The 144,179-nt window shown below is 38.3% G+C and overlaps 4 protein-coding genes across 4 annotated transcripts in view; all 4 read left to right on the forward strand.

Moving 5' to 3' along the window:
• The first annotated feature begins 26,447 nt into the window (after positions 1–26,447).
• On the forward strand, positions 26,448–29,093 carry rpl29 (ribosomal protein L29). Its single transcript, XM_080891732.1, has 4 exons — positions 26,448–26,520; positions 26,993–27,045; positions 27,192–27,256; positions 28,916–29,093. Exons 2-4 carry the CDS (start codon positions 27,009–27,011, stop codon positions 29,006–29,008), a joined length of 195 nt encoding a protein of 64 aa, XP_080747858.1. The 5' UTR covers positions 26,448–26,520; positions 26,993–27,008; the 3' UTR covers positions 29,009–29,093.
• Positions 29,094–30,369: 1,276 nt separating this feature from the next.
• iars1 (isoleucyl-tRNA synthetase 1) lies at positions 30,370–94,661 on the forward strand. Its single transcript, XM_080891730.1, has 34 exons — positions 30,370–30,446; positions 31,530–31,653; positions 37,013–37,169; positions 37,270–37,389; positions 37,639–37,721; positions 41,925–42,042; positions 42,180–42,327; positions 48,962–49,049; positions 50,638–50,698; positions 50,899–50,994; positions 52,486–52,608; positions 58,622–58,713; positions 61,110–61,208; positions 66,836–66,962; positions 68,937–69,010; positions 70,830–71,024; positions 71,310–71,396; positions 72,324–72,407; positions 74,099–74,243; positions 77,369–77,489; positions 77,718–77,809; positions 78,231–78,308; positions 78,845–78,966; positions 81,487–81,589; positions 82,385–82,468; positions 84,190–84,364; positions 86,097–86,206; positions 88,323–88,418; positions 89,928–90,104; positions 90,404–90,524; positions 90,780–90,905; positions 91,993–92,139; positions 93,009–93,161; positions 93,687–94,661. Exons 2-34 carry the CDS (start codon positions 31,535–31,537, stop codon positions 93,767–93,769), a joined length of 3,804 nt encoding a protein of 1,267 aa, XP_080747856.1. The 5' UTR covers positions 30,370–30,446; positions 31,530–31,534; the 3' UTR covers positions 93,770–94,661.
• LOC308402695 (vimentin) lies at positions 52,726–55,391 on the forward strand. Its single transcript, XM_080891731.1, has one exon. It carries the CDS (start codon positions 53,435–53,437, stop codon positions 54,566–54,568), a length of 1,134 nt encoding a protein of 377 aa, XP_080747857.1. The 5' UTR covers positions 52,726–53,434; the 3' UTR covers positions 54,569–55,391.
• A 39,763-nt stretch (positions 94,662–134,424) lies between the features above and the next one.
• The window catches only part of atp2b2 (ATPase plasma membrane Ca2+ transporting 2), a 92,543-nt gene continuing 82,788 nt past the window's right edge, over positions 134,425–144,179 (forward strand). The window contains exon 1 of the mRNA XM_080890824.1: positions 134,425–134,544. The gene's annotated coding sequence lies outside the window, so the exon portion shown is untranslated. The remainder of the gene's footprint in view (positions 134,545–144,179) is intronic.

Consider the following 144,179-nt stretch of genomic DNA (forward strand, 5'->3'; position numbering starts at 1 on the left):
TGATTGCTCCCACAGTTGATTTCTTCACACCAAGCTGCTTGCCTATTGTAGATTCACTCTTCCCAGTCTGGTGCAGGTCTACAATACTTTTCCTGGTGTCCTTCGAAAGCTCTTTGGTCTTGGCCATGGCGGAGTTTGGAGTCTGACTGTTTGAGGCTGTGGACAGGTGCCTTTTATACAGATGATGAGTTCACACAGGTGCCATTCATACAGGTAACGAGTGGGGGACAGAAAAGCTTCTTACAGAAGACGTTACAGGTCTGTGAGAGCCAGAGATTTTCCTTGTTTGAGGTGACCAAATACTTATTTTCCACCCTGATTTACGAATAAATTATTTACAAATCCTACCATGTGGATTCATGGATTTTTTTTTCACATTCTGTCTCTCACAGTTGAAGTGTACATCTGGTGCAGATTACTGACCTCTGTCATCATTTTAAGTGGGGGAACTTGCACAATCGGTGGCTGACTAAATACTTTTTTGCCCCACTGTATATATCTTTTCCATATGGGTTGTGTCCTCTTCTCCCTGCTCCTCTTCCCCCTACAGTGACCTCATCAGGTCCATCATCAGAAACCAGAAGTGGCCACTAAAACAATAAAGCTCCCCTCCACAGAGTCATAAAACACATCATAATCAGATGGTACATGCCAGGATCAATATTTTCCAGCTAGACCCAGTACCCTAGAAGGCTGTTTTGGAAGCTTAGTAGGATGCAGAGGGGGCTGATGATTGATGGGGGCTGGGAGTTGGGTTACAGTTAAAGTGCACCAGAGAATCGATAGTTTGTGGAGGCCCTGGCACGCAGTCAGAGTTATGGACCGGTCTCTGGTGGGATGGTGAGCACACAGGCCCTGACAAAAACAACAGATTGTGTTTCGCTTTCAAAAAGCATTACACGCGTCATCAATTTGGAATCAGCAGTATTGTTATACAAATTGTGTGCACCTGCTTTTATTTATTTATTTATTTTTGTTATGGTCAGTGGTGGAAAGTGTAGAAATACTCTCATACAAGTACGCAGATTTACCATAAGGATGCACTGTAAACGAAGGTGCGTGTTATGGTGCGTTGGTCATTTCAGAATAATGTATTGTATTTAGTAGAACACACTTCTACACTTTAACTGTGATTATTTTCATTAATTTCCATTTATATGCTTACAAAGCTTTTGGATCAAGAAAGTCTTACCTCTTAATATATAGTACATTGCATTGTGTCTTTGTACTTACTTTTAATCACTCCACATCTTGTGATAATAGGAGCTCAGCATTCTTGAAAATTTCCAATCTAGCTTACGCAGAAACCAAAACAGCTATCCTTAGAGCACAGGTGTCGAACTTCAGGCCTCGAGGGCCGGTGTCCTGCAGATATTAGAAACAGGGTGATATCTAAAACCTGCAGGACACTGGCCCTCGAGGCCTTAGAGGCTCCAGTGACACTTTGATGTGAGGCGATGCAGGCAAATGTTCTGCTTTTCTGATCTTGGACATGACCTTTCCCTTTGATACTGTTTACCATAGGCTCAGATACTAGGTGGGTGTAATAGGTTGTATTTTGGAGTGGTTCTCATTTAAATCATCCTTTTCTGTGGTTGCTGATAAGTTCAGATCCTCTTCTCTTGCCTGTGGTGTGCCACAAGGTTCTATTTCGAGTCCCTTTAAATTTCTGTTGTGTCTGCTCCCTATATATTTAAGGACAATTCTTGTCACTGCAGATGACATTTAGTTATATATCTAAGCTACAGAACTCACATAAGTTCCTAGACTCTAATAAATATTGAATTGCTGATGATGTAATCCATCTTAAAGAAGCAAAATCAGAAGTCCTTGTTTGTGCCCCCAACAGCTTTGACCTATGATAATGGAAATTCTAGGTCCCTTTGCCACATGTGCTACATTTTCTATCAGGGACTCTAATGTCTTTTGACTGATCTTTCACTCTAGATAGAAACATTTAATCCATGGTTTGCTTTTGCTTTTATCACTTAAGAAATATTGATAAGTTGAGTTCCATTTTACGATTCTCTTGATTTGGAAATTGTTTTTCATCTTTATTTTGTCAAGTCTGGATTATTGTAATTCATTGTTCACTTGTCTTAACAAAACTTCTTTGGAACACCTACAGTACAGGTTGTTCAGTATATCACAGCACTTCTGACAGTCTTGTCAGGCCTCATTTAGACTTCTGCAGTGAATCTGTGTAGCACCTACATCATAACCTATAGAGAAATAAAGGAGACCAAGCTTTGGCAACAGTGGCCCCCACTGTGAGTGAAACTCACTACCAGTGAGCCTGAGATCTGTGCACTCTGTGATCCCTTTTCAAAAACCGCTAAAAACATTTTAAACTTGCTTACCTGTAATGTTTTTGTTTGTTTCTTTTGATGTTCTGGCATTTTTTTCTAAGCACTGGGATCTTTATCTTGAAAGGTGCGATATAAATAAAATTTATCTTACTAATATTAATTTACTGATAGCTTTTTAGCCTGTAGCATTGTCCTGTCAAAAGCCTCTTGTATCAATAACATGAAAGTGCCAAAACAGGAGCCAAATAACTGAACTCCATTATATATAGCCACTTATCTATCTAAAAGGCTACAGGGATGACACACAGAGTGACACAACCAAAAGATTCACACTTACCGGCAGTTGAGCCACCAACTAGCCTAGCCTGGATATCTCTGAACTATGAAAACTGAAACAGGCAGTGGAAACCTATAGGCAGAACAAACTCTGCATTTAGTAATGTTTACATACATGTAGAAAATTGGTGCTTCAATGCTCAATTGATGCCTCAATATTTATGGAAATTATAAACAAAGATTGTCATAATATGATATAATCATTGACCAATGTTTTTACTATGTAGGAAAAAAAATTAGATCATTATTACTCATCGGAATCAAGGATTTCCTAAATTGCTTCTTTTACTGTAATTTTTACTAATGTTTCTTCAGTTAATTAGGTGAGGCATGCAAACATTTGCACTTAAAAATCCTTAACTGCATAAATAATTATAATTAATTATAATTAGTGTTTTCTTGTGACAACACTGCACTGCACTGAAATAAAAATAAAGAATAAAGAAAGAAATGACAATTCTTTATTTAGGCCCTACCAGGGAGAACAAACTCCCTGTGAAATGTTTGTGCTTCAATCTTTGCAGTATTTATTATTGAATGAAAGATTATTGCACACTAGCGGAAGCTTCTTAGTCACTTTGGCCAGTTCTATTAGGGTATGTTGTTTACCAATTTTTTATTTTTGCCATAAACCTGCACCGAAACAAAAAGACAAAAAAAAAGAAAAGAAAATGTATTATGTTTTCTCCCATGTGAAGGACTATGGCCTCAGGAAGAAAATCTATCTCTGTCCATATTTCTCTCACATTCACAGTTTAACCTCTAAAAACACACCAAAACCCAACACTGTAGCCTTGCGAATTTTGCTATCCCTGAAAAATACAATTTCTTTAGTTTTTTTCTTCAGTTCAGAGGTTAAACAAACAAGGTATCTGCTCAAGGTCTACTTGGATCCTTATAACTGAGACCAAGTTCAGGAGCTGGTCTGGTTCCAACCAGCATGCCTCCTTTAGTTCTGAGTGTGCCACGATGACAATGCCCCAGTGGTTGTTAGTGGACTCAGTTCTGGTTAATTTTTTTCTAGTGAACATCACAAGATCACAGGATGTTTTGTGAGACAGAGGCAGTGCCCAGAATTTCTCACTGCTTACTAAATAATTCACGACATTTACTCCCTGCCATTATATCAGTGTTAGTGTCCAGAAATAAGAAAAACATCCAAAAGCTCAGGAAAGGACAAAACAAAACTGTACAAAACAATAGAAAGCTAGGTAGCACTTTCTATTACAGCTCAGTAATAAAGTGGTAATAGTAGGATAACAAGGAAAACACAAGGACATAATAATGTAAAAAGGTTATTATCACTCAATTACCCATGGTAGTTTCTGTGCAGGAAACAGAGCTGCAAAATGCAAAAATGCCTGTTTCTCTTTAATAACACATTAATAACCTATGAAAGCTAATTTAAAGAAATGTGGTTATCACCTGGAAATATCTTGGGTAGTTTCTGTGTAATAAGCATGTCCACAATTTTACCCATGTATTGTGGCCCCTATTATCCTATTACATTACATAAATCTTAGGGTAATATTACTCAACTGTAGCCACCATACCATACCATAATATTACTTAGGATATTACATGGTTATTACTTTGGTAATAGCAAAGTAATAACTTAGAAAGGACCACATTATTATCCTCTTGTTTCACCCTTGTTACCCTACTCTTACCCCTTTATTACTGAGCTTTAATTCTAGAAAGTGCTACTGAAATCTATTCTTTAAAGTTTGTCTGAATTTGCTTAAATTGTAAAGCCTTTTTCTTTTTAATGTTTTCTCTGGCCTCTGCTGGAGTACCAACAACTAGTGTGCGTTTGTCAAGGATTCAAGGAGGATCAAGTGATCATGTGACTTTTCACAGATCACTGTGTTTCATTGAGGATGTTTAGACACAGCCAATGATTCTGCTCGACCACACATACACTTACACTTATACACCCTGCCCTGCACTGTCGATCGAGCTCCATTCATAGTTAATCAGTGAAGAGGAAATGTTGATGGTAGATTTTAATTATTATTTGAAATGGCCTATTTCCTCGTAAATCCTCCCCTGTTTTCATGATCTTTTTTATCCTTCACCCACCTCTGTCTCGACACTCCGTTTCCCACTTCATTTCACCGCCTCTTTCATATAGTTTTTCTTCCAAATTTATCGCATATCGCCTCACTTCATCTCTGTCAGCTTCACTTTTCTGCTTCATTCCCTGTCATTCTCCTCATCCCGCCATCTCCACCACCAAGACACAATTTTTGGTTGAATGGCATTCAAACAGTAGCTAGCTGCTGAATGGGAAGGCTTTGCTGACACCGCCTCTCCCCTGCTCTCCTTCTCTATCTCTCTCTCTCACTCGCATACACATATACGCCCATCCATATATCACTGAGTAATGTGCAAGAGGGGATCAAAGGGAGCATTAATTCCGCAGCACTCAAAATATACACACATTTGCGCACACACACACACTCACTGTGCTGAGAGCTATTCATTCATTAATAGAGTCACATGCTGCACATCTCAGTTTCACACATCGCTGGCTGTTAGTGGAAGAGAGGGAATGAACATGCCTGTGTTCATGCATGTCCGAGGATACTCTCAATGTGTCTGGTTTTTGTTTTTTTGGTACATGATCGTGATTTTGTCTGCACAGGAACATAAGTGTGTGTATAGCTACAGTAGGTGCTAAAGACTGTTCACTCTCACACTTCGGGAGATACATTAGCAAATCATAAATGCATGTGTAATTATGCATGCATACTCTTGTGCATTGTTGTCTATGCACTTGCTTTCTGTCGCCTGCTTGCCTAGATCTGCTGTCACATGGCTTTAGCTCACTATCACACGAGACAAAAGCGGTGCACAGGAAAATAATTGTGCCTCACATTGCTAGGGGTTTTTTCCACCTAAATTCTGCAGGTTGGAAACATTTTAGTGTTAGAAGGCTCTTGAGTTTAGCTCTGAAACAGATTTTCTTTGACACTAACCATGAGATATTTTTTTCAGTTGTGTGGTTTTGATAATAAAACAAATGAAAACCTCATCAACCATAAATGTCTTGGCTATTATATACCTTTTATTTTAAACAGTCCCGCCTGATTTTTGATCAGCCCTAAACTCTTGCAAATGTGTCCCATCCACAACACAGTGTTTTCTGTTGGAAATCTATCTGCCTGTAAGAAATTACACACATGCAGCCCTTATGGATTACTTTCTGCTACGGGACCTGAAATTGGATAAAAATGTCCCTGTTTCCTCGATAGTTTGTATGGTTTCCCTAGCAGCAGATACAAACCACATGGTAACATGTCTGATTTCCGAGAAGCAGTGATAGGGTTACTCTTTACAGATCAGATGTGGATAAGAGATGGCAATTTATTCGGTCGCTGATATTTACCAGCTGCAACAGCCTGGCTGGTATTGCTTTCACCTCACATGTATGTATGTGTGTGTGAATGTCTGTTTCTGTCTGTGCGTCATCAAGGCAAAATGCGGTCCCGTGGCACCTACTGTAGCAGGAACTACAACAAAGGCAGTTTAAACGGGACAGCGTTTGTATGTCTTTCTGTGGACAGATTTTTTTCATATAATAACGTCACAAGTCACAGGTGAGTGTGGTTGAGAACAAAGCACTATGTTGCAACCTTACTGTAATATGGTTCTTAAAACGCCTTGAGGCGACTGTTGTCGTGATTTGGCGCTATATAAATAAAATTGAATTGAATTGAACTGAAAACTTAATTTTAAGAAAGATAGAATGTATACATTGTTACTGTATATAATGTACATATGACATTACTTTATATATGGTTCACTGGAAGGGTATGAACAGATTAAGCTACGACCGTCATAGCTGAAAACTGAAGCAAATGCAAAACAACAAAAAAACTGCTGTTTCTCTAGTTGCCACTTGATGCCAGAAGTCAGTTCCCAAACACTCCAATGTTAAAATGCCAAACTTTACAGCATTAAAAAGCATGTTTACAGCTTTGGTGAATTTTTTAATATTGTCATTCACTTTCCTGGATAATTGACTCAGGGGCATGGCCCTGCTGATAACCAGATGTACCCTAAAGTCTGTTAGGCCCCATCCACTACTTTGATTCATTAAATTGGACCTCTTCACTGTGTGTGTGCTGTTTAACCCTTTTGGAGCATTTGTATTGGATTTTCTGACTGTGGCGTGCTCTGTGATACAGACCATGGGGTGACTGTAGCTCAGGAGGAAGAGCAGGTTGTCTACTAATTGGAAGGTTGATGTGTCAGTCCATGGCTTCTCCAGCAGAAGCTGCTCTGATGCGTTCAGCTGTGAGTAAATGTTAGCCACTAAGTATTGAAAATAGTGAGTGTGTGATTGTGGCATGTTGTATAAGTGCCTCATAAGAACTATTCCATTTATCATGCAACAAATTTGTGTTTCATTTTTGGTGATTGAAATTCTGATATTTTATTGATCTGATACTAATTAGCTGATATGTGCGTCTAGTATATAGTTTGTTGGGTGCAGTTTGCTAAACAAGCTTAGATATCTATAGCCACCTCTCTCTTTTTTTACTCTCTCTGGTAGAGACACCGCTGTACTTAAGTGAAATCTTTGGCACCGCCACCAAAATGTTACTCAATCATTTCTGGACATTTCATCTAGGAAATATGTTGTCAGTTTTCAGTAAAATGCTTTATCACCTGTCTGATTATTTTTTTTTGCATCATTGCAAAAACCCAAGTTATAATAAACATCACTCATTCTTTAAATGTGCTCTACAGATACAAGATTCCTAGAAGATACAGAAATTCAATAATGACACAGGAGCCTTTATTCCTCTGAATATTGAAAAGTTGAAGTAGACTACAGTATTACTAAATATAATTTTCTGGGATATATATAAGCATAATATATATATTTCAGTTATAACATTGACACTTCAAGTTCTCAGACAACACCGCCATTGTGGGCCGGATGTCGGAGGGAAACGAACTGAAATACATCAATGACTTTGTCAGCTGGTGTGAACAGAACCATCCTCGCATCAATGCCAGCAAGACGAAGGAGCTGGTGATTGACTTCCAGGGTTTGGACATTGAATTATTGAATTATTGGATTATAAATACCTGGGTGTTCACCTCTATAACAAACTGGATTGGTCCACAAATGCCCTTTACAAAAAGGGCCTAAGTCGTCTTCACTTGCTACAGTGTTTGAGATCCTTTGGGGTGAACAGGACTCTTCTAAGGACGTCTTACGACACTGTGGTAGCGTCTGTTATGCTGTGGTCTGCTGGAGTGGTGGAATAGCAGAGAGGGACAGGGGGAAACTTAACAAATTGGTCAAGAGGGCCACCTCTGTCCTGGATTGTCCACTGAAGTCCATCGAGCAGGTTGGGGAGGAGAGGATATTGTCTAAGCTAACATCCATTCTGGACAACACCTCCCACCACCTGCATGAGACTGTACGAGCACTGAGCAGCCTGTTAAACTGTAGACCTTTACACCCACAGTGTAGGAAGGAGCACTACTGGAGGCAGCTTCCCAGCACCTGTCAGAATCTATAACACAGTTTAACATGGTTATCTTACTCATCACCTGTTTAACTGACATATCACATATTTTTAATTGATGCTACTCATTTGCAGCTTGTTTGTATATTTCATCAGGATCATTCCCTACAGGGTGAACCTACAATGGCTACAAATAAACCAGATACACAAGTCTATAAAATAGGAATTATTTTAGGGGTTTAAAAAGAACAAGAAACTATAGGAGAAACAATGGAGTGCAAACAGACAAGTAGACAACTGTAGAAATACAAATATCCAATCCACACACAGGGCTGATACCCGTGTAAATAGGGATTCTTCCCCACAAATGAAAATGGTGGTGTTCCATAGTATTCTGTGCTGGGATCAGTGCTGTGTTAAAACTAAGACCTCTTAAATTCAATTCTAGGTTTTTTTAGTACTTTTGTTTCCGCATAGTTCCAAACATTTCTAACAGAGCACTGTGCTCAGATTCCCTCTACTTTTAAGCTTGAGAGTAAAACTTTCCTTTTTGATAAAGATTATAGTTAAGGCTGAGTCAGGTAGCTCTGAACCCTCTCTTCCTTATGCTGCTACAGGCTCAGACTGTGCTACATTGTTTCTTTTTCACTCACCTCTTTTAAGTATTAATATAACATTGCTGCATGCACCGTGCTGTCTCCTGAATCAAAGGGAACCAAAACTGAAAAAATGTTTAACAGAAATGATGGAGTTGCAATGATGGAGCTGACCACAACCTCAATATCAAAATCCTTGAACAGGCCTGTAGCTCCTGCTTTCCCCTTTTTACCAATGTGCTTAATCAACACCTTCAACTTGCAGTGAACTGCATATGTGTGATTAACCAGAAGAGAGACCTACTTTTTCCTCATCACACAGACAGCACCGGGGTTTCAGCTGTAAGCACTAGTCTCGCTCTAAATCCAGTGTGTGTGCTTCGACATGTATAGGCCAACCGCTGAACAGCTTCCACTGTAATTAGACACACACTTCCAGAAGATTAATTCATGCTATGAAATCGGACAGAGAAATGAAGGGAGAGAATAAGAATGAATCAGCCAGAGTGGAGTGACTTAACAGGTTATGGCTGTGTTTCACAACTAATATGTTTATTAAGGTGTAAGCCATTATAAAAACTATGTAGACCCTACTTCTATGAAGTGTGTGTAAATCTTTAAGTGATTCCCTGTAGATTTTGTAAAAACTTGCCTATAATTGTTATGTAATTGCCTACAAACACGCATGAATCTTCTGAGACACATTTCTATAATAGTAATCATATGAAGTAGCTATAAAAGAGAACAACAATGATGAAAACATATGTTTCCAAACATGGGCTTTATGTCATGTAGAGCAGCTGTCTAAACAGGTTTGCCCAGACCTCCATCTCCCCAGCCAACGCCTCCGGCTCTTCCAGGGGTCACCAAGCCATTACCAAACCATCAGAGATATAATCTCTCCAGTGCATCTTGAGTCTGCCTCTTAGGCTCCACCAGCTTGGACTGAAAGCCTGAAACATCCTAGAATGCATTCTGGTCACATGTCCAAACTTCATCAATTGGCCACTTTCCAGGCGTATGTGCAACAGCTCTACCAGAGAGCCTGTCCTCATGCTACCTGTAAAGTGTGCAATCCAAAATGTTATATTTTATGTTATACAGATTTAAATATTCTTTTATTTTATCTCCTATATTATCTCATATTATCTCCTTAAAGTTCGTAGTCAGTAACATTTACTGTATATGATGGTCTACTTGGGCTACTTTATTAGTAATGCTTGTTTAGTTTTGTCATATCTGGCTCTTTAGCAGCTATATGCAAAACTATGTTCGCCAGCCAGCTGCCAACTTTGTTTGTAGGGTTGTGCTGGTAATGACGCTCCAGTGTTATTGGAGCTGTAAAACACTGATGCTTAAAATAGCATAGAGTTGGCCGGCAATTTTCTGTAAGTTCACCAATATGCAAAGGTAGTTTCTGACTAGATAAGTCAACCCAGGCTTTCTCAATCTGATATGTATAAACTTTCACATAGAAGGAGTCGGGTAAAAAAAAATACCACCTGCAAACAGTGACCAGTCCAACAGTAGCAGCTAATTTTAGCAGCGATAATGTGAAGAGGTTAAACACATAATACAGGTTAGAAACAGCACAGCTGCTGCAGCTAAAGCAACAGTGTGAGTCTAATTGGACAACCACTTAACACCTTATCCCTATACTACTAAAAAAAACAACTCTATGAACATGTGTGTGTTTTGGTTTGTCAGTAATACAGGAAAACTCTAGTCCAAATAAAAAAACCTGACAAACAAATGCAGCATATAGACTTATCAGTATTCCTGCCCCGTCATTAAGACACAGATGATCTGACTACAATTAGACCTGCATATTCTGTTAGACAACTGTGTTTTTTAAATGTATTTCTAATCTCCTGCAGTTTTCAGCTTTTCTTTTATCTGAAGTCTTGTTGGTGTTAAGAAGTCCAAGGAAAAAAAATAGTACAAAGTGTTTGTTAAGTTTAACAACCAGGAATAAAAATGCTTTAAAATTGCTTGCAGAAAAAACAAAGGGTTTTTCAGTAGGTGGTAGTACCTGGTCCCAGGTACTTTTTAAGTACCTATTTGGCTGGGGCTGGCCAGACTGCGTACCACCAATTGGCCAGTCACTGACATCTCTCGGTGACTCATGAGCAACTCCTTCAAAAAAATCAAAACCATAATTTTTGAAAAGCAGCAACGAGGGAAATAGCTACACGAAAACCATCAAAGTGGTCCCAGAGCCTAACAAAAAGCCACAGATCGAGCAGCAGGTATACTATTACCTGTTGTGTTGGGTTGTGTTTGTGTCACATACAAATGACATCATGAAATATGACCCCATGCACATGGACGAGGTTCTCAATTGCAATGGAAAATGACTGAAACCAGTAGAGTAGATCTCACAAAGTTGATTCTGTTAATCTGGACGCAGCGTTTTCAGTGGGAGAAATGTTTCATCACTCATCTACGTGACTTCTTCAGTCTCAGCTGACTGCAGGTTTCCCTAACATTATAAACAGTACATTTGCACAATGACTGACACTAGCACCACTGACTAACAATGGTCTCTGAGGTCAAAGACCATTGATCAATGCCAACTGATAAATAACCATGAGTGCCATTCACAGAGAGTTGGGAATGGCTGCAATCATAGCATTGTAAGATGGTGAAAGATGTACCCTTAGGCCTCCTTGACTCCCCGCTTAAATCACCGTTCCTCCTTGTCCAGGGAGGAATTGATCAGTTGACTACTGATCAATTGTAATTGATCAATGGCCTTTGATCAGTGGTTGTTGATCAATGGTCATGCCAATTTCATAATAATGATCAAGAAACTAACATCAGAGCTCATTGTTTGCCAGTGGTGCTACTTTCAGTTTCTCCCCCTGAAAACGCTACGTCCAGATGAACAGAATCAACTATTTGGGGATTTCCTTACCTGGATGACTGAGCATGCATCAAGACAATTAAAGTGGAGTCACGTTGAGTAGGTACTAGTGGAAAAGAGGCTTACGGTCTGAGGGATCTTCCAGGAATAGTGACACTCTTTTCCAGAGAACTAATTGGTGAGCAGGTGTTTCCTTTGTGCATAAGATCTCTTTTGTTCAACTTAGTCTGCTCTGGAGCAGAAACTTTCCAGTACTACTCCTAAAAGACTCAGGGTTACATCTGAAATCACCTTGGAGCGCTCTCTTTTATGCTTTTGGTTTTGCAAACAGTGACACACAAAGCTGATCAAAATTAGTTTAAAATTGAATGCTGTGTACAAATGAAAAAAACAACAGATGAACAGCTTGCTGGCACAAATAAAACTATTATATCTATTTATGTTTAATTACCTTGCTTTTCCAGAGTATTGTTTTTCTCCCTGAACACTGATGTTTTTCTCCCTTACATAAATAATGTTTGGGGGGCATTCAACCTAGATAAGACAACATTTGTGGATTCCCTAAAAGCCAAGGTAATTGTGATTCGTTTCCACAGTGGTTTGAACAAATTAATTGGAAAAGGGTTCAGTATGTAAGTCCTCATTGATGACTAAGATTAAATTATTTGAAAACCACAAATATACAGCTGACCAATCACGGGTGGTTTGGTCCAGCCCTGAAGAAAAGAAGCAGGATAATAATCAGAACAAACCCAGAGCAAACAAGTGCATCAATAGACATGACTCAACCCTCTTTGGAGCCTGTCCCTCTTAGACCACTGTGTGTTTTATTATTATTATTACACTGTATCTCTTTACAGGGCTTCAACAAAAAATACTCAAGGTTAAAAACAACCAAACAAGACCATCATAGATTTCAATATTAGTGCTGTTTTTCCAGTGCAGAAAAGTAAGGTACGGTCTCTACATAGAAACTGAAAGTGAACAACATTTAGAGTAAATGAAAGTGATTCATAGTATTAAAGCTGTACAGAGGCTTAACATTCATCCCAGAGCATGAAACATGAATTTATTTTCAGTTATCCAGCCTTTTGGAGCACGACCTAAGTCAGCCATTTTCTGTGTAAAGCATGATCATGACAGATGAAATAACCTTTAGGATTGAGAAAAGCAGGTGGTGAGTTGAACTCAGCCCCACTCAGCTTTCTGGCCAGTGTAGTACTATTGACAGCCATGATGGAGTGGTAGCTCTGAATGTTCAATACTCTGACCAATAGTCAGCTACAAACAAGTGTGCGATGAGCATTATGGGGACTGGGTGTCAGGATCTATTAGAAGAAAGTCAATCTGCTGATATTTAAACAAATAAACAAACAAAAAACCGTGGGAAGCTCTGTGAAATGTAAGTAAAAACTGAATGCAAATCTCGTGAAACAATATTTTATTCACAGCAAAACATAGAAAACACATCAAATGTTTAGAGAAATATTTTCCCATTCTCGTCTGCTCAACAGCCCTGGGTCTTCTTTGTAGTAGTTTTCACTTCAAGATGCCTCAAATGTTTTCAGCTGCTGAAAGATCTGAACTGCTGTTCACCATCTGGACATTTGTCTTCAAAGGCCATGCTGTTTGACAGATGCAGTATGTGGTTCAGTGTTGTTTTGCTGAAAGGTCCTCCCTGAAAAAGACTTATAGATGAGATCATACATTGCTCTAAATCCTGTATATGCCATTCAGCATTGATGGTGCCTTTCCAAATGTGCAAGCTGTCAATTCCATAGGCATCAGTGCATCCACAAACCATCAGAGATGCAGACTTTTAACGTGAGCATTAGATCGTCCCTCTTCTCTTTAGTCACATTTGCCAAAATAATTTGACATTTCAATTAGCCTGACCACAGAACAGGTTTCCACTGTTCCTCAGTGAATTTTAATAAATATGCTTTGGTGTAGTGAAGACATCGGTGTTCCTCTTCTTTGCGTGATAGAGCTTTAACACAGTGAACTGTGTTCGCAGACAATAATTTAACAAAGTGTTCCTGAGCCCATGCAGTGATTTCCATTACAAAATCACGCCTGTTTTTAATGCAGTGCTGCCTGAGGACTCAAAGATCACAGGCATCCAATACTCATTTTCAATTATTTCTCTGGCTCACACAATTTTCTCCAGATTCTCAAAAACATCTGATGATATTTAGTATTGCAGATTATTAGATATCCAAAGTCTTCACAATTTTACATTTGGGAACATTCAGCACAAAATCCATAACACATATCCAAATGTTACGACCCACAAAAGTTAACACTGATGCAGAATAGATACAATAAATGCATCACGCAATATCAGCTGTTCACTTGGATCAGCTGTTCACTGCAAAATAAACATGTTTTTTATTGTGATCAATGTCTGTGAAGGTTCTCAGTCATCCAGGTCATCGTAGTCTAAGGAACTTGTAAAGAAAAGCATCTGGACTTCTTTAAGTAGCTTGAAGACGTTTCATCTCTCATCCGAGAAGCTTCTTCAGTTTTAGGGTCAAATGGTGGAGAGTCCCAGATTTAAGCTCTGTGGGAATAACCCACTAAGAGGGACAAAGGACTCCCTAATGATCCTCTACCTAATCACAACAGAGGAACCGCCTCTGAGTGTGTTGCTGGGTCTGAAGTATACTGGGATGTCGTGTTTGAGAAAACGCTCCTGAGTTACACCGGCCACATAGGGGATGACGACGAAGAAGCTTCTAGGATGAGAAGTGAAACGTCTTCAAGCCACTTAAAGAAGTCCAGACGCTTTTCTTGCCAAGCTCCTTAGACTATTATCTTCAGGTAAAGAGCTGTGCCAGACATGCAACACAACATCTTATTTTGTTATCTGTTTTCAGTTGCACACATGATATTTGCTGTTTGCTCAATTACCTCTGGCACCTCTCATTTTTCTTTATATTACAGTACTTTGCAAAAGTCTTGTGCCAACCATTTCTTTACATTTTGCTAGAAAAATGGGAAATAGGTAGAAATACAGTATATGAGGCAAAAATATAGCTTGTACACTTTCAATACAGAAATTTGGTATGCCCACTTTCATTCTTCAACACAGCCTGAACTCTCTTAGGCAAGCTGTCTGGAATTTTCTTTAAGTAGTCTTCAGGAACATTTTTCCAGGCTTCTTGAAGGACATTCAAAGCTCTTCTTTGGGTGCCGTTTCTTTCATTCTCTATCAAGATGATCCCACACTGCTTTAATAATACTGAGGTCTGGGCTCTGGGGAAGCTGATCCATCTTTTTTTTTTTTATCCTTGTATGCTTTTACTGCACTGGCAGTGACTTTGGGATCAATGAAGCCACTGCCAACAGAACATTTTACAGATGGTATTGCATAGTGGATTAAAATCTTACTGCACATTTCTGCATTCATAATTCGGACAAAATCCCCAGCACCACTGGCTGAAATGCAGCACCAAATCGTGCCAGTGCCTCCACCGTGATTTCAGACGGCAGTAGTCTCTCCCTGTTGTACCTCTTGACCTGTTGCCACTGATTTTCAGTCCACTTCTAGTTTAATTTGGCATACCCGAGCCTTTCTCATTGTTTCCCTCCCTTAACAATGGCTTCTTGAAAGTCATCCTCTCACTGAGACCATTTATTACTATTTTATATTCTTTTTCTGACGAGACTTTTGGCAAACAGTAGATGGATCAGCTGGAAGTAAAGATGTATCTCTTATTTCCCGCGTCAGGTCTTTAGTCAAGGAGCTGGATGGGGTTTTTTTTTTCCCACCTTACTCTACAGGAAGGGTTTATTATTTATACAGATCTCTCAAAACAGTACACAGAAGGCTTGGTCTGTGTTGGGAAGGGAAAAGGTGGCTTTTAGCTGGAGTTAAAAAACTGCTGTGATCAAGTGTACTTTTTTCATATTAATTCTTTTACATGTTTGACTGATCAAACTTGTGTTCTGCCATCTTGCTTTTGCATTCACTTTCACTCTCTCTGGTCTCTCTATAAATACAGGAGGGGCCGACAGTTTTGAAAGAGACGACTCACATGAATGCGTTACTGAACCAGCCACCAAAACATAAAACAGAGAACAGTGCTTGTTTGTGAGGCTAGTATCTTCCCAATGAGACAGAAATCAGGTCAGTTTGAGACTGACTGTCCATGAGATGCATATTGTATAACAGGCTACCCAACAACACTGTGTCCTAAAATACCCAGTGCTGAGCTGTAAGGTGTCCAAGTGTGTGCATGTGTAGGTGTAGGTGTGTTGCGAAAACGCAAGCGTGTGTGCGTGCGATAAATATGTGTGTGCTGAGTGGATAAAGAATGAGTGAGTCACCAGAATATGATTAATACAGTTTCTTTGCTTCACATTTATTGCCTCTGATTTAACCAACGAACTGCTTCAACTGTTTCAATTCACTGATTGATGAATCGATTGAGCTGTGCCACCTATGATTACAAGGAGGCGCTTCTTTTGATACAGGTGCTCCAAATAGGAAAGATTAAATCCTGATTAAACGATCTACTGAATCACATCTGTCGCCAAGATAATCAGTAGCTTTCAGCGATGAAGTAGCTGGTTGCTGAGACTGGCATTTCAGCTCAGCCACAGGTTAAAGTATGTGAACACTCATAATCTAATAAACCGGGGTGCTGAGCTCAGCTAGAGTTGAATAGTGCTGGTGTTTTATATGCTATTTTTATTTTGATTTAATCTGTCAGTTTGGACTACAAACAGACGCTACATATTCCTAAACTAAAATGAAGCAAAAATCAGTGATAATCTAAAATGGGATGTGGTCATTTATTTTTGCACTGATGACAGATCACAAATATCGGTTCCAAGACTTGCACTTCCTTAGGTGGGTCGTTGGTTTATTTTTACAATATAACTATGGTTCTAAAGACAGCAAACAGAGGAAGGATCTCCACCTCTGTTTATGCTCAACTAGCAGGGCTAGAGGCAGAAGTTATAAGCAGAGAAAGATGGTGGGTGACATTACTATCCGGTTGTTCAGTGATGACGCGACGAATCCTACTTCCGGGTCTAAAGTAGTCTGCGTTTAATATGGCTTTTGTGTTGTTAACATGTTTAATGTTATGTATTTTCTTCTATTTGATCTCAAAAAGCTCCTAAAACAGTCAGTAATCCCTGTTGACCTCCCTCGGCTTTTATTACCACTAATCATTTATTTAAGCTCAGTTTTTAAAACCTTAGGATGTAACTACAGCCCAGCCCATGCAACAGTATATGAATGACTAACCTCGTATTGTGGATGGATTATCTCAGTTGTTCTCCTGGCTGAAGTTTGGTCCTTTTACAGCATCCTGCCATGCGATTACATTTGTTTCTGACCACCGAGAACACTCACGTTAACTTTTATCGAGTGGAAAAAAGGTTAGCTTGTTTATATTATGCTAACATAGCTGTGTCGCTAGCGGTCACGTAGCACATCATTATACCAGCTAGCCCAACTTCAGTAACCCTACAAGCGTCACTGCTGTTTAGTTTTCTGTCTTCATTTATGCTGGAAGTGATAACAGAGCTGTACGTTTTAATTTGTTTCCAAAACCCCGCAGTCAGGACATGCTATATTGTATTTAGATAGAAGCTAGCGAGCTAACTCCCTGCTAACTTCTAACTCCGTTAAATGTCATAAATTCCGTTTTCATGGATGCCTGGATGTTAAACTCAATTGTTACACCTGGTAGAGCAGAACGCTGATCATTTTATTAAAGATGAAAGACTTTAGACAGTTTTTCAACTCTCAGTAATGCCACAGTGATCGTTTGATATATGGACCTGCAGCGGAGTTTAGACCCAGACACGGCTAGTGACGTCAGACTGAACAACCGGATAGTGATCCCAGTCTAGCTCCATTACATTCAATAGTGACTTGTGTTTGTGCTTCTGAGTCACTTTGTCTTTCATTCAGGTTTAAGTTAGTTTAAGGATCAATGTGTGGTTTTCACATTCAGGTATGTTTACTGCGATTTTTTTTTAACATATTTAATATAGTTTTTTATGCTTTGCATTAAAATTTCATTCCTCATACACTTGCTGTATACTGAATGAAGGAAAAAGTCTGCCTTTACCCTCTAACCTTAATTACTGCATAACCATGACAAAGACACTCTAACCTGAAGTGCTTTTTTAAACCAGGTGTTGTCAATGTTTTGATGACTGAGTGACAATTTAGGAAGCTAGTATCCAGGTGAGAGTGGGGAAAGAAAAAGCAAACATTTACTTTTTGAACGTTAAGCTTCCAGAGAAGCACAATTGAACCTTTAGAGTGGCGGTCACATTCCTAACCTGGCAGCGAGGTGTCACATTGTGCTTTTTAACACCATAGTAATAAGCTGGCTGTAGTGGCCCATCTTTCCCATCATGCCTGAAATGGACTGAGTGGACTGTACTCCACTGTAATCTGTTTCAGGTTTCTGTTAAGTTAAAGTTACTTTTAATTAAAGGACGTTGAGCCAGTTTTTTTCCACCCATCTTAGCATTGCACATATCCTTAAGATACTTGAATTACTGCCTGTGTAACAGCGTTGCAATGATTCAAAAATCTTAGAAACGAATATAATAATTTTCAAATTTTATAGATTCAGTGAACGAACAATTAGGTGAAGTTATTACAATTAACATCTGTAGCAGCAGCGCTTTACTGTGTGTGTATTTTAAAAATGGTATACATACAAATGCAGTTATTTTCATTCTCACAGTATTTTCCTGTATACTTACAGTTATGTGATAGTAGAGAGCCGAGCCAAAGTGAGTCACGGGACTAACCAAGGACAGATATTCGTAATTCATGTAGAGTACATTGGTATGTTTACATATACAGATAAATGACAAATATTCGAAGGTTAAGCTTCTCAAATGTGATGAATTGCAATTTGTATCATAAAAGATAAGTAAATTCAGTAAAATACTGTCACCTGTGTAAATCTATGAATGCCACTGCTTTTATTTTCACTGATAAAATAATTAAGCTAAAAACAAACTGGTTAATAATAATGTAATAGCACAGATATAAGCTCAATGAAGTCTTATCTCTGTGGCTGTCCAAATAGAGCCAGAAGTAGCCGAATTTACCTGAAATAGGAAGATAAAGCACTCCTTGTAGGGAGAGCTCAGATAACCTTTAAGCTGGCAAAAATAAATTGGTGTTGAGTCTCAACTGAGTTTCCAATAATGAGATACCCCGTTTGATACCCTGACATTGCCAAGAAGCTACGATATAAGGCTCAATGAGCATGTATCCAGTGCTGAAAGTTGATATATTGTGCAGCGATGCAGTGCGTGCTTTGGTAGTTAGAGAATAGAGCCAGTGACCAGAAACAGAAATACTGCCTTCAGTTTACTAATATTGATTTTCTGGCTGCTGTGCTTTGAATTAGTTTGAGATCAAAAGCACTTAAGACAGCTATATTGGCAGGGATAGTAACATGTCTTTTCTAGGTCACATAAATGTGGTGGTTCAAAAAGAAGACGACTCAAAGTCCACGACTTTATTAACAGTATTGAAGTAAACAGAGGGTGAAGGTTTCAGAAACCAGAGAGCAATTAAACTACCAAAGGCAAAGATCCAGAAAAAATGAAAAACCAAACAAGAAAACATAATAGGAAAAATTAGATAAGGAATGGTCAGGAGTTTATATATTCAAGGGAACAACTGGATGACTGAATTCAAGTGATGCATAAAAGAGAGCAAATAAACATAGAAGAGAAATTTCAAAATACAACAGGAAATGACTTAAAGAACCCACTAAATATCCAGAACTGATCACAGGTATATTTCTAAGAATATAGTTTAAAAAACTGATATTTGGATAGTGATCATGTGTTCCCTTAATGTTCAAAAACATGAACATTAAGGGAAATAATAAATATAATGTGATTTATTATCAGATTACATAAGGATAATGCAGAATGAGAGCTTTCTTTTCCACATCTCCTCACTGTTTATCTTGACTTTGTTCTGTTTGATTTCCATGAAGGTTTTCATTGTTGCAGGATTTTATGGCATAGATAGTACACTTACTGGCATTTGCATCTCTCTGATGCCCTGGCCGACTGATTAATGCAGACTGATGTCTGTTGATTCCATTTGCCAGAAGCAAATGGATGCACAAAGTCAAAAATTTATGTCCAAAGTCAAAGAAACAATATGAGTGATGGGCAAAGAACATAAATTTAAACAAAATTAAAGGGTAATATATGCTACTCTACATTTAAAAATATGTGTTTTTCATTACATTATTGGCAAAAATATAGAATGCAAGGCTCCTAGGAAGCAATCACAAGCTACATGCTAACTTTCTAATATAGACAGACAGACAGACAGACAGACAGACAGACAGACAGACAGACAGACAGACAGACAGATAGATAGATAGATAGATAGATAGATAGATAGATAGATAGATAGATAGATAGATAGATAGATAGATAGATAGATAGATAGATAGATAGATAGATAGATAGATGGATAGATAATGACCTCCCTCTATCTCACTTCCCTTCTCCTGTCATCCCAGTGCTATTTCATGCTCTAATTCCTTGTGACATGTGGTCTTCATTCAAATCTGTGCAGTTTCATTCATCACTCCCCGTTAACCAATAGGAAAGCTCGATGTTAGCAATGTCTGCCCACCTCTCTCCTCTGTCTCTCCCAGAGCAAATGCATACACTCTGCTGCCGTCGACTCCTTTCTCATTCGTGTATTTTGCCTTTCATTTTCATACACTGGTCTGTGCCCTTCAACCACAGTGAATGAAGACAGCGCTGCAGAGCGAACATGGTGTCAGGAGCCGTATGAGGAGAAAGATGAATAGATGGAGAGAGCAACAAGGACAGTATGTACAGAGAATAATTGGCCGTGCTGCAGGGCAGGCGAAAAGGAAGCTCAAAAACTATATCTGCATTAAAACAGGGTTTGACGGACATTTAGGACACACACACTGATGCACATAGCAAAGCTGAAAGAACCACTTAGTGAGTCGTTGTCAATGGCAGTTTGAAAGGGACAGACTTTAGTGTAATGTACCGGCGATGTTCTCTGGTGGAGGACGGAGTTTTGTGGCAAACTAACACATATCTTTTTTAATGTGAAAGAGGACTTTCATAACAGTGTGCAGTGTTTTGGAAACTGAGGCTTCACATAAATGCACACCACAACTTCATCACATTTCTCTTACTGAGCGGCTCCACTTGAGCAATCAGTTGTCTCATTGTGCTGCTTAAGATATCCTTTCTATAGAAACTGAAAATACTGAGAAATACAGGATATTAGTATTTTTTTTGCTAAAGTTTTGAGCCACGCTTCATGTCTTTGTATTTCACTTTCACAAAACCAGACTGTCTTGTAATAATTTAAAGTGGTTATGGGTAATATTTCTCCGGCCTTTGTGAAGTTCTTTCAACTGGCTGCTTTTTCAACTTTTTTCAGTCCAGCATGCCACGTCTGCCATATTCAACCTAATCACAGGAGTGTCATGTCATTAAAATGCTGCAGCACAGAAAAAGTGACAGATTTACTATCACACGCTCAACTGTACAAGCTCTTTTCCAAACAGTCAGGGCAAAAACTGAGATCATAGAAAAGCCAGTTTTTGAGTGAGGAAAAATGTAATAATTATTAGAAAAACATTATATAAATATATATATTTGCTATGAACAACATCAAATATAGTTATAGTCAATTATAGTTAGGCATGCTCAAAATTCTTATGTAATACATCTAATTTTGAATTTCAGAGTACATTTTCTGAGATACTTACAGGATATTACGCCACATTGTACAATATTGTGCAAAAGTCATGAACCACCCCTCATTTCTTTGTAGTTTGCTTCAAGGATTCTGAGTTTCTTGTCATTTTTAAAAGTGATTTTTTGAAAATCTTTCAGAGTTTTTATTTGCACACCGGCTGCTTTTTCACTCGTTTTTATTTAACTTCTCGCACCTGATCATTTTCAGAAGAAGGGACTCATATTTATGTGCTGCAAATTCTCATTTCAAACCAAAATAAAGCACACATTACATTTTCACAACCAGCAGGTTTTTGTCTGTTTATTATATTCATTTGCACAGATGTATGTGAAAACTAATGGATCATGCACTCTATTATCCTACATATAATACCTCCAAAATCCAGAGATATAATGAGCCGCCTCTTTCATGTGTTGAGCTGAAGTGAGCCCTTGGAGCTTGGGGGTGAAAGCAAGATTAAATAAAAAGAACAGGACAGTGGACGAGAAGGAGGGGAAGGACATTCAGCAAAAATGAATGCAAGTAAAGAAGGAAGGATGTTATATTTAAAAAGCAAAATACAGTCAATCAGCGATCAGATTTTATTCATGCAGCAACATCACTGTGTGGAAATATCACAGTGTTGTGGGAAGTTTGCCGAATCTCTTGACAGATTTTCAAGTACCTGCTTTTCTTCTCTACCCCTCCAGGTTTAACATTTGTAGTTTCTAGTGAAGTTACTGAGAAAAATCGATTATACATTCATCGAATGCTATAACACAAATATCTGAAAATATGACTTTTCCAAATATTTAAATGAAGACAGGATTTGCTTGTATTGCAGGCTTTTTTTAATGATTTGCACATTGATATTAGCACATAGCTTAAATTTGCCCTATTCCCATAAAACCTCAGTCATGCAGGCCTAGAGACCAGTTATTGACCCTTTATGAGAAATTAGAAATATATTACATATAATCATTGTACTACAAGTACTCTACCCAGATCATGCTAAATGCTAAACTTTCTGTTATGACAACATATTTCTCATAACAGCATTTTAAATCAAGATATCCCATATAAATGGATCATGACTTGATTGGAAGAAGCAAAAGTAATAGATTTTCATCTGATTTTTTCAATATCAGGAAACCAATATAGCACCATGTGTAATAAACATAAACAATTATAGTAGTGCATATGTGGAGATTTTTTGCTCATAAGGGGAAAACACTTCCAATTAGACCCTCAGATAAGATCTAATGTCTCTGATTGGGTTAGACGGCAAGCAAGAGCTTCATATCCTGTAACTGTAACCAAATTGGTGTGACTGTTTTGTGGTTGTTGCTGTTGTCTGCGTATTTGTAGGTGTCTTTATAAAGAAGACACATATTTTTCAGCAGTTAAACAAATATATACATAGAAAAATTCCAGTATGAACCGCACAGTTCTCATTCCAAGCTGATAAAATAATGCTGACTGTCAAAGCTGCTTTATGTCTCAGTTTCATACAAGGTGTCCTTTATGGCTTCACTGAGATGAAGCCGTCTCTCTGAACACCTCGTTTTTTAACTAAGATTATTGTGGTATAATTTACCCAAGCGTTAATAAATGAGTGGTTATTAGTGCCTAGTGCCAGGTGAAAGAAAAAGCAAAATGCCAGTGAAAAAGCAGCTGAACAGTAGGCTGGAAAAAAGCTAAACCAAGTGCAAAACAAATGGCTAAAAGGGAGACAAATCATGGCTGCTGCCATCCCTACAGCCTCTTTAAGCAAACTTTTTAGCTCCCTATAATCGGGCTAAAATCTCTCAGCTGCCAAAATTACTGTAACCAGTGTGTCAAGACACCTTGCTGTACATAACGGTGAGACACAGGAAGCATCTGTGCTTTTCAGTTCTAAGTAAGAGTAGAAACATGCTAGTACCAGTCCATTTAATTTGTGCCATGTAAGTAGCCCTGGTTTTACTTACATGGCACAAAGCTGGGCAGCCAACTGCTCACAGACATGGAGCTGCACATACAGACAAAAAATACTTTAGGGAAGGTTTTTCCTGCAGGGGACACACGAATCACTTTCGAGAAATTTTCTTTTCTTCCAGATGTTACCGTTTGTCGGGGGAATCTTCTCATTTATTCCCTTATTATGATCATTTTGAGTTTCACTGTAGCAACTGCGAGAATATAATCTCATTATTACAGAGAAAAACATTCACAGAAATGTGTTCATTTCACAGTATGAACTCACCACGGCACATAACGTGTTCAAGATAACAGAGGAAATGGAAACCAGTACGCACGCCACCACGATCAGATCAAGAAGAATGTATGAAAGAACACATGTAACCAAATCTGTAATTGACTGAACAGATCTGAGTGCTGCAGAGTGGAGTGTGGGGATTTGTATGATCAAATGGGGGGGGGGTGTCTAAATATAGGATACTGCTGCATGATTTCCTCCGCTAGGCCTGGGATTCACCCAGCTGAGAAAGAAAGAGGACAGGAAAGGAAAGGAAAGCTAGGGCCACACATTACAAGACAGATACAAGGAGAGATGTAAGCTTAGTCACATGGCTCTGCATCCATCCCCATCCATTACAACACAGTGGAGTGCCAGCAGCACAGTAATCTCTGAGGATCTGTCTATTAATGCTGGCCAGTGAACAATCTGTCTATGGTCTCACCATGCTATGAGTTGTAGTAATCAGCATCTTCGGCAGGTCTGTCAGAATGAAATCTCATATAATCCTGGCCAGGCTTAATTCCGACTTTTGGCAACTGAGGATGATTTTCTGCCAAACAAACATGTCTTTAAGTGTTTTTTCACAATACTGTTGTCCACTGTTTTCTGATATATGTCTCGTTTTTGGGGCTTTTCCCCCCCATTTTTTGTTTTTCCCTATTAATAGTTAGTAAGTAACTCATGTGTGTTTCATCTTTAATGATAGAAACCCTATTTTTGTAGTGGGGTTTGCAATGCAGTTTCATAAGAAATTCAAGCTCTGGTGCAACCAGGTGCCACTCAACTGTGATCAAAATGCAAATTTTCACAGATCAATACATGTTGTGTAATTCATGATCCAGTTGAAAGCAGCAGAAAGTTTGAAGATTCAACAGCACAGAGTTACACATATTAACACAATTCGTTTATGTAATACACCAAATTTAAAAAAAAAAAAAAAAGTCTTATTCAGCAGCTGGTGATAATAGACTCATCAACCAGGTCAAGGTTTTGTATGGGCTTTTTATGTGGGAGACAGAAAGCGGCAGAATAAAAGAGTTTATTCATTTTTTCTTCATATTATGTGCCTGTGGAACTTTTTTTGAAATTGATGCTGATAATGTATTTTAGAGTTGTTTTAATCTAGCGTAACAGAAACCCAGCCTTTTTAAGTTTGTGAAGCTTTAGAATTGAACAATTAAGGCCTTTAACTTACTGGTTGTCTTTTTTTCATTGTAACCTTCATTTTAAGATTTTATATATAATACAACATGACAAAAAAAAAAGCTTTAGCTTTAAATAACTTTAAGATGGTCTCACATTTGATCCTACAATACTTTGGTATACAATAGAGTTCTGATATTTAAAAGTAAGTAATATTGTGTATTTACTTTTTACCATGTTGGACATTAATTTCTCATTTTTCCTTTTATGGAGAAGATGGAGTTTTTTATGATGTGCAGAAGTACTAAAGGCAAAATAGTAAGTTCACTTAGTCTACTATAAAAATAAGATCAGGTACAACCAGTGACTGTAGAAAACAATCTTTTATACAGTCATTGGGTACAACCAAAAAGTATACTTACTGAAAAAAAGTGGATTAGAATTAAATAACCTTAAATGTTCTTTCATTTTAAAGCGCCATCTCTGCACTTGCCCAAATGCAATATATCATATTATTTTATTTGTTATCTTTTTTTTCCTACATCTATCTCTATGGTTTAGTGCCACAATAGACTGGCCACCTCTCCACGGTGTCCAACCTGTCTGCGTCCCTGAAGTGAAAATTTAAGAAAATGGATCGATGAGTTTTATTTTGTTTGATAGTCAGTTTCTTAGAAATCATAGATATCTAAAGAACAAAAAGGCCCACATGCAGTATACATCTTTCTGTAAGGCAGGTATGAGAAACCCGTTTTTATACTGTGGGCCACAACAGCCCGCTTTGATTTAATTTATATAGCACCAAATCACAACCGTCACTCCCATTCTGTCGGTATAAGGAGGTTTAACTGCACATTTAATTATTTGAAGATATCATGGTATAAGTATATATCTGTCAGCATGACTTGGGTTTAAGTTGTGGGAAATAAATGTGTAAGCTCACACTCAAAACCATGCAGTGGACAAGACTGGAGTCTTTCCGTGGCTAATTCTGGCCCCTGGGCCTTATGTTTGACACACCTACTGTAAAGGTGTTTGAGATGGTTAACTTAATCTACAGCAGTGTACGGGAGTGGCTGTACCTCAGGTGGTAGAGCAGGTCAGCTGCTAACCGGTTGGTGGTTCGATCCCAGGCTCCACCAGTCTGCATGCCAAATATCCTCGGGCAAGATACTAACCCCATGTTGCTCTCTGATGCATCCATCGGAGCGTGAATGTGTATGAATGTTAGATAGTAAGCACTTAACAATTTAGAAAAAGTGTTTGTGTGATTGGGTGAATGAATTAGTTGTATAAAGCGCTTTGAGTGCTCAGAGTAGAAAAGCGCTATATAAAAACCGGTCCATATACGACGGAAAAAATACCATGGAGAAAAAGGAAGTGTACATTCAACAAAATTGCATTTATATACATTTTGGCCTGTTTTGTATTTCCGATGCTTTTTTTCCCTTTTATTTATATAGTTCTGCTCCAAATATATAGTTTCCAAATGCAAAAACAAAAGTGAAAGATTATGCAGAAGAGAATCAGTCAAAATCAAATCAGTGGGTCTTCTAGTTACAAGCAGACCTGTCACGTTTTCATTTGTGGAATAGAAAGGCTGTGAGTGACATCCAGTGGCTTGTCGTAGACTCCAGCCTGTTGTAGAAGGACCCACCAATCAGCAGGAGGCGCTGTCACCATCCACATCTGTTCTTCTGCCGCTAACTTCCTCTCTTGGCTCCACTCTTTATCTTTTTCTGCTCGCTCGGGTTTTCTTTCTCTTCCGGTTGTCGTCTGTTCGTGTGGCAGGTATCTATTTTCCCCAACTCGGGGACTCTTAAAAAATCCTCATCAATCTGAGTGTATTTCATATGTTTGCAAAGAAACAGACAGTGATTTAGATGAGGGGCTTTCTTAATGATGGATCCATGGCAGTATTGTTTAGATGGGATCCCAAATAAAGCCTGAAAATGACGTTCAAGGCGTGTTAACGCTCTGTGTAGCAGAGCTGTAGTTTCGCAGTAGCTTCCGACCACCAGGCAGTCTTTCTAAGCACAGCCCAGCCCAGCCGCACAGTCATTTTTTAAAATTATTATTTATTTCATGTGTAGTTTTATATCATAATTCTGTTGCTACCCAGAATTTTTTCCGACGGACACAGCTGGTTGAAATGAATGAAGCATCGTTAGCCACCTGATGCTAATCCAATCCCAGTTAATACTGATGATAACTACAGATTAAGGTCTGATGCGCATTTCTCCCTCATTTTCTCTACTTTTAGATTAACCAGCGTCGAAATGGCCAAGTCTAAGAACCACACAACCCACAACCAGTGTAAGTAACTGCTGAAGTAACTGTAAAGTCGTTTTACCGAGATGTGGTGCTGTTGCGTTAGCTTTGAGGTTTAGCTACTTGCCTGTAGTTAAATATTGCAAAGCTAGCTGCTTTGTATTAATTGTCGCTCCTTTTTATTTGAACAGCTCGGAAACACCACAGGAATGGCATCAAGAAGCCACGATCACAGCGATATGAATCTCTGAAGGGGGTGCGTACTGTTACAATTTTACATGTTTGTATCTTTGAAAAAAACAAAAACAAAACGGGTTTTGTGAACATGATCTGCAAGGCAAGCATGCAGCTCATGGTCAAATCCTCTGTAGTAAAGTGTGCTTTGTATAACTTTTGTAATGAAGTGAGTGGATGTTATTGCCTTAAAATGTAATATGGAGTATTTCTAAATTTAAAACGTTGCATTGGCGCTTGCTTGCAGCAGCATTTACAGTTACAGCGTTTTCTGTCAGCCTTTTCCAGTGTGCTACTGTTACTAGTGACTTTCTAATTTGGAGAATGAATATTTTGAAAGAAAACGACAGCAATAGTATTGATAGCATTATATGCAGTGACATAATTTCAATGTGTGGACAAAAGTAGCCCAGGCAGTGTTTTCCCTGACAATTTCCTGTGAAATTATAAAATGGCTGTTTAACAAATGGTAACTCATCAGGTGTTGTACATCTGGTCAAGCTTTTTAAAGAGTAGTTTAAAGCCCTGTTTTTCCGAAATGTAATCACAATTGTAACTACTTACATCCATCATTTGTTCTTCCTAGAGTTGAGGTATTTATTTACATTTGGATCGCAGATCAGCAGCAGTTGGCGTAGCTTGATTTGATTCAATAGTGCTTTTGCATGAAGTAGCAAATACCAATCAAAAGGACCGAAACTGTGAAGCAAGCTTTTTTTCTATGTTTAGTTGGAATAGTTTTTTGCGTATTTAAGTACTGGACCCTTATTAATTAAAGTTATTAATTAAAGTTATTAATTTATTTATTTTCAAGTTGTTGAAGTAATTCCCTTTGGTAACAAATCATCTCTGGAGCGTGACAAGTGGTTCATGCTCTAAGACAGGCCCTACCTAGTCTCCTTGAGGTTTCTTCCTGTTGAAAGGAAGTTTTTCTTTAGCAGTTTTGCCCAGTGCTTGCTCATAGGGTGTTTGTTGGGACAGTAGGGCCTTTACCTTGCAATATAAATTACCTTCAGGTGACTATTGTTCTGATTTTTGGAAATCCAAGTAAAACAAACATATTGAATTGAAGTATTAGCAACGTAAAGACACACCTTTGCTACAGCTGTGGGCTCGAATCATCAGAATGTGCATTCATCAATTATTTAGCTACCGCCCACCCAAGCTAATTTATTAATTCCTTAAAATGGTTGCGTTCTGGATTGATGATTAATTCAGAGACCTGCTCCCAATCAGGCATAAACACAGTGACATGACAGGCAGGTTGGTTTGAAATTATATAGATAGGCCAGTTAATTGTCATATTTATTTACTTTTTTTTTTTTTTTTTTTTTTTACATTAAAGAAATTGGATCACTGCTGAAAGACCTCCTGGTTATTATTATAATCTGGTTATTAAAGTGTGTGTGTGAATGTGCAGAGTAACAGAGAGGTCCTTGGTAATTTTGGATTGTTGGATTAGGTAAGGTTTAGGTTTATCAAAGTTTCATTTAGGTTAGCACTGTTTTAATACATGATACAAAGCTGCTAACATTACTCTGTCTGCCCAAAGCTCTCGCTAACCTGTTAAAATGAAATAATTATTTTTGCATTGTGTTATTAAAGTTTATTTTGCTTCGAAGAAAACTTTCTGAACTTTCAGTTCAGTGAACCTGCTAACTACTTGTTTACTTTGTTGCAGGTGGACCCCAAGTTCCTGAGGAATATGCGCTTTGCTAAGAAGCACAACAAGAAGGGCTTGAAGGCAGCACGGAAGGCCGCTATGGAGAAATAAGCAGCTAGCCCATCACCTCATGTCTGTCAGAGTCCATTTTGTGTTACCATCATCAAAATAAAGCTATGCTTTGTTAACACACCAACATCTGATTGTTCTTTATTGAGGTTCCTGCTTCTCTCTGGTTTTATAGAATAAATTATGTTATTGGTTATTAAGGGTTTATTTCTTTCTAATGTGTCTCTAGTTTGTTCATCGAAACTGAAAGTATGTAGAAAACTGGATAATGGTTGAGTTTGAAATATTGCAAAGATTGGGGGGGGATGGTTTTAATCAGGATAGATGAAGTTTGATTGCACAACCTCAATAGAAATAAGAACTTTCTCTAGATTTCTAAAATCACTAACAAGCTGTGACAGAAATATATTCTAATAAGGAAGGGAGTTGAATAAATCAAGTTGACTTCTAGCATCTTTTTTCCCCTTTCCTTAATCCCATGCAAAGATTTGAAACACCATGAATGGAAGTCATGAAAGTGTGATATTACCATGTGAAAACACAATCATTGCACAGGTGTTATCACATGGGTAATAACTAAAGCAATTCAACACCAGGAAGTGAAGTGATGGACCTCCTTGCTGCCAGAAAAGCTTCACCTGTCTTGACAATGATATTTACTCATTTCGTGTTTTGATGATGTTGTCAGTCTTTAACATATGACTGCCCACTGCTTCACTGAGTGAATGGGTTAAATGCAGAGAGGAATTTCCCCACGGGGATCAATAAAGTACACTTTCTTCTTCTTTCTTTCTTTCTTTTCTTTCATATTAGACCCAAACCGCCCATACAGTGGGGCTGAGATCTGATGACTTATAGCATTTTCACATCTTTTGTGCCCTATCCATGGCAGAGAATTGTTATTCCACAAAAAAACCTGTAGAGGTGGAGTCAACTAGAGCAAATACCCCCCCCCCCCCCCCCCCCCTAAAAAAAAATGCATAGAGGCTGAACATATAGTGTATAGTGTTTGTATCTTAGGAAGTAAGTTTACTGAAAATATAGGGTAGTCAAAATGTTTAAGTTTTTTTTAATTGAAAAAAAAAGTTTAAAACTTGTGGTCGATTTTTAAACCTTTAGTAGATGGCATATAGTCATAGGAATGAACAGAATAAAATATAAAAAGAAAGAACCAAAGTGGGAACAAAATATAATTTAGTCGTAGTAAAAGTTAGTTAGTAAAACAAGTAGATTAATAGTGCTTTTTAAAAACACGAATTTCGTTATTTAAAAAACAAATCACTGAATTTGAAGATAAGATTAGGAGATGTTTTTGTGGAGTTTTGTTTTTGTTTTGTTGTTCTTGTCTATGTAATTTAGCGTTTTATTTTTATTTTCATGCAACAACGTTGTTTGCCGTCCATTAGTCGTCACTTCCGCTCACGCTCTGACTCCAGCTTGCATCATTTCTCGTGTCTTGTCAGCCGGGTTCGGACAGCATGTGAGTACCTGCATTCAAACTTAGTAATGGCCTTAATATGAAGGTTTGGTCGCAGCAACACTGCGCTGTACGGCTGTCAGTGTGAGTGAGCGACTGAACGTAATTTTTAATAAACTTTGCGTTTCCTTCAGCTACAAGCTAACTAACTGAAGCGCCGACTTACTAGCTTAACCTTCCAGCTAACAACAAGGAGGCGTCATTTCTCGGATGCGAACTGACTGCTGTGGAAAATTGATTTATCAGATTTAATTATCACTTTGGTCAAATTTAGAGTGATTATATGTCGGAGGTAGAAATAACATATATCTAGGTTTGACTTCAGGGTTAAACATGATTCCTAAAAAAAAGGGACAGCATGTTTTGCTAAGAAAGTATTGAGCTCTGACAGGTTTTTGGCACATCAAAGAATGAGAGTCAGAGTTATTATAATTTTTTAGGTTTTGCATTTAGTTTACAAATTGGTTTTGCCAGTTTCAGTTTATTGTTTGAAAATGTGCTCGGTTTTAGTCCTTTTAGTTAGGGAAGTCAGTACAGGGTTACAATAAAATACAGAAGTCTGTGAGAGAAGTTAACTCACAGTGTTGCATACCTCCAAAGTCTCAATAAACATGACTCATCAGGCAAATTGTGATTATTATTATTATTATTTTCTTTTTTTTTACTAATCTAACAAATACTAAAACTACTGTAGTTTTGTGTTATTATTTTTGTTAACTTTTTTTTTTCGCATGCAGCTTTAGATTTTAGTTTTATTTTTAGTTAAGAACCTTTATCAGAGGAGCGTGAAAGGCATTCATTTAGAAAATATGCTTACAGGTAGTTTCGTTAGGCGTTGGCTCTGTTTAGTTATTTGATCAGAAACTTTTGCGTAGTGGAGTCTAAAAGTTTTTACCTTGAAAGTGAGATTTAATTATTCACTTTTATAAAATAGGCATAACTAGGGATATTTTAATAGGTGATCCTTTATAGTTCTAGTTTGTTAATGCATTAAAAAAAATTGTGCATGTGATGATCTTGGCAGGAAGTACAAACTATAATTCCTGTTCTGTGAGTGTAACATTTGAGTTTTGTTTGTCCTCACAGACGCAATGGTGGAGCGGGTTCCTGAAAACATTAACTTTCCCTCTGAAGAGGAGAAGATTATAAACTTTTGGAATGAAAAGGACTGCTTCCAGGAATGCCTCAAACAGTCCAAGAACAGACCCAGGTAAGTCCAGTTGCAAATTTCCATGTTCTTCTTGTATCTGTATGGGTTTTCTCTAGGTGCTCCCATTTCCTAACGAACAAAACATATTTACACACAAGCTGTGAATAACCTAAGATAATACTGAAATTTGGTTGAAGTGTGTTTAGATTAAGTTAGCTTTTTGCTTGGAATGTGTTGGTTCGGACAATCTCCAGTATAAACGTCTAAAAATCCACCATTTATTATAACTTATTGTAAAACACTTACGAACAGTTCTTTTAAATGTAATAGTCATAGTATAGTCAATATATGACTTATAGCTGCTAACAATCTGTATTTGAGCAGACATAATTTTGTTGTATCGCTTTAATGCTGGGTGTTTTATAAGGATTGGTTTTAAGCGTTCTGGCAGCTGGTAACTATGGAACGCCAGGACTGCCATAATGAATTAATTAAATACACCATTAAATAATTAATTAAATGTGTCAATAATTAATTAAAATTGGAATTAATTAATTAAATAAATAGTTATGATATATGTAATTAATTAATTATTGACACATTTAATTAATTATTTATGTATTTCACGTTTTAATTAATTATTGACACATTTAATTAATTAATTATTGACATATTTAATTAATTATTTATGTATTTCACATTTTAATTAATTATTGACACATTTAATTAATTATTGACACATTTAATTAATTATTTAATGATATATTTATTTATTTCATTTTGGCAGTCCTGACGCCTGGCTCTCATCATGAAATAATTTTATCTGTCAGCCTCACCCATCAAACTCAGGGGGCGGGGTTAACGCTGATCGAGTCAAAACCATTGCTTTGGCCTGGTGGCCATTGTTTCTAGCACACAACAACCGGCATGTGGAAGCTAACAGAACTGAGCTTTGAAAAACCCTGTTTGTGTGTTACCAAATACCGTTTTAATATTTTTTTAGCCGAGAATGTAGTGGTTTAATCTTCATGTGTCTGGTCGGTTTGTCAAGATACAGCCTCTTTGCAAAAGTGTTTCGATGATTTCGGAGATGTCGTCCCAGTCTCACGGCAAAGCGTGGGATAGACCCGCTCGCCTCGCAAGCAATCCCACCGACAAAGCGCAGGCCCCGGTACACAGCTGTAGTAACCCCCGCTGACTTCTTTTACTGAGGTTATATTTATCGGTGTTTTATTTCCTGATGTTCTTATGTGTCCTACGTGTTTCAGTCGCCAATTCTGAATTATAACTAACATTAAAAACATGTTTAAGGAGGAGAGAGAGCAAATAAATCTGTTTAACATCTGATCTTTGGGTTTTTGTTCAGTAATCAGCGTGACCTGTGTATAAACACATAAAAGAGATAACGTTGGTGTTTCCGTCATGTAGTAACTGCTGGCTTTAACTGTACAAAGGTTGTTCGACACTATGAAACACATACAGACTTCATGATGTTCGGCTAATATTTTTATTGTGAATATTAATCATGCTGACCTCGCTCTGTACACCACGGAGCGAGGTCAGCACATCCACGATATCCTCAGCTCCATGAGTTAACACAAAGTTTCCCAGCTGACTATCTAACTGCCAACTATTCCAGAGACGTGAAAATATACAGCATCGGGGCGATCGTGGCTCAAGAGTTGGGAGTTCGCCTTGTAATCGGAAGGTTGCCGGTTCGAGCCCCAGCTTGGACAGTCTCGGTCGTTGTGTCCTTGGGCAAGACACTTCACCTGTTGCCTACTGGTGGTGGTCAGAGGGCCTGGTGACGCCAGTGTCCGGCAGCCTCGCCTCTGTCAGTGCGCTCCAGGGTGGCTGTGGCTACAATGTAGCTTACCATCACCAGTGTGTGAATGTGTGTGTGAATGGGTGGATGACTGGATATGTAAAGCGCTTTGGGGTCCTTAGGGACTAGAAAAGCGCTATATAAATACAGGCCATTTACCATTTACCAAAGAAAAGTGTAAGAGACTCAGCAGCAGATTAGAATAACAGTTATACATTTAATAAATCACCAAATGAATCCAAGAAACGAGCAAACCTGTTCCGACAATTTGAGTTTGTATTCCCTCAGCTGCAGACTCGCTGCTGTTTAAATGTTTGAAAAGGAAGATTAGATATAAACAAACGTCAAACATAGACTCAGTCTGCCTTCACATTTGATATGAGGCCAGCACGTATAGTGGCCTCAGCAGGCTGAAATACTGAAATACTGAAATACACGTGCTATATCTTAAACTATGATATAAACAGGGAGGTCCTATTAACATGTTTAGTTTTAAAGGACACCTTCCTGCCTTTAGTCTCATTCATGAGCAGTATTCGTTTTCTTCTAACATCCAGAAGTCTGCACAATGTGTTTCATAGTTTGTAACAAGCCTTTGACAGGTAAACATAACATGACCGAAAAAGCAAAAAAAAAAAAAAAAAAAAAAAAAGAGAGAGAGAGAGAGAGAGAGAGTGTTGACATAAGAAGAGAAAATGCTCTCAATTATGGAGACAGGCAAATGGTTCATTTATGTTTGATGTGTGTTTATTCCTCCCTAAATATCGTCGGTGAAGTTCGCCATGCACGTCAGATTTTCCTGCGCATTTTTATACCTCTGCCAACAGAGAGAGAAAAAAAATCACATTCTAACAGACAGCTGGTGCTTAGAATACAGTTGAATAACTATTAAAAAACAGATGATATTTAGATGATAGTTCAGTCTAACACATGTGCCAGTGAACCATTAAACGTCTGTGAAACTATGCAGTTATGAAACGTAACTTTAACCTCAGCCAAACCGATTTGCTCAGTTGTAAATAAAACAGCGAAGTAAACGTGACCCGACAGACAGAACCTGAGTGAATGAAGTCCAGCGTTTAACCACTGAGAGCTAAAACTCAGCTGAGGTTTGAAAGCTGTGTGCCGGTGATTGGACATCAGCCGCTGATAAAGCTGGTTCGCCTATAAAGTGCTCTGTAAGGAAACAAGCTCCAGCAGCTCTGCGCTCGGGGAAAATACTATATTTACTTATCTTGTGCAGTTAAACTGTGACTATCACCAGGTAACTAGGCGTGTTTCTTGAATTAGCAGCAGGTGTTAAACAGCTGACAGATGAGGAGGAGGATGCATGCAGGTAAACTGAGGGTCTGCTGAGCTGATCGCTGGTTTCGTGAGAAAAATGTCAGCTCGTTCTTTATGTTACAGAAGCACAGAGACACAAGACCAGGCGGAAAGAGACGATCGTTCGGTGAAAATGAGAATCTGCGAATGCAACATGTGGAACACGGAGAGTGGAATATGTAAACAAACCGGTTAATGTACCCCCTCGGTGCGCTCTGCATGCTAACTGTTAGCAGAGCTAGTGAAATCTCTGAAAACATCTGAGCACTTTTGCAAGCATGTTCTATGTTGACAACCTGACCAGACATACGGCGCGACATTCGCGGCTAAAACACTGTTAAAAGTGTAGCTGGTGACAGAAAAACGGGGTGTTTTAAAACTACACCACCACCATTGCTGCCTGTGATTTGATCTGCATTCTGGGATAACTGGCTGCCCCAAGTCTACACAAGCAATCGATTATCTAGGATCGACCTGTTTTGACTTACTTTGCACGGCAACCAATCAAATGTTAGAGAAGCTGCATGGGCAGCGTTAACCCCGCCCCCTGAGTTTGATGGGTGAGGCTGACAGATAAAATTATTTCATGACGAGAGCCAGGCGCCAGGACTGCCAAAATGAAATAAATAAATATATCATTAAATAATTAATTAAATGTGTCAATAATTAATTAAATGTGTCAATAATTAATTAAAATGTGAAATACATAAATAATTAATTAAATGTGTCAATAATTAATTAATTAAATGTGTCAATAATTAATTAAAATGTGAAATACATAAATAATTAATTAAATGTGTCAATAATTAATTAATTAAATGTGTCAATAATTAATTAATTACATGTGTCATAACTATTTATTTAATTAATTAATTCCAATTTTAATTAATTATTGACACATTTAATTAATTATTTAATGGTGTATTTAATTAATTCATTATGGCAGTCCTGGCGTTCCATAGGTAACAGCCAGAGAAAATAGTTGTATTTCCTGATTGTCCAGTTTTATTTCTTACCAGTGTCTGAGTCATGTGAGGTCCATTGGAAAAAACAAGGTAGCTATGAAAAGTGTGTATGGTGTATGGTAGTATAATATCAGAAAGCACAAATACTGTGTTATCATTGCGTCACAGCTATGATGTTCTAGATTCAAACCTGATTATCAGCTGGGCCTTTTCTGTTAGAAATTTGCATATTCTTCTTGTATCTGTATGTTTGTTTGTTTTTTTTTGTTTGTTTGTTTGTTTTTGGAGTCAGCTCCAGCCCCTCGTTGACCTTGACTGGATAAGTGGTTAAGAAAATAACCTGTTGTTTACCTCAGGTTAAAACTTGGCTCTCAAAAAAAGTGTAATGAAAGTCAAAGTGAAAGTAAAGTGTTACACTTTCCATTATTCTTTCATAGCTTAGGATCATATCTGTGTTATTTTCATATTCATTCTTCAAATTTGACTTGCAGATCAAATCAGGAAGCTTTTCTCAATCTACACTCTTAACTAAAGTTAAAACATTTATTTTCATCAGCAACTGTGAGAAGGTTATTTATGCTTTAATTACATGGAGACTGGATTACTGTAATTCATTATATATTGAATTGAGTAAAAACACTAATATCACAGTTGTTATTACTGGTGTGTCAAAGTGCAGCTCCTAGACTCCTGACTGGTACCTGGAAGGATGATCATATTTTGCCTGTTTTTAAATCGTTACACTGGCTTTTTGTGAAAATATTATTACTCATATATAAGTGATTGTAAGAAAATGATCCAGGTTATGACCCATGTCGTTCACTTAGATATCTCACTCAGATATCCTGTGTCCCACATTGCTCACTCCAGCGATAAGCAGATTTTAGTAATTGCAAATTCCTTATTGTCTCATATTCCTGACCGGAGATTGTCTCATACAGCCCAAGTCCAAAACTCTGGAATTGGGTCATCTACCTACTAATAGTATTTAAATACCAGCTGAAATCATACCTCTTTTTAATAGCTTTCTCAGATTCTGACTTACAGTGTCATTCTCCCTAATGTGTCTCTCTTATTATTTTATGATTTATTATTCTCTAAATATTAAAACTTTGTGCCTTTTCATTTGATTATTTTTATTGGTCTTAAATGATTTGTTTTTCTTTTAAGTATTGATAGATTTATTTGCTGTGTGCTGTATAAATAAATGTATAGCATGTTGCGAGTTTGTTTTACCAGTTAACAAAAATGCTGTTCCACATAGAAGTATTCAAGATTTGCATTTGCTACCTATCTCTCAAACCAGGTACACCTTCTACGATGGACCTCCCTTTGCTACTGGTCTACCCCACTATGGTCACATCTTAGCTGGTACCATCAAGGACATTGTTACTCGCTTTTACCACCAGAGTGGCTTCTATGTGGACCGGCGCTTTGGATGGGACTGTCATGGCCTACCTGTGGTAAGAATTTGCCATAGCTGTCTTTTTAATGTTTCAATTCAATGTTACAATGTGGTCTGTTAATATTTAGTATTTGTCAAATCCTGTGTGTTTTATGTAGGAGTATGAGATTGATAAGACTTTGGGGATCAAAGGACCAGAAGATGTGGCCAAAATGGGCATTGCTGAGTACAACAAGCAATGCCGAAGCATTGTAATGAGATACTCCAATGAGTGGGAGGTGAGTCCAGTGTATCTGACTAAGAGCAAAACACAGTTTACACTAAATAGTTGGGCTAGGTTCATGTTGAATGTTGTGGTGAATTCCTTGCCATTTGTAAGCCTGCATAACGAGTGACCTTCTAAAGTAGTTGTAAATATGTGTTACCTCTAAATTCATATCATAAAAATCTATAACAAATCGCCCTGCATATATTTACCATGGTAATTTGTTCTTTTCATTTTCACGTGCGTTTGTAATTGTATCTAGGCTTCAGTAAAGCGAATGGGACGATGGATTGACTTCCAAAATGACTACAAGACCCTTTACCCATGGTTCATGGAGACTGTCTGGTATGTATGTAAAAAGGGGAAAAAATGCACGTTTTTATAAAGACTTGTTTTGACTGCAGCAATTGCAAAAACATGGTGTGGGGCTATGGAAGGGTGCTTTTGGATTGGCAATGTGCAAATTTCTGAACACAAATGCAGCCAGTTTATTTCAACAATGAGCAGCAGAATCTACCAAGAGCAGTGCAAATCAATGAAATGCACCTGAAAGAGAATCTGTATATTCATGGGGACTAAGTAGGGTCTCTGAGGTTTTGGGTAGCTGTTATCTGGCTAAATCTGACAGCTCAGGCAGAACGCAGGATTTATCCTGAGAGGGGGTGCTTTGTCATTAAATAAGACCAACACGCATGATGTGTGTCAGACACACAAACCATTACTTCATGTTAGGTCCTGACTATTCGGGCATTAAGTTGCAAATACAGTGGGGCAAAAAAGTATTTAGTCAGCCACCGATTGTGCAAGTTCCCCCACTTAAAATGATGACAGAGGTCAGTAATTTGCACCAGAGGTACACTTCAACTGTGAGAGACAGAATGTGAAAGAAAAATCCATGAATCCACATGGTAGGATTTGTAAAGAATTTATTCGTAAATCAGGGTGGAAAATAAGTATTTGGTCAATAACAAAAATACAACTCAATACTTTGTAACATAACCTTTGTTGGCAATAACAGAGGTCAAACGTTTACTATAGGTCTTTACCAGGTTTGCACACACAGTAGCTGGTATTTTGGCCCATTCCTCCATGCAGATCTTCTCGAGAGCAGTGATGTTTTGGGGCTGTCGCCGAGCAACACGGACTTTCAACTCCCGCCACAGATTTTCTATGGGGTTGAGGTCTGGAGACTGGCTAGGCCACTCCAGGACTTTCAAATGCTTCTTACGGAGCCACTCCTTTGTTGCCCGGGCGGTGTGTTTTGGATCATTGTCATGTTGGAAGACCCAGCCTCGTTTCATCTTCAAAGTTCTCACTGATGGAAGGAGGTTTTGGCTCAAAATCTCACGATACATGGCCCCATTCATTCTGTCCTTAACACGGATCAGTCGTCCTGTCCCCTTGGCAGAAAAACAGCCCCATAGCATGATGTTTCCACCCCCATGCTTCACAGTAGGTATGGTGTTCTTGGGATGCAACTCAGTATTCTTCTTCCTCCAAACACGACGAGTTGAGTTTATACCAAAAAGTTCTACTTTGGTTTCATCTGACCACATGACATTCTCCCAATCCTCTGCCGTATCATCCATGTGCTCTCTGGCAAACTTCAGACGGGCCTGGACATGCACTGGCTTCAGCAGCGGAACACGTCTGGCACTGCGGGATTTGATTCCCTGCCGTTGTAGTGTGTTACTGATGGTGACCTTTGTTACTTTGGTCCCAGCTCTCTGCAGGTCATTCACCAGGTCCCCCCGTGTGGTTCTGGGATCTTTGCTCACCGTTCTCATGATCATTTTGACCCCACGGGATGAGATCTTGCGTGGAGCCCCAGATCGTGGGAGATTATCAGTGGTCTTGTATGTCTTCCATTTTCTGATGATTGCTCCCACAGTTGATTTTTTCACACCAAGCTGCTTGCCTATTGTAGATTCACTCTTCCCAGTCTGGTGCAGGTCTACAATACTTTTCCTGGTGTCCTTCGAAAGCTCTTTGGTCTTGGCCATGGCGGAGTTTGGAGTCTGACTGTTTGAGGCTGTGGACAGGTGTCTTTTATACAGATGATGAGTTCAAACAGGTGCCATTCATACAGGTAACGAGTGGGGGACAGAAAAGCTTCTTACAGAAGACGTTACAGGTCTGTGAGAGCCAGAGATTTTCCTTGTTTGAGGTGACCAAATACTTATTTTCCACCCTGATTTACGAATAAATTCTTTACAAATCCTACCATGTGGATTCATGGATTTTTTTTTCACATTCTGTCTCTCACAGTTGAAGTGTACATCTGGTGCAAATTACTGACCTCTGTCATCATTTTAAGTGGGGGAACTTGCACAATCAGTGGCTGACTAAATACTTTTTTGCCCCACTGTATATGCTGTACTCTTGAGTTTTTGGTTTCTTTTTCTCTGCATGCTTTGTGACAGTGCAGTTGTTTGTTTTAGCCAACCGAAGTAATCAGACTGATCTGGTTGCACCAGCTTCTGCAAAATCCCAAAATACATTCAGTGAGACTTGACCATTATGTTGTAGAATTTAAACAATTGCCTGTTGTGTTCTATGTCAGTGTGATCCCACACCAATTCAGTAATGTTGTCTGATATGGTAAATGGATACTTATTATAGTGCTTTTCTACTCCAGTTGAACACTCAAAATATTTTGTTTTTCCATTCTATGTTCAGATTTTTTTTCTATCCATCTATGCTTTTACTACGTGGGCAGTATGTTTGGGATCATTGTAATGAATGAAAATGAAGCTGTTGCCAATCACATGCTTTACTGGTGGTATTGCATGGTGGTGTGACAGTACTTTGCAGCCTTCATAGTTCAATCAATTTCGACAAGCTCTTCAATGCCACTGGCTGAAATGCAACCCCAAACCATGGCAGAACCTCCACGTGTCTTACAAATCACTGTAGACACTCACTGTTGTATCTGTCTCCTGACCTCCTCCATACATATTGATGAGGAGAAATCTCCAGTTTGGATTCTTCACTCAGTCAGACCTGCTGTCACTGATTTTCAGTCCAGTTCTTGTGCAATTTGGCATACCCCAGGCTTTTCTCTATGTTTCCCTTCCTTAAGAGTAGATTCTTGACAGCTATCCTTCCACTGAGAGCATTTCTGATGAAGCTTCAGTGAAAAGCAGATAGAGGGACAGATGCATCTCTCAGGTTTTCCATAAAACTTTACAGCATGCTGAGATACACAATTTTTCATCTAAAATTTGCTCTTTCTCAAAGAATCTGAAAGAATTGGTTCTCCTCTAAGTTTGACATAACATAACATTGACAATAACAGACAACTTGCAGGTGTAAGAAACTACAACTAAAAGGCTTTTTGTCAATTTTTAACCAACAAATTATTGAGTTGACCTTGAATACCTTGGTGGATACAATACATAATTTAACAAGTAACTTTACCCCACTCTACACCCCTACAAAGTTTTATCAGAATTCATTCAAAACCTTTTAAGCTTTTGTGTTTAAAGACAAAAGTGCATGCAAACACTATGAGGTGTGGCTCAAGAGATTTGCACGCTATTGAAAATGAAAGTTATTTATGGATATAGAGCCCTCTGCATGTACACTCAAAATCTTAACAAGTATATTTGTCTTATTTCTAGTTAAAATATCTCATTACACTTAAAATAAGACAAAATCAGCTACAAAGCAACATTCCAGTAAGCTATATGAACTTGTTTCAAGACAGTGAATCTTGTAACTAGAGAAAAACTAAATAATTTTCACTTGTTTCATTGGCAGATTTCTTTTCACTTATTTCAAGTCAAAATATCTTGTATTAAGTGAAAAAAGCAACATGTTTAGCTTGTGTTAGTCAGTTGTTTTCTTCCTTCAGATGCTCAATGTCAAGACTTCCTCTGTAACATTTAAATAGCCATGTTGAGGGCAGGAAATATGCTCTGTTCTACACATTTAGGTTTGTGAACAGTCAAAACAACATTGTGTTCACATAACATTGTGCACAGCTTTCGTAGTTTATTGCATATTAAGATAAATGTAGAAGAGTGCAAGTCCCAGCTTTATGTCTTTGTATGCAGTGCTTGTGCACTGTTATATATTGTAATACTTGCATCAGAATTCACTCTCTGGTGATAATAGATGATGCATTTGATGCAAAATATATCTATGGATTCCCTGTGAGAAGTGAGGATGAGCATCCCTTTGCACTCATATTGGTTATTAATTAAAGGCTTTAGCAGGAAAATAAGTTTTGAAATTCGTCAGTAATACAGCCTGTGGGAGAATATAAAATGGTCTTTAACTTAACCTTCTCTCATTTCTTCTCACCACTGGCCCATGACCTGACTCTTTTCATAAATGCTCTGTCATATTTGATGAATGCTATGTGGGAAATCAGTCTGAACGATTTTTAACTGTTACCAGAGAGATAAAGCTAACAATTTTATGTATTCATGTGTGAAACTGTTGCAATTTAACTTACTAGACACAGAATCTTTGAAACTTGTTGCGTTTTGTGGAGTTGATGTTTTCTTCTTTATTTTAAAATGTTTGTTTTCTTTCTCTCAGGTGGGTTTTTAAACAGCTGTATGACAAGGGTCTGGTGTACCGAGGTGTCAAAGTTATGCCTTTCTCCACTGCCTGCAACACCCCCTTGTCCAACTTTGAGGCCAATCAGAACTACAAGGTTGGCACAGAACATTACCTCTTTACATATTTGCTGGTGTAATGTAACACGGCTATTGTTGCCTCTATTGTAAGTGCAGGTACTGTACTTCTTAAAACAAAGTTGACCTTGTTTCTATGCTTAATGCTTGTCTCCAGGATGTTCAGGACCCCTCGGTGATTGTCAACTTCCCACTGGTTGAGAATGAGGATGTTGCTTTGATTGCCTGGACAACCACACCATGGACACTGCCGAGCAACCTGGCCCTGTGTGTGAACCCAGAATTACTTTATGTCAAGGTCAAAGGTGAGCAAAGAACATAGCACACATCTTGTGCTACAACAATAATAATAATGGATTGGATTTATATAGCGCTTTTCAAGGCACCCAAAGCGCTTTACAATACCACTATTCATTCACTCTCACATTCACACACTGGTGGAGGCAAGCTACGGTTGTAGCCACAGCTGCCCTGGGGCAGACTGACAGAAGCGAGGCTGCCATATCGCGCCATCAGCCCCTCTGGCCAACACCAGTAGGCGGTAGGGTAAAGTGTCTTGCCCAAGGACGCAACGACCAGGACAGAGAGCCCGGGGATCGAACCGGCGACCTTCCGGTTACAGATACGCTTCCCAACCCCCTGAGCCACGGTCTCCCCCAAGGGTTGCTGTTTCTTCAAGTCATTGCAGTTATGCACCTCGTTCCTTACAATCAGTGGTTTTACACTTTTTTAACTCAGCCAATTACTAAATGCTACAGTAAAGAGGAGCAGGTCACTGTAACTGTAAAAATGTAAACGAGGAATGCAGCAGAAAATAGTTAATCTTGTAAATTGGTAGATCAGTATATTTATTTTACCACTTAATGCATACTTGGTATTATCATTTATTGATAACATGACATATGTGCTCTTAATGATTGATACAGTTGAGTATAAGTGGAAGTGCATTCAAAAATGATTCTGTTTTATGTGAGGAGTGAGTGATTTCTCCCTGTGATGAATGCCAATAGACGTTAGTTGCTTTATCAGCAATTTAGCCTAAAACAGACTTGGCTAAGGAGAATTAAGAGTCTAAAGAACAAATGTATTCATTTTTTGTATCGTCTACTGTAGTGTTTCCCAACCTTTGGGAGCCACGGCACATATTTCACATTAGAGAAATCACACGGCAAACAAAAATGTCACCAAAAGCATATTGATGATTTTTCTCCATGCACCAGGCATAGCGGTTTGTCCCCAGTATACCTTTTTTTGCTTTCTTCTGACCACTACTCTTGCTAGGGCCTTCATCTGGGTTGAAATTTTCTCCAGGACCCAGGTCAGATTGACTACTTTTTCGTTTCAAATATTTATTTATTGCTATTATGCTCAGTGTTATCTCACTTGCAGCATGTCCTCTTCTGTTTACTGGCAGTTGGCAATCTATTTAATTGGAGCAACAGGTTGTACTGCCCTCTAGCGGAAGAGAATGTAATTGTTCTGCCCATTACTCACGCAGGTCGCTTAGAGTACCAGTCAGGTGAAACCACATAATCTTCCACGGTACACCTGATCATTTCTTGCGGGACAGTGGTTGGGAAACACTGATCTACTGAATGCATATAAATTCCAGTGGCACTGTGACACATTTAGTTTATGGAACTGTTAACTGCACAGTCTCATTTTGTGACATTAGCAGTATACGGCATAGCAATTTCAGCATATGTAACCTTCAGCTGAAAATTTCTCTCACTCTTATCATATCGCCATGATAGAATCATGGAACATGGTGATTAAAGGCAGCTAAGGCCAGCTGTGTTTAGTGAAGTTGTTTCGTAATCTAGCCAGGTTAAATAAAGAAAACAAATAACAGCCACCTTTGTGCTGCTGAAAACTCTAGCTTCAGGCTCGACATACCACTCTAACCCATTAATCTTCCTTTGCAGTGCACCACTCAGGACAACTAGTTTTGTTAAATGATAGTGCTTAAATGCTGATGCCTGAGGCAAAACTTTTCTGACTGAAAATCTTGTTTCCCTTGTGGCTTTAGTGTTTTGGACCACAGTATCAGCTGATAGATGTTTGTTTTCTTTTAATTCAGAAAGAACAAACAAGAACAAATTAGCTGAAGAGGAGTGCTGCCTTTGCAAATTGCACCCGTAGGAAATAATGGACCCGTAATGTGTTGGTGTGACTGGAACTTTGTTTTTATCTTCAAACAAAACACACAGGCAGTAACTTGCATGAACATCAGTTATGATCATGCAGGATTTATCCTTAAGTGAAAATACAATCACCCACCTAAATTGCTCCTTTCAGGTTTAAACAACAGAATCTTACATAAGAGTGTTTGTGCTAATGGCCAACATGCATTAAAGTAAAGGCATTAAAGTATTTTTGCAATTTTAAGCAATAACTTTTAAACAGAAAACTTTCTCTATAGTCTGCAAAAAAAGAGAGTACAGCTAGACTACAATTTAATATATTACAGATGTTTTGTTTACTAGTTAAAAGACACATTTTTAACAACCTTAATCCAGTTTTTATTCTGCTGAACAACAATACTGTACACAAACCCATTTTCCAGTTTCTTAATGAAAACTAATGCAGAAGTCTAATTCAACATTCTTACAATAAATCCTGCTTTCTTGAAGGTCACAGGGGTTAATGGAAGTTTCAGAAAAAGTGTTTGTTTTTGTTTGTCATGATTTAGTTTGCGGTGCTGTTATTTTGTTCAGTCCATTCATTTTAATTAATTGCATGGCTGTTGTATAAAGAGCTACACCAATGAAAGCTAGTTGATGAAACAAAGTAGGCATTTTTTCCCAATTTTTTTAAATGCAAAAATACAAAACTTTTGCAATAATTAGAGGGTTAATTAATTATATTTATATAGCCATATACAGTGGGGCAAAAAAGTATTTAGTCAGCCACCGATTGTGCAAGTTCCCCCACCTAAAATGATGACAGAGGTCAGTAATTTGCACCAGAGGTACACTTCAACTGTGAGAGACAGAATGTGAAAAAAAAAATCCATGAATCCACATGGTAGGATTTGTAAAGAATTTATTCGTAAATCAGGGTGGAAAATAAGTATTTGGTCAATAACAAAAATACAACTCAATACTTTGTAACATAACCTTTGTTGGCAATAACAGAGGTCAAACGTTTACTATAGGTCTTTACCAGGTTTGCACACACAGTAGCTGGTATTTTGGCCCATTCCTCCATGCAGATCTTCTCGAGAGCAGTGATGTTTTGGGGCTGTCGCCGAGCAACACGGACTTTCAACTCCCGCCACAGATTTTCTATGGGGTTGAGGTCTGGAGACTGGCTAGGCCACTCCAGGACTTTCAAATGCTTCTTACGGAGCCACTCCTTTGTTGCCCGGGCGGTGTGTTTTGGATCATTGTCATGTTGGAAGACCCAGCCTCGTTTCATCTTCAAAGTTCTCACTGATGGAAGGAAGTTTTGGCTCAAAATCTCACGATACATGGCCCCATTCATTCTGTCCTTAACACGGATCAGTCGTCCTGTCCCCTTGGCAGAAAAACAGCCCCATAGCATGATGTTTCCACCCCCATGCTTCACAGTAGGTATGGTGTTCTTGGGATGCAACTCAGTATTCTTCTTCCTCCAAACACGACGAGTTGAGTTTATACCAAAAAGTTCTACTTTGGTTTCATCTGACCACATGACATTCTCCCAATCCTCTGCTGTATCATCCATGTGCTCTCTGGCAAACTTCAGACGGGCCTGGACATGCACTGGCTTCAGCAGCGGAACACGTCTGGCACTGCGGGATTTGATTCCCTGCCGTTGTAGTGTGTTACTGATGGTGACCTTTGTTACTTTGGTCCCAGCTCTCTGCAGGTCATTCACCAGGTCCCCCCGTGTGGTTCTGGGATCTTTGCTCACCGTTCTCATGATCATTTTGACCCCACGGGATGAGATCTTGCGTGGAGCCCCAGATCGTGGGAGATTATCAGTGGTCTTGTATGTCTTCCATTTTCTGATGATTGCTCCCACAGTTGATTTTTTCACACCAAGCTACTTGCCTATTGTAGATTCACTCTTCCCAGCCTGGTGCAGGTCTACAATACTTTTCCTGGTGTCCTTCGAAAGCTCTTTGGTCTTGGCCATGGCGGAGTTTGGAGTCTGACTGTTTGAGGCTGTGGACAGGTGTCTTTTATACAGATGATGAGCTCAAACAGGTGCCATTCATACAGGTAACGAGTGGGGGACAGAAAAGCTTCTTACAGAAGACGTTACAGGTCTGTGAGAGCCAGAGATTTTCCTTGTTTGAGGTGACCAAATACTTATTTTCCACCCTAATTTACGAATAAATTCTTTACAAATCCTACCATGTGAATTCATGGATTTTTTTTTCACATTCTGTCTCTCACAGTTGAAGTGTACCTCTGGTGCAAATTACTGACCTCTGTCATCATTTTAAGTGGGGGAACTTGCACAATCGGTGGCTGACTAAATACTTTTTTGCCCCACTGTATAAATCATTTTACAGCAACATGTTAACAGGAAATGCAAATGTATAATTAACCACCTCTGGAAAAAAAATCAGCTATTGTTTATTTATGGCATTAACACTTGTTTTTCCTATTTTAATGTATCAAGATGTGTTTTTTGGCTTTAGCTGGTAGGGGTGCGTGTGTGCGAGAGACATTGTGTAGCTCAAACCTGAAAATGTGGCTGAATCTCAAATCAGGCCACTCAAAAAAAGCCTTGTCCTTGTTCAAATATAAAAAAACGATACTCAAGAGAGGTGGCTACTGTTTTTCTGTTACCCTCCTGCTGTAGGTTTTGGTTCCCTATGAGAGAAACTGGTGGGTTTTTAAAAGGATGACCTAGATTCCTTTTACTTTGGCGTAGTGCAGATGATACTGTAGGGGGCAGTGTTGAAGCACAGTCTGTTATCATTACTGCACCGCCTGTGCTGCATGGGAGACCGCCTTGGAATACCAATGAATGTGGTCTTTTTTTTGTATCAGCTCAGTCTCTTTTTATCTCTCCTTGTTCACTCACTCGATCTTCATCCCAGTTCTTCCTACTCTTTTCTTAGCGCTTTCTTTGCTTTCAAATCCACCTGTTTTCGTCCTTCCTTGTGCTTATTCCTTCTCAGTCCGTCTCTTTTAACGTCTGCCTGTTTCCCTCGCTGCTTTTGTCGCTGTTTGAGTTGGGGGCTGTCAGCAGGTCTGAACTGTGCAGTCATTTGTCACACGACTGAGGGGAAGAAACATCTTTTATTGATGCTGCCCTCTTGTCGCTCTTTTTTGTGTCTCAGTGTCTCAGGCCATTTGGTTTTTGCCCTCTTCACAAGTGTCATCTTTGCTGTTACTGGGGACTCGTCTTTTTATGTTTCTTACAATCTGTTTTTGGCTGTATGTAGAAGAAGGTTCAGTTCTCCCCCCTCAGTGATGGCTGTATGACAGCTATCATTATTATTATGATGATGATAATGGACCCTATCAGAAACAAGATGTTACATCACTGTTACTATTATTATTCACAAATGGACCTTCAGACATGAATACAGCACAGCTATGAGACGAATGGATCTGAGCCATGTTGGATGAGTTGCTATTTATCATCACCTGAAATTCAGGTCAATAAAGATAAATCCTGCTGCTGTGGCTATTTACATGACAGACTTTGAAAAATCACCAGGATACCCCCCACGCATCACATCATAGAAATCTGCCTTGTCATTCCCCTTTTATTATACATACTGCGAGATTTCAAAACTATATGGAAAAAGGGGAAAATGCAACAGGGACCTGGTTTCATTTTTAGCTATTTATACTTGAGATTGAGCAACTGGAGGACCAGGTTCACTGTCGTATCTTTTTATTATTCATTTATTTTTTCCCCCAGTTCTATTTATCTAATTTATGGGTCTGCTCTGGACTTGCTAAATGTTCAAAGATGGTGTGATGAAGAGCTGAAAACAGCCACGTTTTCATCACAAAAAAAAGGAGGGAATGAGTAATGATGGAAAAAAATAAATAACTAGCTGTTGCACACAGTCAAGCGTAAGTTCTTATATCTGTTTATACATACGTACTTATGTACATTTATTATGAATTTTAGCCAAAATTAAAGATTAAGAGGTTTAAGATTAAGCGATCACAGTGTGGAACAGTCAAAAGGCCCCGAGCTGGTGACTGGTGAGGCAGATCGCTGTAATAAGGTCTCAACAGGTCCGTTAAACATACAGGAGTCTGGCCGTGTAGGGCTTTATATGTAATTAAAAAACATTTTTTAAGTGCATTTCTGCATTTCCTTTTTTCCTTTTGGATGCTAATGAAAAAAAGCAAGAACAGAGGTGATGTGTGGCCATCGGCTAATTTGTTAGCAACCTAGCTGCTGTGTTCTGGACTATTGAGAGGACTGAGCAATGAAAGTAAAAAGTCTGTTGCCATAAGCTAGTGTGAAAAAATGTAATTGTCTATTATGTGTGTATTAATTCGAAGTTATAGGAGTACATCCCCAATGCTCTAAATGACTGTTAAGTAAAAAATAAAGATGTTTATGTTAATAGTGTTATTACACGTGAAGAAAATGCACTAGTTACATCCTCAGAAATCTTTGTTGCTGACCAGCAGTGCACGCCTAAAGATATGAAGTTTGCTGTTATAGGTTCTTTGCTTAATGAATGACCATTTGTGATCCATTTCAGATGTAGACAAACTAAAAATTTGTCAGTCAGCTGCCTGAATAACTGTTGAGTCATTGCAAATCTACATCGTTCTATCGCCTGACATTGAAAGTGTTTGTGGTTAAAGTGCACCTACATTTAACAGTAGCAAATTTATTGGTAAAAGGAGTCTTTGGTTAATGATTTATCTGGATTGATGCTCTCTACAGGTGTGATGGGGAAAAAAGCAAGAAAATTACAAAAAAAACCTAAAAACCAACGTGATTTTCTATTTTGTCTCTTAGATAATACCACACACAAGACCTACATCATGATGGAGGCAAGACTGGGGGCTCTGTTTAAGTCAGAGAGCGAGTACACTATCCTTGACAAGTGAGTACAAAGGCTATATAAGTGAAGAAAAAGATAAAAAGTTCAAAGGATTAAATTTTTAAAAATGTGCACACTTCAGTCTGTTGGCACCAAAGTGCAGCGGTCTGTTGCTGAGCTACTGGGGAAGTAATTTCCCTTAGGTGAATATACTGTACAATACAGTCCTACTTTATTAACAAGAAGTCAGCTAGCAACCAGAGCTGTGAATAAAGGGTACACAAAATACGAGCCAGCAGCTGCTGTTTCTTTTTGTTAGTAGCATTTCTAGATTTGTGCCCTGATTGCTGGCGTCATGACTTACGTTAGTTGCCTTAATTTGCTTTCCAAAATTAAAGCTGTTTCAGCTGACAAATGCTTCTGAAAAGCAATAAAGAGAAACAAACCGCGTTGTGTTATGTAGTTACTGAAGCATTTCTAGATTTTTATTTTTTGTTTTTAGTCTCAATTTAATTGGAAAAAGTTGAAGTGAAAGTCTAGATAACAATACATGATTGTTTTGGAAATATAGTTGTTATTATATAATTATAGTTATTTATGTAATGTTAACATTTTGTACTTGAAACCCAGCTGCTGCCTTTTTCAACGAGTAAGAAACTTGTATTTAATGTTTCTTGTCAAAGGTTTTTTGTTGAGTTATGACTTATGATTTATAACAGCCAGATTAGGAGAGGTTGTATTTTACCAGCTAAGTGTTGTTCTTTGCAGCAGAAAGGGGAACAATTCCAATTTCTCAGCTCACTGGATGAGTCTGGAGCACAGGGAAAGCACATAGCAGAAAAAAATAAAGCGTAGTGAGATGACGAAAACAAGTGAGTGAATAAAGACTACAGAATTTACTGAAACCTGATGGAGCAAATTTCTAGGCATGATTTATCCCCTCTCATCCTGTATATCAGATAACTGAACCGGTGATGTAAACAAGACAAAAAAAATGTCCTTCCTCTTCTTCTTCCACAAGGACAAAACCCTTAAACACAGACGCCTTTATTTGAACTATGATTACAGAAACGGTGCATCAGGACTGTCTCAGCTGCCAATATGAACGCAGCCCTTAAATGGAGATCTCACAAAGATCCTGAGGCAATTTCTGTCCTTACCAAGTGAAATCACCTCCCTTTTTAAAAAGAAAAACATTTAACGTCTGTCCTTTACTGTGAGATAAGTTATAAAAATTGTATCGTAAAGATGATTTGTCTGAATTTTTTGGTGTGAGTCTGAGAGGTGAAATTCAAGGCTAAGAACGTCCTCAAATTACTCTCCGCTGCTTCTAAGGCTTAAACACCATTACATAAAGCTACTGCTCACAGTTCTAGCTCAAGGTGACTGAGATAAGTCCATCAACATGTTGTTCTGCTCCTTTCTTCTCATTTATTTTGTGCGAGCTCAACAGTTGGAGGGACACTGTTTAGAAAGATTTTGGTGCGGAAAAACAAACTGGTGTCTGGATTTAAAAAGTGGAATCAATATGAGGAAACGTCTTTTGTCCTGTGAAGCTGTGATGGTACAGCGTTTCTGCTGGTTTGTGTCTGCAGTAATTATGAATTAAAGTTATTGTAGGAAGGTTTCAAGTGTTTTATTTGCTTTTTAGATTTCCTGGTAAGACACTGAAAGGGAAAAAATACAAGCCTCTTTTCCAGTACTTTGCAAAGGTTAGTACAGTTTTTCTTCCTGGTTGTTTCACAGTTATGTCTAATGTTTTTCAGAAACTAAACAGTATGCCTGTCTTTAATTAACACAGCACAGTGACACCTCTATTTACATCTAAATGCATCCATGAGTTTGTATTGTTGCTGTACTACTCACCCTGTCCTCACCCTTCATCTAATATCTTGTCATTTTTTTAATTCAGTGTTCAGAGAAAGGAGCTTTCCAGGTTTTGACGGATAACTATGTCAAAGAGGAAGAGGGCACAGGAGTGGTCCACCAGGCACCTTATTTTGGAGCTGTAAGTAGGATCTTTTCTAAAATCATGCAACTGTGACAACATGCAATGCTCATTACATAAGGGGGAGCTGCAAAAAGTAAAATTAAATGTTAAAGAAGTGTTGCTCTTGGTTTGTAGTAATCATAAAAAGCAGAAAAATTAAAGGTTCAACTGATGAGTTCATAGATTCTTGGGATGCTATTTTAAACAATTATCTTATGAGCGTCAACATCTTATGTGGATTTATTGGGTGTTTTTATCTGATGTAGGATGCTGTGTTTCTTGCCTGATAATTTAAATTCTTTTAATTAAATGTATGCATTTAAGATGAGATGAAATGAGCACACACATTTTCAAATTCATTTCAAGTTGAGGTATATTGTTGTCGAGGAGTGTTTGTTTTGAGTGCTATGGTATCAGTGTATTGAGTCCAATGCAGTAGTGCTATCAGATGTATTGGGTCATTGCTAATAGGTTAGATGGCCTTGCCAAGGGTAGACAAGTGCCCCAGTGGCTATAGCCAGCTTGGAATACCAACCAACTGTCTTAGCTTTCTGTACAGCAATCTCTGAACTGTTAACAACACCCTTGTAGTTAGCATCTCATTTAAATCTGCATTTAATTTTTTAATTTACTTAGTTGTCACAATAATTTTGATTTTCAAAAAAAATGAAAAAGATCTTCTTCAGTTAATAATACCATATCAAAAACAAGCACATTAGCTCTGAAGTTGTACAGTAAAAGGGAAAGAACTGTCAATTTATGTTCTTCAAATTGTATTGTATGACTAGATGTGAAATGACCATGTGACACATCTATCTTGGGTTTTGACAGGCTGTTTGAATACAAATTACATCTGCAGCCGGACAGTGCTCAGATCTTTCATGCATAGCTGTCACATACCAGCAGTGCTTGTTTCAACACTGCAAAAAAGTATCCAGCTCAACAAGGAATTTAATATGGAGTCATAACATATCTTTACACTGTCGAAACTGGGTTCACTTTTGGTTGCACCTATATGCAGTAATGGAATTGTAAAGTGAGCTTAAGATGAAATGATCAACATTAAGATTGTGTACTCTAATTTATTTCATTTACATTTTCATTACATGTGACTTTGTTATAAGTGGATATTTGTGACACACAGAGAGAGATTAGATGGATGGATGGAAGCATAGATAGATGGATACTTTAGATGATCCCACAAGGGAAATTATTTTGTTACAGCAGCAGGATAAATAACAAAGAGTTAACTTAAAAGTGCCGCAGGCACTGCATAAGGGCCTTATACTAGGCAATGCAAAAGTTTATATATACAGTGAAAAAAAACAAAAGTAAAACTGTAGTTGACATTGTGCAAGAGGGTAGTGCAAATTGTATTTGTAAAATAATAAATAATATGTATACTATAAATCTAAGAAAAACAGCCGTGAAAAGGTTTAATACAGAAGACTGTATTGATAATAAAGATGCCAGACAAACCCATCTCTAAACTGTAATATCTCTCTGTAGGATGATTATAGGGTGTGCACTGAATACAACATCATCCAGAAGGACCAGGCTCCTATCTGCCCTGTGGACGCCTCGGGCTGCTTCACTTCAGAGGTCACTGACTTTGTGGGACAGTATGTCAAAGTGAGTGACACTTCATGCATTTACATGCAGATTAGGTTAGCAAACATTGCATGTATTCTACCCACAATAGGAGCCGCTGATATGATACACATGATAAATATTTAAACATTATTGATAGCTGGATTAATTCAGTGTTTCATTTTCTGCCTTATCAGTTCACACTCCTCAACTGTTCTCGATTTCCTCCATTTGTATCTTGGAAATGCGTCTTTTCTTAATAGACTTTCTCTTTCTAAAAGATTTCATGATATGTGCCAAATTTCTGTTGTTAGTCCTCTTTAGAAATATGCTTTAGATATATTCTCTTTAGCTATACTTGCAATAAAATGTTTTACCTTTAACTAATTCTTAACTCAAACTGTCTAAATGTGAAGTTGAGGGAATCTGTGTCAGAGCAGTCTTCTGGAAAAACTTGCTGCCAAAGCACATTGTCATTTACCAGCGCACTGGATAGCCTCTTCAAGTCTGTCACACCCAACTAGAGTCCTAAGAGAATAATGAGTTAAAAAGAGCATTCATATATGATCTCATCACTATTTCACATCCTGGTGCAAAGGCCAGGGAGTGACCTGCCTGGCCACTAACAATACAGCGTTAGCTAATAAAGAGTGTGCAGCCACAGTTCTCCGAAAGTCAGTCATAATCCACTTTTGAAATGTGTTAAAGTGTAGCGTGAGTTTCAAGGGTGTCTGAGACATTCTTTATTACTGCATAAAAACTCAGAGACAGTCTAGGGGACTGTCAGTCGCAATATTTGCTACACAAGAAGCCAAAAGAGCAGCCACTCTTCTGTAAATTGAAAAACAAAGCCGGTATCTTACACAACATGAGAGCTGCATCTTACAGCCAGAAAAGTCTGCAAGTTAGCAGTGCCAGCAGAGCGAGAGTTCAAAGTCCGTCACCTTCCCGGTGCCGTGGAGCTTCTTATGACAGCCGGGGACGCTCGGGTTATCATGGAACTGCCATCGAGGTGGGCACAGAGATACATCAGCACCATGCCAATGAGAAAGAGGAAATGCAGGAACTCAATGTCAAGTTCGCAGGATACATTCAGAAAGTTCAGGCACTCGAACAGAGAAATGCTTCTCTTCAAGCTGAGCTAACTGCCCTGCAGAGCCGCTATAAGGGAGGCCCCACGGGCATCGGAGAAGAATACGAGCTCAAATTTAAAGAGGTGCGAGAGCTAATTGAGGTCCTGACTAATGAGAAGGGAGCAGCTGATATTGAACGTGGCTACATCGAAGAAGAAGTAGAAGTTTGGAGACTTAAGCTGGAGGAGGAGCTGGCACTTAAAGAAGAAGCAGAAATGATTCTGAAGGAGTTTCGTCAAGATGTTGACAATGCCACGCTGCAGAAGGCTGAGCTGGAGAAGCGCATAGAACAACTGGTGGCCGAAATAGAGTTTCTCAAGAAGCTGCATGATGAAGAAGTGGCTGACCTCATGAAGCAGATTGAGGACTCAAAAATTAGTGCTGAGATGGATGGCGATCGCCCTGATCTGGCTGCTTATTTGCGTAACATGCGTGCAGAGATAGAAGCTGTTGCTGCTCGCAATGTCCAAGAAGCAGAGAAGTGGTACAAGACCAAGTTTGACAATCTCAAGGACCATGCTGGCAAACATGAAGAACACATGAAAACCATGAAAGAGGAGATCACCACCTTCCACAACCAGGTGACAGATCTTCAGAATCAGATTGATGGTCTGAGGGCTCGCAATGCCGCCCTGGAGCAGCAGCTGGAGGACATGGAGATCTCCCACATGGATAAGGTGGGGAACCTAGACAGCGTCATCGCTCAGTTGGAGTCTCAGCTCTGTGATACCAAACTGGAGATGACCAAGTATCTCCAAGACTACCAGGAACTGCTGCACATTAAGCTCAAGCTGGATGCAGAGATTGCAACCTACAGGAAGCTGCTGGAAGGAGAAGAGGAGAGGTTGGGAATTCCCAAAGATGTCTAATTACATGGGAGAGGATCAGCGGCGAGTTTAAAGAATGGTCACAAAGAGGATCCGCAGAGTATCATGGAGTTTCAAGATCAGTTCACTCTATTTCTTACCCTTATTCTTTCTGCGGGCTTTTTAAAAATGTGTTTTTCTGAGCACAGATGCCAACACCTCTCCTGACACTTTGCCTAGACATGACTCCACTAATCAGGTGTTATAAATTTTGGGTACATATTTTTTGACATGAACTCTGCCTGCATCATATAAGGAAGAGTTTTGATCTATTCTTGTAATCTTATATGTATGCTTGTGTAGTTTTGGATTTCCCCTAACAGTTTATTGAGATATAAGACCCAGCCCTTTCCTACTCCTTATTTGTCTGTGATCATATTCTCCTTATGTATTCTCAAAATGATCTTCATTCCTATTCATTGCCTTCCTATAACTCTTGAATGTTTGGGGTTTTTTTTTTTTTGGAGTCCTCATTTCTCCTCGTTGCTTTCCTTTGCTCATGCTTATGCAGTACCCCTGCTAAATTTATCTTCTGTCTTTTCCCAGAAAAGACTGTTGTACCTTCTCTGTTATCACTTCCCTTTGCTACAGTTTGTCACTTTTTGCCATCATTGTCTCGCTTTATGAAGGTTTTGGACCCGTCTGTCTTCTAAATGAAACACTCAACTCAAGCAAAGCAATATATAATCGTAGTATTGTGACTGATCTTTACAGCAACTCCAGTTAATTCTGAATGTTTTGACAAAACTGTTGACCATTCACACTAATGTTGACCAATTTAATAAAGATTTAAGTGTGTGCATACAAAATATTAGTAATGAATGTTCTTTAACATGTTGTCATTTCCTAATTTGTCTTTTCCTACAAATAATAAATTGAGTAGACAAACAAATGCCCATTTAATACATAGCAAACCTAATCCCTCACGCAATTTTTCCCTGATAAAATAGCATTCATAAAAAAAGGATAAATTGTTTTTCATAGCAATTCAAAAATATAAACACTACAAAGAGTGTTTCTGATTATTTGCCACATTCAAGTTCTTATCAAAGTCCTAATAGGAAGACTGAGTCTTTTTTTTAATGCATAATTTGCTTTTCTTCTTTTAGTGGATAGGTTTCACATGATTTTTGTTATTCAGAGCATAAAATTTGGTCTGTTTGTTTGGAGGTGTCAGGGCAGGGTCGGGTTAGGACCGTTATCTTGCACTTAAGAAAACCCAGATTTTTACTATGATTTACTACAAATTCAAACGATGCAGAAATAGATTTGGCTCATGTGGTGTTTCTTTAGAAATAATGTTCTCACAGTCCTCCTTCATCATTTATAGCAATCTCTCTATAAAGGTGATAAAATGCAGCATCTGACCAAGTCAAGCCCACTGAATTTGGATTTTTTTTGCTATTTTCTATTCTTCATTATCCTGTAAATAAACTGTAAATACTGTGGGTGTCACAACGGGACTAACTTTTATGCAAATCTAAACTTTCACCCTATATTATTTTTCATCTGTGCAAACTGGGTTTGGTTGTGTAGCTGGGGTAAGTAAGATGCACAAACAGAAAATAAATGAGCGTTTTGGAACCTTAAATCAGATGCAGATTAATTACAAAGAAATCACATGCATGTGAGTAATTTTATAACATACTGCTTAAGTCTTATTTATGTTGAATTGGCCAGGTGGTGAAATTATTTCATTCTCTCAGTGCCAATTTTCCTGTGCACATCACAGGTGTATCTTCATGCTTTAATGAGCATGGGTCAGGACACAACAAAATTTATCCCTGGGTGAAAGAGGGGTGGGAGGCTGGCATGGGAACTCTCTGCAAAGAGGTCACGGCCACCTGCCAAGCACTTGCTGAAAAGTCGTATCTATGAGCATCCTGTGAATTGCACTTGGCTAGAGGGACATAAAATATGGGATGATAAGACCCCATATTAGACTGTTTGCCATAAACACTGAGCTCCATTTTTCATAGTTGTATGGGTAGACTGGCCTTGGTTGCAAAATTACCTTGGATTTTCTGCAAGAAAAGTCATACTCATATTGAAGTTTCCAGAGAATTCCCCTGATCAAGGTCTATTCACCAAGTATTAAAGGTATGGTAGCCCTGAAGTGTACTGAAAATCTTCTAAGAAATAAAATGTAAAAACTGAAAGTTGCTCAGTAAACATCCCATAATAACATGCTATTAGGATATGTGAAATATGTTAGGTAGAGACAGTTATTATTGATATAATACTATGGAGCATAATATAATGTAGCGCTGCAGATATCAGTTATTTCAGTAATAGAGTATTCAATCGATTAATTCTTCAATTTTTCGAGTAATTGGAGAAAAACGTATTTTTGGCTTATTAATGAGAAATAACAGTTGTTCAAAATGAACTATTCACAGGTTTCCATTTTAAAAATACACCAGTGCCTGCCTGAATAAAGGCTCCGCCTCTTTGCTCGTCATCCTTTTTGTGTAGACGGACTCTGGCTCCACATTAAACTGCTCACATGGTGACAACTGAGTGCTATGGAGGTGTGGATTAAACAGATCTTTCGAAGCAAAGAAATTTGCACCGATGACTTTCTATAATGAAATTATTCAAGTTACTCGATGAATTACTGCAGCCTTAATTGATAGAACTAAACTTTAAATTATTTCACTATTGTCCACTGTATGGTGACCTTGACAGTATAAAAAATGGACGCAACTGTCACCTGTCGGTTTGTGAAGTCCAGCTTCGAAGCTGCAGTCATCTTCTTGGTAGCAAACAGTAGATGTGAAGAGGAGGGGAAGAGACTGTGAAACTGCATGCTCAGTAGATCTCCATTAGCCAGTGAGTGGCTCTCATTAGCCAATGAATGCACAGCTTCATAACACAGATAATCCTCCAGTTTGCTGCCAGATATGACCAAGATTTACAAAATTGACTTAATTTTTTTATTCACTATAATCCAAAATGAGTGACTGAGCCCTTAAGGTCAAGAGGAAAGTGTTTACAGAGGCCAGGATAGACAGCTGTTTTCTCGTAGACTTGTATAGGACGAGAAGTTTTGCTGCAACCTCCATCTGGTGGTCATAGATTGATACAATGCACGTTTAAGGCTTTTCCACGGTGACATATATTGTCTTGCCCAGAAGCTATGTCTGTCTTTTATACTCTCTGTGGTCTGTAATAAGATAAGATAAGATAACCTTTATTAGTCCCACACGTGGGAAATTTGTTTTGTCACAGCAGGAAGTGGACAGTGCAAAAGTTATGACGCAAAAATTAGAATACAATAAGAATAAATACAGTACACAGCTGTACAGAATAGAATAAAATAATATACTATATACAGTAGAATAAAATAGAATAAAAATATACAATAAGATAAAAATAGAATACGAATGCTATATACAAGAATACGAATGCTATATACAAGGATAAGGATAAGGATAATAAGGACTCGATTTAATTCTGTCAATTTATACAGTGCATAAAATGACATTGTGCCACTTATTTTTTACTATTAAATGTTTAACAGTGCTGAGATATTGTATTTATGTAATATTTATTTATTTATTGTGGAAAAAAACAGTACTGCAGGTTTTTTTAAAAAGACGATATGACACAAATAGTGTACTTAAAAACACAAAACGTTCACTGCAGTTTTCATTCAACTAGATACAATTATTGCATGATCTGAAGTGTGATTACTGTTAGATGCTTATTCATTAATTGATTAATTAATTTTTGTGCATGGGTGCAAAGAGCAAACCTTACAGTGATTTTATAAAAGTTAACTTTGAAATGAGCTGAAGAGCACTGGCAGATCTCCATGGATTTTTTAACTTCTCACCTTGCAGCTGTGATGTACAGATGTACTACTCCAGACTCTTTCAGTATGCTGTGACATGACAGTTGGCTGTAGTTTAAAGTGTAAATGCGCACATCTGTCCATGCCTAGCCAGCTGAAATCTTTGACCCTATATGACATTGACATGTGGCTCTTCAGCCCTATTCTGTGCTATAAAGCATTCTCTAAACAATGTCTCATGTTTGGTGGTTCTGTTACAGGATGCTGACAAAAATATCATCAAGTGGCTGAAGGAGAACGGTCGCCTCGTCAATGCCAGCTCCTACAAACATAATTACCCCTTCTGCTGGAGGTGAGACATCAAATCAAATCAAAATTTATTTATGTAGCACATATTAAAACAACAGTGTTGACCATAGTGCTTCACAGTCAATAAAACATGAGACAGTTAAAACAAACAATAAAAGAGGACAACAAACAATAGGTAACAACGCAACAAGCTAAAACAGCCAACTAGACAGAATCAAAAGCCAAATTAAAAAAATAAGTTTTAAGACGTAATTTAAAAGACTGGATAGACTCGGCAGTGCGAATATGAACGGGGAGGTTATTCCAGAGTCTGGGTGCCACGGATGCAAAGGCCCGGTCGCCTCTCGACTTCATTCGAGTCCTAGGTTGTGCTAGGAGCCTGTGGTTTGATGATCTAAGTGCTCTGTTGGGATTGTATGAATGGAGTAAATCAGACATGTACAGAATTCAAACTGAAAAGCTAATGTTACCTCCAGCATCCTTTTCTGTGTCACTCAAATTAACAGCTTAAATTTTTGCCTTTCACCACGGGGATTTTAAAGCACCAGTTGAAGAAAAACTCAAACTTCTGGACACAGGAGATTTTTGTCACAGATGTTAAGCCTGACTCAATGAAATATTTTCTCTTTGAGTGCCACTGGCCTTATTTTGTTGTAGAATGTGTGAAGTTAAATGTTTAGTATGCAGGAAAGGGGTGTTCATACAGAGGCTTGAGTGTATTCACTGTAACATTGGCTTTGTTGTGCTCTGTGCAAGTCCAACATCACGTACAAACCATCAGGCACATGTAGAAACACACAGCTGTCTGTGGGTTTTTGTTTTTTTGAATTGACTAAGGCACGTTCACACTGCAGGCGAAAGCGCATCAAATCCGATTTTTTTTTTTTTTAACCCTATGCGACCCATATCCGATCATGGTGTGACAGTGTGAACGGCACAAATCCGATATTTTCAAATCTGATCTGGGTCACTTTCATATGTGGTACTGAATCCGATACATATCCGATGTTTTAGAAAGCGACTGCTGTTTGAACGGTCATGTCGCATTAAATTCGTCTTTTACGTCACTGACACGAGACAGACGCCAATTATCAGTGCCGGAGAAGCGCCCGATAAGACATCGCAAACGCTTCCTGGCCATCCAGTGTAGATGTCAGTGAAACTGTTGGGAAGACAACGTTGGAGAAACGTGAACATTTTATTTGTACTGTATAATCTGCAGATTCTGACAGAAATCTGCAACTTTGAAGCACAGCTCCTCTAAAACAGCAATAAGGATCATTATTAGGTTATCTACATTATTATGTAAATAACAAAATAACTTAAAGCAAAAATTGGGAAACGTAAAGTCCAAAGTCTTTATATTAAGGCCATCAGTCAAACAATATTGTTTGCTCTGGGTCTAAACAGAGCGCGTTGTGTGTGACATCTTCTTTTGCGCATGCGGGCCGCTTTGAGCGTTCACACTACAGAGAGTTTGCTGTCGCATTTTATTTGTAGTGTGAACGAGCAGACAAAAAAAAATCAGATTTGATCAAAAAATCGGAATTGAGCATTAAGACCTGCAGTGTGAACCTAGCCTTTGTGACTTTCTGACTTTGAGCAGCTGCCCTGCGACCTGAGCAAGATTAATTAACCTTTGCAAATATGAAGAGATATTTTCTCTAAGTCTTTAGAAGACACAAGTTTGTAGAGATCAAAGTAACTATTGGATGAACTATTCGCTGCCTAAAAGGTAAAACTTGTGCTTTGGTGGTTTTCTGAGCTAGAGGATGAGATCCATGTGGTATGTGCCATAACCTTTGAGCTATCAGGTCACCCAGAGAAATCCAATAATAAATACAGCAGATTATTGTAAAGAAAATGGATAACGAAATACCAAGTAAACCTGTATTTTACAGAAGATTTTTTAAATGTATATTTTTAAGTAATAATAATAATAATTTTAAAAAGATTGATAAATTGTTTTTACATTTTATGGCTTGACAGTAAATATAAATGAGATCAATATATTATCTGTATTGTACAGGATCCTTTTGTTTGATTTAAGACCCTGAAACAGCTTTATGTCTCAACTTCAAAATAAAAATACACTTTCGAGTATAAGTAAAGTTTTCGTTTTAACCTTTGTGCGGTGTTTTGGTCTTTCATTTTCAGTATTTACCAAAAGGAAAATTATGCGATTTATTTAATTTATACAGCACCAAAACACAACAACAGTCGCCTCAAGGCGCTTTACATTGTAAGGTAGACTCTACAATAATGCATACATACATATGTTATTTGTTACGTTGTTCTTTTTTTTGTCCAAACACTGTCACTGTCAAGTGCTCGCACAAGTACAAAAATGAACACCACACAAGGTTAAAGTTTATGTGGTATGCCTCTTTGATCCTTTTTTTTTCTTTCTTTTTTTAAAATCTGCTGTTGTTTTTTCAGATCTGACACACCACTCATCTACAAAGCCGTCCCCAGCTGGTTTGTCCGAGTGGAGCACATGGTGGAGAATCTACTGGACAACAATGGAAAATGCTATTGGTAACTTTTTTTCTGAAAAAATGATAACTGGCTTGGAGGCAGTGAAGTGGCAGCTGCGAGCATCTTGCCAAACAAGTGTTCTTAAAAACCATGCCAGACAGCAGATAGAGTCCCAAAACAATTACAGCCCTCCTCTGCACTACTAAATCAAGTTATTGGACTGTCTCTGCAGAGCAGCTATCACTGGGTATAGTAGTTTTGAATGGCAAAGAATTAGATTTTAAATAGAAGTTGTTTTGATTGTGGTATTTTTCTATATCTGACATGGCGTTAAACTCTTTCTCAAGGAATTTTTAACATGAGTCAACAGGGACTGGTGGTTTCTGTAAAACATTAGCATGATGCTAATTGCAGTGGCAGAACATGGAGAAAACGTAGGCATCAGCATGATGGCTTTGCTAAGTGGTATTACCCCTGGTGCTCCCAATGCTCTTTTCTGAGCCACAGTAGCTGCCTCCAGTAATGGGACTGTCAAACTGAGATGAATGACTAGCCGCTAGGAAGGTGAAGACGCCCAGACACACACATACAGAGAAGCTGAGACAAACGCACACACTACTTTAAAGGCTACGGTCCTTATCTAAGAGGTACTAGTGTTGCAGGTTTTTTAGGAACATCTAGCTAAAGGTTATGTAAAGTAGAATAATCCTTGCTTTGACTACTCTAATGATTTATAAGTTATGGCCAAGATTCTAATAGAAACACCTGTGATTATAGTGTAAAACTATTCACCACACTACAAACTGCAGCCTCCAACTTTATCATATGTCTTGATCAACACGTGTTTAAACCGTTTCAAATATGTACTGAGCATGTTTAAAATGAGAACCCCAACAAAACTAGCATTTATTATAGATGAGCACAACTGAGATAATCGTAAGTGCTGAAGCAAGTGATTTAAAACAAAAAAATTGTTTATTATTTGCATGTTGTTATGTTACTCAGTTATGTCCTCAGAAAATAGTGAAGAATTTGTAAGCCAAGCCTCCATTTTTTTTTTTTTTTCTGGTTTTTTTGTTGTTGTTTTTTTTGCAAACATTGTCCCAAAAAGCAACTTAAACAAGCTCCTTATCAAAATTTTCATTTTCTGTCAAATTGTTTTAGCTCTGGAGTAAAAAGTAAAAAGTTAAAAGGTGTTTGAACGACATGCAACATTGACACTAACTTTAACTTGGCTGTGTTAGTGTGGCTGCATTCTTATGCAGATTTCTTATTAGGTTGATATTTTAAATGTATTTTTATGTATAAATACATATTAAAAATATAAATAACCTTCTTATTTTTTTATTATTAGACTCCATTTTCAGACTTGAGTTCTTGTCCCATAAAGGCCGTCTGCCTGTCAGTCAGGGTTGCCAGCTCATCAGCTTCCTAATGAAAGTAAAGTCCTTGTAGAGTTCAATACATCTATATAAAGTTCATATTAGCTGATGAGAGGCTTAAAAAAACTTGAGAAAGCAAAGTTCTAAAGTGCTAGTTAATGTATTCTCCAAGTGATTTGTTCATTTTATCTCAAATGGTGCAGCTCAGACAAAGGCTAAGTGTCTTTTCAGAGAGCTCGGTTTGAATTCTCCAGATGCCCGTCTGTCAGAATAAATGAACGACTAAATTTTTGAATGCTCAAAGGGTGGCTGATTTCTTTTGAGGTTCAAGGTGCAGACAGCTCGGCCACTGACATGTGAATTTAGCACATTATTTCGTAATAGGTAATCAGCTTAGCCTGAAAAGACTTGGGTTAAATACATTAAGAATCAAGTATTATATTTCTAGTTCATTTTTTTTCTTTCTTTCTTGTCTGTGTTTTTTTTGTCTTTCATTTTTTCAGGTATTCTTTGAGTTCATTCATTCATGTGCTCACTGGCACACTTAATTCTTAGTATTTGTCTTTATTGAAAAAATTGATTGCAAAGAAGTCTAGTGTGCTACACTAAAAACCTTGCGATTGCTTTGCTTAATTGCTGGTTGCCACAGTTGCCCATAGTTTGCATGGAATACGACGACTTTACCGATTTCAAAGTAACTACAAATGTATTTGCTGCTGGTGCATTGAACAACTTTTATTTAGGCCAACGTGCTCTGGTTTGTATCACACTTTTGTCAAATTTCAAAACAGCTCAAAGACTAAAGTCTGGAGAGTGTGGGGGACTACCAACCTGTCTCTAGGCCTGTGTGACTGCGGCCTTCCAGTTTAATATTCCTGTTTGTTGATCCATGCATTTTCTTAGCTAGTTATCTAATGAGGATCAGAGGTCCAATAAAGCGTATCCTAGCTAAAGCTGAGTGATAGCCAGGGAATACCCTGAATAGCTCACTCGATCATTTTAATAGAACTTTGCACTATTTTGCATTTTTGTAAACGAGTCAAACCACCAGTTATCAGTATGCTTTTACATAGCTTTGAACTGATTAGTTGAGCCTTGTCCCTCTGTTTTATTTAAGTGGCTCTCCCTCTGTAGAAGAGTTGTTTTTCTCCTTTTCTTGTGTTGCAGGTCTGCCTCATGAGCCGCAGCTGAGGTGTGTTCCAGCTCGTCAGCCACGGCATATAGTCTGCCATCCTAAACTGCCACACCCCCTGCCATTTTCCCCATGTTTGCCAGAGCTGTGAGCTGTAGAGTTTTGGGCAGCGGGCCTTAGTGTGTATGTGTGTGAGAACTTACCCTCTGTGAACTTTGGTTTTTCTTTCTTTTATTGTAAGCAAAGGTGTACCCTTATTGTGTTAATTAGTTTGTCATTGTGGAAGCAGGTAGGGGTTCTCTGCCATTTTTGTTTCAACTGTTTTCTCCTGGTTTGGTTAGACAAGGAGCTCAGCCATTGTATTTTGTTTTGGTTAGTGAGTACTTGGTTTTGATTTCTAGCTAAAGTGGGGTGTTTTGTTTATTGTTTTGGCCTTGGAGACCCTGAAGAAAAGAGCTTCCCTGTGCTTGTTTTACTGTAGTAGTTTTAGGCAATAAATCTTGTATACTGACATCTATTTCTCCAGTAGTTCATGTGTTCCCTTTCACTTTGTGTTACCCCTCGCTCCAGTCGACACTTCGTTCTTAAGTGGGGCGTAACATTTATTTAAAAATTAGCGAAAGAGGGAGAGATTTGGAGATAGTGGCAAAATAAAAATGAAAGAGCAGAAAAGGGGTAGAAAAGAGAAAGATGCCTCGGAGGGGATGTTAACCTTTGCAGTTGAGCTTCATAAAGGGGCAGTTTTAAATTTATATCCTGGGCTGAAAAAAAGGAGTAGTAAAGATGCCAGCAAGGAATAATATTTTCTTGTGAGAGACTGCACAGTAATATACAGGGTATGGGTAAGTTTGTGTCTTGAAGAGTAATGTATACAGTTTCCATATAATAGACCTTAGAGGATATTCACAAGTCTAAAATTTAATTTACACATCTCTTAAAATTTCCTTCCCTGCTGGAGGCCATACAGTTAGTTACAAAACGGATTTGTCTTTGACTGCAGTGTGTCAGGAGGCTCTGTATACATATGATCATCACTTTGACAGGCTACACCATCAAAGTGGTAGAAAACACTTTTATCAGTTTTGCTGGTTCTAGTTGCTGGGAAGCTCATCAACTCAGAGCTCAGTAACTGTTGAATTTTTATCAAAATGTAGGATGACTTAATAATTTTAGGTTAAAATGTCCTTCACAGCTTTTGTGTTCACTTCATATTAATATACATTAGATTATCAAAAGTATTCACTCAGCCATCCAAATTGTTGAATTCAGGTGTTCCAATCATTTCTGTGGCTGCAGGTGTTAAAATCAAGAACCTATGCATGCAGTATGCTTCGTTGCTCTTAAGGCGGTGAATTACAGCATGCTGCCATAATAGGATCCCACCTGTGCAACAAGTCCAGTTGTGAAATTTCCACGCTTCAAAATATTCCATAGTCAACAACAATAACTCAGCCATGGAGTGCTAGGCCACGTAAAATCACAGAAAGGGGTCAGTGGATGCTGAGGTGCATAATGCCCAACCTTCTGCAGAGTCAATCACTACAGACCTTCAAACTCCATGTGGCCTTCAGATCTGCACAAAACAGTGCACAGAGAGCTTCATGGAATGGCTTTCCATGGCTGAGTAGCAGTATCCAAGCCTTACATCATCAAATGCAGTGCAAACTGTCAGATGCCGTGGTGTAAAGCATGCCGCTACTGGACCCTAGAGCAATTAAGATGTGTTGGAGTGATAACTTCTAATGCTTCAGCATGGTGAGAATTTTTGGACAATTTCATGCTCCTATGTTTGTGGGAACAGTGTGAGGATGGCCCCTTCCTGTTCCAACATGATTGAGCACCAGTTCACAAAGCAAGGTCCATAAAGAAATGGATGAATGAATTTGGTGCCCTGCGCAGTCCTCAACCTCAACATGATAGAGCACCTTTGGGATGAATTAGAGCACAGACTGCAAGCCAGGCCTTCTCGTCTAACATCAAGGTCTGACCTCATGTATCTGACCTCAAAAGTATGTTAGGTTGCTGAAGGACATGAGGGCAGCGAGGCAGTGGTCAGATATGCAGGAGGAGTGACAGATGCGTTCATGGTAGGGATGGGACTGCATAAGGCACTGAGTCCAGTCTTGTTTGCTGTGGTGATGGACAGGTTGACAGATGAGGTCAGGCAGAAGTCTCAGTAGGTTATAATGTTTGCAGATGACATTGTGATCTGTAGTGAGAGTATGGAGCAGGTGGAAGAGAGCCAGAAGAGGTGGAGGTATACTCCAGAGAGAAGAGGGGTGAATGGTAGAAGCAAGACAGAATATGTGAATGCGAGGGAGACAAATCGATAGGTGATGATACCAAGAGCAGAGGTAGTGAAGGTGGATGAGTTTAAATACGTAGGGTCAACCATTCAAAGCAACGGACAAGGTACAAGAGATGTGAAAAAGAGAGCACAAGCAGGGTGGAGAGGGTAACGAGTGTCGGGGTCGACAGAATGATAACAGCAAGAGTGAAGAATTGCTTCCCAAAATTAAATCAAAAGAACTAATTTAGGCGTCAATTTCACTGCATTTTTCCTTTTTAATATGCTAATTAGTGTGTTTAATGACGCATTGCCTCATTTGCACATTTTAATATAGTTGTCAGAAAACCTGTTATACAAAGACAACATGTATAATGTCTTAAGTTTCTTGCGATGTCTATTAAGTGTAAAAATGTTATAGTATAAATGTCACAATACATTTTTTTTATTAAAAATGAGTTGTTTTGTTTGTTTTTTAATACTCTGAGCCTACTCAAGTAGCAGTTACAGCCACTAGACATTCCCTTTTTATACTCTGACGTTTTTTTTACAGAGTCTACAGAGGGAGTTGTGTATATATCATTCAGAGCCACAAATGTGTATTTCTTTTTCATCCTAAAAGTATTCAAAATATTATGTTTATTCATTATTTGGATGTTTTCTGTGAAAACATATCACTTAAAATCTATGATTTGCACATCAAAAATGTCTTAACGTATGTCGCAAAGTGGGAAAGTGAGACTTTAGTTTTGGTTAAACAAGGATATGATGGCAGTCTGTCATCTCGAGCAAAAACCCCCATTGTTGGCCATGGAGGCCTAACGGTCCTTGTTTGTTTTATGTATTTCTCTTTAATTATAAAACGTATCTTAATGTGTCTCTGCAGGGTTCCAGAGTTTGTGCGTGAGAAGCGTTTCGGCAACTGGCTGAGAGATGCACGCGACTGGGCAATTTCAAGGAACCGTTACTGGGGCACACCAATCCCCATCTGGGTCAGCGATGACTTTGAGGAGGTCAGGAAAACACATACATGCACTTCTTACTCTTTAATAGAGTACTTAATGCTGATGATAAGTCTTTATACTTTATCACACATTTTGTGTCCTTACCAAATACCAAGATAGTTCTTCTTTTCTAAAGAGGTGGCGCTCAGAGTTCAATCTGGGCTAAGCAACAGAGGCAATAATTGAAAAGTTAAACTGTCACTTTATTTATCATAGAAAAGACTGGGGCTGCAATATTACAGAAATCAGTTCTTCTCAGAAATTGCTTCTGTGAAAATGTTTCTCTGTAATGATTTAGCATATTAAAATATTTGTGTATGTGGAGGCTTGTGTAGCAGAGACTTTTTGGCATGGCAGAGCGAGGTGACCATGGTGTCAAGCCAGAGAGTGTAGCACGACTCCGTGTTGCAGTTAGCTACCCTTAAGCACATTGTAGAGTGCCTCCATAAACTCAACACATGAATAATTCATTAATGTAAACAGCAAATAATCATGAACTAAAATGTCTTTGGTTTCTTTTCATGCCAGTTGAGGTAACTTCAAAGCTCTTTCAAGACAAATGGCTTCTGTTTTTGGGAGAGAGGGTGGTGGTAAAGAAGCTACTGAAAAACACAGCAAGAAAGAGGGGTCAGAATAGAAATGAAAAATGAGAGGTGAAAAAAGGGGAGGATAATAAATGAATGAGTTAAAAGAAGCAGACAGTGAAGAAGCGAGCCAGACTGTAAGTGTCCATTTTGTTATGGACGCTCCTTGCCAAACCCAGCTGACTATGTGAAGTAGACTGAACCAAATAGAGATGTCAGAATTGGGTTGTTTGAGCATTTGAAAAATGAAGTGTTAGTCCCCTGGCTCAAAGAGGGACAGCCAGCGACCTGCTTGCTGGAAATAGCTCTGACTGTTTCCAGAACACTCGCACTCCCTGGTGCCTCCCTCACTCACCCACTGCAACAAATGACACACCCAAATCTGAAGCCGTGAGCGAGCGTTATACGTTTCAGTACAATTTCAGTCTCATCATTGCTGTTTTCTTTTGTTCTGATGCTCTGTGTTCCTGGCTTTTTGGGTATGTTTTTTTTTTATCATTCTGTCTTCTGCATTTGACGGTGGTGTATCTGGGCCATGTTACCTGGTGCTCCAGTAAAACTAGAGCGGAGCCTACAGGTTAGCTCTCTGGGGAGACCAGATAACACACTTTACCATACTTTCGAAGGTAAAGTTACTCGGGAGCTGTGTAGGCCTAGTTTTAAGTTCCGTGCAACAGTACAAACATGTAAAATTTGCTATCAGAGAGGATTGAGAACAGGCACTTGTTACATTTTTAAAAACCAAAGCTCTCAAATTGTTACTTAAAGTTGTTTAACTGTGTCAGCTGTGATTTAAACAAAATGCACTGTATTGTATACTGCAATCAACAAAAATATGTATTTCTCTAACATAATGTGACGCTTGCCAATAGCTGTACTTAATACAACTGCAGTGTTTTTTTCTTTAATTAAAATTTGTAAGAAAACAAATAAAGGAGTATGCCAAATAATAATAGTCAATTTGAACAGAAGGAGCACGGTAAATAAAAAGTGATTGGGTTGTTTGCTCTATTATCATCAAGAAAATTGCATCTATCCACTTAATCTAATGCTTACATCTGCTGCTTTATATAAATTCACTTTTTTGTTATTTCAGTGGGCTGGTGTATAGGGCCTAAAGTGTGGTTTCAGACAGTGTGAAATATTTGAATTTATTTAGATGAATTCTTTGTCAGACCAAAAAAACAAAAGTAATAATTTTTCATGCTAGAAAAAAAGAAAGTTGGTACATTCTCAAAACAGAGAAGCATCAAATTATGTTTAGTTGGTAAGTGAGATGTTCTTCTGTTGATCAGTTGGTTATATAATTGATTAACTTTCTAATATTTATAAAAAATTTAATGAATGTGGGGTTTTTTGCTTACTGAAGATATGCTCTGTGTGTGTGGATACTCATTAGGTGGTTTGCATTGGATCCATGGCCGAACTAGAAGAGCTGACTGGAATCAAAGTGACTGATTTGCATCGGGAAAAGTAAGTCACAAATGAGCAGCTATCCAGTTGAACACGTACTCAGTGTTACTACTGTAATAGTGAGTCACACCCTTAGACTGTACAGGAATCGACGCACGGTGATACCTTTTTGTGAGGTCGTGTGTGTCATTGTGCAAGTTTATTTTTCAATTCTGCATCAGATTCCCCGAATGTGACCTGTCTTCCTGAACCAGACGGGTGTTGTTGTGCATAGATCACCTTTCTCTTCCGCCCTTCATCTACTAATTGCCTTTAATCGCTTCCACAGGGCTGGCCATCTTTAATTGATGAGTGAGAAAGGGCTTGCTTTCACCAAGCTTCCATGTTTGTTTTTCTATGCAGGGCATGACGTTTGTAACAGTAATCTGAATGATTTTAGCAGCTTTCAAGATTAGAGACTCTAATTAAAGAATATCTGATTAGCCATTTAGCAGTCAATTGGATGTTGTCTTTTAATGTCTGAAAAGTCTGCAATGTTTCTAAAAACTTAAAATCTAGTAGAACCTTAGGCGCACACCTTTAGATAACCTGACTTTTAATACACTTCATCTTTCAAGACCCAAAAACCTGGATCCATGGTACAACTCAGTGTGGGTGCATCATTAAAAACTAGCCCTAGAGGCATACTAAAACAGCTTCAGTGCACCCTGGCATTGATTCTCCAAATCTCTTGAACGCTAATAGATGAATTAACACAGTTTCTCAAAAAGATGTTTTTACTCATCTGGTATTTTGATGGTGGTTGCTGAATTTGTTAGCTTAACATGTTGGTCCAAAATTTCCCATTAGTGTGCACCTGGTTGAGATCCAGTCACTTCAAAGGCCATAGCATATGATTGGCATGTTATTTTTATATTCATCTAACCTTTTTGGAATGAGTGGAGCCAGATGATGCCAAAATGTCCCTTCAGTTTCACCCCAGCCCTTCATGATAGAAATCAAGGTTAATATTTTGCCTCAGACTCATCTACCCAACTGTAGATGATGACTTACACCATGGATGTGACATAGTTCATCAACAGTTAATTCTGATCTAACCAGTCCTTAACATGTACCTTTTAAAGAAATCATTTTCTTTATTTAAAAAACAAACAAACCAAAAACTATGAAAAGATGCTCATGTGGCGTGATCAAATACTGAAGATTATACTTTTGCCTGCATTGCATAACAACCTGCAAAAATAAGAGCTGATGTACTGCTCAGAAAATGTTAACTTCACTTATTTTTCACATCCTTCCTTCAGTAAATTGAAAAAGAGGCTTCTTAAGAATAGAAAAGCACTTTTATGTAACTGCTTAATCCACTTTTCTTTGGACGTCCTGGGTTAATGTTTTTTTGTTCTTGCTCTTATAAATAAATGTTTAACGGGTTTTGGGGCCTTTCTTGCTATCTGACACTTGATAATTAAGACAATATTCAGGTGCATCTGTTTGTGTCAGGTTAGCTTAATTTATCAAAAAATAACCAATTTTATTTATTGGCTGAATCTGACCAGATCAGTAAACCAGTAAAAAAAGAAAAGAAAACTCTATACCCTTTTTTACCCAAAGCTGTAATAAAAAAAGCTTAATCCAGTAAGAGCCAGCTTTATATTACCATTGTTCTCCTCTTAAACCTCATTCTCAACAGTGAAAGCCTATAAAATCCTTGTTCTGGTCTGCAGCCCAAATGCCTCAAAACCTTATTCCATGTAATGCACATCTGTTTAAGAAGTGCCTTGTGATGCTAACCAAACTCAAAATGAAACAGAAGTCCAGCTGTAATTGCTTCTTCTTATTTTCTGCTGGTTAATTTTTTTTTTCTGCTTTATCTGCACAGCATCGACGATCTGACAATCCCCTCACGGCGTGGTAAGGGCGTGCTGCGGAGGATCACAGAAGTGTTTGACTGCTGGTTCGAGAGTGGGAGTATGCCTTACGCTCAGGTTCACTACCCCTTTGAAAACAGGAAGGAGTTTGAGGACAGTTTCCCAGCAGACTTCATTGCTGAAGGCATTGACCAGACCAGAGGATGGTAAACTGAAGATGAATGAGTGAACTGATGAGTGACACATAAGAAGTTGACACATAGAGAGCTCCCTGAGTAATTTAATTTAGGGAAATTATGAGAAAAGATCATTGGCAGATGGAAATACAGTTCGGATGAGTGTGTTGCTGAAATATGATGTACATTTATTTTTAACTGTATGAAATTATATTATTAAGAGTGTAATTTTCAAAATCTCTGTCCAACCCAAGAGAACAAATTAATTTTGTGTTATTGTCTCCCTGACCTACTTGTCTTTGTACCCCACTGTAGGTTCTACACACTGTTGGTGCTCTCCACAGCCCTGTTTGGGAAACCACCCTTCAAAAATGTCATTGTTAATGGACTGGTGCTTGCCAGGTAAGTCTGTCTGCTTAACAAAACATCAGTTTACTTACTCAAAACGGTGACCCGTTTTTATTTTCTTCATTATCTGCCCTAAATATGCTGTTACTAATTAATGAAAGTAAACATAGTGCATCTCCTTTAAATGAGCTCGTAAAATGTATTTTAATTAAAGAATAACACCTTTTTTGCATAAGTATTTGGGTCTCCTGATATTTGATAACTTTGAAATACCATTTGTTATATACCAGTTATTCATTTCTTCTTAAAATGTTAATTTTCACAAACTCATCACTAATGTGTAGTTTTCGAGACTTAATGGCAAACTCGTTTGCGCACTTGGGGCGATTTTGAGCTGAAGAATTGTGCACTGAGGAGTAATCATGGCTTCAGGATCGCAAAACTGGGACTGACTCAAATAAACCTCACTATTCATTTTCCCAGTAATCAACGGATATTTCATGTACACAGAGGAGAACTGAGGTCTTTGGAACAGAATAAAATTCAGTAGCAGGCTCATATTTGTTTTCATTCTTTAAGAGGATTTGCTGACAAAGCAAATATTCCGGGCTATTTTTCCTGCACGTTTTGTGCAGAAATTTTCTATTTCCCAACACATATTGTGTTTTGTGCTTTCCCCCCACTAAATCCACTATTTACTTCACCTCATTACCACCATTTTTATTTTAGTTTTCTTCCCCCTATTTATCCCATCTTTGTTTTTCTTCTCCCCTTTTACTCTTAATCAGCGTGATGTGTGTATGCAGCATTTAGGCTTCAGACCCGCTGCTTCTCTGCAGCCTTGGGGTCTAAGTGCAGCTCTATGTTCGCCGGCCTACTGACCTGGAAGGACTTGACTAATTTGAATATTAAGTGCATGGTTTCCAACATACACTTTAATGCATGCGTGCTTTAATAACTTTGCTTGTCTCAATCCCACAGCGATGGACAGAAGATGAGCAAGCGCAAGAAGAACTACCCAGATCCTGGACTGATAGTGCAGAGCTATGGAGCTGATGCCCTCAGGTCAGCTCTGTGAGCGAGTGTGTGTTTGTGAAGCGTGAGTGCTTGTGTGCGCCGGTGGCAGGGTGTGGGCTAACTTCACTTGTGTTTTTGTTTTAAAAAGTTTGAATTGCTGTCTGCTTAAATACAAATGGGCCCACTCCTACATACATTACACACACACTCATGCACATTACATGCATACAAATGCCCCTCTTTATACATTCTTTCTCCTTTGCCCCGAGCAGGAAGAGCACTATGGCCATATGGCCTAATGAATAAACCACTATGCAGCTGCACCATATGCTCACATATACACTGATGGGGAGAGAGCTGCTAAAATGAAGAGGAAAAAGGCAACAATTGGATTCTATTTGAGACCTTAATTTTTCACTTTTCTGGCTTTAATCAGTGCTTACAGTATAACCATTATGGTGTAGTGAGCTTCAAAAGGCAGACTGATGTACAGACTATAAGGACTTTTTTTTTAGTACTTTTGAGTAGTGACAACTACGTCTCCTACAGTCGGAGATTCTGCCTATTCTGTATTTTTTTTTTCTCTTCCAAATGAATCTCAGTGTTGCTGCTATTAAAATTACTCATTGCTTGTTGCGTGAAGTTTCATCATCATTCAGCTTGCTTACAGAACCCCCCCCAAAAAAATGTCCATCAGTGTGCTGATGCCTGCCAGAGAATATTACACTAATATGCGTTATTTGTCAACTGTGGCTTTAATGGAGGCAAGAAATTAATTTGCACTGTGATGGTTGCTGCTGGGTAAAAACAGGTTTTGGGACAAAATGTCCTTGAAGCATTTCAGGATGGACATGTGCAACTTTATATTGAGAAAATGCACACTGTCACATAACTTTATTTTAGTACTTTTCAGAAAGTATCCGATAATGTTTTCCTAGCATTTATAGAGAGTTTTTTTTTTTTTCATTTTTAACTGTGTTTTGGACAAAACTCAGACTCTTTTGTCAGTGCAGCTGGGAGCTGATGGGGCTGCTTAGAGACTTTTGCTCATACCTCCATACACTGATTGGCTGCTGGTGTGTGTTTAATGTGCTTAACAGAATTTTAAAAGAAAATCGCTTGTGTTAGGTTTTAAGAACACACTCTAATCCACAAATATTGATCTTCCAAAGTGGCGTAAGACAGAAATGAACATAAATCAAACTTATTAAACCATAGCTTTGGTTCAGCTTGTAGATAGCTCACTGGTTTCCATAAATCAGCTTTGGCATCTTTGCCAAGATGTACATGAACTAATACACTAAAATAAAAACTGTCACATCATGCATATATTGTTGATGTGAAAATTAATTTCATGCATTATGTTCTATGTAAGTCATAAAGTCATGACCCTCAGCTGTGTAGTGTAATAACAACCATTAGAAAGACTGAATGTAAATGAAAGTCACTGTGTATTTAAAATGGAACTGAGAAAGATAGATTTTCAAAAGTGAAACTCTTTTCATACTTTGGTAGTAACGAGTGGCATTAATGAGGCACTTTCATCCAGAGAACTGTCACTGGATATTTGCCTTCTCTGTAAACCTTCGAGATGGTTGTGAAGGAGTCAAGCCATCAGCAGGGGTTGGTTGGGGTTATCCTTATTCAGTACCTGTATACTCTCTGTTTTCTCTATTGTCAGTCGCTAATATTTGATCTGCACTCACCACCTCCTTCACTTCCACTGTCCCTCTCTGCAGACTGTACCTCATCAACTCTCCTGTAGTGAGAGCAGAGAACCTGCGTTTCAAAGAGGAGGGTGTGCGAGATGTGCTAAAGGATGTCTTCCTGCCGTGGTATAATGCCTATCGCTTCCTGGTGCAGAATGTTCAAAGGTTACAGAAGGTACATTTGCAATGAACAAAAGTCAGACTCATTATCTTTACAATTCCTGCAGTGTTCCTCTAGCTTTTTCTGCTTCACAAACCACAGCACTTTCTCATAATACGTAAGTTTCCTACAAATATCCGCCAATGAATTATTATTTGGTTGTTGCTGGCACAAAAAAAAACTTGTTGTTAATCCAAAGTCTGCAGTAATAACTTGTATTATCAGAATCAGAATACTTTATTGATCCCTGGGGGAAATTATTTTTTGTTACAGTGCTCCATTTTAAACCAACATTAAGACAAGACAGACAATACGCTAACTAAGAATAGTACAATATATACATATATATACATACATACATACATACATACATAAGTCACTCATAAATAAATAATTGGAAAAGAAACATGTGTAGTTGTAGCAGCAAACAGTGTGTTAAGTGGATGCGTTGTACAGGGAGATGGCCACAGGCAGGAATGATTTCCTGTGTCGTTCAGTGGTGCTTTTCAGTAATCTCAGTCTCTCACTGAACGAGCTCCTGTGACTGACCAACATGTCATGGAGTGGGTGGGAGGTGTTATCCAACATTGTCTTTATCTTGGACAGCATCCGCCTCTCCGACACCACCTTGAGGGAGTCCAGCTCCATCCCCACAACATTGCTGGCCTTACGGATCAGTTTATTAAGTCTGTTGGCATCTGCGACCCTCAGCCTGCTCCCCCAGCATGCAACAGCATAGAGGATCGCACTGGCCACAACAGACTCATAGAAAATCCTCAGCATTTTCTGGCAGATGTTGAAGGACCTCAGTCGCCTCAAAAAATAGAGACGACTCTGGCCCTTCCTGTAAAGTGCTGTGGTGTTTTTAGCCCAGTCCAGTTTATTGTCAATGTGTACTCCAAGGTATTTATAGTCCTCCACAATGTCAACACTGACCCCCTGAATTGAAACAGGGGTCAAGTGTTTCCTGGTCTTCCTGAAGTCCACGATCAGTTCCTTGGTCTTTGCCACGTTGAGCTGCAGATGATTCTGCTCACACCACGTGACAAAGGAGTCGACCACAGCCCGGTACTCTGTCTCATCATCCCTGCTGATGCATCCAACCACCGCAGAGTCATCAGAAAACTTCTGAAGATGGCATGTCTCTGTGCAGTGTTATATTATATTAGTGTTTAATGGATGGCTGGGTATTTCAGCCTAATTTGAAAAACTTGGAAGCTAGATTCTGCTGTGCATATTTATATAAAAAAAACATTATTATTATTCATTTGTATTTGCTCAGTATCTTGACTTACCTAATAATGGGATACTTACTGAGAGTAGCTTTATGTGGCATAGTGCTCCTAAGAAAATAGTAATTACCTGCAACTGCCTTTAAGAAATAACCAAGTTTAAATATAAAAAAGACAGGAGAATTATGCGATTTGCCAGTTCTCCACTTGTTCGTGATGACTTTTAGATTTGCAGTCCTTAGGGAGAGTCATGGAGTACAGTTTAAATCCAAGTTTAAAACCAGAACCCAATAATGCCAGAAAAAAAACATGAATGAAGGTGCAACTTCAAGCTAGACTGACATCAACAGTGGGTTCTGTGAATTTTTAAGTCAGGTGCTATTAAGCTATTGTTAATGGGATGAGTTGATTAAAAGTTCAGATTCAAAAAGATGAAATAGTGCAGCACCTGTGTGTCTTCAAACTTTAGAGCCCATGAACACCAACATATTTGATTAAGAGCAATTGCATCCTCTCACTGCATTTCCCTGCAATCTATCTGCTGTCAAGTCTGTTTAAAAATGCCAAAACGCTTAAAATACCTTAGAAATTGTAAAGAGCAGATCTTAGTTCTTGAACCATTTTAATATCAGGCTGTTTTAGGCACTTTACAGTCAGAAACAAGAGTCTGTATAATACTTGTCCAGAGAAGCAGTTGCCTCTTAATATCTTTCTGATTTGTCAGTGCCAACTGCTGTTATAACACTGTGCATGGAGATGGCACGGGTATCTAAACTACAGCAGCAACTGCTTTCCTTCCCTGTAGATGGTACACATCAGCATGTTCAAATTGATATACCACTATTTTATTCAACTGACTGTGCCACAGTTTAGAAAACAGCACAACTTCTGCAAATCACCCATAAAACTAACCACATCTATGAGCTCTATTTAAGGATTGTGCTCATACGCAATTTATACCTGTTTAAAAAAAATGTGGTCCATGATGCTGCTGTTATACAAGAGGTGGAATGGTTGGAGATTGTGGCATGACCAAAAAGTTCGCACTGCGCATATTATGAGCTTTGGTTCTTTTTGCCTTTAAAGTGGTGACTTAAAAAAGGAGGCCAGGTTTGCGACCACTTGCAGTCAGTTGGCATCTTCAAAGTGACTTTGGCACGCCAAGACAGCAATAGAACGATGATGAAACAGCAATAAAAAGGAGTCAGTCATCTATTGGTCTGCTGTTGCAATTGTGTGCAATCTGTTGTTGAGGAATTGGCCAGTTGTATGCACAGAAATTCACATTAACTGCTTAATTCAGATATAACCTTTCTTTTTATAGGAATATTATGGCAAAGAGACATGTTGCAGGCATCTTGCGCTTGTTAGTGCAGGCTCAGATTGTTTGCAACATGTTTGCAGTCTGTCTGCATTTATAAATTAAATAGAAGTTATTTACAAACCTTCACTAGCATGTCAGAGTGTGATTTCAGTCAATCTGAGTCGAGCCAAGATTGTTTGGAGATAGGTTGTCTCCCACCAGGATACTGGTGTGATGACCTTGAACTGCCCAGAGGTTGAGGGTGTGACATGCTCTACCTCTTGGCTAAACTACTTGCAGTTTGTTTTTGACAGCAAAAAAAAAAAACAAAAAAAAAAACCACACCCAGCATAATCAGTGGGTAACCACAGGTTTTCCTTGGTCACAAGGAGACTCCCATCTTATTTTTATTCTGTGACTGAGTTGTAAGCGTGGCGGCCCAAACTACTGCTGCTTCTACTTTTCTTATTGATGCACGAAGCATATTTTTGGCAGGTTTTCTAATTCTTCACCTCATGCTCTTGTAAGACAACCAAATAGCATTAATTTGCATCTGTGCTTGAGCAATGATTTTATATATATGGCTGTATGTATTTCCGTCTTAGGAGGAGAATATTCACTTCCTATACAATGAAAACACAGCAAAGAAGAGCGACAATATCATGGACAAATGGATTCAGTCATTCACGCAGTCCCTCATACAGTTCTTCAAGGCTGAGATGAAAGGTGAGACAGACGCTCTTAACACATGCAAATGTTTCAGTCATTTTACGTGACAATGACTCATAATTCTCTGGAGACTTATCCTATCCTAACCTTAAACCAGCAGGGGTTGAGTCCCCACCACCATTAATAGATTTATATCTAACTCTTATATCCTTAAGTCTTGCGTGCAACTATTTATGATGTTTCTCTTTCCAGTGTAATTAGACTGACAGTTTTTTCTGGTCACAGCTTACCGCCTGTACACCGTTGTGCCTCGTTTGGTCAAGTTTGTTGACATGCTCACCAACTGGTACGTCAGGACCAATAGACGCCGCCTGAAGGTGAGATCACAGCTCTAAATCTGTTCTTGTTTTTATGTAAAGAAGATGTGGGTGAAAGCAAATGATATATCACTCTTACTAAACTCTAAATGATGACTCAAAATATTACTGTATACAAAAATAGATATTAGATAATAGATATTATTACACTTTGCAGAATATTTTCTTTATTTGGTGCAGAATACAGTCTTGTAATTACTAAATGAATAGTATTAATTATTTATTTAAACTACTGTTAAAAGCATCGTTAACACATCCTTCACCTGTGAACATTTTATAGAAGTGCGTTTTTAGCCATGCTTGTGAACAATTGGTTCATTTCAACTCAGGGCACATGCACTAATGTCAGCGAGGGCATTTTTTAAATCTTTTTACTGTTCCAAGGGGAAAGAACTTATTGATGTGCATGCGAACTTTATAGGGCGAGAGTGGCACTGAGGACTGCTTGTGGGCGCTGGAAACCCTCTTCAGTGTTCTGTTCTCCATGTGCAGGCTGATGGTGAGTCATCCGCTTTCTGTGTTTTAGTGTGTGTGAGACTGAGAGAGAGGGAGAGAGAAGAGATTGCATGAGGAAAATTTCTTGTGGTGAGGTTGTGCTTTTGTGTATGCAAGAAATAAAAGCATAAAGCTGCTATTGTAAAGGTGTGTTTGTGTGCACACTTAACTATGAATAATTCATGAGTAGTAGGAGTTTTTATTTATAACACATTGATGTTTGCATGTGAGGCATGAGGCTTGCTAAGAATCAGTAATCCTAACACAGATCAATACAGATCAGCTGTGTGGTATGCAAGTTAATTAGCCATGGTTGGAATAAAAGAGAATCACATAAGAAGTAAACTCACAGTGGCACAATTCTGTTTGATCTTTAGCGACAGTTAAGGGGGAAAAAAAACTACATAAAAATTGCGCTTCTGACTTTTAGACCTTCTTGTCTGAAAAATGTAAATTAACTACAGTGTCACTCATCCAATAAATTTTCCTCTTTCTCTTTTTCTCTCTCTGTACTTGCTTTCTTGCCTTTTACCCCTTCAGGCTCCTTTCACACCCTTCATTACCGAGATGATGTACCAAAATCTGCGTCACCTCATTGACCCTGCTTCTGTCGAAGAGAAGGACAACAGCAGCATCCACTATCTCATGCTGCCTCAAGTCAGGTTGGAAAAATCCTTTCAGTAATCTGAGAGGAATTTTTTTGCCACTTAATGTGTTTATTATCATTACTGTCAACAGTAGATCACATGGATACGACAAAAACAGAATTCGCAGCCGAGGGGACTCTATTGAGCTCCGCTCAGCTCTGCGGTGTTTTTGTCACTGCTGTTCAGGGAAAAAACAAAAACACCAGGCGAAAGAAAAAGAAAAGAAATCACATAGAACGGGACAAAAGTTGTTCATTTAGTATGTCTATGAAGGTTCTCAGTCATCCAGGTCATCGTAGTCAAAGGAGCTTGCAAGCTCCTTTGACTGTTCATTTAGTAGCTTCAGTTCCAGATCCAGTTATCAATAGTTGTTGGAGATCCAGACAGAGCTAAATAGAGGGTAATTGATGAAAAATCCAAGTTGCTGATATTGTTTAACGATTTGAAATGAGGAACAACCTTTCTTGAATTAATATTAAATGGTACTCTAAATCAGGTTCTCATCTACAGATAATTCAAGTACATTTTCATATAGATAATCAGCTGACCGTTTAGTAATACAGAAGACAGAAGTAACTCTTCTGTCTTGGCAGCAGTAGTCCTTGTTCTGCTGTGCAGTCTTGGTTAGTTTGGCATAGCAGCACATGAACCATGCTCTGGTCAGAGTGGCCCTCCAGCTCACAGCAACTCTCCCAGAAAGCAGAAAAGGTCTACCATTGCTAGTGGCAGTTCATCATGGTGTCATAAAAAGAGGAAGTGCTGTGGGCTAGCAGGTTAGCATGACTTAACTTTTAAAACAGGATTGAAGAATGTGGGGAACCACCTCCAGCTGCAAGTATATTCTGCAATTTAGGTGCATAAGTAAACTAAGAATCTGAATCTGTTCTTCAGCCATTTTAATCTAACCAAGTTCAACTGGGTTCATTGGCTTTTCTTGGCACATGGCACTCAGCAGCAAAAACAAAAAGCACACTTGTGTTAGCTCCTTTTCTGAGAGGATATCCACTGCTTATGTAGTCTAATCAGGGTCAGCCACAGTGTGTGGCTGTACTTTATCACAATTGTACTGAACTCTTAACTCTTCAAAGTAGATTTGGAGAAGTTTTCAGTATTTTCTTTGTAATTTCCAGGCTTTTCTCATTCTGTCCCTTAATTCCTGTTGTTCTTCATCTTCATCCATTTATCTTTGAATGTTTAGATTGTTTACATATTGAACACAGTGACCCTAGTTTTTAAAAAATGTGCCCCTCATTACATTTTAAAAGAAGAAAAACAATTCTTGATCATTCGTAAAATTGCTATTTGAATGGAATAGCCGGCTAAGACTCTTTGATATCGAGAGTTACTTTTTCAATTTTTTGTTCACTGCTGTTTTCTCTAGAAAATGAGTCTAATCCTGTTTGGGGTTTTTAGGGTAATATCTTTTTCTGTCTTTAGACAGTGTTATAGTAGAGATTTTAGAAGAGGCTGAGAAATATTCATGCAGAATTGCACAGACCCTTTCTTGATTTTCGGCCCTGCAGAATGGATATAGCTCACAAAATGTGTTCTTTTCATTTCCTTTCACTTCAATTACTCCAGTAAAAATTGTGGCTTGGCGGCTGATCAGTTTTGTAATGCCTGGGAGGAATTTCTAATTGCCCAAACTTAATTGCATCATCTTTAACTATAAAAAAGTTCTGACGTGATTAAATATCCATTTGATTTAGCATAAGGAAAATAGTTTGTGTAATGGTTCATATAATCTCCCCTGTCACTTAGGCAGCCCTCAGGGCTGATGCTTTATTAGCTGCTTGTCCTTCCTGCTGTCAAATGAGAGTACTTCACCTTCCTCCCAAAGGTCAGCTACCAATCAGCTGGTGGGAACAGCCGCTCGTCAATCACCTCATTAAATGATTGGTTGTCCCTGGCCACCCACTCCTCTTGTTTTACTCCAATGTGGCGTGCACACTGAGAAGACACAAGTCACGAGTAAATGAACAAGCATTGTGCATAGTTCTGTGTGCCTGCAGATAGTTAGGGATAATATTGCTATTATGTGTGATTATTAGTGGCTGAACAGCTCTAATTTGAATTCAGAGGTGGAAGTCTTGTTGTACCTTATTAGTGGAGCTAAATAGATGGTTCTGAACTCTGTCTTTTATATATGCGGTACTGACCCTGCTGTTCTCTAGTGTTTTCCTCAACAGATAATCCAATTAATTTCATAAATCACCATTAACGAAAGATGAGGATTGCTCTTAGCGGTAAAAATGCTGCTGTCCACCCAAGAATTTCCTACACATAGTTTTACAGAATAATGTATATTTATTCTAAGAGGATGTGTTATTGTTATGAGTGGAGACTGACGTCACGTGGCTTAAATGAACAGAGCTCAGTCACTTCTAGTTTCAGTTGATGGTATTCCCATTCCTAATCTCATTCTCTCCGGTGTCACAGAATAGACTGAGTTATCCAAACACTGATTCTCTCACTCGGTGCTGCATATGATAACATGAAAAGTATGACACTCAATATTTTTTTCTGTTTTTACAGGGAGAATTTGATTGACAAGCGCATTGAAGGCGCCGTCTCTCGGATGCAGTCTGTGATTGAGCTGGGCAGAGTGATCAGAGACAGGAAGACCCTGCCTGTCAAGGTAGATTACCATTTTGACCCTATCCACTTCTGTAATCCACTGGGATCTACATGGTATCTACTCTATAGGAAACATGATTTAAAATGTGGCAAGAAGAGTCTTTACTCAATGGTCACGTACTTCATTTCTCCAGGACTTTCACGCACATTTTACATTGTTTATCAGTAGATTCATCCATTGCCTTCTTGTGATGTGATTGAAAGCTTATGAAGAGGGCTCTTTCAGATAAAATGTTGGACTTCATTTGAAAAGCACCATTGGAGCTGCCAAAAACAGAAATGAATTCAGAAAAACAAAGAGACACAATTTAAACACAGTCAGATTCCATCAGATGTGATGTAATATGGACCATGTCTGACTCAGGTGCTGGATCATTTCCTGAGTTACTCCCATATTATGTTTGTTTTTCTTGGTAGTAGTATTCTTTATTGAATTTGGGTAAAAAAAAAATCATAGAAGACTCAACAGATGTAATTGTCCAAATGTAAATAATAATAATAATAATAATAATAATACTATATAGAAAGTTCTGTTTTAAAAAAAAAGATCCAATATATAGCCAAACACAGGATTTAAGAATTGCAGTTTTGTTTTTTGTTGCTCATTTTCTCGTAATTGCAGTAGATTGACCCTGTGTCAAAATGTACTTACTTTTCATACTGTAACAAGGTTTATGATGAATTGGTATTTTACTTTACAGCTACATTATCTAAATGTAGCTGAAGGTGTATGCTAGTTTGCATTGTGCATGCTTTTTCTTTAATGTTGGTTTTAGCTTTTTGGTTTGTGTTACAGTACCCATTGAAGGAGGTTGTAGTCATCCACCAGGACCCAGAGGCTCTGAAGGACATTGAGTCACTGCAGAAATACATACTTGAAGTAAGTAAATTAGAAAAAGTAAATAGAACACCCAACCATTCAAACATTTATATTGTATTGTGTATTCATATTGCATTCTTTTGTTTTGTTTTTTGGTAAATTGGGGAGATTGATTTGCTTTTACTCATGCACTGTTGGAGGGGGTATTTTCTTGTCACTTTCTTGCAAAGGTTTTCCCCAGCCTGTAATTCTGTTGCTTTGCTGTGCTTTGATCAGTACTATTTAACTTATAATCTAAAGAGAAACATCCCTGGAACCGTGTTTACACTCCAAAGCCACTGCTGTTGATTTGATAGAGGGGATGAACATCAGAGGGAGTACATGTTCACACACTACTTGGATCTTTAGCTGTAATTGAAATTTCAGTGTCTGTTTCGTGCAAAAAGAGGGGCGAAGCACATGCCTCTAAATGTTATTTAACATTTGATCTACCTTAGTTGCCACATTTCTCAACTGCAAAGTGCAATCACAGGCATGTTTTCTTTTTTAAGAGCATATCATAAGTCTTCTGTGTACCAATGTCAGTGTGTGCTTATTTACTAGACAGTGAGGATCGATTCAGGTGTGAGCTGGATTAATTCAGGTGTTTAACAGGCTTGCAGACTAATCCCCATTGTCTTTAAATCCTTGAAGTCCTTACCTTTTTATTTTTCCAACAAAAGAGGACATTATAGTACTGTCATAGAGAAGAATGTTCTCACCTTTGCAGGATTTTGTACGTCTTTGTTTCTTGAAATTGGAAAATTGATTCAACCCCCCACATGACTGCGTTGACGAACATTAACACAACTTTTACAGAAAAGAGCTTCTGCTGCGTCTCCTGCTGGATCCTCCAAGCTTTATCTTAGTTCTAGCCACTTCTTATCTATCACTCTGTTTTATTTCTGGTGGGGAGGACATTTAACCTTGTCAGCCTCTAGCTTTCCTGCCAGTAAACAAGGTTTATTCAGTCAGAATTGAGAGCAGTGGAGGCCTTGCAGCCCGGTAAACAATCTTTGGAAGCTGAATTTTTCTATTGTTTCTTAATTTCAATAAAACCACATTAAGTATAGATTCATCTTTAAGCACAACAAAGATATTTTATGTTTTAGGTTTGACCTTTTTTGTGGCCAGTGTTCATGTGTCTGACGAGTACTCAGGAGCAAGAGAAAGATTAACTAAGATGCAAAAACCGATTTACATGTTTTTATTGTCCTTGTGGAACAGGTAAACATTTAATATAATTGAATGAATTCTCCTAACATTCAGGGAGGAGAGGTTGGAGTCAGAGTGAGACTGGCTGTTGTGGCCATCTGAATTTTAGCTTGGGTCAGCTTTGCTTTGTTGACAGTCTTGTTGGTGACTCTGTCAGCTTAGTTTCCTCTGAGCTTTATGTCAAATATGAAATGAGTTGCTTTTTTGAGCTGACAGGCTTCCTTCATTGTAATGCACCAGCACACTAAGTCATCACACACACGTTCCCCTACACAGACTAACAGAACCTCAAAGCCATATTTACCCTCAAGATTAAATGAGCTATTTCTTTGTTGGTATGTCATTACAGTGAATTTTATATTGAGTTCCAAGCACATCCATAGTACGAGTGACCTACTGTACACTGTTTTTGTACCTGTATCAGTCTTGGGCAGATGACATTGTATTCCCCAGTGTGAGATATTAACAATTTTGCAGCCAACTAAAAGACAATGACATGGTGTGTTTGACTATTCTTCATTCCCCAGGAGCTTAATGTGCGACAGTTGACACTTTCAACAGACAAGGACAAGTATGGTATCCGCCTGAGAGCCGAGCCAGACCACATGGTGCTGGGCAAGAGATTAAAGGGGGCCTTCAAAGCCGTCACTGCTTCTATCAAGGAGCTCACCAGCGAACAGCTTGAAGCCTTCCAGAAGAAAGGTGACAAAAAATTTTAAAAAGTAAATAATCACAAAATTGTTTCAGCAGTGTTGCTGAAAATTAGCGGCCTTATGTTCTGTATTGACTTAATCTTTATGTATCCTTTTTTTTTAATGTTTGCTTGTTTTCTAGCGGTGTTATCAAATTATTAATCAGCTGGCAGTGATATTGCTAAACAAATAATAAAGTGGTGAAGAACAATCAGTGTTAACGACGAATCCTCGACGAGGAAACCAGTTTATCCTCTGAATCCAAACACTAGCTGGTCTGGAACAGGGTAGGGATCAAAGCAATGCAAGGTATCTTGTCTCTCCAATTATAGAAAGATGAGGAGAGTCTTTGAGGAAGGAGGCAGAAGAGGTCAGCTGGACTGTGGGAACTTAAAATTTCCAATAACTTGCATGTTTGAAGTCCAGCCAGTTGTGAGGCGGAAAGAAGCGATGCATGGAAAGAGACAGATGGTAGAAAAATGTTGGAGAGAGTGCACAGAAAGAAGAAAATGTTTATAGTACTGCAAAGTTACAGTTCATCAATTAAAATCGAACGCAAGCCATGATGTGAAACTGCTTGCTATTAAACTAAACGGAAGCTATGAACAACAGAAGTGGAGCATTTTGTCTGTCTGAACAGTCAGAGTGAATGAATCTTACCATGGAAAAAAGCTAATGGCTCACACTTGAGTTGAGTCCACTTTTAAACTTTTTGTGTAATTTCCATGACTCTGAAAGCGAGAGATTGACCGGTAGGCTAGAAAGTGATTGTAGGTTGTGGCCAATATTCATAACCTATACCTTTTGATGCTATTACTTTCATGAGGTGGAAGAATAATGGTTAAGATAGAAGATGTAAAACAGCAACAAAGCAGGGAGGGACAAAGGAAATTAAAGCGTGGAAATCTCAGATTAGAGAGAAATGAAGCGACTGTTTCACCGAGCCTCCGGGTGAGGAAAAGTGAAGAGGACAGGAGAACACGGTCATGGTTTTTAGTCAGAACAGAGATATGGGTAATTGCTGCCACTGGCAAAATGGAGATATGAACCTGAGCAGATTGCATTTGCGGTATTGTTTTAAAGCGCAGATCTAGTGCGGATGCAGCTAGAAAGACTTAAGTTTTAAGTAATATTAAAATACAAACAAACATCAGTCCAGACCCCAGAAAACAAGAAAACAAATTAAATTTCAAGTTATAAATGAGAGCACTTTATTCATTGTGATTAAAACTCAAATCTCCTTTAGAAGTCCTGTCAGGAGATGAACTCTTCCACCAAATCATGGGGCACATTTATTTAAACAGAGATATAAATAGGTTGAATCATTTTTAACAGTGTCTGCAGCCAGTTTTGATTCATTCACAACACACATCAGTAATCATTATGGCAAACCTTTTTTAAAACACTTAGAAATAATCCATTATCTATTGCCAGCATAGTAATCCTTGTAAAACTAGATATTAGAATAGAAATGCAGATATTTTGTTGCATTAATTTATTATCAATAATTTTAATCATACACTAAGTATAGTGTTTAACATGGTTATACAATCCACATGTCATCCTTTTTTTTTCCTTAGGAAAAAAAATAATTACTATTTATTGAGATTAGAAAAGAAAAGATTTGTGGTAACCAACATTTTCTTACTTAAAATACTCAAAAACTTTGTTTATCTTGGAATTGATGAACGTTATATTGCTAAATGTATATATTTATGATGAATTATCTGCTTAATTTGCAGGCTCCATAGTGGTGGATGGTCATGAGCTCCATGAGGAGGACCTGAGGCTGATGTACACGTTTGATCAGAGCTCAGGCTCTGCACAATATGAAGCACACTCTGATGCACAGGTAAACCCAGTGCTCTTGGTATTACAACCCTGTATCCAAAGAATTTTGGCCACCGTGTGAAGTTTAAATAAAATGCAAGGAGGAGGTCTTGCAACCTCTTTGCTTTGGCTACCTGTCGATGTTGACTATATTCAGGTGCTCAGTGTAATGTGACTAGATCTTAAAAAAAAAAAGAACTACTCTGCTGCTGTTGCTACACCAAGCTGCCACATGCTGTAAATGCATTTATGTTTCTTTACTGTGAGTGTGATGTATGAAATTATTTCGCAGCTAAGTGGAATCAGTATATATGCATTTCCCAGAGGCCCTCTCTAATCAGTGCTCTTTCAACCGCATACATGCCACACGGCTGCAGCTTAATACCAGTTTACTGAGCTGGCTTTTTAATTCTCTGTTGCTCACTCGCTCACACTGACTCTTCAGGTTCCATCTGTCTGACGCTCTGTTCTCTCTCATATTCTGTTTCTCCATTGTTTTATGTGTACATTCACTCATCTTTCTCTCCTTCTATCCATGATAAAATGAGAAGCAGACAGTATATCCTTTACTGCTGCCTGGATGTTGTCTTACATTTTGACACTGTAAATGTTTGGGCAATAGGATAGCAGTCTAACTGCTTAAAGATTGCTCTTGTCAACTCTAAATGTTAACCTTTTCAAAGTAATAGTTTGTAACAATGAGGTAAAGGACTGGATGGTTCAGTTTTAAAGTAATTTAATTACACTCACTGGCGCTTTTATGTATATCTTCCTAGTGCTGGGTTGAACGGCCTTTTGCCTTCAGAACTGCCTTAATTCTCTGTGGCATAGATTCAGCAAAGGACTGGAAACATTCCTCAGAACTTTTGGTTCATATTGGCACGATAGCATCAGACAGTTGCTGTAGAGTCGTTGGCTGCACATCCATGATGATAATCTTTGGTTCCACTGCATCCCAAAGGGCCTCTGTTGGATTGAGATCTGGTAACTGTGGAGGCTGTTTGAGTTCTCCTGTTAGAAGGAGCCATCAGAAGATGGGTACTGTGGTCATAAAGAGATGGACATGGTCAGTAACAATACTCGGGTAAACCGTGGCATTTAAACAGTTTAAACGATGCCATGCACATCACCATAAGCAGTCTAAATCATTGATAAAAGGGAGGATGGAGCCATGTTTTCATGTAATTTATGCCATCCAAAAGTTGAAGCGGATTCAAAGTCATCTGATGAGGCAGTGTTTTTCCCAGACATTTATTGCCAAAATTTTGTTGAATTGCAGCCTCAGTTTCCTGTTCTAAGCTGACAGGAGTGGCGTGGCAACCAATGCAATATTTTGTTCCTGTAATCCAAGTTTGATATTTTGTGCATTCAGAGATGCTCTTCTGCATACCTTTGTTGTACCAAGGGTTTATTTAAGTTACTTTTGCATTCCTCTCAGCTGGAAACAACCTGGCATTAGCATTTTTGCTCATGAATTGCCAAAAAGTGTTGGCTGATTAGATATTTCCATTAACAAGCATTTGAACATCTGTAGAAAAAAACATGGCCGCTGTATGTGTATATTAGGAGATTAGTAATGCTTGAAGATCTTTATTTTGTGTGAAATACTTTCTTTTTATGACTCGTATTCAGTTTTTGTGGCAGTTTTTGTATGCCAGGACGAGCACATTTCACCTCATTGTTTCTTTCTATTTAAGAGTATTATTGGAAAACACAGCACACAGTTAACTTGCTGTGCAGATAGTGCTATGTACATTTTTCACAGTTATAGCTACATTAACTAATGATCTTCTCACTTTCTGGATCAAAGTACCTGACATATCTTAAAGACATAAAAGCTTGGATTAGAATAAATACTAATGAAATTAATTAAACCTCCAGCTTAAATATTATTCCAAACATCTGTTTTAATCTAAAATAAAATAATAGTAATAATAATGTAAAATGGCTTTTTTATTTTTTACATTTGTTAGACCTGTTTGAAATATTAAGTTATGATCCCCAGAATTTAATCTTGTTTATTAGAGCGCCACCTTCATCTCAAGTCACAGAAAAACATCAGGAGAGTTCTGTCATAAATTTTGCTAAGAGTTTAATCTTCCCCTCTTCTCTTCTGCTCATGATCTGTTATCATTTAGGTCCTGGTGCTGTTGGATGTCACCCCAGATCAGTCTATGGTGGATGAAGGCGTTGCCAGAGAGGTCATCAACCGCATTCAGAAACTACGCAAGAAGGTGGGGCATTTATTTCTGGACCACTACTAGCTGTGGAAACAAGAGGGACACATAACACACCACTCCTGAATTTTACAATCCAGTGTTTAATAAGCAGAACCTGACGTAGTTGCAACAGCAAAACAAAACATGCCACTAAGGCAGTTTGAGTGGTTTTGCTTCAGATGTGAACTTTTTGAGGATGTTTCCTTTATTTAAACAAACTAAACAATCCCCTGCTTTCACATGTATGATCATAGTCCTTTAAACCACTCCCATTTTAGTTAATCTGATGATGTTTCAAGACTGCAGCGTAGAGTCAAAACAGAAACTTTGCTTTTTGTTATATTTCCGTCACCCCAGTCCTCCCCCCGTTCGTCTTTATGTCTCATTGTATTGTCCGGGCAGTTTTGAAATCTTTCCACTGCAGCGTCACAGTTAGAGGTTTCTCCATCATAAGGCAGGCTTAATGGAAGCTTAATTACAGTCTGGCCCCTTTCAGATTCTAATGTTCGAGCTTTGAAGTGGTCTGGGGAGTAAAGACGGATTAGCCAACAGCCCCTTGTTTTCACAAGCAACAAACAGTTTTTTCCGTCCCCCTATAGCAGTGGTGTGCATTGGCTCCCTGCCAGGTTAAATTCCTCCAGTTATTTCAAACTGAGATCTGTCAGGAATTTTCCACCCTGTGGATGGGAATTAATTTTTAGCAATTCTTGTACATGTTTGGTAGTAGTTTGGTGGGTTGCACCTGTTATCACTGTTTGCGTGGGAGGCAGAGTTGAGAAACAGGGGTCACCATTTCCTTATTTTTAATGGACTGTTCCCCAACTGGAGAGATCTGTTGCTTTATTCCCCCCCCCTTCCCACCACACACACTCATACAGAGGCTCATGTGCACTGTACTAGCCCCATCAGGGTAGGATCAGTTACCTTGACTTGGAGAACCCTTTAAACCTTCTTCCTCTTATGGACTTCTCTGTACCTGGCTGTCTGTCCGCCCTTGAGCCAAATATTGCAAATGGCGTGTTTGCAAGAATGTGTGTGCTACACTGTTGGTACATGTGTGTGTGGCCGTGCATGTGTGTGCCCAGCTGCACACTCAGAATAGGATTAGATCAATGTGTTTGAATATGTCAAGGTTATTGGAAGTTTGCGGCATATGATGCCAAAATAAATGGGCTGTCATCCAGTAAAAATGTCCCCTTGTTTGCTTTCACCTTTATTTCTTCCTGTATGGTCTCTGCTTTTTAATCCAGCTATTCTACTCTTTTGTTCATCTTTTCATTTTGTTTGTCTCGTTCTTCCTTTCAGGTAATCATTTCCTCCAGATGTAATTTATTTATAAAGGAGGAAAAAAAACTTTGAAGAGAGTTACTTGTGCTAAAGATTTTTTGTGTCCTTTGCAGTCATTGGATTTGTGCTGTTGTTTGAAGACCCACTGAAGCAAGACTTTTAGCCTGTTTACTCACCTGCTCCAATAAAGAAAACTCTCACTTCTCATGCCACTTGTCTCTTAATGTCTGGTCTTAGGGGCATTTGGTGCCATCAGATGAGATAACGGTGTACTACCGCTCCCAGCCAGAGGGGGAGTACTTGGACTCTGTGATCAAGGCTCACACTGACTTCATCCTGGCTACCACAAAGGCTCCACTTCTCCCCTTCCCTGTCCCAAAAACTGCCAGCGTTATCATAGATGAAAAGACCCAGGTATAAAAGAATACGTGTAGACCAAGCAGGGTTATATATGACTGAGTTTTGTAGCAGCTTGTAGTCTGACACAACCTTAAAGCATTCATGAAACGTGCTGGAAAGTATTTAGCATATACATAATATACACAAGGAGCACTCAAATTGGTGTTACAGTAATAAAAAATTTTTAACTTTGTGTTTAGTGGTTACCTTCTTGCAAATCTCTTAAGTATATTTGTTGCAGTTGTCATGAGACTGAAACTTATGTGTGCTTTTCTCTATTGACTCTTTCACTCTTTGTTCTATGTCTGTTGCAGCTGAAGGGTTCAGACCTGGAGTTAACCATAGTAAAGGGATCTTCGGCCCCTCGGGCTCCTCTAAATGGACCAGCTTGCACATATGTCAACCTCCAGGTGAAGGTCAACAACAAAGAACAAGGTAGCACATGGGGAGAGAATCTGTTTTTTTCCAGTTTAAGTGGTGTAACAGGAAAACTGTAACTGTCTAATTTTAAATAGAGTTAAAATAAATATTCTCTGCTGATGATTGAGATTATACATATGTGCAACCAAATTCACATATAATATTAAATACAACTATAATATAAATACAGTAACATTATCTTACCTGTGATTTACTTTTAGTAACTGTTTGGCTATGTTAATAATCCTCTTGAACTGGTTTCTTGTGCAGAGGGTGTAGTGCTGTTGGAGAATCCCAAAGGGGATAACAGGCTAGACTTGGACAAGCTGAAGAAAGCGTGCAGCAGCATCTTTGGAACCAATAACACACAGCTCAAATTCTTCAGTGACGGAACTGGTGAGAACTAAACTCCCTTCTTTTTTATGAGAACATTTAATCATGTTATTTAAAAATGTACATCTTCTTTTTACCTCCAGATATTTAATAACAATGAAAATTCTTCCTTTATTACCAGTCGGTTATTTTATCTGTCATTTATTTCACTTTTCTTTTTATATATTTCTGGGTCCTTTATTTTGGCTGTTTTCGTGCTACACTTTAACCATTTTTAATTTTATAGTTTTTCTGCAGAATTTTGACTGTTTTTCTTTTCCACTTTTCTGATCTTCTTCATAGCTATAATGTCAGTAAAAAATAACAGAAAACACGGGTAGTTACACACAGTGTAGCAAACTTTCGCTGTAAAACTCCACTTTGCAGAGCAGTTCATTTTTAAGAGTAAGGATCATTTAAATTATTATTAAACAACATAATATTGTGCTTTTTTCCCCCAGCAAATTGAAATCAAAGAGAATTAATTAATTAATTATTTAGTCATAAAATGGTTCTTTCTGTTAAACTGTAGAGAAAATAAACATTTCATAAAGCCTTCTGACATAAGCTAGAGCACTTTATCATGCGAGAAATGCCAACAGAGCTTAGTCAGTTTTTTGATTTCATTTATCATGACAACAGTAAAATCAACCATTATCCTGTGATAATAAATCTTAAACTAATTTTATCTTTTAGGCCCCAGTCATGCAGGCCTAGAGACTGGTTCATGACAACCACCAGTCGCTAGGGAAAAATGAGTATTCCACAAAGAGGTCTTCTGTGCTGAGACCTCGTTGTGATTGCTGTGGTTGCCATGGACGTAGTTTGTGCCGACTTGTCTGCAAACACTCGACAGCTACTCACTAAGCAGTAACCGTGATGCAAACCTAAAGTGAATACTGCCTTGCCTTCATTTTATCCAGCAGCAGGCAGGGTGAAACAACCACTGACTAACTGGTTAGAGAATAAGCATTGCTCCCTAGCTACAGGTGGTTGCCAAGGGGTCTCCACCAGATCTCTAACTCTGTGTGACTGAGGACTTGTTGGTTTTTATAGATTTCACAAATCATCATGAAACATATGTATATTTGTAACTGTCTGTTTCTCACAGAGCTGACCAGCAAAACGGACGTGCAGACTCTGACTGGTAAAACTTTGTCAGTGACTGCGGGAACTGCATCACCTGGCCCCGCCCCCTCCACCGACACCATCGCGTGTCCTTATGTAAACCTTCTACTATGCAACGCTCAGCCAGCTGGTGAGAGAAGCAGCCACAGAAACTGAATTTATGTGCACAACACGCTTTTCTCACTTCTAAAGATTAATCTTCGTCTGACCAACGTTTTATTTGAGAGAAATATTGAGAAGATTTTCTTTGTTTTGTTTTGTTTTTGTCCTCTTTATATTTGCATTTATATTCGAGATTGAACTAGTTTTAAATGAAAAGTTTGACATTGATTTTGCTCCAGACCAAATTTCCTCCACTGGGGCTTCAAACATTGATTCATATATTTATTCATTTATTCTGTACTTGTGCCTGCACAGCCACTTAAATTAGCTTACCACCAAAACTAAAAATGGTAAAGTGCTTGCCTGTGGTCATCAGCACCACAGGCAAATGGTCATGGTAAATGGTAAATGACCTGTATTTGTATAGCACTTTTCATCAAGATCATTTTTCATTTTTTTTGTAAGTTAACCAGCTGTTGGTGGAGACAGAGTGGCATCTGTCTCCTCATCGCTACCATCAACTACCATGTATATGGATTTCTTGTCAACATTACAGTTATTCCTATTATTTTAAGTGGATATTGACAAGGAGTAACTGTAGCTGTGTTTAGGTTTTTCTTCCATTTCTTCCAAGTCATGCATGCTGGTTGTGCAGTTATGATGCAGTTTTGCTTCTACTGCAGGAAATTGAGTATAATCCAACTTTATCCTTTGAGTCATTCAGTCTGTCCTTTCACCTTTCCCTTCTACTTAGCCAGGATGTTTTTCCTCATCTTTTCCCAGCTGAAGCTTGTATATATGCCCTCTCAGGACAGAACTATCCCTGCTAATAAAAAACATTGTTAATGATGTAACATGTGGTACAGTTCTCTTTAACACCCTCCCTATCTCTTCTAGAGTGCCAATCAGGAGACGTGGGTACCCTCCTACTGGTCAACCCAGTAGGCCAGAATCGGCTTAACCACGAAGGCTTGCTCTCTGAGACTGCCAAAGTTTTTGGCCTCCGCAGCAGGCGGCTCAAACTCTACCTGGATGAGGACCTTACTCAGGGTAAAAAAAAAAAAAAGATCACTAAAACCATCACTGAAACAGATTTTAAGGCAATTAATGGCTGATAGAGATACGGTGATTCCTCCCACACTTTCTCATGAAAAGTTAGTAAAAACATGTAAATGTATTTGCCAGATTTTCCTTAAAATACTACTCAGTACCTAGTAGTACATGCAGAAAAATGGCTTCTGTGACTGGAATAGATTTTGCAAATCTGCACATAGGCAGATTTTTAAAAAAAGATTTTCAGCTTGTAGGGAAAGCTGTAAGATTCTAGTTGTGTATGTTGTTAGATGCTAAGCTGTGTATTCTTTATTGTAACCAGTAGGACGTCCAAATCAAGTATAAAACACGAGTTAGTGCATTGTCATTTTTAAAAAATCGAAGCATTTTCCTGAAAGACACCAAGTTTCTTTTAACTGCTTTGATAAAGCAAAGTAACTTTCCTTAGCTGTAGGGTTTTAAAAGTTTTAAAAACTGCTCTTCTCAAATGTAATTTTAGCCATAAATACTTCTGTTTTCCAGAGCTGCCAGCTGATTCTTCAGTCAAATCTCTTGACACCAAAACTCTGTTTGTGAGAGTTCTTCCTACGACCGCTGAGGCATAAATCCACAAACCACCTGAAGAGCATTTGTCTCTGACAGACCACATGTTCCCTAAATGAAGGTTTCTACCACTCAATAGCCCGATTGATGTACGATGGAGTAGCATGGAGTAGCTTCATATGTTTATGATGCTTTTTGAATGCAAATCAGGGGTTGTCTGTCAAATTCAGAACTGTTAAAATGCAGAGTCACAAACAGAAAAGTCTTTGTGTAACATAAACTCAGATGGAAAAAAAAAAGAAGAACGTTTTGGGATGTCTTTATATTTAAATGGGGGGGTCTTTATAAGAGTCGATGGTCTCTCTCGCTCCAGTTTTCTCCCTGACAACCACACAGGTTTTCCCTCCTCATATTATCCTTGTCTGCAACTGTAAGTAGCTGTTTCTGAAAAGTATCTTGTTAGGTCATATTTAATGTCGACCAAGAAGGGATTTTTCTGGGTGATGGTGTACATTCTCTCCTAAAAAGTGGGTTCACCTCTGTAACACAGTGATGGTTCATACATAACCAGCTCTTTCCAGGTTTCGAGGAAACAGTTTAATTTGATTAACTGTCAATTTTACCAGTGGATGATTTTCTTTATTATGATAATGATGCAAGCTACTTCTCTTTGAGGCTTATTTGAAGGCAGCTTAGTCCAGAGTAATTATTGCTTTGTCTCATAATTGGAAAAGCAAATTTGGGCTATTGTGCTTATACACCATTTTGAATTTAACAGATAAACTCATTGTGCTCACTGCATTGAGAATCCTGTGACAATGGAAAAGGCATTTAAAAGGTGAAATGGGTTTTTGGGCTGCTGTACCTGGGGACAAAAAGGTTCTGCAATGAAAAGAGCAACAAATGAATAGTGTACTATTTTAGGTGACTGAATAAATCAAAGGTGACTTGGAATCAGCATGTTTTTTTTTTTCCTTGTCTCCTTTCTGTTCACTTAAACCTCTTCGTGGCAGTGAGAGACAGAATGTTTCTGTGGGATCCTGCAGTCTGACATTTTGAATGACTGATGTTACTTTCTTTAGCAGCAAGGTCAGAGAACAAATACATCAAAATGCATTACAGATGCTCTCAGCTGTGGTAAAAGTACACTTTGGCATGTGGACTTACTTTGAAAATGAGTTACAATAAAATCTCTGAAGTTAATTTCCCTCTTTATTTTAACTCCACGTGGGTGCTTTACTTTTTTACTGAACTGAAGTGTTAAAGGTAATGCATAATTTAGACTGTAGCTTCTTGTATGACACACAGGTACTCTTAAGGATTTGGCTGTTCAGTTTCTGTTTTCTCCTAGTCCGAAATAGCATCACATTCACTATCACAGTGAATTAACAAAGCAGCCCATGACCAAAATTAGATGACTAGTGCTAGCATAACTCCCAGCTGAACCCTCTGATCCAGATACATTCATCATTCAGTTGACTAAAAACAGCCCAAAGCAAGAAGACCTAATGTGTGAGTTGGACTTCTGTCGGAAGTAACAAGGTAACTGGAAAGCCCTCCTAACCCAACACCACAACCTGCCACGTCGTTGCAAGCTGCATCGATACCATGCATCGTGTTGCAAGTTTCTTGCAGAGATCTCACAATAACTAAGTCCATCTTTTATATATGGTGTAATACTTTGTTTCTGCATTTGTTTCCATTTGAGCCTATGCAAAGGGGTTTTCACCCTTTTGAGTACTCAAAGGCATGTAGCTCCATGTAGATGATCCTATGCTGGGGCTAGGGACAAGCACAGATGGTAGCATCAATGGATGCTTTTCATTGTTTGCAACACTGTTTAATTTCAGCTTTTTGTATGTTATAACTTCTTGGCTCTTCTTAGCCAAAAAGTTATAACTTAGTAAGGACCAAGGGACAGTGCAAGCAAAAGTACTATCCTGAAGTATTATCTTAATCTCAGAAGTATTAATCTTCCCATTAGGTTATTCTTTTGGCTCTATTCCTTATTGTTATGTCTGGGCCTGTTTTTAATTCTGATTACTACAGAGCATGCATTAGACACTGATTTGGATGATTCCACAAGTGGTTTTCATAAGGCATTTACCGGGCACAGTGTGAGGCTGATGTGGCTTTCCAGTGAATGTTTAAATGGGACTTTTATTAATCCGTGTCTGCAAAAACCAGTTTCCCGTTGGTTTGGTTGTTGATTTGCATATTTTGATTATTAAAAAAAGCCAGGAGGAAGAGCAGTCTACTTTGGTAGTTGAGGTAATTCTCAGCTGGGGGCGCTGCTGCAAAACATCATCTTCTACACATCCTTGCAACGCCATACCATAAATTTACTATTAATTTACATCCAAATTAAATGCATAAATAGTCCATTAATCTTCTACCGTGCAGCTAATGCTCATAAACATTTCTTCACCCTGCACCCTGCTAAGTCATCAGCATCAACACTGTATAGTAAACTGCTTCCATTCACAGTTACCCATAAATACATCGACGTCACTGAGATCCACTGTGGAGCACCTGTGAACACATAATTTCCTCTGGGATTAATAAAGTATTGTGTGATGTGTTATGTTATCCACAGAGTGATTTTACATATTAGCATTCAAAGTTATTCTCATATTAAAGGAACAGTGTGTAGAATTTAGTGGTCACAGAGTACAAACAACCAACTATTCCTCCTTTAAGATAAAAACAACTTTGGCTTATAATGTAGCTAATTCTAAGCTAATAAAAACAATATTCAAAGTACATGTGAATATATACTAATTAAAACCTAATTATCAATATCATAATTAATGTCTGGAAATAGTTTTCTCTAAATTTCCCCCATAACTTGTGGAAGGTGAAGTATAGCTACTCAAAATCTTGGGGTGGGGAACAGTGATGATGTCATTTCTGTTGGTTTTATGTTGTGGGATGGACATTTAGTATGTATTGAGGTTTCTTTAAAATCTATATATCTCATTATTATACCATATGTTATTGTACATTTATTACCATTTATTTGTTAATGAATTGACCTTGATCTGGTTTTTGTATTTATCAGGTCAGCTAACAGGAAAAATGACATGAAAAGGATAGCAGAGAGGAATAACACAGATTTAAGTCAATTATCTTTATTTGGTTGTCAAAACTCAACAGGCTCCACAAAACATGTTTTTGGTCATAACTCAAGAATTCATGCGCAAATCAAAGCGTGATTTCACACAAATTTAGTCAAATTTACTGAGCAGTATGATAAAGTGATGGCATTTTATATTCAAAACAATAAAGGTTAATCTTACTGTGGCATCACATTATGCAAAAAAAAAAAAAAAAAACTCCAGACAAAACGGTTCACATTTATCTTCATTGTTTCCTCTCAATCCTATGCAGTACATGAAAAAGAGGCATTATCTTCATTAAAGCACCTTTTGGCTAAACTAAATTATACCGAACTACTAATGGCTGGAGACTTGAACTGGGACTGGCTAAATGCAACTTCTGGTGAATTTAAAGAATTCTGCGATTCAATTAATCTTACCCAGCTAGTCTATCTTCCTACCAGGCCAAATCTTAAATGCCCTGAAAAGTCTACATTAATTGATTTGGTTTTAACAAATGTACCTCATAAATTCTCTTCACTTGGTGTTTTCTGTAATGACCTAAGTGATCACTGTGTTGTTGCTGTTTGCAGAAATGCTAAAATTCCAAAATGTAAGCCACGCATAGTGTGCAAAAGGAATCTTAAACAATTTAATGAACAGGCTTTTCATCATGATTTGTCATTAGTTAATTGGGAAAAAATCGGACTATTACCAGATGTAGAGCTAGCTTGGACATATTTTAAGGAAAGTTTTATGGGAATTGTTAATAAACATGCCCCCTTACGGAAAGTTAGAATTAAAGGTCGAGAAAATCCTTGGTTTTCGCAGACACTCGCAGATAGCATACACAAGCGTAATAGAGCATGGGACAAGGCGAGACAAACAGATACTTCCACTGATTGGTCTGTTTTCAAACAGCTTAGAAATAAATGTACTTCTCTTATTAAAAAGGCCAAATCTGAATACTTTTTGTCTGTCACCACTGAGAACCTCAATGATCCACAGAAATTTTGGAAAGTAATCAAGTCTTTTTCCGCCAATAAAATGACTCAAACCTTTCCTAAATCTGTTGTAAAAGATTCAGTCTCAATTAATGATAAAACTGAAATTTTGAATTGTTTTAATGAACACTTTCTATCAGTGGGTTCCTTGTTTGCTTCTGCAGAAACTTTTTTAACAAATACTTGCCCAGAACTCTCTATGTTTTCTGGAGACCGTTTTAACTTTGTACCTTTTAGTGTTTATGAAGTGCATAAAGCTTTAAAGGCTTTGGATCACAGAAAACCTCCTGGTCCAGACTTGATGGAACCTTATTTTTTGAAGTTGGCAGCTGATTTTATTGCAGAACCACTCTCAATTCTATTTAATTTTTCAATTAAAACCAAAGAAATTCCAGCGGTTTGGAAATCAGCTTTCGTTTTGCCTTTATTGAAAGGAGGTGATCCATCGGTGTTGACTAATTATAGGCCAATATCAAATTTGTGTGTTTTATCCAAAATCCTGGAATCTCTAGTTTGTGACCAGTTGAAAGAGTTTTTGTACTCTAATGATATTGTCTCCAAATTTCAGTCAGGCTTCAGGAAAAAACACAGTACTAACACTGCCACTATGAAAGTGATAAATGATATTATTGTGGCACTTGATAAGAAATTGTACTGTGCGTCACTCTTTATTGACCTCTCAAAAGCTTTTGACACTGTTGATCATGCAGTCCTAAAAAACAGACTGCTCAGCCTTGGATTGTCAGAACATGCATTAGCGTGGTTCTCAAATTATCTGAAAAATAGAACCCAGTGCATTAAACTTGAAGGTCTTTGTTCTAAATTTGTTGCTGTCCACAAGGGGGTGCCACAGGGCTCAGTTTTGGGTCCCCTTCTGTTCCTTTTATATATCAATGACTTGGGTCAAAATGTCTCAGACACAAATTTGCATTTTTATGCTGACGACACAGTTATTTACTGTTATGGATCATCTCTTGCTCAGGCCATTGAAACTTTACAGAAAGCCTTTGTTGCTTTCCAGCATTCACTTATTCAGCTAAAATTAGTTCTCAATGCTGACAAGACTAAGCTAATGTTGTTTTCCAAGTCAAAGAAGGTCCCGGAGCCTATTCCAGTGGTGTCCACCCTTGAAGGAAATGTCATAGAGATAGTTCATGAATATAAATACCTTGGTGTCTGGATTGATGACTCCTTCACCTTTAAACCACATATAGAGAGACTAGTAAAGAAACTGAGACTTAAACTTCGTTTTTTCTTCCGTAATAAACAGTGCTTTTCTTTTGCAGTAAAAAAACGTCTTGTCACTGCAACCTTTTTATCTGTGTTAGATTATGGTGACATTCTGTATATGAACGCTTCTTCTTCATGTCTTCTAATGTTGGACACGATGTATCATGCTTCCTTGAGGTTTATTACCAATTGTAAATACCTGACCCATCACTGTGATTTGTACTTAAGAGTAAAATGGCCTTCTTTGGCCATTAGAAGACAGGGGCATTGGTACACTTTTATTTACAAAGCTATGCTTGGATTGCTGCCTCCTTATATTTGTACTTTGGTCACAAGGACAAATAGTGGTTCTTACTCCTTGCGCTCAAATGATCAGCTGCTGTTGTCTGTTCCCCTTGTCCGCACAGAGCTGGGTAAGAAAGCCTTTGTCCACTCTGCGCCTTTTTCATGGAACATGTTACAGAAAGACTGGAAACTAACTGAATTGTTGTCTTTAAATGTTTTTAAAACTAAACTCAAAGGCCTACAGGCTGCCTCAATAATGTGTAATTGTTTTGTGTAATTTTAACTTTGTTTGTTCGTATGTATTTGTCTTGAAATGTGCTGCCTCTTGGCCAGGACTCCCTTGAAAAAGAGGTCTTTGATCTCAACGGGACATTCCTGGTTAAATAAAGGTTAAATTAAAAAAAATAAAATAAAATAAAAGTATACAGTTACTGTTTCCAAGTACCTTACCAATTACCAAAGTAGAATACCCAAACATTATTTGGTGAGGCCATATGTTCAACAGCTTGGCTCAAATCGGGTGATACAACAGGACGGGGCAGCAAATCTACAATAAAGGGTTTATACTGGTCTTTTTGGTGTGTGTGTGTGTGTGTGTGTGTGTGTGTTTTAACTAAAGTTTCTTACAACCTAAAAGATACTTCAGTACATCATAATTTGAGTATAGCTCAGTACATGATGCTTGTTTTGAGCACAGTATTTTCTACCTTTGATTCCAGCATCCCTACAATCAGTGTTATTTCATTGTGATCATTTTCTCCTCTCCCCTCCTGAGAGGAGCAGCATGCATCTTCACTGGTTAAATATTAAGTACACAGCTCTGTCTCATCATCCTGTCATCCATCTCGCTCCCATCTGCTCCTGCTGCTCCCTTTGTGCCTCTACACACCTCAGCCTGGGCAAGTATGCAGGTCGACGACCCATCTGCTGATAGGCATTACAGAAATACACTATGCTACACGGATGAATTGAACATGAACCCTGTCGTGTGATTCTAATGACAGACAACAAAACTCATTATAGTGTACTGCAGTGACAGAGAAAAAAGAAGTTGCTTGTGCAGAATAAAAACGGGTGTTCTTTCACGATATATAGCCAATAAGGGTCGCTTCTAACAATCTACCCTGGCAACAAGTGTGCTGTGTAATGGAAAAATCTAAATCTCTGCCAGTAAAACAATTTTCAGTGCTCTGCATGTTGCCAACTTCAGAATGACAGCAGCAAACACTACCTAGTAAGCACAGTAGGTAAGAGGATAAAAAAAGAAGTTGTTACTTTGGATGCAGAGCTTGGTAAGCCAAATGAGGGGAATACACCAGCCACTTAATTTAAAACAAGTTCTAGTGGATGGCAGCATTTTACATGATATGTAGGTATATTACTTGCAAGACTGTAGTAAAATAAATAATAGACTCTCAGTGTGCTACATACTAAATGCTGTGTAATAGTGGGAAGACCACAGCACATTGCTGACATCAATAAACATGTTTCAGATTAGTATTGAAATAATAATATTAAGATAGTACCTTGAAATGTTCTGCACTGATGGGGAAAACAGGCTTCCACACAAAGTCAGAGATGTTTTATTTACGTTTTATTGCTGTGCAGATTTAATTACGGCAGGTCTTGAAAAGGTTTTTTTTCCAGAACCTTTGACTGTATAATTATCAAACTGTGAAATCTTCAAAAAATCAGGTTAATGAATTTTGTTACTTTTGTTAGGTGGGTATTTTGTGTTTTCTTGAACACGCCACACATTTCTTTTGTGGTCTGCCTGCAGCCATCTTTATTATGACAAAAAAAAAAAAAAGACGAAAAAGGGGGAAAGGGTGTATTTTATGAGAAATTAAACATGTTTCTCCTGTGAAGAGTTCAGGGGAATATGAAAATGTCCTAAAATGTGGTAAGTGTTGATTTTAAAGTCCGACTTCTTGTAACAGAGAATAGTTAGCTTTAAGGTTTGTTTTACTAGCTAACAAATGCAGGTAAACCTTAAAGGATAGCAAGAAAACAATTAATTAATACATAGATGAAAATATAAATTAATAAATAAACAAAGAAGATGCATAAGAAAAAGAAATGAAGTATCACTACCCCCAAATGGGTGGTGTGCAGTTTTATGACTAACATTTGGATTCGTTTACATGAATAAACTATAGTATTTGTAGTGAGCCTGACTTGGTATCCTTGCACCTTGCTTCAGCTGTGGTCCACTTTCTGCTGTTTCGTCTGCATCAGCACTGAATAAATGGTTAACTGGTAAGAAGTATCCAATACAAATAAATAACAGGCAGGCTCCGGTAAATTGGATTCAATCTTTTTTTTTCTTTTTCTTTTTTTTCATACTAAAGCAGCTGTGCGTCAAAAGTAACCGTCAAGCACAAAGTGGATAAATGCATTGGCGACGAGCATCGTGACTGTGGAGGGGGCACCAGATCCCAGTTATCTCCTGATCATCTAAATGCGGCATCTATCTACATCCTGATGCGCCTGCTTCTCCTCCTCCTCCTCCTCTCCTCCTTCCTGGAACGGCAGAAACAGGTAGGACACGCTTCCGATTTGAAAACGCATAACCCACATATCCAGCTCGGGGGTGGAGGTGGGAGATAGTGCTTTTACATTCTAGTTTGTACGTTCCCTTTTTAGTTTGTTCATGTCGTGGTTGTTAGGAGACCGCTGTCAGATGAGGAGTCGGTGATAATGGGAGATGTCCTGGCATCTGTAGTGAGATGCGTCGGCAGCAATAACACACTGTTGCTACCCACGCTCTTTTTGCCACAGAGACGTGCGTTCTGCCGCAGGTATGCGGTGGAACAGAGGGGATGGATGCAACCAATTAGTTTGGTCCAGTATAGTTCCACTTTTATTTGCGTGCATTTCTGCTGTACCCCCCCCCCCCTCACATTGTAGAATTTGAAAACATCGAGGCTAGTATAGGGCGACCCATTTTCTGTTCTTCTATCCTTATAAAGAAAGCAGCACAACTCAAAATAGCACAATTTGAGACTCTGCATTAACACACTTCAGTCACATCTAATTGTTTGCTAGCACATGCTACCTAAGCTGCAATACAATGTTTAATGAGAAAATGCTTATAATCTCCGACTTTTCACATTGTTCTATTTATAGACTGACAGCAGAACTTGTGCAGCTCCTACTCTGTAAACTGTCATCAGTTATGAGGCCATATTTCAATTTATACTTTCAAAGGGCATGTTTTGTTATTTTGCATGCATTTACGTATTTCTTTTCAATGGTTTTGGAAATACCTTTTCTTAGTTACATTGTTGCTTTTACTGTACCTCTTATTACTCTTCTGTTATACCTGCGTAGAAGGATTTTTGGTGCATACCAAAGAGGATTTAACCAGAGCCATATCATGGTTATAAACCCTCTATACTTTAATTGTAGTTAACAGTATTCTTCTTTCTTTCTTTTTTTTATTAAATTTTTTTGCTGTGTGCGAGGTTATTTGTCGCTTTTCTCACATGGTATACTTTAGGTTAACTGATTCCCTAGTGCTACAGTCTCACTAATGATGGCAGTGGTTGGAAACCACAGCACGACCAAAATTGTCACTGTGTGCAATAAACTTGGGATCTTGTTGCTTTTGAAATTGTTGATTTGAAGATGGGGACCAGGTCTGCGGCCACTCTCAGTCAGTTGTCATCTTCAGGACAGCGATAAAACAGCAGTAAGTGCTGTTATCGGTTCATGATGGAATGGGATCAGCTTGGCAATTACATGCAATCTGTTTGTGATGATAAAGCGGCTGACTGTGATAAATCAGCAAAAATCACTACCTTCTGTTACAAATTTGTTGCCGTCAGCATATACAGAAATTCACAGTAACTACTTAAATTCAGAATCCAGTTGTGTTTCAAATCCACCAGAATACAACCAGCTGGCAACCAGCTGAGTCGGGTCCCCCATTGTGAAGCGATAATGTCACAGATGAGTTGAGCGATCAGTCTGACTGCATTTACAAATTAGACCGAAGTTATTTGCAAACCTTTTCCAGTCTTTCTGAGAGTGAATGCAGTCAGTCTTCAATAGAGAGACAGGTTACCTCCCAGCAGGCGATCTATGCAATTACTGGTCGAAAGTGATTACCGCAACTACTTGCAATCAATTGCAGATACAAAAAAATGACACTAGCAGTTTTTCCTAGTGCTAAGGAGATTGCTGTCCTATTTTTACTTTAGTATGACTGAGCCAGGAAAACCTAACTGCAAAACATTACAAAGCTGTTACCATCTTTAGCATAACAGAACCCTTTTTATCCTTATACCAGTGGTCTCTTCCAGGATGACAGTGCCCCCCATCTGTGGAGACAAGGTGTCAGTTGTATGATGAGTATGAAAATGATGTGAAACATCTGCTGTGACCTTCACAATCAGCCAGATCCCAGCCTAATTGGAGCATTTTAGAAAAGCATGTTCAATTGTATCAACGTGGTCTGTCCTTTACTTTTTCAAAAGTAATAGATTACTCCTGTAAGGTTATTGTTGTAGTACGTTGTAGCGTAGTGTAGTGTAGTGACCAGTTCACCTGGAAACTACAGGTGAGGGACTGTCTTTCCTTTCATCCTTCCAGTGGAGTGCCATAGATTAGGAGAATTAATGCAAAGGAGCACACAAACTAACGCACCGTTTATTTCCCTGCTAATTTGTCACCAAATTGTCTTTTAAAATTGTACTTTGAACTGCACTGTAATCCCTATTGATCTTCTTGCAAACAGAAGTTCCCTTGGTATTGCTCTTCTGACACTTTCAGTAAATAATGCATATAAATAATGCACTTTGTTTTGGGGGGTTTGTAGTCCAGCAAGAGCACAAATCTATGTGTGTGTGAAATCTCTTGAAGGCTTGAAAAGCATGAGGCTGAAACACCGAGCACCTTGGCAACAGTTATAAGTGATGGGTAATCCATTTGTGGGAATTTGGGCAAACCAATGCAAGCTGAAGAGCAATAGACACTCCAATCAAATAGCATTTAGGTACGTTTGGAGAAAAAAAAATGTGTTCACACAAACAGCCGCTCATAAAATAGTTGATTAGTTAATGAAATCACGAATTGTAATGAGCCATTTAGGACTGTTAATTACTGCTGCACATTCAGTGCTCCTTCTGTCTGTCATTTTCATATCACAGCCCAGTGTTAGAATTAATTTTACCATGACCAATTCTCACTGCAACAATCAGAAACACGACTGCAGGCATAATGGTCCTCACAGAATCTCTAGACAGATGGATGAAAAATCAGACTGTAATTATTTCATGTGTATTTTCCCTCTCTTCTCTCTTCCCTCCCTACTCATCCTCTCTTCATTCCACTCAGCAGCATGATTAAGTGTATTTTTTGTCCGTGGTGTAATCAGTGATAAAGTGGATCATTGTTTGCTCTGTCCAGATGTGCCAATTAAAAACTTGACACCACAGTTATCTGTTTCCAACCATTTTCAGTGCACTGTTTTATAGCGGCAGAGCACGCATGTCTCATTTTTGTCCTTAAAAAGAAAAAAATACATCTTAAAATCAGTGGCTAGGCAATGTGAATTGTGGTCAGTGCTGTGAATGGCATTTTCACACAAATTACAAGCCACAGATTTCCCTGGATGAATACAGCAATTTTCCTTTGATCATTCCTTTTGTTAAAACCCCCAAAGAGAACAACTGTGGAGTGTTTGTTTCTCCGTTTTGATGTAAGCACTTACTGTCTCATTACATTTGTTGGGTTGGTTGCTGTTAAACGTAACAGCTTAAGTTCAGTGGCTATTGCAGCTCCTGTTATACACATCCATTCATTACTCAATTCTGCTGCTAACCTTATTACGTAAGCTGAGTGTTACGCCGTTGTTAACCTGATTTCTGAGTCTTGGCAAAAGTGGACTTTCAGCATTTGCAGTAAGAAAATCTGAACTCCAGGGTAAACTGCACATTAGAGGGCTTACAGTGAGCCGTTTGGATTTGGAGCACTCGGGTCGAACCTTTCGCTCGGCAAATGCTCCAGTGCGACTAAAGGAACTCACAGAATTACACTTTAATGTAAGTGACAAACTTGTACGTAGACAATGGTTCTGTGCTATTGTTGTGTCTCTATTTCATGCGCTCTATAGTGTGTGTAAGTTGTTTGCATAGTAGTATTTTTCATACCCTTACTTTGTAGGCTTAAAATTCCTGCCACATACGAGGCACAGCAGTTACCTCCTTCCTGCTGACTTGCTGTTCTTTGTTGCATTCTCCCAGAAATCAATGTGCTTGTCTTTTGGGCATTAGAAAAAAGTAGAACTTTTATAACTTGCATGGTGAGAGTAGCAGACTTCATATTGTCGGCTTATTGGAATATGCTCAGTGACAGCAGCTAATTTAAAAACTCAAAACAGATGAAATAAACAGTGTTTTTTAATTAATTATTATTTTTTGAATAAATAAATAAGGTGCTGATATAAAACACAAACTAATTACTCTGAGCTGCTACAATATGATATATGGATACTTTTTTTTATTTATATATTTATTTATTTGCTACTGGCTATATTCTGAAAAGTTTGGAAACTCATTCTTATTTATTGCCTGCTGTGTTTGGCAGTTTTTTCTTGCCAGGATAATTAAGCTCAAGAAAACTTTGAAGGCCAGTAGGAAGGAGGGAAATGCTTTAATGCCTATGTTGGACAATAGCCGATACAAATATTTCATTTATTTTTAACATTTGTATCTATTTTTGTTGTAGTGAAACAATGAGAAGTACTTAATACCAAAAACAACAGCGACAACAGCAACAAGAAAGATTCTTTAAGGTCTTTATTTGGCTTGGTCAAAATTAATGTCACACAACTGACAATTGTCATAAACCAGTATCAGTTAACTAGGCCGATATTGGGTGATACCAATAATCCCAAAGTAGTCCTCTGATGTTACCCAAAAGCAGTAATCTTATGTTATTATCACAGAAGAAAAATTAAAAGAGAGCAGGAATTAGGAGAAGAGTAGGTATTGATAACCTAGCCACCTCTCACGTCATTGTGGAGGAATTTACACCAGTGTTCTTTATAACATTGCTTCAGTTCACTGATGTTTACAGACGTGTATTCATGCACATCTCTCTAAAGGTCTCACCATCAGGTTGGGGTCTGGACTTTTGACCTTGATTCTCTACATTTTTCAGCCATTCTATTGTGGAGTTGCAGCTGTGCTTGGGATCATTGTCCTGTTGCATTGTCCAAGCTTGGCCGTTAGACACATCCCATTTGAGTCTAGAATACTTTGGCATACAGAGGATTACATTTCGATTCAATGGCTGCAAGGTGCCCCAGTCCAAATCGTCACCCCCCGACTAGTATGGGATTTTTGTGCTGATACAGTGTGCCGTGTTTTGTTTTTGCCAGAGTTGTCACTGTACATTTTGGCAAAGTATTTCCACATTGGTCTGGTCTTATTGCAAAAGTCTTCTCCTAAGAACCTAAGGTGCTCTGCTATGTTTTGTTGTAGATAATATACTTCCCCCTGACAACCCTTCCAAACAAGTCACACTTGCTCAGTGTTTTTTTAATTGTACTTGTTACTGTAACTATAAAATTTGTCATGCTAAATGAGATAATTAGCTAATATTACAAAGTCTATGTAGTATGGGTATTTTCAATGCAATGTAAGGCCGCCCTGTCCTCATGACAGCATTAGTAATCTTAGCAAATACCCAAAACACCATATGTTTCCAATCGAACCAGAAAGACCTCTAGCAGCCATACATACCGTATTATAAATCATGTCTCCTGGGAGAAAAAGAGGAAATAGTATACTATTTTTATGGTGCCACAGAGTTAGCAAAAGGTCAGGGTGGCAGCATGGGGCAACAGAATGTTGGACAGTAGAGGATCATTGTTTAGTTTCATGTCTCTGCTATGAGTTATACTTTTCTTTACCCCAAAACTGTTCTCACAGTGTTGCATCATGAGAAGTATACATTGTGATTGTGCTGTGAGTGTTTTTTTCTGTATTTCAACCAAAAACCATGAGTTTGGCCTAACATTTCTTGGTTGTTCTACATCATACCTGAACTCTACAGTCTTTTCAGGTTAGAAAACTCTTTTTTAACAATTGAAAGGTAAGATTGTCAAATCAAATTACAAATCATATGTTTTGGTATCTATATTAGATGAGTTGTAAAAATATTTAGTTAGAGAGGGAAACGGACATTGAAGACATATCAAATTGAACTTTTCTGTTTAAGATCAGAGACAGTGTTCGGAGTATACTCGCTGTATGTAACACTAACGTAATGCTGAATGTCATGATGGAGTCATCTAAGCAAAAAGCATGGAAAGTGCGTCTCTCTGCTGCTTTTTGGGGTCAGGCATGGCTGCTCAACAGATGGTTTACCACAGCAGCATGGGTAGATTACAGTTATGACTGGTTTTCTGTAGATCTGAAAATGTGTTGACAGCAAGGTTGAAGGATTTGCTCTTGTTTAGAGGTCACCTCTACCTTATGTTCATCTATAAAGGGCAGCTGCTCATGCTGTAAGTAGCAGCCAGTGTTGAGGGTCTCTACTAGCCCAACATGAACTGGGACATGAAGCATTATGTGGCACGGACAGATACATGTCAGTAATAAAATATGATATATAGAGTTCTTTTAGGTCAGTGTTATGCTACAGTTTTTGAGGTTTCAAAATAAAAATTATTTAGTGGGACTGGACGTATGAAGGAATCTCAGCGTGTATCTATGGGTGGGGACAGGGTGTAACGTGATGCTCATGGTTAAGCGTCAAATTCATTTGTCATTAAATTGTGGCCTTTAGGTTGTCCTTGTATTGTAGCTTTTGTCAATAATTTTACAGAACAACCTGCTCTGAAGCACAGCCAAAGCACACAGGTGAACCTGTTACGACATCTTTATTCACCGCCATCTTCCATAAAATTGCATAATATTAATTCAGGTCAGTTTTAGGAGACTTGTATTCCACTAGCATTTAATAATTTTTCATGAAAGCACATTAAGCCCCATGGATGAACCAGTGCTTGCTGAGTGACACAGACTCTCTAAACACCACTAAAGCTGTGCAATGAGATTCCTGCAGGGTGAAAGGCATTTGGAAATCCATCTGTGCTTACAACTCTCCTCTGTGAACATGTTTCTCTTGTATCTTTGCTCTCCCTCTATCCTCCTTCATGTTTTAACCACTTGGTATCAATTACTCATTAATTACTCACTAATAGTAATGTAGCTACAAATACACATACGAAACAAGTTAGGGCGTTGGATTTGAAATAAACAGCGCCCACTTCTAAGCTTGTCACTTGGCCTGGGGTGCTACTTCGGTCTAAAAGGTGGTGACGGGAGGGAAAAGTTATCTGCTAACACAAGCTCCTTATGATTATTATTCCTGAGGGAACAGGCTAAAATCAGAGATATCTGAACTGTTACTATCACTTTGCACTTTTCTTTGTGCTTTCTGAAGAACTAAAAAGAATAACAGAAAAGAAAAGACAATTTCATATCCAATAAAAAGATGAATGATGTGTGTCACTGTAAGCAGTTGAGAGGATCTCCTCTGGGCAACATGCTGTTGCTTTAACTCTGCCTCGATTTCACTGATGTTCTGTCCTCATAATCTAATAGACTAAATACCGTCTGGGTGCTTTTTGGCTGCAGGGATCTGAAAAAAAGAGAAAAAAATCAAGACATTGCAATAATTGTGTGAGTTAGTGCGTTTGTGTTTACGCAGCTTCCTGCGCTACCTAGTCTGAGGCTTTTGTCAACAATTACACCCCTCTGAATGGTAATATTTTAGGCTACATTAATTTACTGTACTTTACCAGAGTGTGCTGCAGTCTTTTATGGTACAGTAATTTACCGTGCAATCTTTGAAGTGGCTTGCTCCTGACAAATAGTTCAATAAAACCTTGTTTGTGTTCTGTGGTATGGCTATTAGACCCCTCCTGACATATCATAAACTATTACTGTGATCTGTTTGGACATTAACGGTTACAGATGTTCCCTGAGCTTGCCAGAGAGCCCGGAAGCTGCACTGCATGCAGGGAAGTCTGCTGCCGTACTGTACTTTATCAAACCTATGCAGGACAGTGAGTGTACAACTTTCCTGAGTTGTACTTGAAAACTGTTCTACTTCAGGCATTTTGTCAAATTGAAACTCCCTGTAGTCAGAGGGTAGACGTGGTTGAGTCTCTGTTGAAAGAGTTAAGCTGAATGCCCCTTCTCACTGTGGGAGGAGGTAGTGTGAGTACATGGCAGCGGACTGAAGTAGGCATCTAAGTATAGTTGTGTGTGCGTGTGTGTGTGTGTGTGTGTGTGTGTGCGTGCGCGTGTGTTCATGCATATGTGTTGTGTATGAAAGTTTTTGGGGGTACTGGCTATTTACAGCTCAGCCTGTGGGAGATGTCCAATTCCAACAGAAAGGGCAGGGGGGCATGGGAAGACCACTCTGCCTCATGTGTCATCCTCTTCTGTTAAGACTTGAAGCAGTCTGTGTGTGTTTGTGTGTGTATGTAGAGTTGTGTATTTGTGGGTGTGTACACACTGTGTGTTGTGTCAAGGTTGCTGAAAACAGTCTTGGTGCATAAGTATAAGAATATGACACTTTTGAACGCTCATGCATAGTTGTTCAGGGAGATTTGTCTAACAAGACTTGAAATTTCCTTGTGGCTCCCTGTTGTTTACAAGGCCAAATACTTTCTGTTCAGTGAGTCATTTTCAGAGAGCGGGAGAGAGGGATAAAGAAACAGATACAAGAAACTTTGATTCCACATTATTTTTCATTGAAGTGAAGAATATTTCAGTGCTTACATAAATGCGCTGGCCTATGAAGAAAACAGTTTGTTTTTCTATGTACAGTGGGGCAAAAAAGTATTTAGTCAGCCACCGATTGTGCAAGTTCCCCCACTTACAATGATGACAGAGGTCAGTAATTTGCACCAGAGGTACACTTCAACTGTGAGAGACAGAATGTGAAAAAAAAATCCATGAATTCACATGGTAGGATTTGTATGTCTTTAGTCTTTGACCCCTGTAGAGGAATTATGGACTATCTGTTTTTACAGCACGCCTTCAGTTCTGACTGGTCTGCTCTCATTTGATTCTAGAATACTTTAGTATACAGATGAGCTCGTGGTTGATTCAGTGACTGCAAAGTCTCCATGTCCTGTACCTGTAGAACAAGCCCAAATCAGCACCTCGTCACCACCGTGCTTAACAGCTGTTTTGAGGTGTTTGTGCTGATATGCCGTGGGTTTCTCCAAACATGGTGTCGTGCATTATGGCCAAACATCTCCACTTTGGTCTTGTCAGTCCAAACGACATTGTTCCAGGGGACTTGTGGTTTATTCAGACTTTCCAAAGAGTTTATGTCGAAACTTTCTTTTTCACATGAATGTTCGTGTTGAAATCAGAATGTTCGTTTGGAATATTAACAAATTCTTAATTAATAGCAGTAATGTTTTTTTTTAAAGAAGTTGTGTTGGTCTGAATTGGGGTGTAAGAAGTGGGTCCTCATTTTAACAGACAGAAGTGATTTCCATCGCATTTCTAAATCCACATTTCCAAGAAAATGCAGCTTGGCAGGGATTGTTGATACCCTGCTGTGATAAAGTTGATGCCCAGCTGTTTCTAAAAGTGCAGCCTCCCCGGTTATTTTATAAAATGTGTTTAGTATGCGATATCGACCGTTTAGAAGTGCTGTTATTGAATAAAGGTCAACAGTTTTCTGTCTGTTGACTCCTGCATTTAGACTGTTTTTGTGGTTAATTTTTTTAAGAGTTCAAATCACGCTAAGCACAAATAGTCATTCGACTGTTCATGGTATTTAATTGGGATTTTTCTTAGAAAAACATACAACTGTGAGAATTTTACAATTTTTTTTAATTATATTACATTTATTAAATTAATCTTGTGTGCGATGTGGAGATTCAATGACTTTCTGTACTATTGCGAGGATACGAAGCCTGACAGGTGTATGCCTAAGAATTGTTTAACTTGACTGACAGATCCCTCATATTATTTACTTCAGTTGTGAGAATTATTGTTTGCTTGCACCATTAACTCTGCCTAAGCTCAACCCCCCAAATTACGACTTCATTAAAAAAAAAGATAATAATGCTATTCAGCTTTCAGAAACCTGCAGGAACATGGCATGCATCAGTTTTTCTATGATCTTTCATCTTATTTCAAAATTTCTAAGTGGAATATATTGAGGAAAGGTTAAGAACTGATTATAGCTGTGGTCCTTTGCATTACTTTTTCATTTATGTGAAAGTGTAGCTTTTGTTTTTGTCTTAGCAGTTAACATAATACATCTTTTCGAGAGCAAAAGAAACCACAGAAATTGCCAGCAACCAGATATACACTCAGTTTCAGAAAAGTTAACAAATGTTAACTGATGTCCAAGATAGAAGGTTTTGACTCTGTGTTTGTGCCAGTGTACATACGCTCTTCACAAGAGGTCATGCTAGCTGGTCCTATATACACACGACACCAGCTCTCTCCCCCGCTGCCTCCCTCTCTTTCTCTTTCTCCATCTCTCCCCTCTCTGCCTCCCTCCCTCCCTTCATTTGTTCTAGGGACAGAGTCCTAGTGTGAAGCTTCTTGTTCTTGTCCTTTCCCTGTACTCTGCAGCTTTTCAGCCATCCAGAATGAGTTTCCTTATAGCAAATACACTGTACATGAGACGTGGAAGAGCCTGGTTTGGCCCACTCTGTGTTCCCGCTACAAGCTCTCTAGGTTATATTTAGCCTTCGACAGGCCACCCTGCTACTACAACTATCATCAGCACCAAAAGGGATATCGGGGGAAGCTGTACCAATTACCGCCAACACATTTTCCTCTCTGCTGTTTCATTGTAAGTAAAAAATCCTTTTAAAATAATGTGTTTGTTGAATTTGAGAGAGCATCAGCATGTCACTGCAGAGAGAGCATGAAGGAATTATTTGGAAGCAGTTGCACTATAAGTGACATGTTGTAACGTACTTCAGCTCTTGTAGTCTTTCAGTGTTATGCCACATAGGCCAGGCTGTCATTGTTGTAGAAATGGTAAACTTGACTGTATGTCCCTGTGTTTAAGTCTGCTTTTGAAAGTGGCTCAATAAGCAGCACAGCTGTGGAAAGATTGCAATGTCATAGTGTATTATTTATTTGTTTTAAGAGATCTGTTTGTATGTGGATCTGTGGATCTGGGTATAGAGCAATACTATTTGGAGCAGGCTGATGGTCCAGTTTGACCTTGGTAGCTTTAGTTTTTCAGCTTGTCACCATATCACTAAAATATCAAATGAAACCTGAGGTATGAAAAAAGTATCTAATGTGATTTTTAGCTCTTGGTAATATTTCTACCTGTTTTTTGGTTGTTTTTTTTTTTTTTTTTGGTCACACACCATCTTTGCACTGTTTCTAAGTAAGGAAATGCTACAGTTAGGTACATATTTGTCTGCAGGGAGAACATTTCTCTTACTCATCAGTTATAGCGGGAAGGGAGGGGGTGGGATTTGGGCAACAGTTATGCTTGCATTTGACTGAGGAAACAGGCAGCAAGACATGGAAAGTTTAGTTTCTCATCCCTGAAAATGGAAATTTAGAGAGTAGGCAGATGCAAAAAAAGGGAGAGAGGGAGAGATAGAGAGACATGGAGACAGGATGGTGGGAACATCTGGAGAAACAAGACCAGTGAAAAAAACCCTGTGACAACACGAGGGGACTGGAAAGTCTCTGAAGAAAGTCTTGAACATAAAGAGTTGTACAAGTGCATTCACTAAATTATATGATAACATATATGATATACATGATTGTATGAACGGAAATGAACTGAATTAATTATTAATTAAGTTTTTTTTTTTAGATTTAAATTACTTAAATATTTATTCTTTTACTTTATTTGTAAAATAATCATCAGTTTAAGCTCAGAGAGCTGTAATGGAAATATGAGGCCTCTCACCTACTGTACTCTACTTTGGCCTTTTTAAGAAGATGCCATGGGACTTTATATTCTTTATAGATTTTTATAATCCAGTTTCACATTTTAATCCTTTGCTACACTCCGTGGGGAATCCTATACAGCAACAGTAAATACATTAAACATGAATAAATTATAATTGTTGCTTATGGGTTTTATCTGACACTTTTTAAATTATAGTAAACAGTCAGCATTACCATTACTGATGGGATTTAAGATATTCACTTATATAATTGCTGCATGTTCTACCAGCAGGTAGAAAATGCATGTTGTTTTCTTTCATCCATCCATCCTTTCGTGACCAGCATAAAGAGTTATAGTTCATGATAAACACCGAACATGTGTGAGGGATGGGGTAGACTGTAGGTTGTGAGAAGCTTTCATAACACCAGTTAGCTGCAGTGAAGATGCTGTGTGCTTCTGTCTCGATGTGTCTAGAATTATTCTCCGCAAGTCTTTTCCCATACTGCAGGTAAAGAAGCAGCATAATGGAGCACTCCCAGCTGGAGAATCACACTTCCGGCATTTTTGATCTAAGTCTTCCTTCCTTTAAGAAAGTAGCTGTAACTGAGGTGGTAGTTAAGGTCATCTACAAATTGGAAGGTTAGTGGTTCGATCCCTGGCTGCTCCAGTGTGCGTGCCCAATGTCCTTGGGCAAGATACTGAACTGCAGGTTGCTCTCTGATGCATCCATTAAAGTGTCAATGTTATATAGGAAAGACCTAAGCACAGAAAAAAGTTGTTGCTTGAATGAGTGAACGGGGCATACATATAAAGTGCTTTGAGAGCTCAGGTACATTAAAAATGCATTATGCAAGAACCTGTTCATTTACAGCTTAAAGGAAGGATGGTGGTGGGTGGGGTGTACATATGCTACAGTATGAGCATAGATGTACAGTAATTATTAGTCGGCCGAGAACTTCACATTTTTTTCCACCACCAGTTGTTGTTCTCAAACTGGACGTGACAGTTGGGGACAGATGTGTCGGTAAAACCGAGCGTTACCGCACAGCCATACGGTAACAAGTTGTCAAATACAAGGTAGGCCTGCGTAGTCTAACAACTGCTTTATCTTCCTCTTTGACTCTAACGTTGACCATATGTTATATAAACAACATATGATATTCAGAATGACTTAATGTTTTGTGACTGAGACTGTAAACTAAGTGTCTCATGTTCAAGACAAACATTTGGCCTCAATTTTAAGACCTGGAACCTACATCAGTCTTTTATATATCATTTATACATATACATATAATGTGCCGAGGTACACTTTTACAGAACATAGTTAGAAGCTGGAAGAATTTTTTAACCAGCAAACATGTAACGTGTAGTATGTAATCACCTATAATGCAAAGAGAAATTTGTTAGAATCATGTAGACTTGCTACTACTTTAATAAAAAACAATTTTTTCATAATTAAAAAAATGTTATGTTATGTTACCATGGATGGATGGATATTGAACTGCTTTTTAATATATATACATCAAAGCACAGTTGATGTGTGACTTCTTTCTCCCTGTACGGCTGCACAGTGTATAGGAAATAATGGAAAAACACAGCTTGCCATATTCTTACACAAGTTTTAAGGAGTCAACGGAAAAATCCTGTTTGGTCAGTGGAAATAGCCCCTGAGAGGAAATAACTTGACCATGCTAATGCTGGGTTCAGAGACGAGTGTACCACGACCATTAAAGTGCCAGGAGAGAGATACAATCAATGAACCCACGCACTCAGTGCACTGTAGAGTAGCACAGGACTGAGCGAGGAGCTACCTGAATGCCTGCGCTCACACAGAGTTGCTGCTACACAGAAAGTATAAGGACTCTGCCGGCCGTCTTTGTTTCTGATGGGGCTGCAGGATTAGTTTGATTCACTGACCGGGCTTTCAAAAATAGCCAGCTGCTTCTTGTGATGATTGCAGCTATGAGAAAAAATAGCATATAAGTAAAAAGAACAGGAGAAATGTATGAAGACCTGGTGATGAAAAGAATATGATGTTAGGGAGGAGCAGAAGAGGTAGAAAACAAAGCCTTGGGAATATTATTAAGCACAACACTGGAATTTTCCAAACAAATTGTGCTGCAAAGTTTACCTTTACTTTTAGTGCAAAGTATATATTTGATCTTCTTTATCATTTTTAGGAAATATGTTGGCATATGAAAATGGCTAATAAGTAATGACTTTAATCTTATTCTTATGTGTGTACATTTACATACCAGCACAGGTTGAAGCCACAGCACAAGTCAGCACGTTGCTCAGTAAAAACATGTATTGATATTAAACTAGAAGAATTGGCTATATTTACATGAGTGTACTAAAATATGGCTGTTTGTTCATTATATCCAACGTAATGATAATGTAAATACCAATATTTACATTATCATTATCTGATGATGATTCTCTGCTATAATTTGTTTTATAATTCAGATGACAACAGTTGGACATAAAAATAGTTTTTAAAATTTCTATTGAAGAAATGATAAAATGATTAATTTGTCTTTAGCTTTAATTACAAGCTTAATATTTTTGTCTTGGTAGAGTTACAAAACAGGTTGTTGTTATTGTTTAAGAAGTATTCGAGTATATTTTTCTATTTGTCTATGCTGCTCTTTAGATACTTTGTCATTTTTGAACTGCTTGTTTTATACAAATAAAACAATAGACTAAACTAAAATACTTATTAACTGCACTAACCCATTCAAGCTTTCATCATGGAGGTTACTGACTCTTCATATGAGTACCAAGTCTTATGCGTACTGTTTCAGCTGTTAAAACGAATGGTTTTGCGCATTTTAGCCCATTTAAAACAAATATTTAAGCAGTAATATGTACTTACGAAGCACACAGTGACAAAATCCAAATGGTTTGGTTTTAAAAGCAACACAGAGTTGTTATGAAAGGGAAAATTAGCTATAGAGACCAGAATAATATTTATACCAATGTTCCAGTCTATAAACTTCATTTTATGTTGCCTGTCATGAAACTTAGCATTTAACATGCCAACTGAGGCCTCTAAAATTTGAGCCCTTGGGTTTTTTTGCAGTGCTTCTGGGCCTTGCACACTCTGACCTTAGGGTGAAGTTGCCTTGATATTTACTCCTGGGAAGATAGTGACATTGTGTTAACACACACCTGAATTCTGAATTCACGACTCCACTTCTTTGTGCAAGAGAAAAAATATCGCTCCAGTTTCCCCTACATGCATGTTGAATTAAACTTCTTGTAAATATTAAAACTGCTCTGCTTGACTAAACTACCTGGCAGTTTTTGTGGTAATGATTTAGTGTAAGGAGATGTAAATAGAGAATACAGACACTTAGTACTAAATTGTCAGTTAAATATGCGAGTTTCCTCTGAAATCCATATAATAACCTTTTCTAGTCTTACCAGGCTTTTTCAGTTTTATCTCTTTATAGACTTATTTAGCTAAGGTCAGAGAGACGTGCTATCAGCCTGCTGTAATGCTAAGTGTGATGCTTACATGGAACAGTGGAGGCTTGTTAGCCTAGTTTAATGTCCACATACACAATTTATTTCCAGTGTGAGAGCATATTATAGTTAGAATGTTGTAACCTACTGTAATCTGTAATACAATAGGCTACAGTATGATATAAGTGAATATAATTAATTCTTGTGGGCTTTTTTAATTACTTTTTTATGATAGTTATTTGCACTATTTTACATGTCTGCGATGAAGAATGGTAACAGTATGCTAATAATATTACATTAGTTAACTTAATGCTTCTAGATTCTGTATTAAAAAGTAAACAATCAAAGCAAAGAAAACCTTAATGCTCTGACCTGACTGCTGGGCTTATAATAGGAAGAACCACTGAAGGTGCAAACCACTTACTCCACAGTTTTAATGTGTGGTGACAGTAGAAAAGGCATTCCATTGCACTGAATTTAGGGATTGCAAGTGATACATAAAATGCTTTGTGCACTTGTACAGAAGAAATTGGCCTCTCAGAAACTCCAGGTCGGAAATTCCCAAATGCCCCCTGCAATTAACCAGGACCTAACATCATTTAAATATCGAGTTTGACTAAATTGGGCCAAGTGTCTTGGGAAAATTCTCATTCACCAAAATAAATTCTAAGATGACAGTAAAACAAGTCAGTAATGTGGAATTTATTCGTTTACATGCTTCAGGGTACATTTGCTTTGTTAATTTTCCTTTCTTATTAATTCAGCTATGACTACAAAATAGTATGGTTCATTGATATGCCCAAGACTAAACATGCTTCAGCAAAGCAACACACATTCACTGCAGGTTTAACATAATCATGATTTCGTGCAGTCGCTTGTGCCTTGGCCTTGTCCAACACAAGGACATGAGTTTTCCTCCTATGATGGACAGTTTGCTTCTGTCTTTAAATTCCTATAACACCACAGCAGAGACTCAGCTTTTGAAGAACATTTCCTTTTACCTTTGTGTTGTTGTGCTGTTATTGATATTTAGAAATAGTGTGCATTATTGTAAGAAAGAGCTGTATTATAGCCTACTTTCTTCTTGTACATTGTGAAAAATGTAGTGGAAGGGCATGCATTTCTTTTTGTGATTGATGACTGACATTTAATATGCGTTAAGTTTCCTTGATTTGGTGTCTGGTATTGCTCTTGACAATGAGAAATATTTTATTCATCCCATATTTGGGAAGTAATTTTGTTAGAATATCTATCAGATGATTCCTTTCCAGACATATATATAGTATTATAGAGGGTGATGACATGTGGTATGAAAGATTTCCTATATTTGTCTTTGTAGCAGTGGAGCTGAATCAGTCAGTCAGAGAAAATGTGCTCTGCTGCCTGTCCAGTAAATGGTGCAGAGTGTGGTCAGGATTATGATGGATAATAGTTTCTTCAGTGACTTCCTCTATACCAGAACTCTCAAAGTGTCCAGGTGACAGCGAATCAAAAACACAGCCATCCTAAACAGTCAATTCAGTCTGTTGGCGCCACCAGCCGTGATGCTGCTCCCCCAGCAGAACACAGCAATGCCCACTGCACTCACCACAACTGAGTGGGAGAAAATCTCCATCATTTTGCTGCACATATCGAAAGATCTCAGCTCAAATAGAGCATGTGCATCCAATTCTTTGGTATACAGCATTGGTCTTCAGGTTCAGCCTATTGTGCATCTGGATGCTATATCAACATCCTGTTCTAGGACAGATACATGTTGTGTAGCTGCCCTCTTCTATATGATGTCAATAACCACCTTTCTGGTCTTAGTTATATCACATCCAGAAACAGATTATTTTGCTCAGGCCAATCTAAAACAAATCATCTCCTAGTATCCTGTACTCCTCCAGTCCATCACGAATATATGTGACTTGTGCAGAATTATTGGAGTATTTCTGTGGGTCACATGATCTAAAGTTGCGCTGAACGATTGAGTTGTACAAGGTGAACAGGAATGGAGACAGCACAATCTTACAGCAAAGTACAGAAGACAACATACAGAATTTAACTCGCCTCACATGTCACTCTGCAACACGTTATAAATTTAAAGTGAAAGATGGTGAGAAGAGTTAAATGTTTCTGATCATAGTAACACAACAGGGGAGAGTTTGAAGTAGGTTTGATCTCAATCTGGATGACACAGCAGAGTAATGTACGCTGAAAGATATAGGAGTGACCCATGCTGATGAAGAAACAAGGTGCGACAAACAGATGCTGTTTCTGCTGGTGAAATGCTGTTGGTGGTTTCCATCAAAGAGGTGTGATCCAACCCATACAGGAGATGAGCATTTGCCATTTGTTTAAATCCCAGCAAGAGTCCCACATGTCTATGATTAGAATCACAATAAAAGAGTTAGTGTAATACTAGCATGTTTCCAGGAGTGTGAACCATCATGCATCACATGTGTTTTAATTACCTCAATAACACCCATTTCCACCAGGTATAGAAAGAGTGAGCCAATCACAGCTTTTTAGGCAGGGTTACATTCATGAACAACATAGCTGACTACAGATCAATACTGTATTCCAGAAAACAACTTCTTTAGAAATGGTGATGAGAAAGAGGAAGATTGGCAGTCTTGTACTGGTTGTTCCATGCAGCACATCCTGTGTATTCTATAAATTTCCTTGAACATTAGATCCTGTATTGACTGAACTGATGCAAGACTGCCAAATCTTTTGCTGCAGTCATAGCTTAAAAAAAGAATGACACCTCTTCCACCTTTAAAATGAAAATTCTCACTGTGCAGCAAAAAGTAAGCAAGGAATAGCCTCTGCAGCTTTCACTGGAGATGTAAGAAATGATTTAATGATGAAACACATAAAAAATTACATTTTTTAGTATTCAACTACTTTTATTAACTTGCATAACTTTTCAGATTGGTGTCATGGTCACTGGTGTGGTAGGTCAGTAACGAGCAAGACTTTGGTTCTTGCTGTCAACTAAGCAAAGATTGCTCTGTGTTGTTGTTTCAAACCGAACCAGTGGTTGTTGATAGACACGAATCCTGTAGGCTCTCTAATGCGGTGGTACAGCATCAACTTGATATCAGTTGATGCAGCTGGTATCAGTGGATGGTTTTAACCAACTGTATGTGCTGGTATTGATGTTAAGATATCCAATGCTCGCTATATACATACAAACAAAACAGTGTATATTTGTATAACGCTAAACTAGTCCCTAGGAGACTAAATACAGCTCCTTTTGAAGCAGCTTTTGACAACGCTAAAAACAACAGACAAACTTTGCTGATGTTTGTCGTGGCTCTTTTCTAATTTCAGAGCACAGCTGGATACATTGTAATGATTTTTGTTACAGAGAACACACTGAACATACAGAGGGCGAGCCACATGGCGACTGTTTCATCAAAGAGATGAAACAGCTGATGACACTGGGTTTCTTTCTTGGGAAAACTTTGTATTCCCTCATGGGAAGCTGTTTCCCTAATGGGTTTTTATAGATTTATTTTGTGTATTTATTTCCTGGTTAATTGGCAAATGCAAGATTTCTTTAGCCATGTTCTGCTTCATTTTTTTTCCTTTTATGTTTTTTTTCTCAGTTCCATGTTTTGAACGCTGATGTGCATCTTTGCAGGTACAGCAACAGTTAAACTCCTACATCAAAGATGTCTTCATGTCCCAATCAATCCAAGCTGGATTGATGCTGGATTGCTAACAGGGTTGCAGGGACATAGCATGTAGTTTGGAAATATGCTACACTACATACATTTTTAGTTTTTTTTTAAGCACACTTTTCAGCATTCGTTTCTGATGGCTTTTAATAAATAATGGAATTCAAATGCAAAACATGTAAATATAACAAGTTAAAGGCAAGAGACTTTGTAAACAGTTTTAGTGAGACTAGATAATAAATAAGTCTGTAACTCAGCAATTGTTGAAAATCAAAGTTGCTTTGGTTATATGCAGTAGTGCTGACTTTGAAATTCACTCCCATTAGCATTATTATAGAATCATCATGGACATCAGTATGAATTTATTCAAGCATCATCTTGCTGTATCATCAGCATCATCAAAGTTCAAATCTCAACATTTTCCTCTCCCCTTTCCTCTCTCTCACCCTCCTTTTCTAACACTAATCTCATCGTCTTTCTTTTTCTCCTCCCCTCCTACTTCCTCTATTCCTTCTCACTTCCCTCTTCCTTTAATCAGCCCATGTCTTCTCTCGTCCTCTATCACCTCCTTTTCCTTCTTCCTCCTTCTCTTCCTCCTTTTCTCCTCAGTTTGCTGCAGTGCATCACTGGCAGGCACATTAACATCTCATCTCCATTACCCAGCAATGCCCTGCCCTCTCTCACTACTTTTAACCACCCTCTTCTCTCCTTCTTTTCTCTTTCTGTCGGCCCTGTTCCCGTTTTCCTCTAAATTTAACACTCTCATGCTATCCCTGTTTTCTTTTAAAGTGTCCATTATCATCCCTACTGTCTTTTTTCTCTATAAATGTGATCATCCTCATTAAGGGGGTGCTCTCCTCTCCTCTCCTGTGACGAGCTGTGCTGTAGTGTTTCAAGGGAGTGGATGCCCTTGGTGTGACCATGAGAGAGATGGGCTAAAGCTCTGCAGTAGCAAGCCAGTGAGTGAGCAAGTTGGTTTCACTGTGTATTTGTGTGTATGTGTGAGTGTGTATATTCAGCTAGTAAGATGTGAGGAGTGAAAAAAGCATAGCTTGTGTGTGTGTGCATGTGTGCGCATCCTCAAAAGCACCGGTCTGTGGTACTGGTTTAACATAACTCAACCAGAAAACCATAGTTAACATTCACACCAAGCTGTCTTTCCCTGGAAGCCCACCATCCCCAAACTAGCGTTGCCTCACTGCTCATCACACGATTCCTGGTCAGGTAATCCAACTTTCTTCTCAGGAAATGAAAAGCTATTTTTTTTTCCTGCATTTGTTGACACTGGCTTGTGTTTCTCACAAACACTGCTTCCATCCTTGTTCACTAGACAGGATTTAAGATTGGTTCTACTTATAGTGTAACACAATAAAATAAAAAAAATATACTGTAGAGGGGAAAGGAATATTGCAAGGACTTTTTCTAAACTGGCAAATGGCACTGAAAGAACATTGTTTTGTATTAAGACAGTATATCAAAGCTGTGCAGTTGTAGTCTTAAGTCAGGAGTAAGCATTCAAGTCTCATCCCGAGGACATCCAGTAGACTAGAAATGGCTAATGACGTAGTGATTTGCCATTACTTTAAAAGGATTGGGGCTTCTGTCTGATTAGTTCCTTGAAGGTGTCACTCAGGATTAGATTCTCTATTTCTTGTTATATTTGTTTTCTCTGCCTTTTTCATCCTGTTTTTAACCCCTTTGTTTCCAACTCTGCTTCATATGCCATAATTATTACATATGTAGATAGAGGCCACAAACCCTGGTCCTTGCACCTAAACAGACAAGTACCAATAGTGCAATTTTACAGAGCTACACAATGACAATGAAATTTGCACAGAACCAGTTGAAAAATGTTACTGAATTGAACTCAGTTTTCTGTTCTAGCTTAGCCTTAACTTAAACTTTCTCCTGGTCTGCATTATTTGAAATTGGGTGTTTGATTGAGCATAATTGGACACATTAAGGGAAATATTTGCAAAAGCAAGTAGGTTATTCATGTTGCATCTGCTAACCCAGGCACTGGAATTAGCCTGTCGGTGCAACTTCAGCCAAAGTTTAAATGTTGGAGCATTTTCTCGAGAAATATGACCAGAAATCAGGTTGGATCTCTAAAAGTTGGATTTCATGATCATGAAAGCACATATCACTGGAAGTAAATTCCAGCATGTGTTCCTTCTTCACCAAGAAGCAGACTGTGACGCACAGATTTTACAACAGGATGTTTGAATTTATAGGCTCCAGCCCCATCCGTATCCCTGAACTGGTTTAAGAAAATTGATGGATAGAAAGTTTGACGTTATCACTGGAAAGCAGGAGTGTTTCTAGGATCAAATCTTTACAACGGCTTAGCCCCCAACAGTGTCTTGCAATTAATATTAATGGAATATTCTGCTTGCAATATTCAATCCTTTTCAGCTTTGCAAATTGCAATTCAACAGGGTACATATTACAATCTTACCTTCAAAATCAGTCTAATTAGTTGGATGACCTAGTGTCTAAGAATGCTTCAGAACGAATAATCACATTATTTAATAAAATACTATAGTTTTTCAGTGGCCACTTGAATTATCAAACCGGAGGCAAAGGCTCAATCATGTTAAACAAAATTTTCCAAACAAGTTAAAAAACAATTTGTTGCAAAGCAAGTAAGAGGAGAAATATGCTATGTAACCGGTTTATACACCAGTAAAATAAAACACTACCTTTATTGTGCAGAATTAACACAAGATATCAGGTACCAAACTGCAAGAGTCGAGAAAAGATTTGTATTCTACCACCTTAATGTAGTGGCAGCCATCCTGTTCAAGCCATGTTTGGACCGATATAAATCCTTTGGCTAATTACAGATTACATCCTTCTGACTTTTTCTCTGGAGACCTGCTCAAGCCCACTTTGACCAGAATAGGAATAGGACACTAATTAAGTACATCAGCTCCTTGGCTGGCAACTAGCAATCTGACACCGGACTTTTTGCTCAGAAAGCTAAAGTTAGCTAATAATCCTTAGCGAGCTAGCTTAAGTTAGCTAACATTTTGATGCTTTAGAGAACAAATATACATAACCAATACTTTGTACATCACAGCAGTGACCCTGTGTTATCAGAAAAGTGTGTTTTTTAATCTGCACCACAGATGTAATTACCTCTGATGAGTCTAAACTCATCAATCCTGTAAAGCCATTTTTCACTTTTGGAGAATAAAATGTTTCTTCTTCTTTTCTCTTTCTCCTCATCCCAAAACTGTTATAGTATTAAGTGCCTTGATTAGGTTTTTGTGATTTGGCACTATATAACTAAATATGAATTTAATTTAATTAATTTAATTATTCTTTGTAAAAACATGGTTAATATAGTCTTTTGAAAAGTACTGAAGAATAATTACTCCAGAATTTTTAAAAAGTAGTTATTTGCATTCTTTTTTATTTTAAACGTTTTGCATCCAATTAAAATTAAAATAAGCTCATATTCTAGGGATTTTCTTTAGCTCTTTAGCTCCCCTTTATGCATTGTAAAATATATAAGTAAAAATGTATTAGTTGCTATCATGTCCTTTAGGGTAAATTATGTAAATACTATCCTGTTTATTTTATTACATTTTTACTGTCTTTTCTGGAAGCTTTTGGAATTAGTAAATAGAACAGTAAATAATAATAGAAATTACTAGACAAATGAGTATTTTTTTTTTCTGTTATTATTCATAGTACATGTGTAACGTTGCAAAGTCAGATTTGACAGGCAGGAATGCAAACAGACAGACAGAGGGGGACAAAATAGGAGATCAGGACAGTATTTGTCAGTACTTTTTAATGTTAGATCGCTTATCAGGAGAGAGTGTGGTGCAAAGCTGTAAAAGTCTTTCATTGTTTTAAAACAATATAGTTGAAAGATGTCTTTTTCATACTATTAGTATTTTAACAACCACAGGATTTAGGCTAAGAGCTGCTGTGTGTGTGGTGTGAGGGGGGTTGTACTCTGTGTAGCCTGTGTGAGCTAGCATTATTCTCAGTGCCAGGCAGATCAGTTGCATAGCAACAAGAACTTTTGAGGGCAGGAAATGTTTCACCAGTGGAATGTGTCAAGCACAAGAACAGTAAAAATGGAAAGAGAGAGATACATACTGTACATGTCCCAAAATTCCCATATACAGCTGGGGAAAATTACATAACATAAAAGACATTTAAATGAAGACCTGAAGAAATCATAACTGCTGGTGATGTCTGGCATTAAACTATCATGCAAAAGACAATCTTGGTAACTATAACTAACGATATTATAGCATCATATGACAGCCAAAATTTCCATTACATCCAGCATAAATGTCATAAGAATATAGACTTTCCTTTTTATGCTCCAATAAAATTGTAGCTATCAGGCGAACTGTACTGTACTCTGTGTTACCTAAACAGGCACATAACAGTCAACAGCTGAGGTATTTAAAGGCTGACTCCAACAATGTTAATTAAAACAGTTGTAATAACTGATAGAAACGTTAGATAGATTTTGTGTGAACTTGTCTTTCAGTCTAATGAAGCATTGTGCTGCATGCTTTGTTCGTACAAGTGCTTGGGGTAAGACAAGACCATTTAAAAAGAAATACCAACACGTCATCATAACAAAAGGACAGACTCAGTCAACTTCCAGAGACTAACAAAAATACATCTATGTGTTTTTCCACATTTGCAACACAGAACTTGTAAAGAAGCATAAAGAGTGAGTCTGCATTGCGGGTTGATTGACCTGAGTTTGCGTTCTTATTTTAGCTAGCTTACCAGGGTTTACGACAATGTGTTACAAGCCTAGCTGCAAATGGCTGTAAGCATCTAGATTTAATTATCTATTTGTTCAGGGTTTTTTTCCAATTAGTTAATGTAACGTATTAGCCTGTTATTCTCATTATTGTTCCCCATTATTGTAAAAACTGTTAGAAAAAGTATCAAGAAGTCAGACGAGACTCCTTGTTTGGTTTGTTGACTTCTTCATACCTTTTTCTGTTTTTACACTTCCAGTATTTCCCTTCATATTGAAAGTAGGACATAAACTCCTCTGTGTTTCTCCAACCATGTGTACAGACCTGCATTTAGGCTGTCCTGCTGTTCTATCTGTGCCACCACACAGTCAATTATTACAGAAGTGAATAAATCAAGCAACTTTCCTCATGGAAAACCTTTTCTTTTCTTTTCTTTTCTTTTCTTTTCTGTATTTTAGTTGTTTGTAGTCCCTTTTTGGTTAGACAGGGACAACAAAAATACCGGTTGGATTTAGGAAAGGTTAATCATCCATCCATCCATCTTTTTTAAACTCCACTGGGCAGACTTAAACCTATTCTAGGCGTCATAGGATGGGACGCGTGGTACATAATAGACAAGCTGCCACTCTGTGGCAGGGTTAAAATGAGAGCTTTCAGAATGTGCAAGAGTTAACTTACAGAAATCACATTCAGAAATCATTCATCAGTTTTCTGGTGAGGTCTGGGGTTGATTACAGCATGAAGTCAGGCAACTAATTAGTTGATCTACTGCTGAATTTTTATGAATTTGACATGCAAATCATGTGTCATTTGTTTTGTTTGGGGTTTTTTTTGTTGATATTCTATCTCTTTCCAGTGAAATAAAACTACCATAAAAGTAGACACTATTCATTTGAGCAAACTTACAAGGGACCAAAAAGTTATTTTCCCCACTTTGTTTCTGTGCTCTATGCTCATAGTCTGCAGTGAAATTTGACATCACCATAAAAAGAAAGCTTATTGGAAATAATTCAGTAATGGATATAGTGTGTCTGATGTTATGCTTTAAAAAAGAAGTAAATGTAAGCATAATTACACACTAATCGGCTGCATTAAAGTGATATTCTATAGGCTACTTTAAAGCTGCAAAAGTGGCTGGAGTAAGAAGCGCTATTAATGACCCTATAGAGTGCTTACCTTGCAGGGTGGGTGTGTGTGTGTGTGTGTGTGTGTGTGTGTGTGTGTGTGTGTGTGTGTGTGTGTGTGTGTGTGTGTGTGTGTGTTGAATAGTGCCAGAGGTCAGTGCAGAATCAAGTTAAACAACCGTGCTTCTTGCTGCAGATTATCCTCCCATCCTCCTTTCACCTTTATTTTTGCCACTTATTTTCACCTCTCTGTTGTTCATTAGTGTGACTGACCAGCTGTAACTGGAAATGATACACTAAATGACATTGTAGAGCTTCTCACACCCTTGTTGTCTTGTTTATTCTGTTACAAGTAATTATTTCTGTGAAGGGACTGTAGATTGTTGCCTTTCCAGTAAAGAATGTATCCCTGGCTGTCTTGTATATCTAGCTTCTTTCCTCTTCTGTTTCTTCTGTAGGGATATTCCAGACACATTTCTCAGTTAACTTTGGACATTTTTGGTGAGAAAAAAAAGAGCTGACTGATTGTTTTTCCATCATTGAGGTTTCTTTATGTACCTTACAAACATAAAACTAGTTCAGCTAAAGAAAGAACAAGTAGACTTGCATTTGAACTCCACCTTTACAGGTAATAGTCCCAACCTTAACTTGTTGTCCCACCTAACTTACCTCCTATGGAACTTTTTTATGCCTTATGCTGCTTAACGGATCTGATACGCAGAATTTGCTAAAATGCCCTGACACAGGTTAGCTTTAAGCCTTAGGAAGAGAACCTAGAGAAGGTGTGTATTTCTAATTCCCTCTTACAAAAACTTTACATTCTTCTGAAAAATGATTTTACTCTTTTTGTTTGTTTGTTTTATTTTTGTCTATTGTTGCCAAAAGTTTGTTTCCTAGCCTTGAGGTAGGTTTTTAAGGTACAGAGAGGTGGCCAACATTTTCACTTTTACTGCCCCTTACATATTATTATTATTATTATTATTATTATTATTATTATTATTATTATGCAAAATAATTATTGCCTAGGGTAATACAAAAGTAATTATATTAATAAAATAAAAGTAAATAAGTGAATAAAATATTGTAAATTAAAGTAAGTAAATTATGTATTTTATTATATATTTTAAAATTCTGCTTCAGTATTGGAATAAATGTACTGGGCTATTGTTCAATAGTGGACTAAATCAGTGGTGAGAGTAGCATTGTCAGGTTGACAGTACTCACAGTACCTGCAAAGCTTTTCGCTGCATATTCAGTAACAAGTGCCGAAAACCATTATTTTTCACTTGACCTGGGTTCACTGTCTCCACTATAGTGCCTCTTCTCTGCTGTCTGTCCACTGTACATATCAGACAGAGAGGAGAGGTTGTGGCTTCACCAGAAATTTGACTTTGTCAACCTTTTTATTAAAAAACTGGAAGAAAGACCAGCTCTTTAGGGAATCCTGACTTTGCTTTAGCAACTTAATATCACAGGCAATTGTGATCTGTGTGTGTGGCTCCATGAGGTATTAGTTAACCCAGCTCTCTTGCAGATAAAAGATCATGAGTGTAATAGTTTTTTTTACTCACGACAGTCCATCAGACCGTGATCAGCATGCTTATTTGCACTCAGTGTCTGATATTTAGTTTTTTATGTCAACTTTTAGCAACTTAAAAATTGTTCTGACCTAATACGCATTGTCTAGTGTTGTTGAGAAGACTGTTTAACTCAGAGTGAACATTTTCTATCTGCTTTTTAGTCAGTGATATATTGGCGTGCCTAAAACCTTTTAAACTTTCAGTAGTGCATCAGTTTTTATTTGCTTTTGAAAAGTGACAGAGTATTTGGACTCAGAAATAACTTGTGTGTTTGACATAACAAGAAGATTGGAATTGCCTGGAAATGCTTACAGACATGCTAAACCGATTAATCATGTAGCACAGCTTGAGTCTTACACCTCACCAAAACAAAACCTTTATTTCTCTCAGAGGTGAAGGAACAAGAGCTACATGGACTCTGGAGAGATTGAACAGGTAGTCCAACTTCTCCAGGATTACCTGTGAATATGTGCCATAGAAGGTCCGAATCCTTGGACCCATTGTCAGACTCTACACTCATGCGGTGGGTCCAGGGTTCCTCCTGGTCCACAATAACGCCTGGCCTCATGTGGTGAGACTATGCAGGCAGTTCCTGGAGGATGAAGGAATTGATAACAGTGATTGATCCCTACGCTCGCCTGACTTAAATCCAGCAGAACACCTCTGGGGCAATATGTTTCAGTCCACCTGACACCGTCAAGTTTCACCTCACACTATCCAGGAGCTCAGTGATGCCCTGTTTCAAATCTGATAGGCGATCTACCAGGACACCAGCATTTTAGTTTGAATCTAATATCATTTTACATTAACGTTGGTACAGTATGTAGACATTCCAGCCTACTGGTTTCGCTGGGTTTTTAAAGGTAGAGTGGTGCCAAGAAATAGTTTATCATTCTCTTCTATTTGGATTATTGGTGCCAAAACAAAAAAAAAGAAAAGCTGTTAATCCCCCTCCCCATGGCTCTGATGTCGAATTGTTAGTCTTCCTCAGAGCTCTCAGTGGGCCAATTGTTTTCCTGGAAACCACTGCTTCATGCTGTGAATCAGTCAAATCAGTTGAGTGGTGGGATTTGCAGTTCTGGACTCAGAGAAGAAATACTCAAAGAATGTTTTCTGTTGGAACATTTGTTTTTAACTTTTACATTTAATCCACATTTCAATGCACCCTTGCTCATTTACTTTAGGCTGATAGATAACGAAAGGCCAAGCTCTGACTGTAGACAAATAGGCAATAGACTAGAAAGCATCTGAGTGTCAGCAGGCATTGGATAGGTCGCACTCTTCTCCATGCAGTCAGGTAATCTCTCTCAGGCTTCTTTCTCATTCAAGGCAAGTGCTGCCTCTCTGTCACTCTTCTAATCGGAACGTCTTCTTCTTTGTATTTCGTGTTCGTCCTCCCTGTTCCTGTCTATCATTGTAACTACTTGGTTTAAATTAACTGGCTGTTTTAAACGAAACAAACAAAGAAAAAAACAAAACCGTTGCCCTTTAAAAGTTCCCATCATTTTAAAGCAGCTGATGGAGTGCATTAGTGGCTAATCATGGATAATGAGGCCACTGATGTTGAGGCAATTTTGAACCTGTTATCCTCTGTCTGTACTCAACATGCTCTTTCAAACCTCCTCAGTGGCAGCTGTTTGCACTTTTATACCATTTATCACAGCTTCAAAGCATTCTGACAAATTAAAAAAAGGAATTATTGATTTATCAATTTACATATATGAGTTTTAATATGTGTCATTGTTGTTGTAGCTGGCATTTTTGGTGTACACTAATGACTTTGGTATAGTATGAATGACCGTGAAAAGCTGTGAAACTTAAATAAAATATACAGTAAAGGTCTGAAATCTATGTCCTCCTTCACATTTTCCAAAGCCAACCAATGGCCGAATTAGAGACTTTTCCGGGCAGATTCTGGCTCCTGGACCTTATGTTTGACACCCCTGCATTAAACGGTTAAATTATTTATTTATGATCTATGAGGATATTAATTGATAATCACTGTGTTTGTGACTAACCAAGCAGATCTTATGAGAATGGCAATTTAATAATCTATTAAAATGTGCTTATATAATTAAAATGGGAAAATACTACACAGTAAAAAAGTATCACACTCATTACATTATTCAAGCCATGATTCATTATATTAAACTCGGCTGAGGATGAATTATATTCATTCACTACCCGCTGTACCTATCCATATGCATGTTCCTGTCTTTTTTTAATAAACTATCTGGAGCTGTCTAGCTCACAGACGTACACTACTGATTAATCTTCTGGCACAGTTTAATCCTCACACCTCACCTCAGCCGCCCATTAATTTCCCTTGGAAATGGAGGAACAAGGACTGAATATATGGCTATTTAGGAGAGAGTATGTGTGTCAGGAGCAAGAGGAGTTGTAAAGGAATAAAAAGAGCAAGGTTGTTTAGATTAATAGCTTTGGACATCCAGCTTTTCTCATCTGTACGCCGCCCAGCTAAACAGGCTTCTGGACCAGACTGCTTTGTTGGGTTATCACTGGAACAATGTTTCTGCTTTTAAAGCTTTGCATCCAAGGGGTAGCAAATCAGAGACAGGTGATGGGTTCTGCCAGCAGGACTGGGCTCAAAATAGACTTCTTCCTAACAAATACCCTAACTGTATATGGTGGCATAGCTTCTTTAAACAAGCGGCTCATTTTGTAAAGTGACAAGTCCAGAAAATAAAATCTTCTCCTTTTACATTGTTCTTTTTGATATAGATTACTAATTAGCAAAGGAAGAAAAGAAGATTAATTTGAATTTTAAAGACACATGTAAATAGACAGCTGGTGTATGCAATCCCAACCTCGGTGAGCCGAGAGGACATTTTCCCCTGCTTTTTGTAGAAATTGCAGTTACGAATGTCGACAGTGAGTATTGCACCCACATTGACACTCTTAGCAACACTCTCTGTAACCTTCTTAAACTTCTGTGTTTACATTTGTTAGGCGTTACAAATGAACAGTTAAATCATTCATTCAACATAGTCACAAATCGCCACAAAGCCAAAATGTCGGAGCACTTTCTGCATCTTAAACTGTGATGCGATTCAACAAAGGACACTGTATTCTATTGAATTCGGTATGCAATACTCACAGTATAACCTGTGTCCTTGCTAAAATGACTCAGCAAATGTAGTGTGAAATATCACAGAAAAAAAAATTTGAGGAAACTGGACAAGAGGAGGAGAGGAGACAGTAACAGGAACCCGTCTTTAAGAAAAAATCTGACACAGGACATGAGAGATGCATGTGGCCTTTCAGTTGATCCATATACTGCTCACTGAAGCCTCATCCAAAATGGACTCAGTGGAAGGATGGCTGTCAACAACAATAATGAGATATGCTAGATGACACGAGAATTAGACTGAAAATCAGCAGAAACAGGGCTTATGGAGGGATGAATCCAAGTTTGACATTTTTGGCTGAAATCATTGTTAGTTATGCTTGGTGAAGGTCAGGATAACAGTCACCTGTGAAACACAGTGGAGGCTCTGTCATAGTTTGGAACTGCATTTCAACCTTAATGAAATTATGAACATGTAACAAATACGGTCATATTTTCATCTTCAATGCAATACCATCTGGCAAGCATCTGATTAGTAGCAACTTACCTGGATAGAAAAACAAACAACGAGGCACTCAGTCATGGACTGACCTCCCCAGAGCCCAGACCTTAATATTACTGAAGCAGTAGAAAAGAACAGAAGGCCCTTGAATATCCTCCAAGAAACCCAGAGAACTATTCCTGAAGACTCTTTAAAGAAACTACAAGAAAACTTGTCTAACAGAGTTTAGGCTATGTTGAAGAATAAAGGTGGCCATACCAAATATTGACAGACTTTGTTTTAAATATTGTGTACTGTATTTTCATGTATGTTTGCACTTTTTTTAATAAACTACTTGACCTATTTCCCATTCCCCAGAAAAATATTAAGAAATGGAAGGTGTCTCAAGATTTTTGCACAGCACAGTTGTAGACCAGCTGAAGTTTCACTTTTGCTAACTGTTTAAATTTAAAGGAAATACAGACATGCAGCATGTGGGAAACGTATTAGATAAGAGTTGGGGATGCATAATGGTGACCTCTCATTGAGAGAGGTTAGAAACCTTTGGGAGTCATCTCATTAACTGCAAGCATGTGTGCCTGCCCATAGATAGACACAGCCCTGGTCTAATTTTACTCCAGCACTCAGGAGATACTCTGAGGCTTCCGCAATTAATAAGTCTAATGGTTATTGGCAGGAGCTAGAAACCACTATATGGGATGTCTGATTGACCTGAGGTAAACATGACACTTTACGGGTTAACAAATCCCTAAACTGGAAGGAAATGGAGCTTTTACTGATGGAATATAAGGTGCCATTTATAGAAAATCACAGAGAGTATTATACTAATGCGCCTTATAGTCTACTTGCATGGTTGTGATTTAATTAAGACCTATGGCACAAATTTTTCTTAAGCTAAATACACCTGGGTTTTCTCTGGTGCAAAGGCAAGCCTGCAGCATTTTTTTTTAAATTTAACTACCCTGCAGTATTTGACGGAGTTAAAGCTGACTTTCATGTTAATGAGACAAGTGATAGTTTCATTTGAAAAGTACAGCATCTTACTTTTTAGCAAGTGCTTTAGGATCTCTTCACTCATAAAGGCAAGCAGAAAAATCAGACAAGGAAAATGATGATTTGCCATGATTCTTCCAGGTGGCAGAAACTATTGATGGTTTGTTGGACGGATATTAGCTGTGCAGGACTGTCACCTTCAGCTCTGATTGGCTGTGACGCTACTGTGCTCTTTCTCCCAGGTTTTGGTGCACTGCAGCCCTGAAATCTTGTAGACGTGCTGCATTGATATTCAGGGCCTGTTTCTGATCCCCATCACTGCTCTCATTCTCTCTCTCACCATACTTCACCATAAGCTTCTTAACTAAACTAAGTCACTATACAGGAAATAATGTTATAAAATGTGGTGAAAAGTTATCCAGTCACTACAGTACTGTATGGATCCATTCTAGGTTTTCTGTTCTGTTCTGTTCTGTTCTATTCTAGTCATGATCCCGATTTTTGCGAAGATAATTCTATTCACATTATCTGCTTTGTGTTTGTTACCTGCCAGAAACGTCTCTTCACTTCAGACACATCTGCTTCTTACTTCCCTGCAGTTACTTCCCGTTCACCCATTCACTCCCCACCACACAGGACGTTCTCGTACTCTTGTCATTTCGAAGGATGTTTCGTTTCTTAAGGATGAAAAAATGTAATTAAAAGCATCTCATTTTCAAAACCAACTCAAACATTCGGTGTCATTGTTCCCAAACAAACAAGCAAAAAATTTTTTTTCTCTGTCAGTCATTCTGTTGTAGGTATTACTGCTGTATTTGGAATCACTGTCTTGTTGCATGATTCAGTTTCAGTTAGGTTTTAGCTGTCAGAAAGATGGTTTCACATTTATCTCTAGAATGCTTTGGTATACAGAGTCGTTCACCTTACAGTCACTGAGTTGTGACAATGTAATGTACACGTTGAGCAAGAGACAGGAATATAGGCATTGGTAAAGCAGAGTGTGTGTGTGTGTGTGTGTGTGTGTGTGTGGGGGGGGGGGGGGGGGGGGTGATGAAGACATAAAGAGTGTGAGGTTGTACCCTCTCTTCCTCCTCCTCCTCCTCTCTCCCTGCAAGCTGTGATAGGATAAGATCTGGGATACATGAGTGACAGTGTCATGAAACTGTTGCTGTTACCTTCTTCTGGAGCGCCTGGCTTACACAAAGGTCTTGTGTCCTGCAGCTATAATGTCCACTGGGGTGAGCTGTATCCAGGTCTGTGGGTCTTATATGGGAATCCCGATCTGCAGAATGCAAGAATGACGCATGCCCTTGAAAGTTATCCCTCCTCTCCATTTTTATTCACATACTGGCTTCTTCTTTACATCTACAGCTTTTTATCGCGTTTCTGTCTTCAAGGCATTTCAAATCTTGTCCAATCACCTTCTAATTTCTAAATTCTTTGCCTTTCCTTTTTCACTTTGCCCCCCCCCCCCCTTTTCTTTTGTACATCGTTTATTTATTCACTGTACGTCCCACCAGCCCACCCCTCCTCTTTTTTTTCTTTCCTATCTCTCTTCCTTCTTCTGATATTTCTAAAAACTAGGTTGCATGCATGTCTACACTGGACCTGCTGTTCTGTTCTCGGGGCAAAATGTCAATGAGAGGGAGTAAGAGACCCACAGGGATGTAGAGAACAGGATTCACCATCATATCCTCTCCTTCCTGTCTTTTATCCTCTCTATTCTTATCAATCCAGTTATCGGTCTTTCTGTCTATCTATCTTGAGTGATCCAGTCAGATAGTGGAAGATCTGCTATGCAGCACTGTCCACACACACACACTTTCTCTCTCACGCACACACACAAACACACACACACACGCACACATACATACGCCCACCCCTGCTGCCTGCCGACATGGTACAGGCTGTGCATTGAGACAGCCCCAGCTGAGGCAGTAGCAGTGAGAGTGCAGCTTAGCGAGTCTCCACACACACATGCACACCTACACTCACACACACATGCACGCACACATATCGCACGTCGCTGTTGTGCCTAGTCCCCTGCTGCATGTGCCGTTGCAGTATCGTTTTTAGGTGGGATGGTTTTCACGTCACGGTGACGGTGCTTTTAACCTTTCTGCCATGTAAGTATGCGTTGCTCATGTATGAAAATGTAAATTAATCAGCACTTTTGTTTCGGGTATTTTTGTGTGTGTTTGCTGGTTCGATCATTTGCTTTTGATTCTGTTAAATAAATCAGCTGCATGTGAAGACACTGAATTGTACACATTGTTCCATGTGTGTCTCTGGTTTGTGACAAAGAGGACAAAGATAATAATGTAACCCTGTACTGTTATCCAAAATGGTCTAGGAGCAGGTGGTCTGTGAGAGAGGGAGAGGAGAGATGAGGAGATCTGTTAGAGCTGTCTGCACGATCCATCAACACGTGCATAATATATGCAGCGGTGACATTTTTTAAATATGCAGATATGTTGTACAAGTTCTGTCGGTCAATGCTGTGTGTTGGTCTTTGACTTTCAGGTGAAATCAAATGCCCTTGTCTGCAGTTTCTGTATATAAAGATGTTTTATTGCACACCCCTTCTCTCTCTCAGGCCATCTGTTGGCAGAATAAACTCTGCAGTTTCTCTTCTCTGTCATACTTACTGACTGGTTCTGGCATGGCAGCAGGTTTCACTGCTGTAGCTGATCATGTGTTTGCTGTCATTACTGCATTAGCCAACTGACTATTTGGCATGGCCACTGAATTAATTGGGAACATTATCACTTCTCCTCCTTACTCTGTTGGCTGTCAGTTTTTCTTGTCTTGCTGGCTGGGTCTGTGGCACATTCCAATCAGTGGTCAGTGAATTGGTAATTGCATTGGCTGGTTAGTTGATTGGATTTTTGCTTGTCTGATCAACTGACTGGACTGATCATCTCTGCAACTGACTGACAGGGTCAATAGCTTTTCGTCTGGTTGGCTAACCAGAATCGGACACTTTGGTTCACATGTAGTCAGTGTGACAGTTGTAAAAAAAGTCAGCCATTTGCATAGCCACCAAGTTATTCATGCATTCATTCATACAGTCAGTCAGCAAGTCTGCCGTCCAATCATTCAGCTGTACTCTAAGATAGGCTGTCATAGGAAATTGATCGTGCCTCTATTAGGGCTGCGATGACTGTGTGACCTCAACCATCATCTCCACTGCACCAAGACAGCCGGGCAACTCAAATGAGTGTCCCCATTTTATTGCCGTGTTCTTGCTTTTTCCCCTCTTCATGTTTTGCTTGCTCGTTATGTTCAGATAATAAGACATAGATAATAAAAGTGCAAATGTGTGCATAAAAATTAAAAATGGAATACTTTGGAGGCAAAAAGAAGAAAAAAGGTAACATATTCATGAGAATTTAAAAATGTTGTGCCAAAGTGTGTATCTGTTTAGAGTAAACCTTGTGAATTCAATGTAATTACTTTAACCAAGTTTGTAACTCGCAAAAAAACCCAAATAGCAATTTCCATAGCCACTTGTTCCCCAGGATGGACGAGTCCCTACAAATTAATACATTTTTTGTGTATAATGACCTTTAACCTGTGAAGAAATATTTATACACTAATAGTAATGGTAAATGGCCTGTATTTGTATAGCGCTTTTACTAGTCCCACCTAGGGACCCCAAAGCGCTTTACACACCCAGTCATCCACCCATTCACACACACTGTTGGAGGCAAGCTACAGTTGTAGCCACAGCTGCCCTGGGGCAGACTGACAGTAGCGAGGCTGCCATATCGCGCCATCGGCCCTTCTGGCCAACACCAGTAGGCGGTAGGTGAAGTGTCTTGCCCAAGGACACAACGACTGAGACTGTCCGAGCCGGGGCTCGAACCAGCAACCTTCCGAGTTACCTTACAAGGCGAACTCCCAACTCTTGAGCCACGATCGCCCATAATAGTGGTGGTCTTTCCTGGATGATTGTCCCTCCCTGCATCTATGGAGGTTCACTGAATTATGAGTATGAGTATTATGATACGATTCCCATATATGACCTTCACAGTCATATCATAAATGCACACAGAATGTGCTCTCCACCCTTGTTGAAAAAAAGAGTACCATCCTTCCAAAAGATTTTCAGAGAGCTGGACAATCATTTCCAAGACACATTGGATGAGTTTAGACTGCATGTGGCATGACTTTTTGTCATTTAGTTTCTTGCCTGTCTGTAAATATAAATTATTTTGTCATTGTATGATTTATTTATCACTAGGAAGGATAACTAATTACAGTCAATGCATATCACCTACAGATACAATCCATATGTTGCTCTGCTTTCTTATACACTTCTGTAGCCGAGAGTGGTGCATGCACCTCATTATTTTTGCTGTGTCATCATCACGTCTTAGGATCTTACAGCTTAAAGACAAATAAAAATGATAAGCAAGGCTAACCCTTAACCCTATTTTACCTTAAAAAAGAACTAATATGTAATGTAATGTGATCAATTCTTGCCTTAAATGACAGGAATTGATAGATAACATATAGCAACTTCATTGCTTATTTTTCTTTTATAAGCATTTCTGTCAGTGAAGGAAAGCTATTTTAAAAACCTGATTAGTGGAAAGAAGAAAAAGAGGAGACTGAGACGTATAAATATAGGATTTGGCTGAAAGGGACAAGGCTGCCATTGAGCCAGTTTAAATTCAATTCTTACTCCTACTTCAGCCAAACAATATCATGTCTGGAGTAAATGCAGCAACGAAGGCAGGAACAAGAATAAAAGGTGGAGAGGTACGATGAAACTGAATGAAAGAAGGAACATTGCAATCCAATGAGGTGGCCATCATTTTCTAGGGTTAGTGAGTATTGATATACAGTTGTGTGTGGATTGTACAAGTTAGTGGAAGTTTAAGATCTGTAATTTAAAAACCAAAATGAAACCAAAGAAAAACTTGACTTAAAATCTCTACGTGTGATTTAATGTAATTTCCATGGACTAATGATTTATTGTGCTTTATGTGCAGTTTAGAAACATTAAGTATATTAAGTAAATTATATATTTTATATATTAAGCTGAGTTCCTTAAATAGAAAAGGTATTCTGTTAAGGACAAATTCATATCAGGTACCATATCCATGCCAACTTTATTTATAAATCACTTTAAAAACAGCCTCGCAGGTAGAAGTGCTGCAGGTGATGGAATAAAAGTTTGAGCACTTTTGTTGTTGATGGTTTTTGTTTCCTCCAGTCATGAAATCTTTCAAATTTTTGAAAGAAAAATATTTTGGCTGGTGAGACAGTGTGAAAAAAATGCACCTCTGATAACAAGTGTTCATAAGATGGGTTGAAAGCCTGGGTGTGAAGCAATTGAAGACAGCCACTTGACATTGACACCCACTTGCTTTGAGTGTAGTGACACATTAGAGAGTCCAGTGTTTTTTCTTTCCAAATTTTTCTCAGGTGAAAATACTTTTAGTTTTCCTACTGTGTGAAAATCTGACAGCACAAAGTGGGTTTGTACATAGGTGTATGACACAATGACTAATAATTTTTCCTCCATGTCTATTCCTGTCTTGTAAGCGATCATATTTTTGGTGTCTTGCCTGCTGATTGTTTGAAATCACTTTTTATAGTGTCCTGGTGATTCAGGATGTGTTTGACATGGTGAGCTGTGAGCTAGTAGTTGATGTTATTTTCTCGGCTTTCCTTTGTGTAAGTGTATAATCTGAATTGATTCCATAAAATGTTGATTCCATAAATTAAAGTTGAAATGAGATATAGATAGCCGTGTGTTGAGGACTAGAAGCACGCGTTGCTGTTTGATAATGGGACAGCAAAGGCTGAAACGTTCAGATCTTGCATCTAGGAGCTTGTGCCAATACAGCAGTGTAACACGTGACATTTGTTGGATGTGGTATTCTCTTGAAGTGAAATTGTTTGCATTGCTTCTGATAGTATTTTTTCATCTACTTTGCTTTCTTCGCTGCTAAGAATTATTATGAGGAGAAAGAAATAGTGACGTTATAAACCCAATAAAATATCATATCATCAGCAGCTCATGCTTGATGAAACATTGGTGCCGCACTTGCTAACACTAACACATACATGTAGTGTTAGCAAGCTTTTTATAAGGTCTTGGTTATTGCTTTACTGGTTACTACTACTGGTTAAAAAGACCAACTTCATTCATCATGAATTGATCATTGCAGCATGATAAATGGATGCTTTTTCTATTTTTTTCTATGTATTTGATATTTCTGTGAGAAGGTAATGAATATTTGTAATTATAATTAGGATATTTGGATTATCGCATAGAACGTGTTGAATTTGTTTATTGATGATGGGTTTTTATGTGTATTTCTATTTATTTAACTGCAGATGGAAACTAAATGTGGTGAAGTGCATCTTTCTATTTAGATGAATGTTTTTTCATACATTGCGCCTGACAGAAAGAAGAAGAAAAAAAAAAAGTCTAAAAAAATCAATAAAAAAATCAAATCGAATCCACACCATAGTTTTTAATCAGCAACTCTATTATTTAGACCAGTCAGTCATTTCTAAGATGTTGCAAATCAGAATGTTATTTTAACATCAACATTTTCTGTCGTCCATGAATCATGTCGTTTTTGTAACGGCAGGCTCTGAACAAGCTAGCTTAAGTTGATGTTTATCAATTTAGTAACAACAAGAGGTTGGCTGTTACTAAAGGATCTCAGAGTTATGGTTGTATAAGTACCTAATACTTGAATTTAAAGTATGATAAATTAAATAATGTTTTAGATTATTAGTATTATTAGATAAAATTAAATGTAATGGTGTCAAATGTAGGGATGTCGATCCATAAAGTTATATAGGCTAACTACTGTTAAAGTTAAATTAGTTACTACTAATAATAAAAAAAATATCATATTTTGTTTGAATGACTTGAAAAATTTTAATTTCCAGGCAAACTTCAAAGGAAACTGTAGTGCTTCCCTTCTCTCCTCTTCTTTTGTCTACTCTCCTACATCACAGTTCGCTTCCATGTGTTGAATTTAAATAGCCCAATAACTCCCTCATGATTTTTTGAAGCCTCATCTGGAGCAAGGAGAGGGCCACGGCAGCCTTTTTTCTTTTCGTCTAGCAGTGACCTTGCAGTAGGAAGTTAATATAACATATGTGTGTGTGTGCAGGCATGTTTGTGTCCATGTGTCAGAATGCACAGAATACAGCATATGCATATACATAAGAAGTATGAGGTCTATGATTTTGCTTAATAGACGATAACTATGGGTAAATATACATGAATGAATGTATATATGGCTAATATGTCTAAATTATCAGTACATCCAATTTCCACAGGGGAAAAACAAAAACAAATCAAATTCTGCCTTTCAGTCTTCAGATTGCATCTAATCTTGATACTTAATCAAGATAAGAAAACTATGTGTCACATTATAATGTGCTTATTCAGTTCTAGTTTGAAACATGTGAAACTGAACAGACTGCTGCTGGTGCTAATTCCGGTGATAAATGGGTTCTGGTGGACTAAAATGGCTACCAGTAAAGCTTTTGTAAGCCCGCTCTTTTGTTCTATTAACAGTTAGATAGATGTGCTCTACTGCATGCATACTGCAGCCAGTATTACACAATTTCAGTTCCTTCTTATCTTCCCGCAGACAGCTGAATTCAACGTTGTCTCTTTCTCTATTTTTGGACTATTTCTCAGTGAAACCTGGAACATCGGTATGATTCCTTTTATTCTTTTGCCTGAACAGATGATTTCTACACCAGACACAGACAGTGACACAAACATATCACCACACTGAGACATTTTAGCTGTTTTGTAGATGTGCACGGTCTCATCAGGGAGATTGGTTACAGAACCAATTTGTCACATGCATTTGTCAAACTCCGCCTAATGTAAGATCCTAACAGACTCTAGTCCGTCTCCAGGAAGATTCCAGCATTATATAATGAACCACTGGTGGGCAGAGAAGCACGCAGGCACAAGGAGGTGAGCCGACAAAGGAGAAGTTTAAAGAGAGCACAGGCAGACAGATGGGATGGTTTATTTAAATCCAAGTGGGGAACAAGACAGGAAAAAATTAGAATAGTTATACTCTGATATTTAGAAGTAGACATAAAAACATAATACCTGTGAACTGATTTGATGTCACACAAGAATTTCTTTTTGTTTTCATGACTGTCTACCTGAAATGACTAAACACACACACACACACACACACACACACACACACACACACAAAGATGTGCATAAGTGTGCATATGTCATCTGACAGGTATAAGTAATTCTAGCCACAAGTTTCTCTGTGACCAGTATTTAAAACAGACCAGGCTTGTATACAATGAATAAATGGATGACACAGCTGGCGCTAATTAGCTTTCAGCTGGAGGATTAACAGCTTTATTTGCTTGTTTTCTGACCTGTATGTGATCATCAGTTGTACCGCACTGATTTTTTTTTAGACGTTTAAATCTTGCAACGTTAAGTCCAAATGGTGACAGGCTACAGCGTGTGTTTGGATTAGATGCTGACGAGTGCTCGCATTAGATGTTGTGCTTCCACCACACACAACACTTTGTTTTTTTTGTGTATGACTTAGATGATGATGAACGAGGTCTAGCAGTCTGCGATCCTTTTAATCCTATGCAGGCTTCCCATGTTGGACTTGTTAAAGTTAAATGTGACACCCAGTGTTTACAGCAATGTTAATATTCTAAAGCTACTTTTGGCTGCTCCCTTATTTACAAGGGTCACCACACACTCTAAAAAGGAATTCAGAGGCTTAGTAAATATCACTATAAATATAAGTTAGATGAGCCTGAGATAAAATATCCTTATAGTAATTATCTGAGTTTGATAAGTTGAAATAAATGTCTAAAATGTTAAATTATATTTTGTGTTAAATTAAGGTATTCATTTACATCTCAGGCAAAAAATTCAGTATGTGGTTCACAGAATACCTTCTTTGCATGTGCTTAATATTTTTGTTTAAAATGGAATCAAAATATTTGAGAAATAGGTGTCTATACTCATCAGTATCTTGTACTAAAATCATTAATTATTCAAATCAATATTATTTATTGTCAGCAACTACAACTGAAACATGATAACGTAGAGTAATTGAGTACCATGAGCCTTTTTCATTGTTTTGTTCATTTTGTTTTTTAAATAATCTGAGCTTTTGTGTTTGCTCTCATGGAAAAATGTTTAACATGTGGTCATTTTTCATACATGTATTATGAAAAACACAACTACATATTAGTTTGTTTGGTTTTTTAGACTTAGACTACCAGTGAAATACAATAACATTCATATTTGAATGTTAGGGGGCGGTCGTGGCTCAAGAGTTGGCAGTTTGTCTTGTAATCGGAAGGTTGCCGGTTTGAGCCCCAACACCGATAGTCTCGTTGCCTACTGGTGGTGGTCAGAGGGCCCAGTGTCTGGCAGCCTCGCCTCTGTCACTGCGCCCCAGGGCAGCTGTGGCTGCAATGTAGCTTGCCATCACCAGTGTGTGAATGTGTGTGTGAATTACTGAATGATTCACACACACATTCAGGATGACTGAATGTAGTGTAAAGCGCTTTGGGGTCCATAGGGAGTAAGTAAAGCGCTATACAAATACAGGCCATTTACCATTTCTAATATTAGGTATAATTTTAATTACGTTCGGTTTACAATATTAAGTAAATGGAACAAAATTTTGGATTAACTGACCATCTATATTTCAGTTACATTGACCAAGCAAGTCAGTGTTATTTACTCAATTTTTTCATGTTTGTGTAACAACTACAATTATTTATTTCAACTTAATATGTTTAAGCTTTAGTTATTCAATTGATCAAGTATATTGAACAGATTTGACTGGTTTTGAATCTACTCAATATTTATACGTGTAAAAGTGTTGCCTCAAAAATTCAGTTTTAGTTTTTAGAGTGCAGTGGGTACCTCCACATGTTTGATTTGTCAGATTTTTAATTCTTATGGAAGCTTGTTTCTGCCACTGAAAAAAAAAAAACGTGAATATTATGTCAAAAGTAGGGCTTAATAACTCAAAATTTGAAGATATCTTCTTAATTTCAAGCCATTTTCTCAGAAGTCTGAGTTAAGAAGTTGAAATTTTCAGCCTGAAATTTTGAGATAGTAATTTGAAATTCTGACTTTGGGATGGCAACAAAGGTATTTTTCAATAGCAGAATCAAGTTTCTCTACCTTCCTGACTAAACACCAAAGGGATTTATCTCTCTTCCTGGCTGGCTCTAATTAAACTGGAGATCTTTGACTTCTGAGCCACAGGGGGGATAACTGGTAGATCACTTGGGTTAAACTGAGTTTTGATACTTAACATTTAGTACTTGTATAGTAGTGCTGGTGTAGTGACAAATTAATTTCAGGCTCTATATTAAAGTCATCTCTAAAAATTGCCAGAAACCAGAAGGCTTCGGGCCATTCGTGCGACTCATGTGTGGCTCTGCACATTTCCTTTTCTGTGACATCTACAGATGTGAAAGAATTGCTCGAGCTGTCGTCTCTACTTCCATCATCATATACTGTAGGTAACCTCTTCTGGCAATGAAACAGCATGAACTTTTGACATTTGACATAAACCACTTTTTCTATAAACCATTGCTTACGCGCTAGACTTGGCTTTAGTGGCATTTGTGAAGAACCGACATAAAATTTCACTGTCTGTGCACATGCTCATATGAGTAGTCAGAGCCTTAGGTATATCATTATGTCAGAGATTTATCCCAAAACCAGACCTTACAAGTTGGAATTCACAGTCTCTGCCTCATGAAATCTAAGCTTTGACCATTCATCCCTGAAAATGGTGGTGACTCAAATACTTTGCAGGCTCTTTCTTGGTTTGAAACCCTCTGCAGCAAGTGCCAGGCTCAGTGTCTTTTCCTATTCACCATACCACGTGTGGACTGGACCATGTGACATAATATGTATGGATTAGTAAAATCCCCATAAGCACATGTGTCATTCACTTGTTTAATGTGATACTTTCCTCGAGGAGTAAACCAGAGTTTGAAATAAAATAAAAGAGACTTCTTGTAGGTTGGACTAGGTTCAGGCAGGTAAGGTTATGATAGCTGGATGTGAGCCTGAAGCTAAAAGGGTGTGAAAGTTGTTATCCATCAGAAAGGTCAAAAGTGAAAAGGTTGACCCCATTACATTTTCTTGGTTCTTTGTGCTCATGTTTTAATTGAGTCTGCCAGGTATTGCCTGCCATACATGTTTCTGGCGATGTTCAGGGAGGCTGTTTAATATTTGAACAATGTACCACAGATATGGGTGAGGCAGTTTAAACTGGCTTTAATTAAGAAACAAAACCTAGAGCCAGATTTATTAAGCAGTGCAAATTGGTGTGATGCTACAGTCTTCAAAAAACACACATGGAAGTGGAATGTTTTGTAGGTGCCCAAATTTATATCCAGGTCATTTTGTTAATGACAAGTGCAAGCTAATTAGAGCTGCACAAACTATTAAAATATTGAAAGAAAAATAAATAAAAGTGTATTTATGATGTTGCAGAGCTGCAAACCGCCCCACTGGCTGTTAAAATGAACACATCAGTGTTTTAAGTAATGCATCCCTGGCTTCTTGTATAGGGAAACCATATATTCTCTCTTCCTTGTTAAGCTCTGTTACATTATAAAAGTAGCTTTGCAGACCATAAATATGCAGGGTCAGCTCCAAAGATTTAGGACGAGTCAGTGGAGAGCTACAGTACAGAGCCAAAGCCTTGGCAAAGTGTACACAGCAATCCACCCG

The sequence above is a fragment of the Rhamphochromis sp. 'chilingali' genome (assembly GCF_963969265.1).
Source record: "Rhamphochromis sp. 'chilingali' genome assembly, chromosome: 9".
Lineage (NCBI taxonomy): Eukaryota > Metazoa > Chordata > Actinopteri > Cichliformes > Cichlidae > Rhamphochromis > Rhamphochromis sp. 'chilingali'.

What these genes read in the sequence shown, in the direction of transcription:
- iars1 (XM_080891730.1), top strand. Translation starts at nt 31,535, where the DNA reads ATGGTGGAGCGGGTTCCTGAAAACATTAACTTTCCCTCTGAAGAGGAG. An exon ending in ACTGTCATGGCCTACCTGTG is followed by an intron (nt 37,170 to 37,269) that starts GTAAGAATTTGC and finishes TGTTTTATGTAG; the next exon opens with GAGTATGAGATTGATAAGAC. An exon ending in CTCATGCTGCCTCAAGTCAG is followed by an intron (nt 78,967 to 81,486) that starts GTTGGAAAAATC and finishes CTGTTTTTACAG; the next exon opens with GGAGAATTTGATTGACAAGC.
- rpl29 (XM_080891732.1), top strand. Translation starts at nt 27,009, where the DNA reads ATGGCCAAGTCTAAGAACCACACAACCCACAACCAGT. An exon ending in CCACACAACCCACAACCAGT is followed by an intron (nt 27,046 to 27,191) that starts GTAAGTAACTGC and finishes TTATTTGAACAG; the next exon opens with CTCGGAAACACCACAGGAAT. An exon ending in GATATGAATCTCTGAAGGGG is followed by an intron (nt 27,257 to 28,915) that starts GTGCGTACTGTT and finishes ACTTTGTTGCAG; the next exon opens with GTGGACCCCAAGTTCCTGAG.
- LOC308402695 (XM_080891731.1), top strand. Translation starts at nt 53,435, where the DNA reads ATGAGAGCTGCATCTTACAGCCAGAAAAGTCTGCAAGTTAGCAGTGCC.